Here is a 120,710-nt window from a genome sequence, read left to right as displayed (position 1 = left end):
CTGACAGCAGACAGCAGCCTGTGGCCCACAGCCCAGCCCCTGCTTGGCCTGGGGTCCTGGAAGCCCTCAGAAGCCAGGACTCGGCGCTCCCGCAGTGACTCCACTGTCCTGATGTGTTTCCTGGGGGCCCTGAATGGCTCCCCCGAGGTGGAGATCAGCGACAAAGGTGACAGTCACTTCAGAGGCTCTGTGGTCCATGCAGGGTCCAGTGGGGTCGCACAGCAAGGTCAGCACCCTGGCAGGGGGTGTGGGTCCGATTCTGACAGCTGCTGTGAGCAGTCACAGGTCCGGGCAGCCATCTCTTCCCCTCCCAGGCAGGGGCCTCCGCCCTCGCCCCAGGGCGACATCTTCCCCGCAGAGGACCACGAGGGCTAAGCCCTGCTCTCCCAGCTCCACGGGGAAGCCAGGGGTCCCGGCCGGCTCCCGCCTGTGCATGAGCTAAGGCGCCGGCCTCAGAGCGTCCTGCCCCACCCCAGGGAGCCACACAAGGCTTCTAAGCCAGGCTGGGGCCACACAGCGGCCGCTTGGCCAGGGCCCCCAGGTCCTTGCACGCTCCCCTGACGGTTGCGACACTTCCACTGCCCTCAGCGTCCTCCCTCCTGGTGCCACGGGGGTCCCTGATTTTCGCCCCCCGTAGATGACGTCTGACAAAGCAAAGTCTTAAATTCCGAAGCGGTTCTGGGTCGGTGAAGAGCAGGCTGTCATTTTCAGGAACAAGGGGCCGGCTTGCTGGGCTCTGCTCTGGTCACTCCCGGGAACGAAACCCATCTCAGGACACGGCTGGCTGGGCTCCGGGGGCCCACACCTGCCCACACCTGCGGGGACCCCTCTCACTGCACCCAGCCACCTCCCACCAGGTGTCCCAGGGACGGGGCTCGGGGCTCAGGTCTCAGCCGTTGCCATCCCTCCCCGCTCCCCCGGCTTCTGATCCTCTGAAAACCTGCGGCTCCCAGGCACCTGCCCCCTCCACACTCCCCGCGGCACAGGGTCTGATCCTGGAGCACCGCGCGTGCCCGCCCGAGTGCACGGCTGCCCAGAGGACCGCCCCCCTCACCCAGGCCTGGTAGGGGTGCCCCCCCCCCCCGCCTGCTACCAACACAGAAACCAACTCCACGTCCACAGTCCCTCTTCTCCCTGGAATTCAGGCGCTGGATTCCTTCCAGGGGCCCTGGGGCGTGCAGGCACGCGTGGGGACACGTGCAAGGCGGAGGTGGAGGCGGCCCTCGCTCGTCTTGCCTGGTTCCTGCCGGCGAAGCACAGGGCCCACCAGCAGGGACCTCACGCTGGCCCTGGCCCTGGCCCCGGCCCCGGCAGCAGTGGGCTCACCAACGCCAGGGGGCACGGGGAGCCCTGGCAGCTTGGGGCTCAGCCAGTTTCCTGGGCGCCCCGCCCCCACTGCAGCAGCCCTGGGCGGGGCCTTTGCTGAGGAGCGGCAGCGGCAGCAGGTGCACAGTGCCCCTCCCTGCCTGCCCGTCTCCACGGCGGTCCAGCCCTGGTGGGCAGCTGGTGAGGAAAAACAACGTGGTCTGTGCTGTGGGCACGCTCGCTTGTAGTCAAAGCCCGGGGGTCCAGAGGCAGACACAGGGTTCCCAGCGCCACAGCGCTGCCGCCCTCAGTCACCCCTGGCCCCAGAGTGCGCCTGGCCGGGCGCGGCAGGACCCAGCGGTGCCTCTGCACAGCCACATGCTGGTCACAGCCATGGTCGCAGCACCGCCAAGCTGAATGGAGGGGCTGGCTACCCGGGGCTGCCCGCGGCTCTGCTCTGCTCGGGCTGGGACCGACATGGCAGAGCCAGGGCTGGGTGAAGCCTAGCACGCAGCGAGCGCCTCAGGCCTCTGCCCTGCTGCCCCCTAAGCGGGGTCGGGCCTCCCGGAAGGCCCTGGTCATCACTCAACCTAGAAACTGAGCCGGGGGAGGGGTCCCCAGCGCCGCGCACTCGGGCCAACTCCGGGCACGGCCTGACCTCCATGCTTTGAGGGGACGCCTCCAGGCGTGGATGGACACCTGCCGGGCTGCCCCTTGGGTCCCGCACCTTTCTCGCCACCTCTGCTCCGAGGGAATCCGGCCTTGTTCATGCTCGCGGACACCGGAGCCCGGGAGAGGGGCGAGCGGAGGAAGGAACCAGAGGGCCGGGTTTGTGCAAGATTTAATAAAAAAAACAAACAAAATAGGAATGGTTGCCTCCGACATCGTCCGGTCTGGCAGGTGCCCGCCGATCGCGGGGGTGCGGTCCAAGGTGCGTGGGTGGAGCACGCAGAGGGCTGTCGCTCGAGGCGCCCTGCCCCACCCCCCCACGCATCCGCCCGCCGCGCCCGCAGGCCAACAGGCTGCTGGGCCTAATACTGAGTGCGTGCAGCGGCGCCGGCCGGGAGGGGCCCCCGCCCCGCCCCGCCGCCTCATTTCAGAAAAACCACGGGAGAAAAGCTGTGATAAAGACGACAGGAAGCTGGACTCGGCTCGGCAGGGAGTGGCGGGCGCACCCCGCCTCTCATGCATCCAACCCGGTCAGTGACAGCAGTGACAGCGACAGCGACAACAGGGAAGGCACACACAGCGCCGGAGGGGGCGGGGCGGGGCGGCGCCCGCCACTCAGTCTGTCTTCAAGTCCCTGGACTCAAACAGCTTCAACCGCTCCTGCACCGTCAGGCCTTCTTTCAGACTCTAGCGGGGAGAGAGACGCACGGGTTAGGGCGGCCGGGCTTAGTGGGCATGCTGGGCGGGGCGCGGTCCCGCGGGCAGTCCCGGCGGCCGAAGAGGAGCACCCGGCAGCTGACAGCTCGGACTCCGCAGGCAGGCAGCCGCGGCCACACCAGGGCCAGGCCTTCCTAAGAACTGGGAAGCGGGGGCGGCGCTGTGGCGTTGTGGGTTAAAGCCCGGGCCTGCAGCGCCAGCATCCCATATGAGTGCTGGTTCAAGTCCCGGCTGCTCCACTTCCGATCCAGCTCCCTGCTGTGGCCTGGGAAAGCAGAGGATGGCCCAAGAGCTTGGGGCCCAAGCACCCATGTGGGAGACCTGGAAGAAGCTCCTGGCTTCAGACAGGTGCAGCTCTGGCTGGCACAGTCATTTGGGGAGATGGAAGACCTTTCTTTCTGGCTATACCTCTCTTTCAAATAAATACAATAAATCTTTAAAAAAATGAAAAAAACTGGGAAGCTGCAGGCCATGCCCACAGACTGTTGCATCCTGCTCCCAGTCAGCGCTGTCATGGACTCCACCTCGCCCAGTTCCACGTGGCTCACAGGGGCACAGCTCACTACAGGAGCCGAAGGGATGGCCTCCCCAGCAGGGGACGCCTGACGCTGCCACAGATGACGCAAAGCCTCACGGTGGCCCCCACCCACTGGCGGAGTCCCACCTCGGCCTGCAGGCCTGTGCTACAGCCTCCCCCGGGCTCTCCTGGTCAGCCCACAGGAGCCCACGAGGCCCTGGCAGGGTCGCCTGCCCTAACCGGATGTGGCCCAGCACCCACAGCAGTCTCAGGGGTGCGCAGGGCAGAGAAGACTGTGCCCCGGGGAATAAGGACCCCGTGTGACTCTGGAGAGGCCAGCCCACCGCAGGCCTAAGGGCACAGAGTAAGCCTGGAAGGGCCCCACGGGAGCTGAGGGAGGAAGCAGGACAGCAGCGGGAAGGCCCAGGCCCCGACACGGCAGAGCCCGAGCAGCAAGGCCCGGGGAGAAGCCCAGCGTCCGGGCAGCTTGGCTCCGCACCTCCTCCTGCCCACACGCCACGCCACAGGCCTTCTTCCCCAAACAGCCGCTCAGACCCCTCCCTGAGTTTGAGTCCAGGCCCGCAGCCCCATCTCCCGCGTGCTTTTAGATATTCTGCGCACCTCACCACAGAGCTGACCGCCCAGTGCCTGCGTCTGCTGTCCCCCGCCTGTCACTCACTGAAAAGCCCCGACTGACAATAGTCAACTCCCAGCCCCTTCAGCAGACTTAAAAACAGCAGCTGGAGTCCAGCCTCGCAGAGGGAGCCACGAGCCAAACGCATCACGCTTTCTCTTGGCCAACAAAAATGCCTTTCCCATTCGGGGCCGCACTGCAGCGCAGCGGGTCGAGCCGCAGCCCACAACACCGGGGTCCCGTGTGGGGCGCTGCTTCCACCCCGCTCCCTGTTGCTGTGCCCGGGAAGGCGGCAGGTGACGCAGCGACATGGGCCCCCGCAGCCACGGGCGAGAGCCGGGTGGAGCGCCTGGCTCGTGCTGGCCCAGCCTGGCTCCTGCAGGCAGCTGGGTGGTGCGCCAGCATGTGGAGGCCCGCCCTGGCCCGCCTTTCACCTGCGTCAGTGCTGTAGAGAGAGGACCGCTCCCGTTCAGACAGGAAGGCCAAATCTGACGTAAGCGGCAAGACACAACCCAAGTGACGTGGTCTAACGCAGGCGGACGCGCTCGGTTCTTCCCGCGGCAAACGCACCGCAGCCAAGCCCCGGGCCCAGGCCGCAGTCTCGGGTCCCAGGGGAGGGGCCCCAGAAGCTGCACCTCGGCTGCCGCAGTGAGGGCGGGAGCACAGCCGGCGCACTGGCGCCCAGCTGCAGGATGCTGCCCGCAGCAGCGAGGCCTCGCCCTCCCCCAGGGCAGCACCAGCCGTGGCCCCGCCCAACAGCATCCAAGTTTCTGGCCCTGCTGCCCGGGGCCTGCCCAAGGTCAGCGGATCCTGGAGTGATCCACTCAGAAGCCCAGACCACTGGCGAGACCCCAGCTGGGCAAGGACGCTCCCTCTGCGGGGTAGGCTGGCCGTGGGTGCCTGTGGACCCTGCCTCGCGGTGGAGGAAGGGGGAGGGAGGGTCCCAGAGGAGGGGTGGTGAGCTGAGCGCCGTGCATAGATCGGCTGCATGCGCGCCGGCGGTGCCCTGCGTGGGGCCGCGGCTCTGTGACAGGTTAGAGTGCCCACGAGCTCCCCAGGCAGGTCCGGGCTCCTGGCCGGGGCCATGTGTGGGGCAGTGGCAGTGGCACAGGCGTGTGCTCTGGAGGTGTGAGCGTGCATGCGAGGGTGCAGGCGGGCGGTGAGCAAGGTGCTTTACCTACATGACAGGGGACCTGGAAGCGGGCGCGTGTCAGTTATCCCATGAGACCTGCTCAATTACGGACTGTCAGAGGAGAGAGCACAAGTGAGACACACGCACACGGTCAACCCCAAGTGCGACATGCTGCGCCCCACCCCCGCCCGCCCCTCCAGGGAGCACCCTGGGGGCCCGCTGCTGTCGGCATCGCGATGGGGACGGCCGTGCGAGGGACGCCAGGGCCTGCGGGCCGGAGCCGGGGCCTGCTGCTTGGTGCCCCGGTCCCATGGCGGACGCGACGCCGGCAGGCGGCCCGGAGGGGCTGCACCTGACTCACCTTGGACCTGATGTTCCGGAGCTGCCGGGTGACACAGGATCTGTCCTTCTTCAGGAAGTCAGGGTTGCTCTTGGACTTCATTATATCTGCAGGGACAGACAGGCGTGACGGTCACCCATGGGTCGCCCGGGCCTGAAGCTGCAGCGTGCTCATGGCTGGGACGCAAGCTGCGTGCCCAGGGCCCTGGTCACCTCATTCTGGCTGTCCCACGTCCCCCTGCTCCCTCCTGACAACACAGGGGCGGTTTCTGAAAACGAGGGGTGGGGAGACAACGGCCCTGAGGTGCCACGCCCACATGTGACAGCCCACGAGGGCACTTGAGGAAGTTCGCGCAGACAATGGCTTTAAGCTCATTTTGGTGTAAGGTCTGAAAATCCACGTGGCTTCCGCCATCCCACTTCCACGATGCACCTGTGGCTTGCGTGTTGTACCCAGGGTGTGTGGAGCACTTTCCATGCCAACACGAAGCCCCAGCCCGGCAGCCCCAGGCGCAGCACGGTGCGCCTCTGTGAGGACCACGGTGGAAACAGCCCGTCAGACGCTTACATGCGGTTAAGTCAGGCTCCTCTCAGAACGCACGTTCCCTCTCGCCCCCGAGGCCCCCACCACGCTGCCATGACCCCTCCGGGTCAGCCCGCAATGTGGGTCCATGGTTCTGCTACCCGCTGCCCCACTACCAGCTGACGTGAAAGGTAAATTCGAGGGGGGTTATCCGTGAACCCCAACACCACTTCACGTGTCTGGGTCTTCCTCCAAAGGCCAGCTTAAGGGCCAGGTGAGAGTCTGTGCTCGGAGCGCCTGACGGAACCTCAGGCCACCAGCACCCACTGCTCCGCCATGTGGCTCTGCACAGGCACCCTCATGGGAGAAGGAGGGTGCTGCTGCCCTCCCCACCCCACCCCACCCACACCTCCTGAGATGTTCTCCTGTCTTCACTTCGTTTATCTGAAAGACACAGAGATCGAGAGAGAGAGAAGTCTCCTACCTCCCTCCCTCCCCAAATGCCCACAACTTCCAGGGCGGGGCCAGGCTGGAGCGGGGAGCTGAGAGCTCCATCCGGCTCTCCCAGGTGGGTGGCAGGGGCCCACCTGCTGCCGCCCAGGGTGCTAGGAGCAGGACGCCGGGACTAGGAGCAGAGCCAGGCACTTGGATACGGGATACAATGTGATGCGTGTGCATGCAGTTCTGACCCACCGTCACCCGGGGTCGGGTGTGGCGCTCCCCACCACGCACCGGGCGGGCGCTCCAGGTCCCAGGCTGCACCGCACAGGCTGACAGCGCCCTCAGCCAGCCCCGGCTTCTGCCTGAGCCCCTGCACTGCCACCCGGCGAGGGAACACGCATGCCACAGGGCAGGGGCGGGCCGCATGCTTACCGTATCCCGACACCGCGGCGCTCTCAGGGGGCTTCTCCCCCAGCGCTTCCGTGGCTGCCTTCAGCTGCTCTTTCAACCTGCTGATGTCACAGTCTGCCTTCGCCTTGGCGATGCTGAGCTCCGTGTAGATGTCTTTGTACTTGTCACTCGCGTACTTCTTGTCCTGGGGGACGAAGGGACAGCAGCGGACGCGGTCACAGCCTGCACAGAGCTGTGGCAGGAGCCTCCTCTGTGCACAGGCGTGCGGACCTGGGCTGTGGGCTCCGCCCCTCGCTGATTTTCTAAGGGACCAGGAGCCGCCCTGTGGAGCCTGGGGGGTGTGGCCCGCTGCCCACGGAGCGCCCCCGCGGAGGGGAGGCGTGGTTACCCGCAGCGCTGTCTGCAGCTCGTCCTTGAGGGAGCTGATCTCCTGTTTCAGGTACTGTATCTCTGACTCCTTGACCCGCAGCAGGACCTGCGAGGAGGGAAACCGGCACTGGCTCTCGGGGCCTCGGGCAGGAACCTGGCCGGGCAGCTCAGCCGCGTCCCCGCCTCCTGCCTCCTCCAGGCCGGCTGAGAACAGACACTGACCCAGGCTCCAAGCTCCACGTGCACCGCCACGGACAGACACAGCAAAGGGGAGGAGGGAATGGCCACAACCCCCCCGCCCCAGGGCTGAGGACGCCCTAGCCTGGGGCCACGGTGCGACCACGAGGCTCGGGGGACAGAGCCGCTGCTGACGGCCTGTGGGCTCCCTCCGCCCCTCCTGCCCGCCTTTCGGGAAAGTCCTCCACTGACAGGAGACGCTTTAAGGAGGGGGCTGAGCAGGAGGACGCTGAGCGCCCTCGTGAAAGAGGACATCTGGTGCCTGGGAGAGCAGCGGGTGACGGCCCAAGTCCTTGGGCCCCTGCACCTGCGTGGGAGACCCGGAAGAAGCTCCTGGCTCTGGCCTGGCCCTGCCTCGGCTGTTGCAGCCATTTGGGCAGTGAACCAGTGCATGGAAGACCTCTCTCTGGGTCTGCAACTCTGTCTTTCAAGTGAGTAAGTCAATCTTTTTTTTTTTTTTTTTTTTGGACAGGCAAAGTGGACAGTGAGCGAAAGACAGAGAGAAAGGTCTTCCTTTGCCGTTGGTTCACCTTCCAACGGCCGCCGCGGCTAATCCAATGGCAGGAGCCAGGTGCTTCTCCTGGTCTCCCATGGGTGCAGGGCCCAAGTACTTGGGCCATCCTCCACTGCACTCCCTGGCCACAGGAAAGAGCTGGCCTGGAAGAGGGGCAACCGGGACAGAATCCAGCGCCCCGACCGGGACTAGAACCCGGTGTGCCGGCGCCGCAAGGCGGAGGATTAGCCTAGTGAGCCGTGACGCCGGCCGAGTAAGTCAATCTCGTCTTGCCAGCATCCGCCGCGGGGGCTTGCCGTGGCCCTGAGAGACAGGTGCAGCAGCCACACGGCTGAGCAGGCGCCACTCCAAGTGGCCAGTGTTCGTGGTATGGCAGAAACACAGCGGAGCGGGCAGGACGGAGCCCCCAGCCGCACCTGCCCAGCGGCTGACTGCCCGCGCCTGCTGTCTGGGGGATACTCGGGTCTTCCCGAGTCCCGTGGCTGTCACCGTCCTCAGGCCCTGTCCCTGCAGTGGTACTCTCGGCAAGGGCCCTGTGTCGTTCCCCGGGGCTCCCGCAGTGCATGGCAGGACGGCCAGCCCTGCCTCGCGCAGTACCTCTAACTCGTAGGCGTCCTTGCCCTGCGTCAGGGGGGACCCAGCAGCCTCCCCGCCGCCATCCCCAGTCAGCAGCGTCCGTAACCGAGTGAGCTCCGCGGCCAGGCGGTTGTTCAGCTCCTGGGGGACACAGGACAACAGAGTGACCTCCACTGGGCCCTGGGCGGCGGAATCACCCAGTGTGTCCAAGCGAGCACAGCCAGGTACCAAGAGACGTGAGCATTGTGTGTGTGAGCAGTGTCTATGTGTCATATGTGAGCAGTGTGTGTGCTGTGTGAGCGTGTGTGAGCCGTGTGTACATGCGTGCTGTGTGAGCGTGTGTGAGCCGTGTGTACATGTGTGCTGTGTGAGCCGTGTGTACATGTGTGCTGTGTGAGCGTGTGAGCCGTGTGTACATGCGTGCTGTGTGAGCGTGTGAGCCGTGTGTACATGTGTGCTGTGTGAGTGTGTGTGTGAGCCGTGTGTACATGCGTGCTGTGTGAGCATGTGTGAGCCGTGTACATGTGTGCTGTGTGAGCGTGTGTGAGCCGTGTGTACATGCGTGCTGTGTGAGCGTGTGTGAGCCGTGTGTACATGTGTGCTGTGTGAGCGTGTATGAGCCGTGTGTACATGTGTGCTGTGTGAGCGTGTGAGCCGTGTGTACATGTGTGCTGTGTGAGCGTGTGTGTGAGCCGTGTGTACATGTGTGCTGTGTGAGCGTGTGTGTGAGCCGTGTGTTGTGTCCCCTGCTGAGAGTGAACGTGCAAGGCCGCCGCGAGCGGCAGCCTGGATAAAAGCTGTCCCGTGGGGGTCTGAGCACAGCCCTCGTCTGCATCCAAGCAGGGAGCGGCCACAGGCGCCGCCCCAGAACACGCTCACCACAGAGGCTCCTGTGCCGTCTAGCACCGGAGCCGCCGCGCGGAGTCCACACACCCTCCTGGTGCTCTGGGTCGCCTCTAGATTGCTCCCCACCGCTTCCCAGCTAAGGCAGATGCAGCAGCTGAGCCGCCTGTGGAGCGTGCACGCGGGACTCGCCCACCCCGAGCCTTCCGTGAGAACCGTCCCAGCGCGGCTCCCGCAGAGCCTCCCTCCCTCCCTCCCGACCACCCTCAGCCGCCGTGACGGAGCAGGCGGACTGACAGGAATAAACACGAGCCTCATCCACTCCTGACCCTGAGCCTTCCCTGGAGGACAGGGGGCCCTGGCCAGCAGCCACAGGGCCGAGGTTCCCAGGGCCCGGGGAGCTGCCGAGTGTGCGACGCGCTGGCGGGGGGATGGCCGCGCTCACCTGGTTGTGGGCGTTGAGCTCCTGGTTCTCGCGCTGGCACTGCCGCAGGGCCTGCCGCTCGGCCTCCAGCGCCTGGGCCAGGTGGGCGTTCTCCAGGCACTTCTGGGAGTACTGCTCCGACAGCACCTCCAGCTCCCGCTGCACCGACTGCAGCTCCTCCCTGGGGAGAGGGCGGCGCTCAGCACTCAGGGCCTGAGCTCGGGGGTGGCGACTGGACGCCTGCGGCCACACAGACGGCCCCCAGCCCGCGCCCGTTCAGGTCAGGGAGTCTCAGAGACCTGGGGTGGTGCCTGCCAGAGTTCAGGCCCTCGGGGACGACAGTCGCTGGGTCTCTGGGGAGTCAGCCCTGGGATCAGCAAGCCAATGGCTGCAGCCCCCAGTGCCAGCCAGTCCAGAACCAGGCGCCCTCTGCCTCCCGCAGGAGCACCGAGGCCCGGCCCACCCCGCCGACTCACAGGTACTGCCGCCGCAGCGCCTCGATGTCCGAGTTGATGCTGCTGATCTGAGAGCGCTGGCTCTTCTCCAGCTCGCGCTCCATCTCCTCCCGGTGGGCATTCTTCATGGCTTCGATGGCTGCAGGAAGGACACGACCCTCAGCCACACGGCTGCCTGCGTCTCCCTCACGCCGTCCCCCTGCCACAGGTGGCTCACGACAGGCAGCACGGTGGTGCCCGCCAGGCTGCCTCTCACACACCTGCCTGGGAGGATTCCCAAGGGAACTCCCCCTCCAGGGTGCAGGTGCACCACTGTCAAACAGAACAGATGTGAGGGGTGCTGCGGGGCAGCAGGGCAAGCTGCCGATGCTGGGGCCTGCACACATCACCACATCGGGGTGCCTGCCGAGTCTCGCAGCTCCACTCTGCCCCGGCTCTCTGCTAGTGTATCCTGGGAAGCAGCAGGTGAGGGCCCACATCCTCGGATCCCTGCCACCCATGCGGGAGACTTGAATGGGATTTTGGGCTCCTGGCTTTGGCCCGGCCCAGCTCTGCCTGGTTGGTGCAAGCATTTAGGGAGTGAACCAGTGGATGAAAGATCTCTTTCTGTTGCTCTTTTAGATGAAAAGAAACACTTAAAAACAAACACAGAAGGGGAAGTTTGCTCAGGGCTCTGTGACAGCCCTCGGCCAGGGCAGCTTCAGCTTGTTGGCCTGTGATGCAGGGGACACCCTGGCTAGAAGTCCCTCGTGCAGACAGGCGGCCCCCAGAGGACTGATGAGCTGGTCGCAGCCCCTTGCCTGGCGCTGGCCTCCTGAAGCCAGCCCCTGTCCTCCAGGCAGGCGGCCCAGCCCTGGCCCACCTGAGATGGTGGCGGCGGTCTCCTCGGCCAGGAGCCGGTCCTTCTCCTCCCGAAGCTTCTCCAGCTCCCGCTGGTGCTGCCTCTGCAGGTCCTCGATCTTCTTCTGGTGCGTCTCTTCCATGGCGGCAAACCCACGCTCGCACGTGGCCTACGGGGTTCAAAAGCGCTGTCAGTCTCTCTGCCTGGCCACGCTCAGCATGACTCCACCGGACACCCAGGGAAGGCTGCACGGCCACACGCTCCACATCTCAGTTCTGGGATTCCTGAACCCGACTTCTCTGTGGGAGGGGCTCCTACTGTGGGTGGGAGGAGGGGGCAGTGGCAATTCAACCGGCCAATCTTGGACCTCACAGCACCACTGCCAGGTGGGCTGATGGGAGAAAGGGAGGAGAGAGCCCAGGTGCTGTCTCAGGAGAGATCAAACCACCCACAGGTCCTCAGGGCCAGGCCTGGCTCCTCATAGCTGCTCCCAACCCAGAGCAGGTGAACAGGTGGACCCCTTGTCGAAACCCCTTCCGAGGTCCACTTCTGGGCAGGGGTCAGGCCCCTTCCTGGTTTACACAAAGTGGGAGAACACTCCGTGTCCAGAGATCGCCTCACCACATGTGGCTCCTGGCCACACTCTACGTTGCCTGGCTGGCACGCGGACTCAAAACCAAACCTCAGGGGCCAGGGAGGCTCCAGGTATGGAGGGGCCTCCCCGAGAGCCTCCACTGCCGCCCACTGCGGTGCTGGCTGAGGCCTCGTCTCCCGCCCACGGCTGGTTCAGCGTTGCTCCCGCCAGGGGATCTGCCCACAGGCGCCGCCCGTCCTCCTGCTGCCCGCACAGCACACAGCTGCAGGCTCCCTGCGGCTGCTCTCACGGGGAGCTTCTCCCTCAAGGCCTGCTCTGGAAAAACGAGGAGGGGGCCGTCTCCTTGCTAACACAAGCACCGGGGCCCCCCCTCCGCAGACCCAGCTGCTTCCCGGGAGAGCGCGGATGAGGCTCTCACTCCGAAAGCTCAGTGGAAAAAACGTTACTGAGAGATGGGGACCACTGGGGAAGAAAACAAGAAATCTGTATCATGCTACACATTTTTCATCAACTGTGTAAAGACGTTTGAATGCGAAGTTCTCAACATTCGTTTTTGGGGCTGGCGCTGTGGTGCAGCAGGTTAAGCCACTGCCTGCAGTGCCGGCTGCTCCACCTCCCATGCAGCTCCCTGCTGATGGCCTGGGAAAGCAGAAGATGGCCCGGTGGGGGGCCCTTGCCAATCCCCGTGGGAGACCATGGCTCCTGACTTCTGCTTGGCCATTGCAGCCATCTGCGGTGTGGTCCAGCGAATGGAAGACCTCTCTCTCGCTCTAACTCTACCCTTCAAATAAATCTTTTTTTAAAAAAATAAAATCATTTGCATATCAACAGGTGTTCAGCCCAGTTAAAGACACCCGCACCCCGTCAGAGCGCCCGGCTCCTGTACCCTGTGGGAGGCAGTGGTGATGGCTCCCTGTCACTCATGTGGACGACCTGAGCGGAGTCCCAGGCTCTTGGCTCTTAGCCATGGTTCGGCTCTGGCCATTGTGGGCATCTGAGGAGTGAACCAGCAGATGGGAGCCCTTTCTCTCTGTAACTCTGCCTTTCAAATAAATCTTTAAAAAAAATTATTTGTGCCAAAATACTTTTTTAATTCCATCTTTCACAAACTTTAAGTGCTCTCAGTGTTTTAAAAAATAGTTTAAAAATTTCCCAGTCATCAGCAAGACGTGCTGACGCAGGCGTGGTGGGGCCCGTGCAGGTGCGAGGAGGGCCGTGGCCTCCCGACCCACGTAAGGGCCATCCACACGCAGTAGCAGCCACAGCGGGTCACTCTCACCATCAGTGGCCAGTGACAGCTTCCACACGTCTCAGAGGGATGGGTGTGGGCACTGAACAGAGGAAGCCACGACAGGTGGCTGGGACGCCCCACCTGACCTGTGTCCCCTGCGTCTCAGGGGCCTCCTGCTGGCTGACGCCGGGGCCAGCACCCCTTCCTCAACTGCCTGCTGACTGCTGGTATGGTCCCCAGAACCCGGCCACGGCCACACCTAGGTGACTCAGCGCCTCCCCCACGCTGGGCACCCCTGGGACAAAGGCCTGTGCAATTCACTCTCACAGGGCACTGGGACCTGTCCCCCACTGCCCTTGGGAACTGACCGCACGGCTCCCCACGGGCTCCTAACAGTTCTGGCTGACTTGGAGAAGAACTATGGAAAGTGCTCTGGGACTGCCCAAGCAGGGGCTGTCTGGTGGGGGCTGGCGTCACACACAGGCGCTGCGTGCTCTGACAGAGCAGCTCAGGAAACAGGGCTGGCCGTACCCGAGGGTGCCGGGCACCGCAGGAGCGTGTTCCGGGGGTGGGGGTGGGGGTAAGGAAATGAGGAGGCAGGTCCCAGGGCAGGGAGTGCCTGACCTCTGCCCCCAGCTCACCCCCGGGGGTCCCTGGCAGAGTGGAATGGAGCAGGCTGTGGGGACAGTTCCAGGAAAGCTCCTGGAGATGGCAGCAGTGGGGCTGGAGGCCATGCTCAAGGGCAGGGCCCTTCTCAGGGTGCCTGTCACAGGGCTGGGACAGGAACGGGACCCTCAACTCCCGGTCCAAGAGCACTGGGCTGTCCTTGGGGGGGTGGGAGAGCAGAGGCTGTGGTGAGGACATGAGTCACGCTCTCGTCTCCTGCCAGGGACCCGCCTTCCTTCCTGCTACTTCTCCCTGTTGGGGTGAGGCTGAGCGGGGGCCAGGGGAGGGGAGCCGAGCAGAGGGACCGCGGGTGGTTCTGCTGAGTCTGACTCGGCTTTACCAGGAACCGCCTCCCAGCACCACCCCCGGCCGCCCCGCCCCCGGCCCGCGGGTTCCGGGTCCGAGGACCTTGAGGCTCTCAAAGTCCCGCTGGTACTTCTCCCGCAGAGAGGCCGCGTCGCCCTCCAGCTCCTTGTGCCCCAGCTCCTCCCGCATGAGGCCCATCTGGGCCTCCAGCTCCTGGACGCGCTCCCGCAGGCCCGTCGTGGCGTCGGCTTCGCCGGGGGCCGGCAGGCCCTCGGGCTGGGGCGGGGGCCGCTGGTGCAGGCCGAGGGTCTGCTGCAGGCAGCGCAGGCTGTGCGCGCAGTGCTCCTGCAGGGTCCGCAGCTCCTCCTGGTGGATGGTCTGCAGCTCCCGGACCTTGAGCTGGAAGCGGTCCTCCAGCGTCTGCATCTGCCGCATGTGCTGCCGCTCCATGTCCTGCCTGTCTCTGGCCGAGGCGTCCAGCTGCCTCAGCACCTGGCTGCGCTCGGCCTGCAGCGTGCTCTCGATCCTGCTCAGCTGCTCCACCACACACCTGATCTCCTCCTCGTACTTGCCCTGCAGCACACACATGCTCTCGCTGTGCTTGCTTTCCGCTTCTTCCAGACAGCGCTGCTGGTGGCCCAGCTGGCTGACCTTGGCCTTGAGCTCTGCGTTCTCCCTTTCCACGAGGGCGATCACTTCCAGGTACTCGCTCTTCTGCTTGCGGAGAAGTTCCTCGTACTCCTCCCGCAGGGCCCCGACCGCCTGCGCCGCTGGCTCCTGGCAAGAGGCGCCCCTGGCCTGCCAGGACTCCCGGTAGAACCGGAGCTCCTTCTCATACTCCAGCCGGATTTTGCAGGCCGCGTAACACACCTGCGCCTGGACGATGGCATCTTGAACCAGCAGCGACGAGTACTGCCCCAGGCCTCCCAGGCAGGTGCTGTACGAGAGCTCGCGGGAGGCCTGGAGCAGCCTCCGGCAGCCCCCGAGCGACTCCCAGGGCGGCAGGGAGGGCAGAGCGGCGGAGATCTCCTCCAGGAGGCTGGCCTTCTCCTTCAGCTGCTGGGCCAGCTCTTCCTGGATGGCGACAAGGGCTCCCGGGCTCTGCTGGGGCCCGCGGGAGGGCTCTGGGGAGCCCTCCACGTCTGGACTCAGCACCTCTCCCAAGGGGCTCAGGTCCCAGGCCGTGGGCACGCCAGCCTCACCACCCGCTGGCCACCCCAGGGCCTCCGACACCCGCTGCATCACCCTCTCGAAGTCTGGGGTTTGGTAGGCGCTCAGGAGCTCCTCCAGCATGCACTTGTGCTGCCGCAGGGCCCTCTGCGTCCCCCGCAGGGTCTCCTGCACGCTCTGCAGCCGATGGTGGAACGACTCTCTCGCGGACTGTGTGGCAAAGCTGAGCTCTGCCCTGACCCACGTGGCTTCCGCCAGGCCCTGGGGGACATACTGCTGCCCACCGGCCGAGGCGCCGGCTGCCTCTCCTCCCAGTGTCCCCAGGTGCTTCCTCAGGGACTCCACCTGGCTCCAGAACTCGCCGTCCACCAGCACCTTCCTGGCCCAGGCCTCTGCGGGGGCCAGGGCGGAGACGGTGCCGCTCTGAGCCGCCGGCGGCGACGTTCCTGCCTGAGACACCTCACAGAGGACGCGGGACACGTCCAGGGTGGTGCTCTTCAGAGAGTCTGCGATCTGGCTGATCAGAGACGCCTCCAGGGCTATCTGGTCAGACAGCAACTTCACCTGCTCCTGCTCGCTCAGCTCCGGCCGAGGGGCTATCCCGCTCTCCACCAGGCGTCTCTCCTCCAGCCACGCCTGGGCCCTGCCGTCGGCAGGGGCCGGCCAGGGCCGCAGGGCCCGGATGGCACTCACGAGCGCGCTCTCCACGCTGGCCAGCGAGGCCGTGCTGGGGTCCTGCTCGTCCCCCTGGCTGGCCCTCGGCAGGGCCCTCAGCTGTTCTCGGCAGCTTTCTAGGCACGACAGGGCCTGGCTGTTCTTCACCTGGAAGTCCCCCAGCTCCCCGACGTGGCTCTCGACACTCGTGGCCCTCTCCTGTCTTTCCTGCTCCAGCTGGGCGGCCAGGGCGCCGACCTGCAGCAGGCTGGCGCGGAGCTGCTCGCGGAGCTGGGCCTCGGCGCTGGCCCACTGCTGGTGCAGCGCGAGCAGCGCATCCCGGCTCTGGCCCTGCTGGCTCTCCAGCCTCACGGTCACGTCCTTGAGCTTCTCCTCCGTGACGTAGAGCTTGGTCTCCAGGGAGTGGATGATGGACAGGTACGTGTCAGAGTCGCTGGCTGAGGGCGGGGCGCCGGGCGTGGCCTCTGAGCACATGCTCTCCTCCGAGGGCGAGCGGTCCTGACTGGTGTCGGACGAGGTGCTGCTGGCCCAGGTCTTCTCGGACCCCTCAGGGTGGGTGTATTTTTGGCACTGGATCGTGGAGAACCGGATTCTTTGCCTTTTAGCCCCAGGCGCTCCCAGGTCGGGCTTGGCTGTGCTTGGCAGCTGCCCCTCCCTGCTGGAGGCGTCCTCCGGCTTTGGCAGCACCGCGCCCTCTTCTCTGCTGGGGCTGCCAGCGCCGCCTTCCTCCCCCAGGGCAGCCACGGGGTCCTCGTCCTCCAGCCGCTGGCCCAGAAGGGAGATGCCACCCTCCTCCTCTCCATCTTCCGGGGCAGCCGGGGGGGGCTCCTCGGTGCCCGTCGGAGGCCCGTCTGCAAATTTCCTCAAAATCTCTTCCTTTTCCTGGAGCTTCATCTCTGTCTCTTCTAAGCTGCTCCCCAAGGCAACCATCTTAACCAAAGCCTCGCCGAGGTCCTGCTCTTTCTGTTCCAGAACTCGCTCATGCACTTCCTTGATGCGCCTCAGCTCCTCCTCCTTCTCTCGGAGCAGGGCGTGCGCGCTCTGCAGCTGGCCGGAGACCCGGCGGTAGGAGCGCTCCAGGCTCTGGCAGTCGGCCTCCCGGCCGCTCAGCTTCTCCTGGAGCGCGGCGGCGCGCTCCGTCAGCTCCTGCAGCCGCTGCCTGGCGAGGTCCCGCTCATCGCGGAGGCGCTGCACGTGCTCGGCGAGCTGGCGCAGGCTGGCCTCCCGGGCCTCCAGCTGCTGCTCCAGCCGGCGCGCCTGCTCGCTGCCCTCGCACTTGGCGCTCAGCGTCTCCTTCTGCAGGGCCTGCAGCCGGTCCTCGCAGGCGCCGGCCCGGTCCTCCGCCTCCTTCAGGCTCCGCAGCAGCGCCCGCTTCTCCTCCTCGCAGCTCTGCAGCAGCAGCGCGTAGTTCCGCTGCAGCTTCTCCTCCACCAGCCGCTGCGCCTGCTCGCTGGCGCCCAGCTGCTGGCTGAGCTCGGCCACGCGCGCCTGCAGCCGCTGCACCTCCTTCTGCCGGTCCCGCTGCAGCGCCTGCTGCGTCTCCAGGCCCCGCAGCTCCTGGGTCCGCTCCAGCAGCAGGGCCTCGGCGCTCTGCAGCTTCTGCTCGCTGGCCCTCAGCTGGCCGCTCAGCGCCGCCTCGCTGTGCTGCCGCTGCTCCAGCTGCTCACGGGCCCTGCCCTGCTCCAGCTTCAGGTCGCCCTTGAGCTTGGCCAGTGCCTGCTCCTTGATGGCCAGCTCGGCGGTGGCGCTGCTGAGCCTCGCCTGCAGGCTCCGGATCTCGGCCTCGTGGTGCCGGATCGCGTCCTTGGCCTCCCCATAGCTACGCTTCAGGGTCTGATTCTGCTGCGTGATCAGCTCCTGGCGCTGGCACTGGGCTTCCAGCTCGCTCTGCAGGTCCTGGTTGACTTTATGGAGCCTCTGCCAGGCCCCCGACGGGGAGGTGGCCACTTCAGTCTTAAAGAAACCGATGAAACACTGGTTAGTAACCCTCGGCCAGACCTCCCCATTCTGAGTGTCACACCTCTGGCCAGGGTCAGCCACAGAAAAGCTCCTTGGTCGTTTGGCTCTTATCCTTTGCACAACTTTTTTTCCCATTAAAGAAAAGAAATCCAACAAATCATCTTAATTTTTTTTTTTGGTAAGTAGCTACTTCCAGGTAAACAGAAAACACGGACAGTAACATCAAAAACCAGTTCTAACCAAACAGCTTCTAGGAGAAATAAATCAAACAAAATGGAACAATGGACACACCGAGAAGCCAAACGCAGACTGAAGGGGAGAGGACGGCGGGAAGCGGGGCAGCAGGGAGCGCAGCACTGCGTGTGTGTCTGCGTGTGCACGTGTGTGTGTATGTGCTGCAAAACAAAAGTGCGCGGCTCTAGGCAACAAATCCTAAAAAAGCACAGGCACCAGGCGCAGGTAGATGACATCACTTCCTTCCGAGAGGATGAGAAGGAAGGAAGGGCTGGAGACCTGTCCGCAGGGGGCATCGGAACACTTTCCTCTGCAAAGGGCAGCCAGGCCTCCAGGGACGGGAGAACTAACGTCTACCTGAAAGAAGACAGAACGAGGGCGGACGGGGACCAGGGCCCGGAATCACCAACAAAACAAAACAACCTTCACGGAGAGCAAAATGAGGGCGCAGAGCATGCGGGGCACAGAACAAGACACAGATGAACAGGATCCCCCAAAATGAAAGGCACGTGGGGGGACGGCACTGCGGGGATGCAGGGAGAGTGAGGACGGCCCTGCCCGAGGCTCCCTCTGGGTCTGCTGGTGGGAAAGCCACAGATGTGACACTCAGTTCAAGTTCAAGTGCACTCAACACCCACACTGTGCAACGCTCCTCCCAGCACGGCCGCGCGCGGCGCCCGCCCCAGCAGCCAGCCCTCCTGACCCCTCCTCCCAAAGAGCCCTGCTCCCTCCAGCCTTGGGTGGCGAGCATTTCTGAAGCTCAGAGGTGGTGACTGGCCCAGTGCTGGCCAGCAAGGGCTTCGGGATAGGCTCACGCGACCCCCCAAGAGAGATGGGTTAGCAAGGTGCGAAGGCTGCTGCTAGCGTCCTTACTGTCTGAGCTAAAGTCGGCGCACAGGCCCAGCCTCCACTCAGCAAGATGCCCACACCTGGAGGGCCTGCACAGTGGCTAGGGCCTCACAGCTCATGCAGGCTAGGGGGAGGTCTACGATCACCGGTTCCTGGGCCCCAAGAGCCACCTGGGTGCAGGGGCGGGGAGGAGGCTCTGAAACTGGTGGGGAAAAAGGAAGAGGAGGCGGGGGTGGGGGCGGGTGGCGTGCAGCAGGAGTGCCCAGGGCAAGGCAGGAAGGCAGGCTTTGGGGCAGAGGGAAGCCGCCAGGGAGGATCAGACATGGCCCTGTGGCAGCCGTCAACCCCTCGGACTCCGGGTCTCTGAGTAGCAGGGCCCTCAGGGGGCACGATGCTCAAGTCTACGTGGGCATCTAGCTCCCGCAGAGGGGCAGCCGGGCTCCGGGACCTTCCTCTAACACTGCGTCCTCGGCCTGCGCCAACAGCGAGGGTCCCGGTTCCAACACTTCACCCCTCTGCCCTCCAGCACTGCACTCAGCCACCTCCCAGCCAGCACTGCAGCGCCAGGGAGCACACGGGGCCTGGGGTGCTGTAGGATGGCTGGCACACACTGCCCACCTCCCGACAGCCGTGATGGGGCCGCAACCTAGGAAGCTGTGGCCCGGACCCATCTGGCGGGATGATGGCTTGGGCTGCCAGCTCAGGGCCTAGACTGGGCCCGCCTCCCCTCCCCTCCAGGCTGGGCTGGCTGGGTGACCGCACTGTCCCCCAGTACTTCTCAGCCAGGGCAGAAAGAAAGAAGTGGGGGCAGCAGGCTCATGCCAACAGCCCGGCGGGCTGGCGGCTGTGCTGCTGGCACAGGCAGGGGCTCTGGCTGTAATGGGCCTCAGACGAGCTGTCAGTCACACGCTATGCAACTCCACGGCTTCCACCTCTGCACAGCGGGCCCCATGGGGCCCTTGGGAAAACAACCAGAAGTGGTGTGTGAATCTGTGACACTTGTAAGGAAAGCGTAACGGCCACTCTGAGAACAACCTAAAGGCGTGTGGAGTGGGGGGCAAGAGTGACCGCAGAGCCGCCGGCGCGTGGAAAGCCCCGTCCTGGGGCGCAGGAGCCCAAGATGCTGCCGCTCAGCCTAGCTTCACCTGGACCTGAGCGAGGGCCTGCCACACTGACGCCCCTGAGTGCATGGCGGGCAGCAGCTGCTCCCCCTACCTGCAGCACGTAGCCCTCTCGGGCACTCTGCTCGCGGCCCAGGGCCACCCTCAGCTGGTCCTGCAGGAGCCGGTTCTGCTCCAAAAGGTCCGAGGCCTCCTTCTGGCTCTGCTCCAGCTGTTGGTAAAAAGATACCAGTTCTGAGCAAGGTGACAGTGACAGGTGGAAGCGGCTGCGCGGTGAGGGGGGTGGCAGCACTACCGGCCCAGGACTTCCAGGGTCTCCACGTGCCAGCAATGTGTATGGTCTTTATCTGCAGCACGGAGGGTGGAAGGTTCTAGCTCAAGCCCACGTGACTGGCTTGTCCCACCCCCACCCCCACCCCCCGGGCACACACCCTGGGCATCTGCATCAGCTCCCACCACACAGGACCCCTGTGGATGGCAAGGCCCGGACACCACACAGCCCTTCATTTCTGGGCAGTGAGAGCTCCGTGCTGTGTCAGAAGGGAGTCCTGCTCTTGGGGTGCTGTGAGAGTCCTTGGAGTGTGCTCACCCAGCTCAGGCTGGCTCAACCCAGGCCCTGCCAAGGGCTTCAGCCATCTGACCAGTTTTGCACGATGGAGTCCACAGAAAGCTCCGTTTACAAGAAAGGGTGTCTGTAGCCCCCTTAGGCAAGACGTGGGGATCCCAGCCTCGGATTCACTCGCACCCCCAGCCAGCTTCTCCCCCAACAGCTCCTGGGTCCTGTCTGAAGCTGGGCCACGTGGGGCACGCCGGATGGGGAAGGGAACAGCTGGACAGCAGACAGCCACAGCAGGCTCCTCCCTCTGCTATGCGAGGCAGGAAGACCCCTGGCTTTTACACACTGAAGACTGACACCCCCTGCCCACCACACACACACACACACACACACACACACAGTGACCCCCCGTGTGGGGCAAGGTGAGCCTCCGCTGTTACCCGGTCTCCTCCTGCCTGTCAGTCTGTCAGTGGGCGCAGAAGGTGCAGGGGCCAGGGCGCCAGCGCTCGTGGTGACATCAGCCCCACACACTCCACACAGCACGGCTAAGTGGGAAGTGTGCCGTGTGTGAAGACGGCAAGCTTCAAGCGCTCAGCAGTTGCTTCCGTCCACACCTCTGCAGTGTCCCCAAGAGGCAGGTGTGACAGGCAGCGTCGCACCAGCCGCAATGCTGCACAGGTGAGTGTTCCACCTCCGAAACGCCCCAGACCCGAGCGTTCTGGGTGCTGGACCCTGCAGCGTCTGCAAACTGACCTACTTAATGAGACAGCCACTGAGAACGGGGCCTCACATATCAGCTCCCCGTGACGGCCACTGCCGGTGGCTAAGTCTACGAAGATGCCTACACGCCTGCACTTGATGCTGTTTCCTGGTGTGCGTGCCCTGCCCGTGGCCTCACGACAGCGCTCACAAGGCACTGGGACGAGGGATGCTCACGGCGCCTGCTCGGCCGTGGGTATTACTATCCTGGTGAGATGGATAACCTGAGCGCGGGGTCTCACAGACTGAGATGTGTTTTCCTGCCAGATCTAGTCAGGGCTGCCTGGCCCCATCGACCCCGGGCACCTCCACCTACCGGCTGACTCACCTCGGCTCACCATGGCCCCGCCTCCCTCCCCGAGTCCAGCCTGGGCTCCCGCCGCCTGCCGCTCCCACTCCCCAGGCCACTGAACTCCCAGCCCTTCAGGCCTCCAGCCGCCGCCCGCTTCCCCAGCGCTATCCCATGCAGATGGAGGGCTAGCTCTGCGGGTGGGGTCTGCCCCACAGTTAAGATGTGAGGGCCTGCGTCTGACTCCTGCCTCCAGCTAGCTTCTCGCTGAAGCAGACCCTGGGAAGCAGAAGCGCCGGCTCGGGACAGTTAGGTCCCTGTGGGACACCTGGATTGACTTCCCGGCTCCTGGTTTCGGCCTCGGCCGTCACAGGCATCCAGGGAGTGAACCAGTGGATGGGACACTGCTCACGTCCCCCCTGCTTAGCGTTGCTCGTTGAGGGACTGTGGCAGGCAGATCCGCAGGGCAGTGCCCCCGGCTCGGTGACCTCCTCCCCTCCCTGCCGCCCCGCAGGAGCCGGCCCTGTCCCGTGTGTCTGCCTCCACTGCGGGGACCTGCCCATAGTCCAGGCGAGTCCCCAGGGGAGGGCTGAGTGCTGGAACCCACGGGCCACAGCGGGCACGGCTCCCGTTCACCAGAAGCTTCTGGGGGAGGAGCTGCCCCAGGCCCCCTCCAGTTACCTCCTTCTCCAGCAGGGAGGTCAGCTCGTGTGCAGAGAGCCGGTCGCTTCCGTCCTCAGGGGGCAGGTGCAGTGGGGCGATGGGCACCTGCTTTTCTTCCCGCAGAGGCGTGGTCTCCACCTGATGCCATCGCTGCTCTATCTCCACATGGACGTTCTGCGTCTTGAGGTCGACGGGGCCAGGCAGCCCGGGGCTCCGGTCCACCTCCATGCGCAGGGCTGCGTCCTCACCGCCCACCCCGTCCGGCGTGTCAAGCATCCCGAAGCGCTTGCGCCGCTCTTCCCGCCGCCGTGCGCGCTCCCGCTCCAGCTCGCCCGGCTCGGCCTCGGAGCGCCCGGGCTCATGCGTGTCGGGGGGCCTGGCGGCTCTCTCCTGAGCCAGGGCCTGCTGGATGGGGCGGAACTCAGCCCAGTCAAAGGTCTTGGAGCGGCCCTCGCGCCTCCGCTCCCGCGCGCGGCTCCTCCTCTGCTCAGGGTCCGGCTCCCCGGGCTCCACCTCCTGCTTCTCGCTGGGCCTTGGGCAGGTCTCGAGAGAGGAGCCACTCTTGTTCTTCTCCTCCGGCAGGGAGCTGGGGGCAGCAGAGGGGACACAGCGTGACGCCCCAGCCCGTGTCCCATCCTGCTCAGTGCAGGGCGGGAAAGGACCGACCTGCCTTTACCCACGCCCCTTCCCTGCGGAGAAAGGACCTGGTTCTGCGGGGAGGGGGAGGGAAAGAGCCTCAGCTGGCCTCACGTGTCCGGCATGGGGGACACTAAGGGTCTATTAACCAAAGAGACACTGGGCAGGGAGCACCGTGGGGGCTCCGCGGACCCTGCAGGCCCAGACCCTGCCCACACACCCAGTGAGGCCAACTCCATGCACCTGCACACTGGGCAGTGGTGAAAAAATGAATGGAAACAGCCACCCTCCCAGAAGGGTGCCAAGATTTCAATAGGCAGATGACCAGATTGGCTCTAACGATCTCCTGTGGCCACTGGCAGGACAGGCGGCTGAGAGGGAAAGGCCAAGACCACAGGGGCGCAACAGGGACGGGGGCCACGCTGGGCAGGGGGGAGGGGCCACACCAAGGCAGGTGGGTGACCAGCAGCACAGGCTGTGCAGGTCATGGCTGCTGGTGTCTGCTACCCGTGGCAGGCAGGGCTGAGCTGGATCCCTGAGGAGTCCCTCCTTTCCCCAACTTGCCTAAAGCAAAGATTCCAGCAAGGGAGGCCCCCGAGGAAGAAAGGAAGTGAAGAGCATCGCGCCCTCTGGGCACCTGGCGGCGCACTGGCAAGGGCCAGAGCGGCAGCGGAGTCAGCAAGGGTCCCACACGAGTGAAAAGGACCCAGAGCAGATCACCCAGCACTGCTGAACTGGGAGAGCCTGTGGCCACGCGGGGCCTCGGCGTGACACGTGAGAGCAGGCACACAGCAGCCCTGCAGCCCGGGTGCGCCAGGCCAGGCTGTGCCTCCTGCAGCCCACAACCTCCCCACCGACCAGACTGGGGCGGCGCTGAGAACCACAGCACCGCGCTCCACACCTGCGTGGATCGGGGCGTGGTGTACTCAACAATGCCTATCTTCTCAAGTCATGGAACCTCCCGAGGAGAACAGAAGCTAAAGAACGGCTAGGGAGCGAGCACTCCACCGCCTTCAAGACACACTGGGCCGGCAGGGAGGTGGACAGGCAGAACGCCTGCCTCCCCGTGGACTCCTGGGCATGGTCCCTGCGCAGGACGCAGCATGGCAAGCGTGGGAGGCCAGCCTGCTGGAGCCACACATTAGCAGCACACAAGTGCATCTGAGGGCACTTTGGAGGTCTGCCCCAGGACAGTCCGAAGCTGACCTATTCCTGCCAGGAGCCCAGGCCTGGCAGTGATGAGGTGCACGGAAGTGGGCCTCGGGCCGCCAGCCTTGCACGCCCACTGCCCGTGAGCAGCCCCAGCAGCAGCCCCGTCTGCTGCAGGCAGCATTTCTTACTGGCTGTGGGCACCCGACAGTCTGGGCAGAGTGCTGGGATCCGCAAGCCCCGGCAGAACGATGGTCTATCTTGCCGGGCCCCAGGGGCGGTGGTGGGGGCCGCGCAGGATGGCAGCTCCTGTGCCTCCTGCCTGGCCATGCCCTGCTCTCACAGAGCCCCGAGACACACAGAGCAGCTGGACCTGGCCTCACTCACGTAGGACAACTTAATTAAGATCCTCTGTTTAATGAATGAGTGGCAAAGCACAGACAGGAAAGGGGACTGAGACAGAACTCAGGTTTCCTGTTTTTCCTTCTTACTCAGAGCACAGTAAAATCAGCAGGACAGAGACAGAGGTTCTGACAAAGCCTGGGCGTGGCCTGGGTGGCCAGGGGTGGGCCCCTGCCGCTGCCTCGCTGCCTGCACCCAGGGAGCCTCCTGGGTGCAAAGTACCTGGCTGGAGAGGCATGCCCGGGGGCTCCAGAGCCCCGAGACGGGCACGGCAGAGTCCTGGCCCCCACACTGGAACCTTCTCCACTTGCTTTTCAAATGGACGCTGCGGGGCAGGAGGGAGAAGGCATGCAGCCCGTCGCAAGGCATACGAACCACAGAGCGCTAACACAGGAGAGAACACAGTTTTCCAACTTGGGCTTCAGCACCGAGAGTTTCAAAGAGAAGCTTTTCCTGGTTGCATAGAAAGCAAATAGACGTAGGAGTGAGGCAAACAGGAGACCAAGAGAGAGCAACGCGGCTGCAGGGGCCTGCGGACACGGCACCGCAGGGTCAACCTCGCCCACCACACACGGCGGCTGCCCCAGAGGCTGGCAGCCGAGCAGGCCCCGGGGGCGAGCAGACCACGCACTGGCAGACGCCGACTCTGCAGAGATCAGAGCTGACAATGGCCACAGATGACACAGGCGGACTGCTCCAGCCAAGGCAAGAAAACCAGAAAGCCAAGGGGAGGGGAGATGGGGCGCGGCCGGCCAACGGCGGGGACGAGGAAAGCAGAGCAGGGCTGCAGGCGACCCAGAACACACTTGCAAGGGCCAATCTCCCAGCAGGGCAGGAGGCCCCCTGGGGGGCAGCGGGGCTCCCTGGTGCGTACCTGGTCACGTCTGGGGCGGTGGCCGGGTGCACGTGCTTCATGATGGTCTGGATCCAGTTCCGCCGGATCCCTGACGTCATGGCCGACAGGGTGAACTCGCCCTCCTTTGTCTACACAGAAGACAGAAGGTGCTGTCAGTGACTGTCCGGGGAGCTGAGGGGCCTCCCACCTGCAAGGGAGATCCTGGCACGGGATGCAAGGCTGCTCATGGAGAAAGGACAGGCCACAGCTGCGCCACCCTCCTCAGAGCACCACGTGTGCCCTGCAGGGGACAGATGACAGCCATGCCCAGGACGCGCTTCCGCAGCAAGGGGAGACTGACTGCACTTGCTGCACACACAGCGGCATGGGAACAGCACAGCAGTGTTGTGACGTGGTTCCCTGGCACGTGCCTGGGCAGAGGGAAGCCGCAGCACTCTAGGGGCTGGCGCCAGGGTACTGGTGAGTGGACAGTGCCAGCCCTCGAGTCTGTACCTTGGTCTCTCCTGAGCGAGGGAAATCTGTGTCAGTCCCACAGGGCCGTGGTTGTCAACTCTGCACACTGTAACCCAGGCGAACTTCTGGGCCCAAAAGTCTGCATAAAGACCCTGCAGCAGGTGAGCCCACACAAGTCCCAGCCCCGGCCCCACAGGTGGTGGCGGCTCTCCATCTGCCACGTGCACACTCGTGGCCTGGCCTTTGTCCTGCCTGGTTCCTGGGAAGTGACTTCTTAGCCCTGAAATCCCATGAGTGACCACAGGGTCTGTGTGACTTTAGTGGACCCCAGGGCCTCACCTGAGAGGCCCAGATTCGGCCCGTACCTCTTTGCCTTGGGCAGTTCTGATTCTCATCCTTTGCTATAATAAAACCAGTCCTCAGTATAGGGTTTTCCTGAATTCTCTGAGTAAGGCGGTTTTTAGAATTCCCCAAACCCATGTTGTCAGATGCGAGGGCAGACGTGGTGATCAGGACTGGTGTCAGGTGTGGCTGACTCCGGGCCACCTGATGAAACGGCCACTAAGAACCGTCTTATTTGGACATGGTACTGTAGCACAGCAGGTTAAGCTGCCACCTGCAAGGCTAACATCCTGCCTGGGTGCCAGTTTGAATCCTGGCTGCTCCACTTCTGATCCAGCTCCTTGCTAACGGCCTGGGAGAGCAGTGGAAGATGGCCCAAGTGCCTGGGCCCCTGCCACACACGTGGGAGACCTGGATGGAGTGCCAGGCTCCTGGCTTTGGACATGGCCCAGCCTTGGCCACTGCAGCCTTTTGGTGAGTGAATCAGTGGATGGAAAATTGCTCTCTCTTCCTCTATCACTCTGCTTTTGCAAATAAGTAATTTTTTTTAAAAAAGAACCATTTTATGTGTGTAATCATATTATTTCTAAAAGATTTCTTTGTTTATTTGAAAGGCAGAGTGACAAGGAGAGTGGGACACAGCCGGCTCAGAAGCGGGGCAGCCGAGATGAGGCCCGGAGCTCTGACACGGTGTAGAGGTACAGAGTGCAGTGGCACTCGCTGTGCTTAACACCAGGCCTGACTCCTCCTCTCAGGGCAGGGCAACACCTGCTCCTGAGTGCCTCACAAGACTCCGGGAAAGCGGACCAATCAGTGAGTGAGCGATAAGCGAGTGAGTAAGAACCTCTCTAGGATTTTAACAACACTTTCATCCTTACTCTCTGTCCCACATCCTTGCAACTGCCCCAAACTGCAGGCTCGAAAAAGAAAAGAGGAAAAGCACACTCAGGGGCCAGTGCTGTGGCACCGTGGTTAAGCTGCTGCTCATGACTGTGTCCCGAATCGGGGGCAGGGCTGCCTTGCCTCCTATTCTGTGCCCTGCTAACATGCCTGGGAAGGCAGCAGACGGTGGCCCCCGCCGCACATGGGAGACCTGGATGGAGTTCCAGGCTCCTGACTTCAAAATGGCCCAGGCCTGGCCATTGCAGCCATCTGGGGAGTGGAGCAGTGAATGGAAGCTCGCTCTCTCTCTGTTTCTCCATCACCCTCCCTATCAAATAAACAATCGTTTAAAAAACAAGAGCCCCAGAGCAGAGGTGTTGGGTTCCGACGTGCCGGCCGTACAGGTGAGGTCAGACCCACCCGGTGCGCCCCCACCTCTGCCCTGGCTCACGTGGATCTGGAAGCCGTAGTTTCTCTGGACTGGATACTCTGTGACATCGTAACAAGAGGACAAGTCGATTTCCCCGTCCAGGTCGGCGGCCTGCAGAGAGAAGCAAGAAGGTCTTCCGAGATTCCTTACGGGAGTCTGGTGTCCCTGAGCCGGTCCCAGGGACAACTGTGCGTCTCACAGCAATGCACCCAACCTGGCCCACGGCCGTCAGCACAGGCCCCACCCAGAAGCCCCACACCACCACCTTCCATGTATCTGGCCACAGGCCTCCCACGCCAGCTGCTCTCCGGCAGGCTGATGGCTGACCTCCCTTACACTCTTACAGACCAAGGACCTCAAAGGTTCTGTGTGAGCATCCACACGTATTTCCATCTAACACATTAGAAGCCAAAACTGAAAATGTAAACATCTATGTACTCATTTAAGAATACAAATAAGCACTAGGGCTCATCCCTGTCTCCTACGTGGGAGCAGGGGTCCAAGCACTTGGGCCATCTTCCGCTGCTTTCCCAGGTGCATTAGCAGGGAGCTGGATCAGAAGTGGAATAGCCAGGACTCAAATCGGTGCCGATACGGGATGCTAGCATTCCAGGTGGTGGTTTAGTCCGCTACGCCACAGTGCTAGCCCCAAGACTGGGATTGAAAACCAGTAATTTCTGCTGTCCCCAAGGACCACTTTTTGTTACGTGGCGTGAACGTGCAAGAGCGCACGCCGTCTGTTGCTGCATCCTGGACCGTGCCGAGGTACTAGCAGTTTTTTGTTTTGTTTTTGACAGGCAGAGTGGAGAGTGAGAGAGAGAGAGACAGAGAGAAAGGTCTTCCTTTTGCCGTTGGTTCACCCTCCAATGGCTGCCGCGGCTGGCGCACTGTGGCCGGCACACCGCGCTGATCCAATGGCAGGAGCCAGGTACTTCTCCTGGTCTCCCATGGGGTGCAGGGCCCAAGGACTTGGGCCATCCTCCACTGCACTCCCTGGCCACAGCAGAGAGCTGGCCTGGAAGAGGGGCAACCAGGACAGAATCTGGCGCCCTGACCAGGACTAGAACCCAGTGTGCCGGCACCGCAAGGTGGAGGATTAGCCTAGTGAGCCGCGGCGCCAGCTGGTACTAGCAGTTTTATGTGCTGCTGCTTCTGTGCCATCGAGGTGGGCAGCAACATGGGAGCTGGGGGTGCCGGCACCTTCCTGCAGTCCCACCCAACACCCGTTCTGTGGACCACGGACCCCTTTCCTGCTCACTGCTCCAACCCTCTCCTTCTGTGTAGTGGAAATCTGTAACTTTCACAGCTTCACTGATTAACAAATGCCACTGGCTAACCAGTGTGGCCACAGGCTGTCCCCACGGTGACCGTGAGGTCAACACGCTGTAATGGAGTTACCACAGCTGACGCTCCCACTGCCACCTCTCACGCGATGCCAAGATGCTTCCGAGAGTTCCAGGGAAGAGGGTGAGGAGATGGTACCAAGCCCTGCTCTCCAAACCCCACCCGCTTCCAGCATCCACTAAGCCCCGCCCCAGATGCCACCCCCTATGCTGCAGGTGGCACTGAGGGACAGCCCTGAGCCTGCTGCCCGCAGCCCCTGCTGACCTTCAGCTCCCTCTTGTGACAGAGAGGAGAACCTGGCCGCAGCCACCCCACGACACCAGCAAGGCAGACGCCAGCACAAGGGGAAAAGCCAACGGTGTCTGCAGGCTACAAACACGGTCTTGTCCATCACTCCCCTGGAAGAATCCCAGGGTCCAAGGTCACACTCTGGCTGCTCCAGGCACACAACCAAACACGTGTGCTCTCTTCTCCTGGGATCACAGGCACCCACGCTGTGCTGCACCTGTCTTCCCCGGAGCATCTTCCCCTCCTGTCCATAAAGCCCGGTTCCAGGTCTTCACTCGTTTGCGTGCACAGTGTGTACACCATACGTAAGCTGCGTGTACTGTGTGCGTGTACATCCTGTGGGTATGCAGTGTGCATATCATGCATGCATGTACTGTGTGTACACACAATGTGTGCAGTGTGCATATTATGTGGATATACACCATGGGTGTATACGCTGTGTACGTGTACACCCTGTGTGTGAACAGCATGTTTACCATGGGTGTGTATACCCTGTGTACAGTGCAACTACTGTGTATATGTACACCATATGCACATACAGCATGTCTACTGTGTACACACTGTATACAGTGTCTGCTGTGTGTGTATACACTTTGTATAGTGTGTGTATATGCTGTATATATAAATATATCCTGTGTACATATATGCCCTTTGTGTATACAGCATGTAAACCGTGTATGTGTACACCCTGTATACACTGTGTTTATTGTGTGTGTGTACACCCTATGCATGTACAGCATGCCTACTGTGTGTGTGTACACCCTGTGTAGGTACAGCATGTCTACTGCATGTCTACCATGGATGTGCACACCCTGTGTACAGTGTGTAACTACTGTGTGTGTGTACACCCTGTGCATGTACAGCATGCCTACTGTCTGTGTGTACACCCTGTGTAGGTATAGCATGCCTACTGTGTGTGTGTACACCCTATACATGTACAGCATGCCTACTGTGTGTGTGTGTACGCCCTGTGACTGGTGAACTTCTGTGATGACAAACGTGGGGGCGACTGACTCGGGAAGGAGATGGTTGCCTAGAGGGGTATACTGAAAGGGTTCCTGAGAAGGAGTTCCAGGGGAAAGGTAACTGTAGAATTGCCAGGCTGTTTTTCAAAGATTATTGTGTGTAGAAGCAGAAAAGGGAGCCGCCCCTGGCTGGCCTTTGACCATGGACTCAGGACCCTCCAGTGGCCACAACTCCCCTGCCGCCTCCCTTCCACTCTTCCGACGGTGCGACTCACCACATCTCTGCAGAGAAACAAAGCTGCTCATCCCGAGCTCAAGTCTGATCTTTCCAAAGAACGAAGGAAACCCCACTGCTGGGAACCACCGCACTCAGAGGCCTAGGCATGGCCTCGGGGGAGCCCAACGCCACAGCAGGAAGCCAGTGCTCACCGTTCTCCCAGAACAGGAGAGGACATACACCCTGCAGAAAGCGGCTTACACGGGAAGCCTCTGGCTCCTGGACGCTGCTCGGACAACCAAAGCCGTCCCTGCCACTGCGGGAAGTCAGGCACTCACCTCCTCAGCCACGGAATCCCTGTAGTATCTCAGGCTCTGGTCAGCGAGGACAAACCAGTGTTTCTTCCACTAAAAGGAAAGCAGGACCCAGGTTCAACCCTACACAGCAACTGGTGCTGCAGGTGAGCCCAGCCGAGGCCTGGGCCCAGCCAAGCATGGGTCAAGCAGAGGGCGGACGGCACACGCAGGGCTCTGTTTGGGCCGCAGGCAGCCATGCGCTCACCGCCTGGGGGTGGGGGAGCTTGCTAAGCAGCGGCTCCTCCTGTGAGGAGGCAGCACAGAGGGCAGAGTGGGCCTTGGTGGGGGCGCTCTGTGCCACGGTGGAGTGACCAGTGCTCTGCGGGCCTCCAGCTCAGGGTCAGAGGCTGCAGACGGTGGGCTGGCCCCATCAGAACACACAGCTGGCTGTGAAAGTGGCAGCTCCCTCCACAGGTGGTGGCCCGCAATCCACGGCCACAGCCACGTGCCCCTGCAGCCAGCAGGAACAGACTAACCCGCCAGAGTCCCAAGTCTTCACTGGGTAGCAAGCAGGGGCACTTGAGTCTTCAGGCAAGGCCAAGGGCATTTGATACAGAGGAGAGAAAAAAATGATATTTTGGCACAGTGGCTCAGAAAGCGAAATGGGGAACTGAACAGGCCAGGCATGCGGGCTCCTGCTCACTCTCCCCATCCACAGCACTGGGCCAGGCGGGCCTGACAGGGGCAGCGGCCAGGGGCTCCTCCTGCCCGAGCCTGGCTCCTCCCAGGGCCTCCCAACACCACTGCAGCAGAGCCAGTCTCTTAGACAAGGCGTCCTGTGGCCTGGGGCCACCGCCCGCTTGGCTGCCTCGTAGCAGACGCCAGCCAGCCTCAGAGCAGAGCTGTTCCCTGTGCGGGTGGCGGCTGGAGGACCTTCAGGGAGGCCCTCCAGTGGGGATCATGTTGGAGGATGTCCCCATGCCAGTCGCCGACACCCCCGCAGGCCACTGGGGGCGTGGCTCTGGAGCACAACCCAGCTCCGGAAATGGGGGCTGTGAGCAGCTGGGGTCCCAGGGCCAGGGCCGACAGGCTCCCCGGGATGAGGCCCCAGCAACCCCGCGCTCACCTGGCCATCCTCGTACTGCTTGGTCAGCCAGCCTTTCTTGAAGTTCAGCAGGTCGGGCTGGGAAAGGGAGAGAACAAGAACGATCAGAGAAAGCCCCTGGGTGTCCCGGGCGAGAGCACGCTTGTGGTGGGCAGCAGGAAGAAGGGGCGTGGCTCAGGCACACACGTCCTGGAGAAAGGAATGGCAGGCTTGGCGGGCTGGCAGGAGAGAAGGCAGCCTGGGCAGCAGCAGCTGGGCTGCCCGGCCACCCTGCCAGAGCCCTGCTGTGGCCCGCGTGGGGGCAGAGAGCAGGCCCAGATGGAGCCTCTGGGCGATGTCCACAGGGCTGGCTGCACAGAGAACCCAGAGGGTGCTGCAGGAGCCACAGGAAGACTGAAGAGAAGCCTTGTCAGCAGAGGCCACGCAGGCCACAGGTCACCCGGCGATCCAGCGCCCGCCCCCAAGAACCTGGACTGCGGCAGGAAGGCAGGGGCCAGTGCTGCCCGTGTGCGGCGCTCCCCCACTGCTGTCCATGCAGGCGGGGCGCGGCCAGGAAGGCCCGCTGTCTTCCCTCCCCCGGCCCCAGGCTCTCTGTGCATCCCCAGCCATCGTGACTGGAACTGGCTTTCAGGTCCTTCTATATCCCCAGGACAGGTGAGAAGCAGTCATGGGGCCGGAGCTGTGGCGCAATAGGTAAAGCTGCCGCCTGCAGTGCCAGCATCCCATATGGGCGCCGGTTTGAGTCCTGGCTGCTCCTCTTCCCATCCAGCTCTCTGGGAAAGCAGTGGAAGATGGCCCAAGTCCTTGGGCCCCTGCACTCATGTGGGAGACCTGGAAGAAGCTCCTGGCTCCTGGCTTCGGATTGGCACAGCTCTGGCCATTGCGGCCAATTGGGGAGTGAACCAGCAGATGGAAGACCTCTCTCTCTCTGCCTCTCTGCAACTCTGCTTTTTAAATACACAAATCTTTAAAACAACAACAACACAGAAGCAGCCACAGCCAGGACGCAGCATCCAGGAGTCTCTGCTGGACGGGGAACCACTGTGGGTGCTGCGCAGCAGTGCCACGCAGGCCTTGCCCAGGCCGACAAGGACAGTGAGAAGCCCTTCCGCACAGCCCGGCCCCAGCCCTGGCCCCACCGTCACACTGCACTGTTCAACCACCCTTCCCACCAGAAGGAAAGGAACCCCAAGAAATGAGGACCCCCATTCCCAGAGCAGAAGTCCTCTGCTCGCCCTGCCTCACTCGAGGATCCGTGAATAGTAAAAGCTCCTGGGCCTCCTGGTGGTGAGGGTGCTGGGGACCCCACACAGGTGGACCCTGCAGGTTTCTGTTTGGGCTTTGCACAGCCGAGCTACTCAAGGAACTCGTAAGCGTCTGAGACAAGAGGTGGTGAGCTGGCCACACCCTGGGACGCTGCAGAGTGGCAAGGCGGCAGGCCGACGTGCCCAGGCCATTTGGGCAGGTGGTAGACCTGGCGCTGAGAGCAGGCCATGCTCCCAGGCACCAAGGCACCACAAAGACGAGCGCCCACAGCAGGAGAGGAGAGGGTGTGCACGTGGCCCCGACTCCGGGCCAGGCGGCCTCCTCCGCGGGACCTCCTTGAAGAGCACAGGACGCCACATGGCCCTTGGTTCTGCCAGGCCCAGAAGAGCAAGGAACCATCTGCTCCTGACGGCCGGTGGGTCAGCGGGCGGGGTCCCCACCGACACAGGGACAGAGACAGACAGCGGAGGCCTGCAGAGAAGGTGGCGCCCGGCTCACCGTCATGGGGGACTCCGTGGACCGCCTGTCCAGTGACTTGGCTCTTCGGTGTGGAGACATGGGGGAGGCTGAGGCGTCTGAGAGCGGAGCTGTGGGGGCTTCGCTGGTGAAATCCTGTGGCAGAGAGCAGCCGCCAGTCAGAAGAGCCTGGAATGGCTCAGGCAGGCGCAGGGTGAAGTGAGCCAGGGCCTTCCACCCTCCAAGAGAAGGGGCCTTGCTCCCAGCGAGGGAGTGGCGCGGCAAGACAGGACTCCAGTCCTCGGGCACCCTGGCCATCTATCTTCTGGATGCCCTGTCCCCGGCACCTTCTGGCCCCTACCCCCCAGCTGTGCAGGGTCACAGAAAGATGAGCCCAAGCTCCATGGCAGGCAGGTACCAGGCACCTCACAAGCAAGAGAGAAGCCAGGAAGGAAGATGGGCTCAGACCAGGCGGCCTAGAGACGAGAGGACGCAGGGGCAGATTGCCTTGTGGGTGAGTGGACAAGGGGTGCAGCTACCACTCCAAAGAAAGAAGGCGGCGGTGGGGGTGGGGGCAGGGTGGGGGTTCGCTCAGCCTCGCTGCTGGCTGCCACAGACAAAGGCTGCAGGCCTGGCTGGCGTCTAAGGCCACGAGAGTGTGTCTCGAGGAGACGGAAGAAGTTTCGGGTGAGAGATGCAGAAGACGGCTTTGCCCGAGAGAGGAGGCTCAGAGACCAGAAGCCCGGCGGATGTGTGTGGCCTGGCGCAACGGGTTGGAGACTGGGAGGTGGGCAGGGTCCTGTGCTGCCTGGAGGCGGGGCCAGCCCTCCAGCCCCCCCCCCCCCCCACCGCCCCGTGCTCACCCGCTTCCTGGGGAACGCCCTCTTCTCACTGCGTCCCTGGCGAGTGTCGCTGGATGGCGGGGGCACGGCTGAGGCATTGGTCTCCATGTGCTCTGCCTTCTCAGTGTCCAAGGCCTCGAATTTCTCAATTACCTGGGACCTCCTGCAAGACAGGACACGGGCTGCTGCGGTGGGAGAGGAAGCCCCTCCAAAGCCCCCGGCTGGGTCTCCTGAGGGGCCACCCCGAGGGTGTGCTGCGTGTCACACAGCACTACTCCCTCCACAGCGGGGCCAAGAGCAGCTCCCACCAGGCCTGCGCTGACCCCCGCCCTCTGCCCCACCTCAGGCCCTGTGGTGTGGACCCCCTTGACATTCACACAGTTCGGCACCCAGCAGCCTCTCCTGAGCCACAGACATGATTGAAAGGCAACCACCACCTCGGAGGGCCCCGCTCATGGCCCCCTCCCGGATCAGGTGCAGCCCCCACCCCGGGGTGCCCACAATGCAGCGAGAAAGAGGCCCATGAATTAACGGTGCTTCTGCCAACAGTGGAAAGGAATCAAAAATCCAAATCAAAACAAAAACAAGCAGGTTGATTTCGTGGGAAAGGCTGGCGGCCTCGTCAGGCGGTGAACTGCCGGAGCGGAGATGGGAGCGAAGCGGGCGGCACAGCAGAGGGCGGAGAGGGCAAGACCTGGAAGAAAACAAGGCTGGAGAATGAGTCGTAGAAAGGGGCTGCTGCTGAAAACCAAACGACGTAAACCAATCATCACAGACCCAAGAAGCACAGACCCGGGGTGGACGCCCCGCTGCACCAGAGTGGCCGCTGTGGGCAGGCGGGCGGGCTGCGCGCTTGGGGGTGGGACCTGCACTCAGAGGGGCAGCCCTCCTCGTGGGGGGGGCCCTGCACTGCGTTCTGGGTGGGTGGCCAGGGCTGGGGGCAGGGAGGGAAGGCCCCACTCCCAGAAGACTGCAACCTGACTCTTGGGGGAAGAAGAACCTGAGACAGCCACGCCTATCCTTGGGGCGGGTCAGCGGGAGAGCTGCTCCTACGCGCAGGCAACGCAAGGGCACCTGGGCTCTCTGCCCCCTCCCCCCCAGCTTCCGCACACAGCAACTCTGCAGGAAGGGAGCTTGTGCCAGGCCAGCCTCCAGTGCCAGGGGGTGTCGTGAGAGCGGGAAGCTGAGGAAGCTGCCACATCACCAGGCAGGAGGGGGCGCTTGGGCAGTCCAGGTGAGGAGGAAGGATCTGGGTAAGACCCTAGGCCTGCTGACAGGCCTGTGTATGGCCACTCTGGCAAGAGGACCCCTCTGCCGGACCCAGGGGCCTACAAAGCCCCTGCTGAGCAGGAAGTGGTGCACAGGGCCCAAACCACATGCCAACTGCATGCTGCAGGGCTGCGCGGCTCCAGACAGAAGTCAGAGAGGAGAGGGGAGGCCTTGCGGGGTCACAGTCACTGGGGAGAGCAGGAGGTCACCGCAGGTGCCCGTGAAGCACCACAGGTGTGACAGCAAGCGCTCCCTTGGCTGGCACAGCACACTGGTGCCTGCCCTTGCAACCCTCAGGTGCCCGGGGTGCTGCCTCAGGCACTGACGGTAGGCGGGAGGGAGGGTCAGGGCCACAGGGCCGGCCTGGCTGGCTGTCACTAGCAATCCAGCTGGGACCATGGCTTCCTCATGCTTGGTGGCCACAGGTGACTCACTATCCAAGACACCCTTGCAAAGGAGTGTCTGAACAGCACACAGTCTGGGAGTCTGAACAGCACACAGTGTCACAGTCCAGGGCTCAGCAGGTTGGAACAGGGACTGCTCAGAGGGATGTGGCCATGTGGACACCACCACGAGGATCCCCAGGGGCCTGGCTTCCAGCTGGCCCATCCGAGCCGCCATTCAGGCAGCTGTGGACCCTCTCCTGCCCTCACGAAGCTTCTGCTCTAGTCTACTGAGCACAGGGTGGGCCACTCAGGATCAGAGAGCAGCCAGATGTCAGCAGGCCAGAGAGAGAGTGACGTTCCAAGGTGAGCAGCAGAGCGGGTGCCACAGGACCAACTAAAACCCATCACCCCAGGGGGCAGGGAGCATGCAGAGGCAAAGCCCAGAAACAGAACCTGTCCCTGGCTGTGAGATGCGCACGAGTCTGAAACAGAGCTCTCTGAAAGGCAGCTGGGCCAAGCGGATGCACTGACGTTAATTCTGTGGCCTGGCAGTACCCCCGGGCGCGGCTCAGCCTGCTTCAGGGCCTTGACGCGGCCCACCACCTGCCAACGCAAAGCCCCGGCCGCCTGCCTGCCTCTGTGACCCTGAGCAAGACTTCCCTATACACCTACTCCTCGGCTGCTCAGGAAGACACCTGGCCCCAGCCCCGGTCATATCAAGGGAGCCTGCTAAGGGACGCAACAGCTGTTCACCGAGAAGGTCGCCTGACTGGCAGGCCAGCCCCTCATGGGGCCGTGCCAGGCCAGTGTCTCCAGCAGGAGCGGCTCAGCGACCCCTCGAGGAGTGGCCCCAGGGGTCCTTGGGCCCTTCCCAGCTGGGACACGTGGCAAAAGCAGGTGGGTGGCCAATGGTGAGTGTTAAGAAAGGAACAGGAGACAAATGCGTCCCTTCTGACCTGCGCTTTGCGGGACAGGAGCCCGCCTCAGCCCATCTCAACCTCTGAACCCAGCCCAGGCTGGGGCAGTGAGCACACTGTGGGAACTTCTGGAACTCAGCTGAGTCTCTTCTGCACGGCCAACTTTTCTGGAAACCTAACGAAAGCCACGTTTTCTTCCCAGAAAGCTGTGCAGATACGCTGTGCGTCGTGGTTGAGGCAAAGCTCCCACCGGCAGGTGCAGGTGGGAACCCCCGCCGCCCTGTCCAGGTGTGGGCACTGCCTGGTTCTAGGTGGGCAGGGCCGGCAGCAGGCCTGCTCTTCTCAGACAGCAGTCCAGTTCTGCCTGGCCATCTGAACTCGGCCTCCCCAGGACACAGGGGCTCGGGTCAGCCCCCTTATTTCAGGCAGGCCCGCAGGATACACTCGGCGTCACTGGCTGCCTCGGGTCTCCCTGAGGGTTCTGGGGAGGAACCGTGGACGCTCCTGCCCTCCTGCACAGCTGTCTGTTCCGGTACACCCTCAACACCTCTTCCCATCCGGGGACCACCCAAGCCAGAGGCCGTCACCATGGGTCCTGAGACAGGAAGGAAACCTAACCCCACACGGCCCAGGCAGCTGAGAGCCAGGCAGGGCCTAGAGATCCGGTCCTGGGAGGCACTGATAAAGCCACAGATCCCTGGCTCTGAAATCCTGCACTGGCTGCCAGGAGCCGAGTTCTCTGGCCAGAGTCTGGGACCCCCAGCCCAGGTTCCTCCATGCCCTGAGCACAAAGTGTGCTCCTCAAGAGAGCTTAGGGACACACAGAATGTGGTGCCTCCGTGTGTGTGTGTGTGTGTGTATGTGTGTGAGAGACAGAAAATGTGCTGGCACATGCGTGTGCATGTACACGTGTAATGCATACTGTAGCAGTGTACACATGTATGAATGACACGTGTGTGAGAGCACACATGTACATGTGTGGCCAGGGTATATACACACGTGTGTACATGCGCCATGGTGATGTGCAAGACCATGTGTGCACACATGTATGTGCATGTGTGTATGTGTGTGCATAAGAGGGAACACACGTAAGGAGCGTGTACGTGGATGTGGCGCTCTGCCTCCTGCCCCCTCCTTACCTCCGCTCATTGCCAAACAGACGGGCCACCTCTTCCCTGCCAGGGCTCCGGGCCCGAGTCCTACGCTCCAGCCGCCTTCTCTCCACCTGGAAAGCTTCTCGGTGGCTGATCCTGATGGCCTTGGGGACGTCGGCCAGGGTGGCATACTGCCTGCTGGCTTTAAAGGCAAAGGCGCTGCCCGGTCTCTCTGTCCCCTGCCCCCCAGGGCTGGCAGAGTCCATGTGGGCGCAGGGCCGACTGGCCGTGTGCAGGGAGCCGAGGGAGGTGCTGCAGACCATCCGGCTGGGTGCTCCAGGACCTGAGGGGTGAGGGGGATGACGGAGCTCCTGGGAGGGCGACTCAGGGCAACTATACCTGTTGGTGGGGGTGCTGGGGCTGGGCGGGGAGAGTGGCGGGGGCAGCTGCTGCTCCTCAGCCTTGAGGTCCTGCTTGGTCTTCTCCAGGGAGAAGTAGCCGCTCTCCACCCGAACTTTGCGGCCACAGTCCATGCGGTCGCTGCTCATGGCGCTCTCCTCTGGAAGAGAGAGGGCGAGGGGACCGGTCAGGGTGCTGCCAGCTCTCACTGCAGCAGTTTCCTGCAGAAGCCCACCCTGGGGGCTGGGGGGCTGGGGCACAGCAGGATAAGCTGCTGCTGCGATGCCTACACCCTGTATCTGAGGGCCTGGGATCGACTCCTGCCTCTGCTTCCAATCCAGCTTCATGAGAACACCCCTGGGAAGGCAGCGGGGGAGGGCTCAGTGCTTGCGCCCCTGCCATCCACCCGGGACACCCAGATGGGAGTTCTTGGTTCCTGGCTTTGGCTTGGCCCAGTCCTGCCTATTGCAGGCACTTGAGAAGTGAACCAGCAGATGGAAGATTCTGCCTGTCTCTGTCTCTCCCCCTCTGTGTCACTCCTGCAGATTCAACAAATAAATGGCCCACATGGGATCCAAGCAGGGGCCACTGTCTATCCTCTGAGTCTAGCACCCAATGTGCGTGCCAAGTTAGAACCATGGGACGGGAACAGAATACTCTGATCATCCACTTTTTTTGGCTCATCTCTTCCCCAGTCTGGCTGCCGCCCGGCCAGGAAGACAAAACTTCTGCCCAGGACAGAGGGCTTCCCACCAACAAGTGCTTCCAACAAACACCAAGCAGGCAACCGACAACCAAGCAGGCCTCACATCTCCAAGCACATTTTGGCATGTGAGTGGCAAAGGAAGTGAGACAGAGGAAAGGGGTCTGCGCTGAGGCCGTAGCCGCTTGAGAAGGATGGAGACGCCTCTGTCCACAGCTCAAACAGAGCTCGTGCAAAGCCAGAACCAACCATCCGTTCGTCTTCCACAGAAATGGGAAGAGTCGGCCTGTGCCTCCAGGGTATGGGGCGAGGGAGGCAGAGATGGAAACACCACCCCATAGTGCAGTCCCACAGCGTGGGGCAGACTGACACCAGCTGCTTCCTCCCAGCCCTTTCTTCCCACTCCAGCCGAGGCTGGGTGTGATGCGGGCAGAGAGGACAGCGATGAAACTGCCCTGACCACTGCTCCCGCAGGCCACGGGCCACTTGAGCAATGAGCGCCAGTGCCTAACATGCCTACAAACGCAAACACAGCGTGAGGAAGCACAGGCCTCCTCCGACACCGACCTTGATGCAGAGTGCCCTAGATCCTCCTGGCCACTGCCTTCTTCTCTTCCAGACGGGGACTAAGGCCAACACCAGAGGCCAGGCCCAACAGTCCCCAGCGTCAGCTCCCGTCCACCGGGGTGGAGGCCTGCTCCAGCGCTGGACACGGGCACTGGGAAGGGCAGGCACACAGGCCACGGCCTCTGCTCACCTTCTCTGCTTTCCAGCCCTGGCTCCCGCACGGAGCTGGCAGCAGGGGCCTGGCTCTGGCTGGGGCTCTGAGCTGGACTCAGGCTGCTCCCGTCCGGCTGGTCCTTGGCCCTCATTTCTTCCTGCCACAGTGTGGACTTGGTGGTGGGGACTTTCTCTGCACTGGGAATGCTGCTGCTGCTGCTGCTGGTGACAGCCACTTTGGCAGGCCCGGGCTCCTGGGAAGAGAGAGGTGTTCACGTGGGCTCAGGAGCTGGCACCCAGGTCAGAGGCCTGGAGTCCTCAGAGAGCTCAGAGCAGGAAGGAAGCCCCTTCCCGACGGCCCTGCGGCCTCTCCTGTGCAGCCCTGGTGTCTGGAAGATGCACAGGGAAAGGCCCAGGGTTCCTGCTGGAGTCCCGTCCCCCAAATGCATGCAAGCTCTCAGCACCCTCAGAGCCCGCCAGCGCCCGAGCAGCAGGCCAGGGCTGGCTCCGACTTTGCCACTCCCAGACTTCCAGGCACTGCGCACACCTGCAAGGGGCGACAGACAGGGCAAGTATGCAGTGTGCCCGAGTCGGGTCCACGCCTCTGCAGGTCCTCAGACTGAACACAGTACACCCGGGGGCACCCACGCCCTGCCAGCCCTGTGGCCTCAGCCACCCTCCATTTGGGGGTTGTTAGAAGTGAAGTGGAGCACACAGACCCCGTGGGATGCGAAGAATCACTGGATGCAAACCTGAGTGCCCCCATGGCCCACTCCCAGATGGTCGAGTTAAAATCTCAGTGCCCAGGCGGGAGGGGTGTTGGAGCTGGGTCCTTTGGGAGGCCATCAGTCATGAAGGCGGAGCCTCAAGGGTGGGATTAGCCCTTTCTACTTGCTGAGGACCAGGAAGGGCCCTCACCAGAAGCCCAGATGCTGAGCCCGCCTTGACCTTGGACTTCTCAAGCCCCAGAAATGATGGATTTATGCTGTCTATTGTTTATGAGATGTCTCAACTAGGTGTTTTGTTACAGCAGCCTGAACAGATGTGGACACCAAACACCCCACCCAACTCAGCACACACATGCGCATTCACTCATCCATCACACATGCACAAGCTCTGGCTCGCTCCCACACTCACTGCACGTGCTCTCTCACTCCCACATGTACCCATGCACTCAGTGTATGCACACACACTGCTCTCACTGCTCCCACACACATGTACAGACTGCACACCCTCTCGCTCACTCCCACACACACACAGGGGAGATGCAGACTGGGAGCTGTGGGAAGGGGTTAACTCCGCCTTTTGCTGGGTGGTTGGAATGCCACAAGTGGGGCTGCCTGGGGAAGAAGTGCTGCGGGGGTGGCAGGCACCCAACAGACACAGGGAGTCCAGTTCTGGACTGTGGAAATCCTGCACTAAACCCCACAACAGAAGAGCCCAGACGAGCAAGTGTGGGGCTGGGACCCTCGGGGCTGCAGCACAGCTCACGGCCTGGGTCTCACCACCCTGCCCGGGGGTGTGCAGAATAGCTTCGGCCCCTCCCAGAAGTGATGCCCCCCTCAGTGCTCTTGGAAGGACAGGGGGCCACTCACAAATGTCCAATGCCCTCTCCCACCCTGCTGCCAGGCCTCTTTCAGTTCCTGTTAATCTGGTATAGGAGCAGGTGTGCACCGTACCATGTAGCCTCACCTGGCCAGGAGGGGGCAACCTCTCTACCACCACACAGCCCCAAAAGGAGGAAGACTAGAAGGCAGAGAAGGCCTTGAGTAGGGCGCCTGGCCCAAAGCCATCATCAGCTTTGCAAGGTCTGCAGGCCTCACAGACAACAGAAAACCCAGAAGGCTCTCAGGCCCAGGTCGGCTGCCCAGGCAGGGCCTCTGTGGAAGCTGGCTTCTCACAAGCAGGTGGTGACGGTTTCCCGACGGCTCCAAGATCCAAGGACACCAGGCCCCTCCAGCCAGCACCAACAACCCACAGGCGGCACGCAGTCACGCTTCCCCGATGCAGTCACTCCAGGCTCCTCTGCTCTGCCCCCTCCCTGATTTGGGGTCCATCCAACTCAAAGTCCAGGTGACCAGAGGCCCTGCACCACACTGGCGGGCTGGGTGTGGGGCTCGGACTCCTCCTGCAGTGTGTGTGGGGGGACAGGACACTGTCCTCAGGAGACTGGTCCCCTCTGCAGAGGGGGAGGATGGCAGAAGTCACCAGGAGGTCCTCAGAGAAAGGGGCAGGGGACTATACTCATGAGGGCCATGTCCCTGCCCAGCGGCTCCTGAGACCCCACCCCACCCCACCCCCGCCCTCCACACGCACACATCCCTTCCTGAAGCCTGAGACCCCCAGGCTGTGCACACATTTCTTGGGGCCATGCTGCTGCACACCCTCTCCCCTCCAGCCCTCTGCTCCTGAAAGATACACCGCCGCCGGCCTCCCCAGGGCCTCCTCCGCTCGTCTGGTGGCCTGCTTTCTTCCGCTTCTGCGCTGAATTGCAGTGGGGACAAAGCCACTCCGCCTACCAGGGGAGCAGTGTGGGTGGGTGACAGGGAAAGACTTTTCTTCTTGTGAGCGAGTGGGAGAGACGTCGGCCAGGCCTACCCTGGGGCCCCTGCACTGACCACACTGCAGGGACCCGGCCCAGCCTGGGGGAGGAGGTGAAAGCCCCCCGGCCCTGTGCTGTTTCCTGGGTGGCCAGAACAGCTGCCCTGTGCGTGGCTGGCGAGGTCACAATGAAGGCGGTGCTGTCTCCCAGAGCCTCTCAGAAAGGGGTTTCAAAGCAGAGGGCAAAGAGTAAAAACGGGGTTCAGGAAAGCTGGCCCAGCTGAGGGCCCTCACCACTTCTTGGAGAGCCGAGGACCCCCGTCCGGGACAAGAGAGGGGCCGCTGACGCCCCTGGAGAAACCACATTCCTCAGCGAGCAGTGGGAACCCCTTGGACAGGGGCTGGGCTGGGCTGAGGGGAGGAGCGGGCCTCCCAGGCTAGCGCTGGCCAGCAGGCGGTCCTGCCACCTCCCTTCTGCCCTGCTCTCCACAGATCAGCCTTTCCTTCTGCCGGCGGCTCAGTCAGTGGCTCCGGAGTCCAGCGGTGCCTCTCAGGCCACAGGCTCCACGCCAGGGCTGGACCTGCCTCTTCTCTGTCGGGGGCTCTGCTGGGACCCCGCCCCCACAGCCCCAAACGTGGCCCCCTCCCAGAGGCCAAGCATCAGCGGTCCCGGAGGGCAGGGCTGAGCCCAAAGGTGTGCAGGTGGCTCCATGTGGGACCCTCAGGCTACACAGAGCCACGGAGCAAGAGGCCAGGTTCAGGGCCCTGGGCTCCGGCTGCTTCACACGGGCCGGAACCCAGGGACAGCCTGCTTGCAGACTCCAGGCCAACCTTGATGCGTCTCCCCTCTGCAGAAGCCCCGGTCACTAGGTGGCCGCCAAGAGGGAGCTCTAGGGACCTGCTGGGGCTCATGGGGGGAAGGGAGCCCGGCCCCCCGGGGATCAGCTGGCTCCTTCTGCACAGAGGAGCCTTCGGGCTGGCCGGGGGCCAGGGAGGCCACTCCTCCAGCTGGCCCACGCCTCCTGCACCACAGTTACCTTATTTGGAGGCAGAGCTCTGTGCTGTGCCATTCCCAAGGCATCACCATGGGAACACGGCTAACGCTCAACACCGTTTTTCTGCCCAAGGATTTTTTTCTCTCAAACCCAGTGGCTTTGGGGGATTTAAGTAACTGCTATTCCCCAGCTGGAAGCTCCATTTTCTGTCTCCAGAAACTACTGCGAAGGCCTATTTTGCACATCTCTCTCCAGGGGATGCTGCTCTGGGCACCCGGGGTACTCCTGGGGAAGGGATGAGAGGGGACACAGGGTAGACGTCCATCTGCTGAGGGCACGCCCAGCTGCACTGGGCTGGAGGGAGGGCCTGTGTGGGGAAGGGACACAGGCTGGGCACCCTGCCCCTGTGCAGCCCACACTAGCTGCCACAGCCCGGTAAGGCAGGGCCCCACGGGAGGCAGGATTCCATCAGGGGCTGACTATCTTCACATTTGTGGGCTGCTGGCCTTGTGATGCCCAAGGGACCTCGGCGTCCACCCTGTTCACTCCTGGGGGGCTGGGACACCCTGTAGGCAAGGCCCTGGTGAGGGTAACATTTGGCATGGAGCTCAGACAGGCTCAGTGACATCCGGGCCCAGTGTGTCCTGTAGCACTCAGGGTAACAGCAATGAGGGACCAACCAGCCCACTTTGCAAATTAGTTAACTGAGGCTCAGAAAGGCTACCCCACCCCCCGGGGCCCTCGGAGTGGGGGGCACTGGAGCAGGTACAGAACCCTTCAGTGCCCTGAGGCTCAGAAAGGCTACCCCACCCCCCGGGGCCCTCGGAGAGGGGGGCACTGGAGCAGGTACAGAACCCTTCAGTGAACTGAGGCTCAGACAGGCTACCCCACCCCCCGGGGCCCTAGGAGTGGGGGGCACTGGAGCAGGTACAGAACCCTTCAGTGAACTGAGGCTCAGACAGGCTACCCCACCCCCCGGGGCCCTAGGAGTGGGGGGCACTGGAGCAGGTACAGAACCCTTCAGTGAACTGAGGCTCAGACAGGCTACCCCACCCCCCGGGGCCCTCGGAGTGGGGGGCACTGGAGCAGGTACAGAACCCTTCAGTGAACTGAGGCTCAGACAGGCTACCCCACCCCCCGGGGCCCTCGGAGTGGGGGGCACTGGAGCAGGTACAGAACCCTTCAGTGAACTGAGGCTCAGACAGGCTACCCCACCCCCCGGGGCCCTCGGAGTGGGGGGCACTGGAGCAGGTACAGAACCCTTCAGTGAACTGAGGCTCAGACAGGCTACCCCACCCCCCGGGGCCCTCGGAGTGGGGGGCACTGGAGCAGGTACAGAACCCTTCAGTGCCCTGAGCCCCTGCAGACTGGAGGGGGGCAGGGCCAGGGAAGGAACACTCATCCTGGTCACATGGGAAAGGGAAGGGGGCCCTGAGAGCCCCTTTCTAGGCCAGGTCTCTCCAGATTCCCTCCCATCCACCTGCTGCCTGGGGCCACCTCCTCCCTTGCACAGTGGCCGCAGGAGCAATGTACCCAGCAGGCGGCCCCTCTCGCACGTTCCTCCCTCAGGCAGCCCAGGGGCACACCAGCAGCTGCCCTGTCCCTGTGGCCCAAAGCATGTGGGAAGCAAGAAGGGGCAGGCGCAGGGCTGGTGACCGCCTCAGCCGCGGCCCAGTCCTCTCCCCTACCCTCTGGTTCCTTCTTCCCAGGTCCCAGGCCCAAAGAGAGGACGCCACCCAGCAGCCCAGCGCCTACCTGTGGTGTGGGCGGCTCCACTTTCCGTTTCTTCTTCTGGTTCTGCTTGTTGGTCCTGGGGTAGACCATGAGCATCTCCAGCCACCTAGAAGAGAAGAGCCAGGACACCAGGTGAGACCCCGGCTCTCAGGGACTATGACACCTGGCCCTGCTGCTGGGGGCCAGGCTGCCGGGCCTCGGGCAGCACCAGGCATCACCCCAGATGGAAGTGCCTGCAGGGCAGACTTGGCAAGCGCAGGCCTAGGACGTGGACTCCAAGCTGGCAGGGTGCAGGCCTGACCACGGGTCTTGGGGCAGTATGGGAGGGCATGGCGATGCTGTCCCCAGGGCCTGGACTTGCCTCTAGAGCAGCCCTTCCAGAGTAGATGTGGGTGGGTACAGAGGGGCTGCAACTGGCAGCCACCTGGGGCTATCAAGGCAGATGCTGGCCCTGAGGCAGGAAACCAGGAGTCGCACAAGTGAAGTTCTCCGTGGTGGTCACCCGGGGGGAGAGCAGCTGATCTCCCAGGCTGCATCCTACACAGGGCGGGTACAGACACCCCTGCACTGGGAAAGTCGGAGAGGGCTGCTCAGGGAACCCCCAGGGCCCCTGTGTTGGAGGTGCGCTCGGGGCCAGTACGGGGCAGGGCGGGGCTACTGGCAGGAGGCTGTGGCTCCGGATCCACTCTGCTGACCAGCTTCTCAGGGCTTTATTCCCAGCATGTCTGAAATCAGGCCAAGGTCCACCGTGATCACTTTATGAGATTTTATGAAGGACAAAGGAACGGAACAGGGGTTTGCTCACTGGGGCTTCGTACCAGTCCTGGGGGGCTAGAGGAAGTGGTGGGAGGCGTGGAGCGAGGAAGGGCCCTGTCCTGGAAGCTGGCTCCAGCCCGGGGTCTGGGGTGGCCAGGTGGTCCCCACACTCTCTTCAGAAGAGAAGGTAGCACAGGCCATGCCACTCCAGGTCCTCCTCAGGGCACCCAGGAGCATGCTGAGCAGGCCTAAGGGGAAGGCCTCGTGTCGCCTGCGTCAGGAGGCAGAGAGAGGCTCCCTGGCTGACGCTGACGTCCAGGGAAGCCGGGCGTGGCACAGGGGCTGCCCTCAGGCAGCTCAACCCAAGGACAGTTAACGCTCCATTGGCTCAGAGAATGAACGGACAGGACAGCCAGGTCAGATTCGGGCCAAGGTCCTGCAGGATGCTTCTCCACGGCCCCAGAGCCAAAAGGCAGCAGCCTGGGCCCTGGGCAATCTCCTGCTCCCTCCTCTTCACCAGCGCTGGCCAGGAGCAGAGCACGGGAGAAGCTAGCACAGGAACCGGGCAGGCCCGTGATGTTGGGGTGCCTGGCAGCCTGCAGTAACAGCTGCCGTTCCTGCCAGGCATTCCTGAGACCCACGGACAGGCCTGACACCGTCGCTCGGCGTCACTAAGGAACTGGCAGCAGGGCCTGAGGAGAGGAGAGGGCTCGTCACAGCACTGCCCACTGAACAGAGCGGCTGGGCTCTCGGGAACGGGACAGAGTATGTCCTCGGCACTTGGGTTGTCATGGAAGTGTCTAGTGTCACCCAGATGTGTCACAAATATAATGTAGTGAAGAGAGGGGGTTGAATGTGGCACAGCTGTGGGCACCAGACCCCCAGCTCTGGGGCTGAGCCAGCTGAGTGAGCCAGGGTGACCAGCTGCTGCCGCAGGTCTGCTCCAGGAAGAACTCAGGAAGCAGGCTGGGTAGGACTCTACCGACTCCCACATCTCCTCACCCCCTGACCTAGGACTTGGGCTGGGTGATGGCTCCCTGGGCAGCAGCAGAGGTGAGCCAGGAAGTGCAGACCTGGAGGGCACCTGCAATGGGTAGACATGGTTTGAGGGGCCCCCGGGGCTTCACAGATTAGAATTTAGTACCCAATCCAGGCATCAGAGGGTGAAAACTGAATCTGACTCAGGAGGTGGTGGGCGCTGGCGAGGTCCCTGGGTATTCACACCTGAGTCTTGGTCACGTGGTGTAACTAGCTGGCTAAAATTTAGGCAAGACGGAACTCATACCCCTGCAAAATGATGCATCCCAGGACCATGTTGGTATCCAATTGGGGTACCACCCCCTTTCCTGTAAGAAGAGGTGGAATTGGGAGGGGGCGCTCTTTCCCCCTTGGACCTGCTCACAAGCACAACCCTAGTGTCTTCCTATACCGTCTCGGGTGCACCTTCCCTCGGCTGAGTCCCGTCACACGGGCCTCTCCCACTCAGGTGCCATTTGCCTGTCTCTCGTTTACACACTACTCTTTGCACACATGTTGGGGGTGGCCCACACTCGCTGCTACCAGCCTCTGCTTAGTATCTGCATCTGTGCGGCAGGTGAGGACCCGGATCAAACCTCTGTATAGTCATCGCCCACACCACTGGGGCTTCATACGCGGAAGCAGTGAGCAGAGAAAGACAAGCACCCTGTCCCTTGCCGTGGAAGCCCTGGGCTACTGGGGACCCTGCCAGCAAGAAGGCCCCCCACCCCAACTCAGCCTTGCAGCAGCTCCGGAAGCACGGGCATGGGGAGCCCCGGCTCCTCACGGTTTGCCTGTCGGTGGTACAGGCACCCAGAATGGACTGAAGCGCCCTCTGGTGTGGGCCGAGGCCACACGCGGCCGGTTCTGGACTAGGGGAGAGATGGAGATGCTCCCCTTGTTTGTCCCAGGCCTTGGGACGTGCGTGCGAAGGGCTGGCGGCAGAGGGCTCTGCTGCCCCTCACTCAGCTGCCAGGGTTGGGGCTGCTTCAGCGAGGCAGTGCTCTGCGTCTCCCGTGTGCCTGCGCCAAAGTGCTCTGCGCTGCGGTCATCAGCCTGTGGCCCAGACGTACTCTCTCCCCAGGGCTTCCGAATTGGCTTCACCTGCCTCCTTCCCAACCTGAAAGGGCACCAGTGGACTCCCTGGGACCTGGGTGTACCACACACAGCCCTCCATCCCGGACCAGGCTGCTAGGAGCTAACGCCCTGCTGCTGGGCCAACTGCCCCGGGAGGCAGATGCTGCTGTGAGCTCAAGGGGGCCGGGCTCGTGCCCCCCAGAAGTCAGCTGCCTTAAAACCTGGCCCCCTTCCACACTCAGGCTTCCCAGGCCTGCACACGGTGGGGGCGGGGTGGGGGGACAAGATTCATTCATTCCTCCTACCTGGCCAAGGAAGTCAGGCTGAGCAGCAGCAGAGGGGCGGCTTTCTGTGTGAGACCAGGACGTGCCCGAGGCCCACACACGAGCCAGGTGGGACCCCAGGTGTGCATGTGTATGCATGTTGATAGTGGAGAGACATGGCAGCCTGGACACGGGAGCAGCCTGGTGGCCGTGAAGCGTGAGGTGAGGCCCAGAGAGCAGACACACCTGGGAAGCCTGTGGCGCCGCGACCCGACACACCGCGGCTGCGCATGAGCACTCACCCACTGATGGTCTCCTTGGTCTCGGCCCTTATGAAGTGCTCCTTCTCAGGCGTCAGGATGCACAGGGAGGACTTCTGGCCGGTGCGGCCCTCGCCGTCCACCACGTCCGTGCACTGGTTCATGTTGATGGTGCCTTGCGGGAGGGTCGTGGGCTGTGGGAAGACAGCAGAGTCACAGAGAGGCCAGCAGGAGCCACGCCCATCCTCAGGTGGCCCTCCCTCTGTGGAGAGCAGCACCCCAGCTTTGCCTGCAGGACGGCACGGGGAGATGGGCGACCGAGAGTCCAGCCTCAGGGGAGGGGCTGCTGACCCAAGAGCGCACTGAGACAGCTCCAGAGCAGCGGTCTCCAAGCAGCAAGCCTACCTGAGGAGCGAGGAGAGGCTGGAGAGGAGCCGCACCCCCGAGCGCCAGCTGGGGGTGGGAGGGACGGAACCAGGCACCTGCCCCGCCAGCGCTGACACGACACACCCTAACCTCCCTGACAGCCAAAGCTATAGGCCACTGAAACCAGGAACAGAAACCCAGAGCCAGGCTTTCAGAGATTCCCACGGGGTTCAGGCCAGACCAGGGGAGCCTCCTAGAGATCTGCTAGCTGTCGATGCCTGTACTCCCCAGAGGTGGGGATGCTTTGGCGGGGGTGGGGGACGCACGGTGGCCCTCCCAGGACCCTGTCCCCTCCGCCCTCTGTGCTGAAGGGGCCACAGGGATGCCATGGCCTGCAGGGCCCAGATGCCCAGCAGCCAGAGGGAGGGCAGGCTCTGAGTCCACCTGCTCTGGGGCAGCTGGCAGCCCCGCTGCGGGGCTCACCAGGAGCCTGCCACTTCCTGGGTCTCATCCCTGGAGAAGCAGTGTGGAACTGGGAGAAGAGTGGGATGGTTGGGCTATCCCTCCCAGGGCTCTAGGGGTCCCTACCCCCTACCACCAGTGGAGGGAAGGGTCTGACTCACAGAGCAGGGGGCTGGGCCTGGCACCACACACCACACACCACACACCACACACACCCCGGTTCCTCTGTCAAGCTCAGGTTAGGCACAACCTCCCCAGACCCCGGCAGCTCAATCCACCTCATCTTCCTGCCATTTCCATCCAGCTGGCCTGTGGGCATCTCGACTCACCTGCACCTGCCTGAAGCCCACTGGAGGGCTCTGTGAGGCAGACCCTGCTTGCCACACACTGTGTGGCAGGGCCTGACTCCACCCCAATCCTTGGGCTCACGGTGTCAACAATGCCAACAGCATCTTATCTGTGCCATGGTGTCAGCAGGTTACCAACACCACACACACCACACACACACAGACGAGTAACATCTGTCAACAGCAGCGCTGACGGGGGCGGAATGGTGGTGGCACTGCGGCATGACAAGGTGCGCAGCCACCTCCAACACCAGTGTCCTATATGGGGGCAGGGTCGGGTCTCCACTGCTCTCTTCTCATCCAGCTTCCTGCTAATGTGCCCAAGAGCATGGGCCCCAGAACTCATGTGAGAGAGGCAGATGAAGTTCCAAGCTCCTGGCTTCGGTCTGGCCAAGCCCCTGGCCACTGTGACCATTTGGAGAGACCACCAGCAGATGAAAGATCCATCCCTCTCTCACAATCTGCCTTTCAAACAAGTAAGTCTTTAAAACAAAGAAACATCCTATTGTAAAATCAGATGAACTCATTCTCCACTAGCCTGGCACCAGCTGTCCTTAACATCAGCTCCGTGGAGGTGTAATACACACACACACACACACACACACACACACACAGAGCGATGATAACCTGGCTCACTCACAATGACCGTGGCACATTTCCACCGCCCTCCTGAGAGTCGGGACCACAAGTAATCACAGAGGCGGCAGCCACCAGTCCGTGCACGGATGGAGTGCGGGCATCTCACAGAAGCTGAGCTTCCACGTGTCACTTTTTTTGTGGCCCAAGCCTATTCCCTGGTGCGGACAGAGCACACTGTTCAGTCAGCACTGACAGAGCCCAGTGGTTGTGAGTGGCACTGCTGCTCATGTGGACACGTGCCCACATGCATCAGTCTCTGAAGTGCTGCCAAACCATTTCCCAAAACAGCTACACCGCTGTATGTTTGCCCCAGCAATGCAGACAGGATCTGCTGGTAACTTAAAAAAATGCTGCCAACTTCTCATTTGCTCATTCTTTTTTTAAAAAAAGATTTATTTATTTGAAAGACAGAGGGAGAGAGAGAAAAAGATCTTTTAGCTGCTGGTTCACTCCCCAGATGCCCAAAACAGCCAGAGCTGGGCCAGGCCTGGAATGCCACCCCAGTCTCCCACATGAGTAGCAAGAGCCTGAGCACTTGAGCCGTCTGTACTGCCTTCCCAGGCCAGGAGCGGGGAGCTGGACAGGGAAATGGAGCAGCCAGAGCGCGAACCGGTGCCCACTTGGGATGCTCCCATTACCCGTGAAGGCTTAACCTGCTACACCACACCAGCCTCCTGGTGGTGACTTTTTAATACGGCTTCCAAGCGGTTCTCTCTGCCCCTGTCACAGTCCTCCGATGAGGACTGACACCTTCCACAGCTCAGCAGGGCCACTCAAGAGCGGTGACACAAGCCCTAGCTCCTCACCCTCTCCCAGACACCCACAGCCCCGTGCGAAGGCACCACTGACACCCCAGGGACTTCTCCAAGCTCACAGTGCAGGAAGCAGCAGTGCAAGGCTTGCATCCTTGGACTCTGGCTCTGGGATTGGCCCTTTCACTACTCCACACCAGCTGTGTCTGTGGGGCTCACCCCCAGGGTTTCCCAATACCCCCTAGATGGGGCTGCTGCCCACAGTTCAGGCCAGCACCTGCCCATCTGCGTTCTCAGCACAGAAGAACAGGATATTCTCAGGACAGAACATGTTCCAGGGACCAGTGCTGTGATGTAGGGGTAAAGCCACTGCCCACAGTGCCAGCATCCCACACGGGCACCGGTTAGAGTCCCCGCTGCTCCACTTCCAATCCAGCTCCCTGCTAATGTGCCTGAGAAGGCAGTGGAGGATGGCCCAAGCACTCGGGTCCCTGCAGCCGCATGGGAGACAGGGAAGAAGCACCCAGCTCCTGACTTCGGATCAGCACAGCGCCGGCCATGGCGGCCATTAGGGGGGTGAACCAACGGAAGGAAGACCTTTCTCTCTGTCTCTCTCTCTCACTGTCTATAACTCTCTCTGGCTCACTCTCTCTCTCTCTCACTGTCTAACTCTGCCTGGCAAAAAATAAAAAAAATTTTTTTTTTTAAAGGAGAGGAGAGGGGAGAGGGGAAAGAGGAAAGAGGAGAGAGGAGAGAGAAGAGAGGAGAGAGAAAAGAAAAACTACTCCAGCAAGGCCCGGGCCCTGAGCTGCAAGGGCAAGTATCTAGGCTGTAACCCAAATCCAGCCAGAGAGTGCGTCTGCCTCTGGTGCTGGCAGCAGTGACGTCAGCTCCACAGAGCTCTCTGCCCTAATTCTACACCTCCAGGGGTTAGGAATCCAGGTCTTCAGAGGCTGAGCATCCAGTGGTTTTGATTCATTCATTTTCCAAAGGAGATGGCCATTCACAGGCTATGGACCCCACCACCATCGCACATTACGGCTTCCCTGGTTCCTGCAGCCACAGCTAGGATGGCAGAACTGCTACCAGGAGGGGACCACACGGGAAAGTACAAGACAAGGTCTCTCTGCAAAGAGGTAACACACCCAGCCAGGAGCCTGGCCCTTCCGCCTGTCCTACACCTGCTCACCCACAAGAGCAGGAAGCTCTGGTACCCTGCGGCCAGGTGACCTGTAGGCAGCGTCACCGTCACAGTCCACAACACAGTGGGACCGGCCCGGCCACACAGAGCAGCCCCGATGCTGTCCTCATCCAGGCCGTGTCCACACCACACTGCCTCCTGCAGAAGGCGGCCCTGGTTCTGCACCCCTCTCCAGCCATCAGCAGCCCCGTGGGAACCAGGAAGAAGCCTGGCCAGCTGGGTCTGCAGGCTGCAGCCACTGCACAGGTTGGGGAACCTACTCGCTGGGTCAGCACAGGCTGGGGTGGCCTCCCACAGCGCCCGAGGCCTAAAGCACCCAGCCCTGGAGTCACGGCCTGGCTCTGTGGTCTCGGCTGAATGGCAGCTCTTGGGTCTGAGTCACCACAGACGTAAAATGGGGTGAAACGGCATCCCATCCAACTGCTAACTGGCGTCGCTGTCTGGGACAGCCTGGCGCCTGATCCAGCGCCCAGTGTAGACAGCGCTGGCTGAGCAGCGCTACTCACAACGGCCACAAGGCGGGAATGACCCAGATGCCCAGCAGCGGGTAAGAGAAGACACGTGATGTGTTCTGTCCATAAATGGAACGCCAGCCAGACGAAAGAGCGAGCACTGACACAGCCTGCGACATAAGCGACCCTGAAAATGTGAAGCAAGCAGAGTTGGAAGCCAGGAGCAGAGGACGAACATCATCTGATTCATCCAACAGGAGCCCTTAGGAGCAGGCGGCTCCAGAGCCGGCACCGGGTGGGGCAGGGTGCGGCAGGGGCAGTAATGAACAGCCACACGTGTTTTTCCTCACCTGGTTAGAGCTATCCTGAGACCAGAAGGGATGCCGTTCCCGGGAGGCGAGGGCCCGACTGGCACCCACACAGCCCACCGAAGCAAGGGCAGTCAGGAGACATATTTGGGGCACCTTCAGGGGCGTGCACCACAGGGACACAACAGGGTGGAGGCATCATGGACCACCAGCTGTCCCGCTGCAAGGGGAGGGGAAGCGAGGCTGCTGTGGGGACAGGCGCCAGCTGCCTGCGCTCAGATGCCAAACGGGGATCTTGAGGACAACTGGCCCTGCTGAGTGGCTCCTCTAGGGCAGAAGAGTGACCTACACACCTGTATGCATCACACATGACCCTGAGGTTACCTAAAAGACAATGACTCCCTACACTTACAACAAAACAAAGTCCTGCACACATCAGAGCCCCAGGGTTTGAATCCCAGCTCTGCTCTCAACTCCAGCTTTCTGCTAATGCCCCTTGAAAGGCAGTGGTGATAGCTCCAGTGCCTGGGCTCCCACCACCCACATGGGAGACCTGGGAGTTCTGGGCTCCTGGCTTCAGCCTGGCCCAGTTCTTGCTGTTGTGTCCATTTGAAAAGCTAACCAGAAGGAGGAAGATATCTCTGTCTTTCAAACAGAATGAAAATAATTTTTTTTTTTAAAGTAAAACACTGCACAGAGCAGAAGACAGCCACAGGCCCCGCAGCCTGGAGCCTAGCCTGAAAGGACTGCGGGGCCTGCCCCACATCCCAGGACTGGCAATAAGACCCAGCTGCCACCACCGTTTGTGACAGGAGCAGCCAGGGTCCTGACAGTCCATCCACAGGGCTCTGACCACAGCCTTTTGGCTAAGATCAAGTGTAGTATCTATTCTTATCAGCTTAAAAAGATTCAGCCCTGTGCCAGTTCAATACCTGACTGCTCTACTTCTGATCCAGCTCCCTGATAAAGACCCAGAAAAAGCAGGGGAAGATGGCCCAAGTGCATGGGCTCCTGCAACCCATGTGGGAGACCCAGAAGAAACTCCTGGCTCCTGGCTTCAGCCCAGCCCCACTCATTTCAGCCAGGTGGGAGTGAACCAGTGGATGGAAGATCACTCTCTCTCTCTCCCCCCACCTCTCCAACTCTTTCAAATAAATAAATAAATAAAACCTTAAAAAAAAAAAAAAACCTGTTCAGCTCCTGTCCCACTCAGAGGCACCTCGGTCTTTGTGGATTAACAGGTTAAGCTGTCATCTGTGATGTTGGCATTCCAAATGGGTGCTGGTTCAAGTCTCAGCTGCTCCACTTCTGATGCAGCTTCCTGCTAATGACGTGGGAAAAGCAGCAGAAGATGGACCAAGTGCCTGGACCCCTGCACCCACAAGGCAGACCTGGATGAAGCTCCTGGCTCCTGCCTGGCCCAGCCCTGGCCACTGTGGCCATTTGGGGCGTGAACCAGCGGATGGAAGATCAATCAAGCACTCTCTCTCCCCCTCTCTGTAACGCTGCCTTTCAAGTAAGTACATCTTTAAAGGAAAGGAAAGGGACGCCCTGGGATCTCCGAAGCACCTGGGCTTCCAGGGGTCGATAGAGAGGGAGCGCTGGTACTCAGCCAGCCCCCTGGAATGGTGGTGGGTGGGCTGTGCCTGCGGCCGCACATACAACAGTGGTCTGGGAGGCGTTCTGGAGCGGTGCAGAAACGACCCATTCAGGGCTTTCGGGGGGTGTTATCAGAGCCAGCTAAACCCATTTTTTCAAGAAAGAACAGAACACAAGGACCCTTTTCACTTGCTGCCAAGACCAGGAAGTTCCTTTGTACACCTGCTGTGCCAGACCCGCCTGCTGGCCGTTGCTGGCTGGGCAACAAGATGCTCGGGCCCCTCCACGGGGCCAGGGGCCTCTGCCAGGGGAGCTGCCCCTGGGAAGCCCTCGCCTGCCTGCCACGGCCCACCCTCCTCCAACCAGGGAGCAGGGCCTCACAGCTGACTGGCAGGCTCTGTAAGAACCACGGGTTCGCTACACCCCAAGGCAACAATGACCTCAGAATGGGACAAAGACCTCAGTGTAAGAGCGGCTGAGGGAAACGCTTCATGACAGTGGGCTTGGCGATGATTTCTTGGATATGACACCAAAAGCACAAGCAACAAGAGAAAAAAATAGGTAAGCTGGACTTCATCAAAATTCAAATGTCTGTACATCTAAGGGTGCTATTAAGAGAATGAAAAGGGAAGCTGTCCAAGGGAAGATAACTGCGAATCATATCCCTAGCACCAGACCAATACCCAGAAGTTAGAAAGAACTCTCAAATCAACAAGCAACTACAAAATGGAGGGACACCCACGTCCCATACTGGAGGGCCTGGGTTGAGTCCTGGCAGCTCTGCTTCCAATCCAGCTCCCTGCTAATGCACCTGGGCAAGCAGCCAAGGAGGCTCAAGGAACTGGGCTCCTGCTACCCGTGTGGGAGACTGGGATGGAATTCCCAGCTCCTGGCTTCAGCCTGGCCCAGCCCTGACCATTGCAGCCATTTTGTGAGTGAACCAGGGCATAGAAAAAAAAAATCTGTCCTTCTGCTTTTCAAGTAACAAATAAATTTCTTAAAAAAGGGCGGTGGCGGGGAGACAAAGGATGAGTAGATAATTCTACCAATGAAAAGACATTCAAATCTCGGTCATTGGGGAAGTGCAAATCCAAACTACACAGAGACAGAGAGTGCTTCACGCCCACTACGGTGGGATTAAACACACAGTCAGAAAGCAGAAAGTGCTGGTGAGGAGCCCGTGCAGAGGTTCCTGGGAACGGAACCTGCCCCGTCCAACACGGATTTACTCTATTATCGAGCAACTCTATTCTGAGTACATACCCCGAAGAACCGAAAACCAGGACCTAAACAGGCGCTCATACATCCACATCCACACTGCAAAGCTCACAACTGCCAAAAAGGAGAAGCGACACACCTGTCCATTGCAGATGAACGGGGTGTGCACCACGGGCAGAGAGCACGTCACCTCACCAGAGGAGAGACTGTACACGCGTGTAGATGGCATGCTAGCCTACCATAGAGAAGTGAGACTGTGGTCACGTGCCAACAGACACTCATGAAAACATTATGCCGTGGGACAAGCCAGTCACCAGAGGGCACACACTACGTATGCCACGGCCACGTGGTGCCAGGAAGTCAAATACGCAGACACAGAGCAGAGTGGGAGCTGGCGTGTAACAGGGACAGGGTCCCACTCAGGAAGATGCAGAGCTGCCCAGCACGTGGACAGACTCAGTGTCCCTGAACTCCCAGAAGCGGTTCAGACGGTAACTTTTCTGTTGCGCATAGCTGAGTCCCCCGACACGGCCCACTGTCCAGGCCACTTTGGAACCCCAAGTCGGGACAACAGCAAAAGTGGTGGGCACAGAAAGGGAACAAGAAGCGCCTCCAGGCCAACACAAAGATGCCAGTATCCAGACTGCCTCTGGGCGCTCCCCACTGGAAACAGAACAGAGGTCCTGACCAGCATGGGCTCTCCCTCCCCAGGGGACCCAGGCCCCGCACCACAGCTCAAAGTGAGGAAGTGACCACATGCTGACGGAGCAACGGCTACACTGGGCACGTGGTGGTCCCACAAACCACACCCAAACCAGCACCACGAGGCCCTTCCACCTGAGCCCCACACCCTGCCTGATTCACCCAGAGCCTGGAAGGGGACGACCCCAGCGCAGGACTGAGAGACACCTGCCTCCCGGTGAGACGTGGCCCCAGTCCCGCCTCCAGCTCCACTCCACACCTCTAGTGGGGTGGGGAAGGAGTCTTCACAGTCCCTCACACGTCACTGAAACTATGGGGCTTTTGGGGTGCAGCTGGCTCCTTACCTGGGCTTGTGTCGCTGGACCAGAGCCTCCCACGGTCCCTGTGCTGACGGTGACCAACAGAAAAGGAGAGGCGGGGCTGGCGCTGTGGCACAGTGGGTTAACACTCTGGCCTTAAGCGCCGGCATCCCATATGGGCGCTGGTTCTCCAGGACTAGAACCGTGTGGAAGCTCCACTTCTGATCCAGCTCTCTGCTATGGCCTGGGAAGGCAGTAGAAGATGGCCCAAGTGCTTGGGCCCTACACCCGCATGGGAGAACCGGAGGAAGCTCCTGGCTCCTGCCTTCGGATCGGCGCAGCTCCGGCCGTTACGGCCAATTGGGGAGTGAACCATCGGATGGGAGACCTCTCTCTCTGCCTCTCTTCTCTCCGTGTAACTCTTTCAAATACATAAATAAATCTTAAAAAAAAAAAAAAAAAAGAAAAGAAAAAGAAAGAAAGAAAGGAAGGAAGAAAGAAAGAAAAGGAGAGGCACAAGCAGGCTAGGGTGGGGCTGGAAGCTCACAGGGGCCGCGTGGAGGGGAGGGAGGCCAAGGCTTCCGGACAGGCTGCCTGGTGGGCCTTGAACAGCCCTGGCAACACAAGGGCTCCGACTATTACAGACGGGCAAGGCAAGTCTGTGGTGGGTGCTACAGTGCTCGGGCAGCAGCAGTCGGAGCTGGGATGTGTCCTACCAGCCTAGGGGAGGGGGGACACACAAGGGATCCAGGTGAGTCTTAAGGGAGAGAACAGGGCAGCCAGGGACGACTCTTAGGGTTCTGGTCCCTGTGTGGGCTCAGGGGGACACGTGTGGCCGGCTTCACCCTCCTCTGTCCCGTGTGGGATCAGGGGGACATGAGTGGCCAGCCTTACCCTCCCCTGCCCTGAGTGCTGCTCTCAAATGGCCTTGCCCATTCTCTGGACGCCATCCCTGCCAGCACAGCAGGGCTTCCCAACAAGGAGCACAGTGAGGGTGGCCTGGGGATGGGGTGCACACGGGAGAGGACTTGACAAGACCGGAAATGATGGAAACTGGGTCACAGGAGGGAGGAATGGGGGGGGGGGGTCCCTGGGGAAGCCCCACAGGCAGACAGGAACTAGAGCTGGGGATACAGGACAGCCCCCCCACCCCCGCAAAATCACTAATTCCAAGGCATCCATCAGAGGCCAGGCCCAGGCCCAGGGGCCACGGGCAAGAGTGATGTGCGGCCCCTGCCTGGGATTGCTCACAGTCCAGAGGGAAAGAGGGTGGACACTACCACTAAACAGAGGTGCAGTCACAGCGGCCAGGAGCCGAGAATTCGACCATCTGAAGGCTGCTCGTGCACGAGGACAGGACCCGTCCTGCAAGGTTCTGGCGGGAAGAGCCAGGCCCAAAGAGCAGGGGTGCGGAGGACAGATGAGGGAGTGGGTCTCCAGGGCTGTCTCTGGTCCCCATGTTGTGAGGCAGCGCCATCTCCACTGCAGACATGCACCCCACTCTGAAAAGCAGAGCGGGAGCAGGCCCTGGGCACGAGGGTTTAGATAGCAGTTAAGATGTCTGCGTCCCATATCCCAGCACCTGGTCTGCCCCTGGCTCTGGCTCCTGACTCCAGCTTCCTGCTAATGCGCACCCCGGGAGCCAGCAGTGCTGGGGTCCCTGCCACCCAAGTGGGAGACCTGGACTGAGTTCCCAACTCTCAGCTGCGGCATGGCCCAGCTCCGGGGAGCGCATCAGCAAACGACAGTGCTCTCTGTCCCTCTGTCCATCTACCTCTCAAATAAACAAAAGAAAAACACCCCTAAGGCCAAACTGGCTGTCAGTAACAGTCACTCATGGGGAACATCCCTGCCAGGCACCTGCTATGCACCAGCACTGCCCCAGGCTGGGAACACGGCAATGAAGTGAGCTGACTAGACCCTGGCCACAGGAAGCTGACCGTCCAGTCTCAACATCAAGGCAGATGGTGCGTCCAGGGACGTGAGGCCGGGAGAGGCGGGAGGGAGGTCAGGCTGCTGACCTTGGGAAAGATCTCTGTGGACAGAAGGCAAGTCCAGCAAACGCATGACCCCACCAGAAGATCCTAGTGCAGGTCTAGGAACCAGGGGAATGGGGAGGGCAGGAGGGCCTCCACGTGGGCGCCAGAACCAGGGACACCCATCAGCCCTTAACTCAGAACACACAGCCCGAGTTCTGGCCGATGCTCCTAGCACGTTCTCCCATGCTGCCCTTCCCCGGCTCCTCTGCAGAGACAGAAGAGAGGGACCTGGACACAAAGTTCACAGGGACGCTGGGGAGGTGGAGGGCAAATCCTTGTAGTACCCACCTACTTCCTATCTTCCCTCCCGTGAGCTGCACCCCCTTTTTCTGCCTCTGGACACTGCCTGCACCCTGCTGGCCAGGGTGCCAGGTCCTTCCCATCTGTCTCGAAGGTATCTCCTGGCCCTGCAACGTTCTCACCCAAGCCTCTATGGCAAATTCTTCTTTTGTTTGTTTTTCCGGGATAGAACAGCGGGGAAGACTGTGGGACGACCCCGCACGTGTCTGACTGCCATCTACACCATGCCCGAGCTGTCACATCCATGGCCCCTCTGGGCTGTGACGCCATCTCAGACGTTCCTTGATTCTGAGGCTCAGACTACTTGGAGGGGCACAGGTCAGGTATTCTGCAGACACCTTTCATTGGGATTCAGCTGCCACTTTCCTCATGACGAGACTGGCAGGAAGACAGAAACTCGGGGGGTTGCCAGGCTGTCAGTGCCATCCAGGTTTCCCACTCGGGGAAGACAGTTGGGTCGGAAGAGGCCTCCAGCAGGGATCCTTGGGCAGCTGAGGCCTGCGCACCAAGACCACCTGCATGCTGACCAGCCCACACCTATGCACCAAGACCACCTGCATGCTGACCACCCACACCTGTGCACCAAGACCACCTGCATGCTGACCAGCCCACACCTGTACACCAAGACCACCTGCATGCTGACCAGCCCACACCTGTGCACCAAGACCACCTGCATGCTGACCAGCCCACACCTGTACACCAAGACCACCTGCATGCTGACCAGCCCCGGGGACACCAGGTTCAAAGGAGACACTGTATCGACAGCTCCCGGCCTTCAGATCCCGTGGGCTCAGAGAAGGAAAGGAGCCTGGGCCCAAGCGCTCGGGGGTCAGGCCCTGTGCCTAAACACCAGACACGCGAGACATCTGAACACTGCCTGGTCTTGGTCTGGCTCCTGTCCTCCCACCCCCATCCCCACCTGAAGGTGACAGCAGCTCTGACGCCCCCACTCTGCAGGCTCCTTCCTGAAGACTCAGGGGTTGGTCACTGGGAGAAGCTGGACCCTGACTGGAAGTACAGACCCTGGAAGAAGCACCTGGTGCTCTCGGATCCGATTCCCACAAACACCAAGCCTCTCATCCTGGGGACGGCGGCGGGAGGGCGGGGTGTGTAGAGCCTGTTAAATACCCACTCCCTCCGCACTGTTTCTCCAGAGGGCGGAGCAGGAGCAGACTCACCCACAGGAGCTGAAGACCCAACCTCCCCCAAGAAGGAGGCTAAGGTTCCTGAAGGCTGCCCCACCACCAAGAAAGGACTGGGAGGGCGCAGGCTCCCTGGTCTGACCTGAGTCCTTACCCAGCACGCTGCCCCAGCCCCCTCTCAGGGAGGCCTCGCCTTGAGAGTGATGTCTCAGCCCCAACCTGTGCTCCTGCGGCTGAGAGGACGTACAGGCTAACGGGTCGTCCAGGAAGGCTCAATGGCGACCATCACACGTGTGGGGGTCCCTTCCTTGCCACGCCTCTCAGCCTGGTCTTTGATCCTCACACCAACGAGCAGCCAGGACAGGCTGTGTCCCTATCGCCTTGTTCAGAGCAGCTGGCCCCCACCTAATGCCAGTGAAACCCTCTGCCCAAGGGCCCTCTTGCGTCACAGGCCCAGTGTTCCCCCGACCTCTGGCGAAGGTTCCTTCCACCTCAGCCGTGAAGCCAATCAAACGACTGTCATTCGTTTTCAGCCCAGGATGCCCACAGTGTGGACGAGCTGAGGGGCTCAATTCACAGGACACCCTCAATTGTCTCCCAAGCGCAGGCCCTCAACTCCAGATGGGTGTCCCTCAGGGGAAGACATGACGACGACTGTCCTCACACCCCAGAAGATGCCCCTTGGACTCTCCCAAGTTACAATCCGACGTGGCCCGAGGGGCCAGGGAGGCCATGTGCAGGGCCCTGGCCCAGGGCAGGATGTGAGAGCACACTGGAAACCCATCTCCTTCCCGCAGAGGCAGCATCCGTCTCCTCAACCCTCTCTTGCCCCCGTGCTGCCCTCAAACAGCAGGTGAGACACGGGTTCACCACGGGACTCTGGCAGGAAGGAAACGGCAACTTCCCGTGGAGGGAGGGGCCGGGGCCAAGACAGGGAGGGCCTTTGTCCCCTGCCTGAACAGATCTGCTGTGGTCAGAGCGTGAACTTCAACTCTCCCCGCATTGAAGGAGAAGCCAGACAGAAGGCAAAGCACAAGGTGAGCGGGGTGGCAGTTTGCTAAAAATAGAGCACCGCTCCCAAACAGCCTTGGCAACCGGGTACCCAGCTTTCAGCAAGGAGAGTCTGACCCGCCTTTCCACCTCCAAGACCCCAGGGCCAGGCAGAGGAAGTAACGGCGGAGCCCTGGCCTCTCTCTGACTCGGAGCTCAGCACCGGCTCCATAGCACCACCCTGTCTGGAGGCTGTGGCCGGGGTCTCCCAGCCCCCCACCACAGCTCAAGGTGTGTGAGGTCCACACGCCCTATCAGCTCTCAGGGCACATGTGAGCAAGAGGCGGCTCCAAAAGTGATAAATACAGGATGTTGACCTGTAGAGGTCCACTCACGCTGCCCAGCACAGCCAAACAACCCCAGGGAGAGTCCCCCTGGGAACAGAGCCCACTAAATAGGTGGGAAATGCAGAGGCCAGGGAGGGTGGGAGGGTCCCAGCTGGGCCTTTTTCAGGGCCAACTACACGACCCGAGGAGCAGGCAGGTGGTCATCAGGTGGTCTCGTGGACCCGCCTGCCCTCCTCACCATGGTTCTGGTGCTGTGAGGTTGTCACTGCCTCATCACAGCCATCAGCCTTTCTGAAGACCCTGGACACTTTGGACACTTCCCACAGTGCCAGGCGCAGTGTAGAACAGGAGGCAGGTGGCCAAGGAGGCCAGGCCAAGAGAAGGGGCCCTGGCGAGCTCATAGAGTGGACAGCAAGGCCTGACCTTGACTCCAGAATAGCCATGAGAGCCGGGAGGAAAGTGTCCTCCATCCCAGCCCCTGTCCTCCAGAGCCTCAGCCACAGGGACTAGGAAGAGGAACCAGGGGAGGACTCCACACAGCACAGCACAGGGACTAGGAAGAGGAACCAGGGGAGGACTCCACACAGCACAGGGACTAGGAAGAGGAACCATGGGGAGGACTCCACGCACAGCACAGGGACTTGGAAGAGGAACCAGGGGAGGACTCCACACAGCACAGCACAGGGACTAGGAAGAGGAACCAGGGGAGGACTCCACACAGCACAGCACAGGGTCTAGGAAGAGGAACCAGGGGAGGACTCCACACAGCACAGGGATTAGGCAGAGGAACCAGGGGAGGACTCCACACACAGGGGCTTGGAAGAGGAACCAGGGAGGACTCCACACACAGCACAGGGACTAGGAAGAGGAACCAGGGAGGACTCCACACAGCACAGCACAGGGACTAGGAAGAGGAACCAGGGGAGGACTCCACACAGCACAGCACAGGGTCTAGGAAGAGGAACCAGGGGAGGACTCCACACAGCACAGGGACTAGGAACCAGGGGAGGACTCCAACACAGCACAGCGGTCTGGGGGCTGAAGAGTGACGCAGAAGCCAAAGGCAGCCCCCACAGCCCCCTGACCTTTTAAATTCTATTTCTAGAACCCTACACTCAATAAATAATTCAAAAACACCGAAAATGTGTCACAGCTGGAGCCCTCACCATCGCCTACACTGCTGTCAAAACGTCTCTCAAGTTTCTTTCCTTTCAAGTAACATGGACAATCTGAAAATCTGGATGGAACATTACCACTTCCGAAACGCTAAACTCTGCTTCCTGGGGAGGGCGACTGGCCTAGTGCTCGGGGTGCCCGGAGGCCATCTCCTGGTCCCAGGACTTGGGTCCCTGCCACCCACACGGGAGACCCAGGACTGAGCTCCCTGCCCCTGGCAGGCCTTGAGGAGTGAGCTGGCGGAAGGAGGCTGCTCTGTCTCTGTGCTTCTCAATAATCTAAATTCTGCTTCTTAACTAGTCGGTGGTGTCCTGGGCCTGAGACGTGGGAAGGGGCATTCCGAGGGCACACATACACAGCAGGACAGACGGGCCCCCTGCGTCTCCTCTGTCCCTGGTACAGATTCTCTAAATGAAACAGGCTGGCAGGAAAGACGGGGACTGCTGAGAGCTGGTTTAAGGTCTACAATCATCCTGAAAGCTGTGCCCACCTCCCCTTTCAATGGACTACATCGAACTAGGCTTAAGGTCAGCCAACAGCGGGCAGAGCCGAATTCCAGAACACTCGCACCAATCCATGCGTTTCCTGACCAAGTGCTGAGGGCACGCCAGTTCCCTCTGACTCCCTCCACGAGGAGGGAAAAAAAATCCCCGGCTGTGTTGTGCCCCCCCCCCCACACTTACAGAGAGACCCTGTGTGCTCTGGACTCCAGCCCACGTAGGACTGGCCACGGGCAGTCAGGAGGAGGGGCGGCAGGGATCCGGGCAACCTGGATGGCTGAGGCCAGAGTCCCCGATGGGGAGGGTAGCAGGCTTCCAAGGGAACCCCACACCCCTATCCGCCAGCTCTGTGCACAGCTGGGCACAGCCCCACCCAGAGAGACCAACGTCCTTGCCCGGGGTTGTCCAGTAGGGATGACACCCGAAGGACTCCTCTCCAGGGACTTGTGCTGTGCACGTGAGGCAGAGAGGGCCTGTCACCAGTCAACCTGCGTTTTCACTGAAGGGTGGGAGCTGCTCAGAGCGCTCAGATGCCACCCTGCTCCCTGGGAGTCTCTGCGGGGCCTGGTGGGGGCAGAGTGGGCAGCCCCACCTGGAGGAGGGGACTGAGAAAGAGGCGAGAGTCCGGGGAGCAGCTGGGAGCAGCAGGGGCTTGCAGCCAGCCCTTCCCTCTCAGATGCTGCACTGGTGCCTTTGACATGGCTATTTTTGGGTTTCTGAGTGAGGGTAAAAAGAAAGAAAAGAAATGGTTTGCACAGCCACCTCGCTGGCCAGCTCTCCCTCGTGCCCCTCCCCCAGCCCCCCTGGGACAAGGACGCAGACCCTGGGGTATTCTTCCTCCCCCGCCCCCTCCGCCCCTGTTTTCCCGGGTGCTTGTGAAGTATCCGCAGGCCTTGCCCACTTGCTTGTCTCTTTATACAGAGCTGGGAAAATGCAGAGATAAATAAAGCCTCAATTAGGCAGGCGGCCAAGGCTGGGGGCGGGGCGGGGCGGGGCAGGGGCTCTGTGCTGGCCCAGGAATGCCTGAGAAAGCTCCAGGGGCCCGCGGCAGCCGCGAGGTTGGAGGCTTCCCACAGCCTTCCTTTCGCTCTGCCTTGACCGGGCGCGGCCAGGGGCTGGGAGCCGGCTCCATTCCCACACAGGACCCCTCCAGGCGGCCTGGCCTGTGCTGGGAGGGCCTGGCACCCCTGGCCGCCCACACGCCCACACGACAGGAAGGAAGGTGTCCTCGCTCTCATCCCACCCCCCTCCCCTTCCCACAGAGGGAAGCCCACGGGGATCGCGTAGGGGTTGGGGAAGCCGCGGGCCCAGCAGAGCGGTTTTCTGCCCCTCAACTTCGGGAATGGGAAGAGCATTTCTCGTGGGTTCCATTCTGCGCCTGGAAGCAGCAGTGGGAGGGAGATCCTGTTTCTTCCCAAGTCGGGGCAGTGGGGTCAGCGGGAAGGACTCTGGGAATTCGGCAAGCAGGGACCTTCCGGGGGTTGGAAAGCATTTGTTTTGATCCCAATTCCAAAGGCCAGATGGGTGGTGGAGAGTCAGGAGCGGGATCAGATTCTAGAGAAAAAGTGATGGAGACAGAGAGAGAAATCTCACAGGCCACGTCACCTCATCTATCCAAAGGCGGGTACAGAGGCCACCCCAGCAGCCCGCCCTCACCCCAGCTTCCTGTGCTGCTGGCTCTGGAGGTCAGTGAATGAGGACCCAATTATCTGCAGGCTTCCAAAGTGTGCAGCCACTTCTGTCCTTGAAGACTACAAACCTGGTCCCCAGCAACTGTCTCTCCACACCTCACCAGGCTGGGGCTGGGTGTGGAGAAGCAAGGGAGAGGCCCCAGTGGTCCCTGCGGCCAACCCTCAGCTGCCCGGACCATGCAGGCCCGAGAGCACCATCACAGAAAGGGAGCCATGGGTGCAGTGGGCGCTGGCCACACAGAACAGACAGTGGGAGTGGGCGGGCTAGGGCAGTGCGCAGCTAACACAGACTACGTTCCCAAGGACAGCCTGGAACTGGAGGGCAGGATGTTCTGATCAAAGACGAAACTCTTTAAGTTTTATGTATTTATTTGAAAGGCAGAGACAGATCTTCTATCTGCTGGTTCACTCCCCAAATGCCCACCAGTCAGGGCCAGCCAGACTGAAGCCAGGAGCCAGGAGCTCCATCTGGGTCTCCCACATGGCCGACAGGGGCCCAAGGACTTGAGCCCTCACCTGCTGCCTCCCAGGTGCACTAGCAAGGAGCTGGATTAGAAGCGTAGCGGGACTGGATCTGACGCTCTGATATGGGATGAGTGTCCTGAGCAGCAGCTTGCCCCACTGCACCACAAGGAAAACTCCTACTTTCGGGCCTCCCCTCAGCATCCAACTGCACGCCCTGTGAGGACGCACGAGCCACGAGAGAAGCTGCTGCCACCGCCTAACAGCAGCGTGGTTTCCGCGAGCTGTTCTGTCTCCGCAGACCCGGCCCCTTCACGCCTGGCGCTGGGCTGCAGCGGGCAATCACTGTCAGCCTCAACACTCCCAGCTTCGCTGACGCCTGCCTCCTGCAGGGGGCGCTGCGCCTCACCCCGTGTCAGCATCCGTGCCCCTGCCCCTCCCTGTGGTTCTCCCCAGAGGGCACACGCCCTGACCCATCTTGATTTTCCCAACTTCAAGCCCAGTGAAGCACAGCAAGCATGGTGAGGCTGGACAGGGGGAAAACAGACCAGGCTGTGAGGCTGGGGCAGGAGGGGCCGGCCAGCTCCCCCACGGCGTTTCTCAAGGCAGCGGGAGTGCCAGTGGCAGAACCTGCCCGGTCCACAGCAAGGGTCTCATTCTGGGCCCCAAGGGGGGACTGGGGCTGTCAGCAAAGGGCCTCCTCCCCAGGGGAGGCGAGGCGAGGCGAGATAAGCCAGCGTCTTGGACTGAGACATCTGGTTTATGAGAGTGTCCTTCTCACAAGAGGTGTCAGAGAGCAAAATGTGGACCTGTATCTGACTCAGGACACACACGCGACCCTCCTAGGACCAATCAGGGACAGGGAAGAGCAGCGCAGGGAGAGGCAGGCACCGCGCCCCACAGCGTCAGCCCCACTCCCAGCACCACAGGCCTCCAGTCACACGCAGCCGCCCCAGAGGCAGCACGCGCCATCTCCTGCTGATGTGAAAGGGACCAGAAAGAAGAAAGAAAGTGCAGCCTCTCAGGGACCGACAGCTGGAGGGGAGACGACAGCCGCAAGCTGTCCGCTCAAGGGGGCGGCCCACGGGGCTGGACACACGCAAGGTGGCCAGGTGCAGCAGCGGAAGCTCCCGGAGGGCAGCCAAGAAAAAGCAGGCTGACATGCCCCCATCACCAAGAGCCCTGGGCCTGGGGGCCGCAGGAGGAGCGGTGAACGCCTCTCCAGAGGCGGTCGGGTCCCTGGGCCTGGGCAGAGAAGCTCTGAGGGCGCAGCGGCTGCCACAGGGTCCCCTGGACGCAGGGGCAGCAGGGGCAGCAGGCGCAGCAGGCAGAGTCCACGGAGTCCGCTGGGGAGAGGACTCGCATCTGGAACACCAACAAGCCCAAGGGAAGACCTCACACCGGCGCCCTCCAGAGAGGGAGGGAAGAAAGTGTGCGTGTGGGGCATTCGAGGGCCCTTCCCCATCTGCCTGTCCCTCCAAGGTAGGGCCTACCGGTCAACACCCCCACGCACAGCCTGTTCTTGGAGGTCACCACTCATTGAAAAAGCCCAAGTTCAAAACAAACAGGGAGCTAGGAGAACGAGAGTCGCAGAGTCAGAACTAATCCTCAAAATAACTGAAACCACGGAACTTGGATACAGGGCTACAAACAGGCACGTGCAGAGAACAGAACGTGGGTTCTAAGAAACTCAGACTACAGCTGGAGCTACAGTCCAACAGGAGGGCTACCAGGCAGGGGTGACACAGTTCCCGGCCCAAGAAGCCACATGGAAGGGCAAGGAGGAGCTCCAGAAGCAAAGACCAGGGAAAACAAAGCACAGGAAATGCCACAGGAAGAAACCCGAGAAGGTTCTGGACCTGCAGCACACAACTTTCCACACTGAGAGGCGCACCGGCTCCAGCACTGAAAGACACAGACCCACGCCAAGACACATCTTCGCCGACTTCTAGAACTCACAGGAGAACAGAGGGGCTCCAAAACTTTTCGGAGAAAATGCGGTTCATCTACCAAGTGAATCAGACGTCTGTATGTGAACTTGTCAACAGCAACAGGGGAAGCTGAAGACAAAGAACAATGCCTCTGAAGTCCCGGAGGAACGCTATTTCCAACCTAGCATTCCACAGCCAGCACAGCTGCCAGCCAGGCCCGGCCAGGGGCGGGCCCTTTCCTTCCCTCACAGAGAAGAGCCGCGTCTCAGGAAGCTGGGAGAAGGCAGGTACTCCCAGCAGGACGGGGCAGGCCAGGGCACAGAAGGCCCGTGGGGGACACCATCCCAGGGACATCCCCCTGGAGCAGTTCCACACTTCGTGGCCATAAGGGGGCCATTAATACAGAAGACCAAACAAACATAGCAGGGAGGTGGGGGTGATGGCCGAGGGCAAGAAAAGCCAAATGCTGTGTGAGCGAGCAAACAAAATCAGTCTACACACTTGCGTGTACACCTTTCTCATATCCTCCCGAGAACACGAGCATTTCTGATCTAACTCAGTGTTTTGTTCTAAGTGTTTTTTTTTTTTTTCCTTTTGGACAGACAGGCAGAGTTAGAGAGAGACAGAAAGAAAGGTCTTCCTTTTCCATTGGTTCACCCCCCAAGTGGTTGCTACAGCCGGCGCACTGCGCTGATCCGAAGCCAGGAGCCAGGTGCTTCCTCCTGGTCTCCCATGTGGGTGCAGGGCCCAAGGACTTGGGCCATTCTCCACTGCCTTCCCGGGCCACAGCAGAGAGCTCGACTGGAAGAGGAGCAACTGGGACAGAACTGGCGCCCCAACTGGGACTAGAACCTGGGGTGCCAGCGCTGCAGGTGGAGGATTAGCCAAGTAGGTTGTGGCACCGGCCAATTTTTTCTTTTATTTGAAAGGAAGAATTAGACAGAGAGAGAGAGAGAGAGAGAGAGAGAGAGAGAGAATCTTCCACACTCCTCCAGATGGCCATAACAGCTGGAGCTGGAGCTGGGCCAGGCCAAAGCCAGGAGCCAGAAGCCTCTTCTACAAGCACTTGGGCCATCCTCCACTGCTTTCCCAGGTGCAATAGCAGGGAGCTGGATTGGAAGTGAAGCAGCCGGGCCTCGGACTGGTAACCAGATGGGATGCCAGAGTCACAGGTGGTGGCTTTTCCCACTAAGCCACAACGCTGCCCTGTCCTGGTGTTTGACTTAACTGTATCAGCTCATGCACACATACAATGTACACACGTATGGTGGGTGGGGTCCAGGTCTGGTAGATGGAAGATGCAAAACCAGTAGAAATGTCATTTAAGATGTGGAAGCAGCAGCGAAAGCATGTCGTTTGCAGACACAGAGGCAGGCACTCAGAATACCCCTGGGAGCAGAACAGGAAGCTCCAGGGCTGGGCAGTGTGCTCTTCTGGATCGCGTCTGCAGTCACCTCTCTCAATTTTCAATGGGCCTGTCCCACTCCCTACCCCACCCTGGGATGAGAGCAGACAAAGGTGTGACGTGACCACCTTCCTGACCTGGTCCTGAGGTCATGGATGCTCGGCATCCAGCACAGCAGGCACTGACCCCCCACGTGCGCCCCCCAAGCGCTCCCTGAGACCCTCTCTGCGGCCCACAGACGGGCATGTCCTACACAGGAAGCAGAGGATGCCGAGTGGTGGCTCCTGGCTGCGTCTGCCCATTCTATGAACACGTAGCCGCCCCTGGGAAGGAGCGAGGACGCTGAGAGATGTTGGCAGAAAGCAAGGCCAGGATGCGGGCAACTGACGCAGAGCCAGGCAGGGCCAGGGGATACACTGCATCACCTCCCGCCAACACTCCCAGCAGACGCTCGGTTCAGCAGCCCCGCCCAGTGTGGAACCCCACGGGGTCAACACTCAACCAAAGGTCAGAGGGCAGCCCAGGACGCACCGCTGACCCAACCTCTCCTCAGGGGGAGTTAACAGTGCTCTCTCCTCCACCTTGGAAGGGAGAAACAGAAAACCCAAGAAACACGACGCGTCCCCCACCACAGCCTCCTGTCCTCCCCTCGCCACCCTTCACACGCTCAGCTTTTCCAGAGGTGAGAGCATGGGCGGCCCCGCTTTTCCCCAGCCAGGGGGACGGGGAGGCTGCACGTTGCAGGGCACTGACATGGCCAGCACACAGCTCTGGATGTCACAGCCACCGCGCACCAAAGCTCCCCGGCTGGCTGACAACACCATCACACAGATCCACGCCACCACGGGGAGGGGGACCCTGTCTCAGACACCTGGCATGTGACTATGGATACACTCTCCCCTTTCCCCTCTGGGCTTTCATTCCCTCCGCTGTCACAGGCCCTCTCCGACAAGCTTCTGCCTAACTCCATATGCATCGTCCTGGTCCTCCAGACACATGCGGCTCAGCTGCCCGGGGCTCCTGCTGAGATCCCACACAAGGTCAGGGCCAGGCAGCAAGCCCCGCCCACCAGGCACGAGCCGTCCAGACCCGCCCCAGCGGAGTCTCCACATCTCAGCAGCCTGGACCTTGGCTCCCACGCCTCCTGGCCCTCTGCGTGCCAGCTGAGCACGCCCTGGGCACTTCCCACACTGGCAGCACGGCTGCCGATCACCCGGCAGAGGTGTGAGGACTCATGCTCTGGTTTACTCTGGCACGTCAGAGCTCTCCAAACATTAACCAGGTAAGGCTGCAGAATCCCCAGGTTACAGGGGTGTCTGGGCCTCCACGCACCTTCAAACCCTGGCTCCACCCGGACAAGTTACTGCTCTCCTCCCAGCACCGCTCTGAGGACTGAGAGCAAACGCAGCGAGAGCAGCCAGCCCTGCGGCTACGGCACGATCTCCGTCCACCTCTGCAGCGATCAGGCAGGCTAGCTGGCTCCGGAAACCTGCTGGCAGTCCCCAGAAGGGGACAGCTGTGCGGGACACAGCAGGGCAGAACCCAAGCCCCTGCCGCAGACGACAGCTGAGGGCGCTGGTGAGCACTAGCACCACTGCTTCTGCACTGGGGCTGTGCAGGACACAGGCCCTCGGCTGGTGGCCAGGGCCAGGTGCAGCCAGCATGAGCTCAGGGAGACCGTGTGCCTCACCACAGGTGGGGGGGACATCCTGCCCTCGGACCCTCCTCCCCTCCTGGAGACAAGCCTGCTGTGGTGGCGGGGTGGGGCAGGTGGGGTGAGCACTGCAGCGAGGGCTGAGCCTCGTGCTTCTGGGGGTGTCTGTGCTCTCCCCAGCTCTGTCCCTGGACCTGCCCAGCAACACTACAGACAGCTGCGAGCCAGGGAACGGAGGCAGCCAGGGCCTGCGGAGGCTGCACAAGGCAGGCCAGGGAGTCGCCCCCAAGCCTCAGGAGGAAACCCCCACCCCGAGGAGGCTTCTTGGCTTCTGGGCTGCTGACCTTCAGGACCAAGAGAGGGGAACTGCGCCATCTGAAGCCACAAAGTGTGGCAGCTGCCGTGGCCGCAGGGAACTGCAGCTCCCACGCTGTATGTCAGGCAGTGAAGGAGAGGCTCGCTGATGAGCGACGGTGCGTGGCTGCACTAGTCCTCCACACAGGACCCACACAGCCCGACTGTGGCTCCTGCGGCCGCTGCCAGGGTCACAGGGCTCTCCCACCCATCTTTCTCTTCCCATCCAAAGAACAACTTCTTCGGGACAAGGCTTTATGGGGCAGCGCACAGCAGGAAGAGAAGACAGGAACCCTGGAGGCGGTCTCCCCACCGTGAGTGCCTTGGCGGGGGTCAGCTGAACAGACTGGCATGTGACGGACAATGTAAGTTACTTCCCAGAACAGGGAGGCGCCGAGTGTGCAGGGCCCACAGGTGGAGGTGCAGAGGATGTGCCTCTGCAGGCTCCAGTGAGTGTGCAAGCATGTGGGCGTGCAGCACTGCACGCTCACACAGGCACCAGCCATTTGGCTTTGCTTTTTGAACTCAATGTCTGCTGCGGCAAACCTCCATCAGACGACTCTGGCCTTGCACCTACTTAATCAGCTTCCTCACCGAGTGCTCCGAGCTGTTCACTTTCCCAGCACCCAAGTCACCTCTCTCCCAGCAGAAGGAGACACCGAGCCCACTGCCACAGTCGCCCGGCTGTGTGGAGGCCCTGACCATGGCCTCCCGAGCAAAGGGCTCGGGCTGCACAGACTCCGGCAGCACCCCACACAACTGCCACTGCCCGCCGCCTCCCGCTGTCACTGCGAGGCGTGTGCACAGCAGTGAGCTAGGCAGGTGTCACATGGACACAACACGTGGGTGTCCACAAGCCCAAGCCACAGCAGCTCTCAGCACACGGGGGAAGGCGGAAGGCAGAACGCAGGGCTGTAACCATGGCAGACACAGGTGGGCAGCCTGGACTCCTCGTGCCGTTAGCAGGAAGAAAGCACACAGCACAGGCCCAGCGAGGCCAGGGCACCCATCCCCGCAGAGCAGTCTGAGTTCAGAGCTCAGCTCAGCCCATCACAGCAGAGGCTGCAGCGCCCACCCACACACAGCCAGGACGACTGCACGTTGTCGCCAGCGTGCCGCGCCCACATGCAGCCAAGGGCTGTCCCAGGGATGAGGGACACGGGGAGTGACTCGTGTCTGACTCCGACCGCCTGTGTCCTCTGTGGGCTCTCACGAGGGCTCCAGGGTCACCTGCAGAGCCTGTACCCACCTGAGTCACCTTGCCAATCCCTCCCACACAGTCTCCTCTGCCGTCCCAGGGGGGCTCCAACCCTGGAGGCACAGAGGCAAAGTGCCCCTGTGCAAGGCCCCCGCCCGGGAAGCAGTGCCACAGGGAGCTCGCGGGCTGCAATCAGGGAAACCACGCTTGCCCCACGCGTACCACACAGCCCCTGCTGGGTCTCCTCGCCACACTGGAAGGTGGGAATCCCGTCATCTCCGGGACCCTGCCGTGGCCTTGGTGCACGCCACCCCGACTCGTCCCCGTGGGAAACATCTCTGGGGCCGGCATGCAGAACAGTGATGAGCTGAAGGCACTGCCAGGGGCTGAGCCGACCCTCCCTCTTTCCCACAGCGCTGCACAGGCCTGTGGCCAGTCCTCCAAACATGTCAGTAGCTCTCTCCTCCCCACTTAGGTGGAAAGGAGAGCGGGGAGGAGCTTGGAGCTGGAGAACAGCACTTCCCAAGGCCCTGAGGCCACGCACTCCGGAGGGTGATGCCGCACTCCTCACAGGAAGTCAGCCTCAAGGGAAACCCACGTGGCACTCACCAGCAAAACTCGGGCCGTCCCCTCTGATCTTGCCCCGACAGCGGCTAGGAAGTCTCCACCGCCCCCACCCCTGTGCTCCCCACAGCGCTCCCTGCTTAGCCACAGTTCGCCCATGGTCCCCCCAGGGTGAATCTTGTTTCTGGTGCATGTCTTCACAGACAGAAGGGTCAACCTCACTGCATCCTGGAACCCCCAGGTTTGCTAAGTTGGGGGCTTCGGCTCCCTGTCGCGTGCACCTGCTTCGCCAGCATCACGACTCTGGTGCTTCATGGCCAATGCTGAGCAAAGAAAGGACTACTTACACAAGCACAGCAATGTCCACGGCCTGGTCCTGAGGCAGATGGGGGTGGAGGGAGACCACATTCACGTAACTTTTATCACAGTTCACGGTTCTAACTGCTCTACCTTATTACGAGTCTCTGCTAGTCTCGTTACACGCTGAACTCCATCATCATCAGCGCACGGGAACCACAGGGCTCAGCGCGACCACAGCTGCAGGCCTCCCTGGGGGCCTGGGGACGTGTCCCTGGCGTGAAGAGGCCTCGTCCCCCAGCTAAGGTATGGACCCACACCCTGCTCACGCGCATCTTGGGACGTGTCCCTGGGGGTGAGAAGGCCTCGTCCCTTGCTCACGCGCCTTTAACCTGCAATAACTTAGACTTGGCCCAAAGATGCTCCATGGCAGTGTGGCCTGCAGGAGCCCAAAGGCAGAGCCAGGGGGCCCTCCTTGTGTCCACCTCTGATCCCCACCCCCAAACGCCCAGCCGCTAAGGGAGTACCACAGACCCCGGGCTGTGCGAGCCCCGCACCTGCCAGCCAAGAACCTCAAGCTCACACACACATGACGAGTCAGCACGCTATATCTGTCTTCAAACACGCAGAAGGGAAGGGGCTCGCACTGTGGTGTCGTGGACCGCCTGCAACACCAGCATCCCACACGGGCACCGGTTTGTGGCCTGGCTGCTCTACTTCCGATCCAGCTCCCTGCTAACACCCTGGGAAAGCAGTGGAAGACGGCCAAAGCGCTTGGGCCTCTGCCATCCATGTGGGAGCCCTGGAAGAAGCTCCTGGCTCCTGGCTTCAGTCTGGCCCTGTCCTGGCCATTGCGCCCATCTAGGGAGTGAATCAGTGGATAGAAGACCTCTTTCTCTCCCTCTGTAACTGTGACTTTCAAATAAATAAATAAATATTAAAAGAAAAAAAAAAACTAAAACAAAAACCATGCAGGAGTCACGAGGGCACTGATTGTCACAGTCACCCGTTCCAGAGAGAGAGACAACTCTGGGTGCTGATAACTGAACAAACGCAGGATGGGAAAAGACAGGAAAACTGTGATCCCCCAAAAGGATCTTTTGCTAATATTTATTTAAGAGACAGAGAGACAGACACACATGTGCGCACGCACACACACAGAAACAGAGAGTAATCTTCCACCTACTGGTTCACTCCCCAAATGCCCAACCATAGCCAGGGCCGGGCCAGAACACAGCTAGGAGCCTGGCATTCCAACCAGGTCTCCTGTGGGGGTGGCAGGGACCGCAGCACCTCGGCATCAGCGGCAGCCTCCTGGGGTGTGCATTTGCAGGAAGCTGGAGCAGAAGCAGGAGCAGGACTCAAAGCCAAGCACTCCAACGCAGGATGTGCGCCGCCAGAACAAAGCTTGTCCAAGAGGAACTCCTTCACCCTTCCACAATTGGAAGAAAAAAAAAAAACTACAAAAAGCTTTAAAAGCAACCATGTGGGCTGGCGCCGCAGCTCACTAGGCTAATCCTCCGCCTAGCGGCGCCGGCACACCGGGTTCTAGTCCCAGTCGAGGCGCTGGATTCTGTCCCGGTTGCCCCTCTTCCAGGCCAGCTCTCTGCTGTGGCCCGGGAGTGCAGTGGAGGATGGCCCAAGTGCTTGGGCCCTGCACGCCATGGGAGACTAGGAGAAGTACCTGGCTCCTGCCTTTGGATCAGCGCAGCACGCCGGCTGCGGCAGCCATTGGAGGGTGAACCAACGGCAAAGGAAGACCTTTCTCTCTGTCCACTGTCAAAAAAAAAAAACAAAAAAACAAAAAAAAAAAAACATGAAACATGTATTCAGGTTCCCTGCAGAATTCCACTGGAAGACAGGGTCTCCCAAAGAAAGGCGGAAAGCACTGGAGGTCTCCTGCGAGGACCTCATGAGGAGCCCCCAGGGGATAACTGTGAGTTCAAAGCTGCCCCTGAACATCACGGTTGTTACAACCGAGCACAGGCCTGGAGCAGAGCAGCTGGGCAGAACGAGACGGCTGGTGGGCACTTGGCCCTCAGCCAGGCCCAGAGGACCAGGCTTAACCCGTGCCTACCCGTGCTCAGCCCAGGTGCCAGCACCCTGTGGAAAGCAGAAAGGCCAGAGCGAGGGCAAAACGACAGATTTAAAGAAAATCTAAAAACCTACGGCCAAGCCACAAACTGTCTCCCCAGGGTCCTGTCTCGCTCCTGCCCTGGCAGGGGGAGGGTCCCCAGGGCTGGGAAGCACCTCTGCCTTCTGGTCAGAGCTGTGACACCGGTGCCATGAACAAGCAGGCAGACCTGCCGGCAAGCCGCAGACTCAGGGAGGCCTCTCCCAGGCCGTGAGGAGCCGGAGGCCCCTGGGGACACACCTCCCAGGTCCCCACTCCTTAGGGCTGCTCCTCTGTGACATGAAGCTTCTGGGCAGCAGGGTCATGAGGACCATGAAGGCCACTCACAAAGAGCCAGCCCAGGGCACCAGAACGTGCACCTTCCTGGATCCCAGGACACATGAGAACGCAGCTCAGTGCTGCCTCTTCTTCCAGGAAGGCTCCTCGTACTCCCCTCACCACCTCCGCAGCCGCTGCACGGTGCTTCTGCTGTGCATTTAACGTCCCCATGGGTCCTGCCAGCCTCCTGTGGCCTGGTGCCTTTCCCTCTCTGGTCTTTGTTATGGGCCCCACAGTCAGTGCGGTGACCCAAGAACCAGCCAGGGTGTGGCCCCAGCACCTGCAGGAGAGCTGGCTGCTCCTCCTGCCTGCTCAGGCCGGGCTTGCCAACTCTGCACTGCAAGACACAAGGCCAGGGCTTGAAGCAGTGACTGTCAAATGCTACGAATCACGTGGAGCTGTTATTAAAACCTGGATCCCACCTCGTCCTTCAGAGGCTGATGCAAGCAGAGGTGTGTGGGGGCGGAGACCTCAGGGTGACAGTTGCTAAGGGCACAGGCCCAGCCCCAGGAACCTGGGCACTGTACCAGCAGCAGCCCCAGAGGCACGCCCGACCCTCAAGAGCTGAGGGCTGAGGCGGGAGAGCCACTCCCATGGCAAGGGCCAGCCCTCGGCGCCACAGCCTGCCCAGAGCCGGCCTCGGCGCAGGTGACGGCAGCTCTGTCTGCCCTGCGACAGACAGGGTTCAAGAGCATTAGGCCTGCCACAGGAAAAAAGAAGGCCCTGCCCTGTGCTCAGTGCTGATGTGCCCTGAGGGCGCCAGACACAGAGACACGTGCTAGAGAGTCCCCTCCCCAGACTGGGCACCCCGACCCCAAAGGCTGAAGCCCAAGTGCTCCCAGATCCCGAACTCTGCAAGGACCTGAGTGCTCTATGCCCACACTCCTGTGATAGGCAGGCCGCAGTGGGAACGCAAGCACACTAAAAACATGCACTCAAGTAACCTTGGGGCTCCGTGAGAAACGTACAGCAGTGTCACGTTTACACTCGCATCCCACACAACGCAGACGCAGACAATCTAAGATTCACAAAACCCCAAAACCCTTCTGTTCCCAAGCTTTCCCAGGCAAGAGATGATCAGCCTATAGCAGGTGCCCAACATCCCTGGGTTCAAGGAGTGGAGCAGTGATTGTGGGGGCTGGGGGAGGGGGAGGGTGGGGGGGGTAGGAGGGTTTACAGGCACCACACTCAGTCTGGGAAGGTGAGCCAGGCCCAGAGATGGACGGTGGTGATGGCCGCGCAGCCCTGGGAGTGTCCACACGTTCAAACGGCTTGAGTGTGGAGGTTCACGCAACATGTGTTTCACCACAATTAACAAAAACAGGACATCACATCATCTTTCCCTTGGTTTAGGAGGAAAGGGAAAGGGGCAGGCCCGCCTGGGCGCTCCTGAGCCAGCAGCAGGGCCCGGCCTGCCCCACTCCCTGCACGCGCTGCCTCTCCCGAAAGCCCCCACGAGCTCAGGGAGAAGCGGCCGAAGCTGGTCAAACCCCGGGGCGGCAGCAGAGCAGCCGCGTGGAGGGAGGCGGCGGCTCGGGTTTCTGATTCTGCAGTTCCTCTGCTCCTGAACAACCCAGGGCCCGGCCAAGGTCCTCAGGCTCCTACTTGTCTGCGAGGCAGCTGCGAGCCCACCTCACCTCGCTTGCGCTGGGGAGTCTTCTTTGCCTTTTTTGGGAAATCTGCCTCTCCTCCACACCCACCAGTTACAGGGATGTGGGTGTATCGAGAGAGAAAATTCCCAAAAAAGGAAACGAGATTCCCAAAAGCCAGTCCCATCTCAGAGCCACCAGGAAGGTGGTGGTGGGCCCGGAGCTGGACTAGGCCCGCAGGCCCCAGCCCTGCACACGTCCCGAGCAGCCCTTGATGGGACAGGGACCTCTCCCCCACCCGACCCCGTACACCGTGACCCCTGACACCCACCCTGCCTCTCCTGGTCCCAACCCACTCTGTTCCCCAGAGCTCTCCGGAAGGTCTTCTCCCTTCTGCTGTGTCACCGCTTAGGGTCCCCTCAACTCTCCTCCATCTCCCCTGAGCTGGGAGCAGGAACTCTGCGCAGTGCATCTATGACTGGCTCCACCCCACAAACATGTACTGAGCACTCACCAGGCCTGGCCCACCCACAGCCAGGCCAGACAACACAGGGAGAGACGCCCAGAGTTGTCAGGGCCCTCGGATGTGGAGACAGAAAGCGATAATCTGGCCTGGTAAGATAACACGCAGACAGGAACGCCGTACAAAAGCCAACCAGCAATTCAAAACAGGCTGTGGCTGAGTGAGGAAGGGCAAGCCGCCACTTATTACGGGCGGGTCAGCGGGGAGGGCCAGAGGCCAGAGCCTGCACTTGCTGCGCTGCGAGAAGCATCGTGGGAGACACACACACAGACGGGGCCATTTCACAGGTGGGCGGGGAGGGGGCGGGGCATGCACAGCAAGTGGTCCCTGTGTGGCCCCCAGTGAGACACATGCAGAAGCCACGCTCCCAGCCCTGTGTGGCCCCCAGAGGTGTCACCGGCACTACCGTGGGCCACAGGGCACTGGGAGAGGAAGCTTCCAGCCAGCGAGGTTCAGCCACTCGGGAGCCTGACAGCTTCTCCTGCTCCAGGGCGCAGGCTGTCTCCCGTGCAGGAGGGCTGAAGGCAGAGCTGGAGCTCCTGGGCTCTGGACTGCCCTGAGAACCACCCCACGCAGCCCCTGGGGCGGGGGAGCCGCCCACCGGGCTTCTCCTGCTGGCCCCTAGCCCGACCCAGCAGGGGGACCCTGAGGAGCCCGAGGGGTGGCTACACTGCTCGGCCACTGTGGGGGCAGTCAGAGAGCGGCCCGCGGCAAACCCTTCCCTCTCCGGGCGCCCTTCAGTGCCCCGCTCCTCAGTCCAGGCCCTTCCTGGGCTCCTCCTGGGAGAGCACTGCAGGCGGCCGGGTCCCACCGCCCAGCAGCAGCTCTGCAGATGCAGCATGCGCCACACATTCCAGCCAGCACCAAGCCAAGCCCAAGAGCCACCGTGCTGGTGCTCGTTCAACCGAGCCCAAGGGCGGCAGGGTCCTGCGGGACTCCGCTAGGCTTGAAGACGTCCTCGGCGGAGTAACAAGTCGCTGAGGACAGTCCAGTCGGCTCACGGCCCCAGTGCCCTCCTAGGTCCCCTCTAGCCTGTCCATCTGTTGTGGGACTCAGGAGTGGCTCAGCCGGCCACAGGAAGGGCAAGGTACAGCCAAAGGCTCAGCGGCCCTCCTACAGCCAGCTCCCGCCCGCCCACCCGCGTGGTGGCACGCAGGGCAGGATGGGGTTTGGCCCCATGCCCCAAGGAGAACAGCGTCCATGCCCATCACTTCCCTGCTCTGCCTCCAGCTGGGCCTCCTCAAACTACCCAGACCAGAGCGATCTGCATGCTTTCCACCCACAGGAGGAGCGAGAGGGAGACGAGTCTCGTCAAGCAGGAGCCTGTGAGGCGACGGGACGGAAGACCATGACCGTCACCTCACCTCACGGGGACGGGGCAGCGTGCGCAGACACACGCGCCCAGGCCTTCCCCGTGCCATCTCTAACCACCACCGCCGAACCCCAGGACCAGCAGCCCAAGGGCCCCCGGGAAGCACGGCCGCCTCTGCTCATGGTCCAGGAGCCTGTCTCACCCGCGGCCAAGGACGAGCTCCACACAGGGGCACAGGGCTCAGCCCATCTCACACAGGCTCACTTGACCATCGAGGACCAGGACCAGGACCGTCCCGGCGTTGAGGAGCTGACACAGGCCAGCACAGCCGCAAACGCATCGGGAAACAGCAGTCCGCTCTCGCACCTCCCCCTCTACAGTCAGGAGTGTGGTCACGTGCAGTCAAGAGCGCATCTCCTCTGGAGAAAAGGACACGAGGCAAACGGAGCGGGAAGAAAAGCCAGAACGTCCCAGCCGTGGGCTTGGGGGCTTGGCCTCTGACACACTGCAGCAAACACACAGGCGGTAAACCAGGCAGGCGATGAGCAGGAAGGCCACTGAGTGCCCAGCACGCTGCCCCGTGATGGGGCCTCCGACATCAGCTAAAATACTCCAGGGCGAGAACCAACAGAACGAGCGAAACCAGTTACAGCCAAGGATCTGGGAGGCAGCCTGAGATGACAGCCCACGAGCTCACGTGTGCCCACGTACCCGGGGGCCACGCCGGTGCCCGTCTCCGCCTCACTCCCTCCTAACAGGAACAGGAAGCGCTCTCCAAGTCCCACCCCACCCTCACTACTTCCTGCCGCCCAGGACCACTGAGGAACAGGCCTCACACCAAGCTCTGGGCTTTCAGGGCCACGCCCGCCAGCTGCCACAAGTTCACAACGTTCCAGACTCTCAGACAGAAGCCCAAAGCCACAGCCGCCAGGACGCAGGCCAGGAGGACACTCACCATCTCGTCCAGGGCGTAGCGCAGGAGGCCGTGCTCGTAAAGGATGAAGAAGCGCCGCTGCCATTTCTGCAAGAGAGCACAGAGGGGCGATCAGGCGGGGCCCGGGCTGGCAGCTCGACAGCCGATGGAACACCGGCTCCCCTGCATCCATTTCTGGGGCAGACGGCAGGAAAAAGGGGCCTGAGGATGGGCACTCGCATGGGAACTGGGCCGAGGGGCCCACGGGAGTCACGGAGGTTAAAGCACCGAGGAAGCTCCTCGGGGCGGAGACAGCACAGCGCGCGTGGGCAGCTTTGATCACCTGCGGCTCCCAGTGCAGGACTGATCCCCAGGACGAGGCCGTTCGCAGGCTGGACGCCCTGAGGGAGCCAAGGCACCAACTCACCATGCTCAGAGACCTGGGACCTGCTGCTCTCGCGGCCCAGTGGGAGATGGGCAAACACAGCTCCAGAATTCACGGAGGGGAGGAGGGAGTGAGCTGATAAAACCCTGCAAACAACTGCAACACCCAGGGAGTGGCCAGCCGACAAAGGGCCCTACACTCCACCCAAAGGCCAGGCCACAGGGCCAGCGCTGTGGAGCAACGGGTTAAGCCACTGCTTGCAACACTCCCACCCCCACCCCATGCAACAGTCTGATTCAGATCCCGACTACTCTGCTTCTGCTCCAGCTGCCTGCTAATGCACCTGGGGAGGCAGCAGATGTTCCCCAAGTACTTGGGCCCCTGCCACCCATGTGGGAGACCTGGCTACGGTTCATGGCTCCTAGCTTCAGCCTGACTCAGACCTGGCTGTTGTGGGCACTGGAGGAGTAAACCAGTGGACAGAAGCTCTCTCTTCTTCTTCTCACTTGTTTCGTCTCTCCCTCTCTGTCACTAGGCTATTCAAATAAATAAATCTTAAAAAATAGGCTGGTGTTGGGGCTGGAACTGTGACGAAGAGGGTTAAAGCCCTGGCCTGAAGCGTTGGCATCCCATATGGACGCTGGTTCTAGTCCCGGCTGCTCCTCTTCTGACCCAACTCTCCACTATGGCCTGGGATAGCAGTAAAAGATGGCCCAAGTCCTGTACCCACATGGGAGACCAGGAAGAAGCTCCTGGCTCCCGGCTTCGGATGGGCGCAGCTCCAGCCGTTGCGGCCATCTAGGGAGTGAACCATCGCATGGAAGACCTCTTTCTCTGTCTCTACCTCTCTCTGTAACGTTGTCTTTCAAATAAATCTTTAAAAAAAATAGGCCAGCGTGCAGGGTGGTCAGAGTGGTCAAGTGCTGCCAAGAGCAGGCTTGAAAAGGACCCCAAGAGTGAAGAAGACCTCAAGGCCTCGTCTGCCACACAAGGCCCCTGGCCTGCACTACTGTGACAGACAGGCAGAGCTCCAGAGCCCCAGGTACCACCGTGAGGGTCCAGGACCTACTCTCCACATTCCAAACACCCAGCAATGCTCTCCCTTCGGCTGGAGGCAAGACCACAAGAACTACAGTGTCATGTCTCTCTGTCTGGGCCAGAACCACAGCATGAGTGACAAGTGGCTCTCCCACCAGAAGATGCACACAGTAACTGAGCACAAGCTTAGTACAGACCAGGACCCTGGAAGCCACCGGGTGACTGCCTGTCCTCCCGAGCCCTCCCACCTAGGCAGTAGGAACAGTGTCTGCAGGAGCTCCCAGCTCGCCAGGCACCCAGGGTGAGCCAAGCCTCTTGGACACAGCTCCAGAAACACTTCCATGACTTCCCTGTGTTGCCTTGGAGATCTAAACCTCCTCCAAAAGGGAACCCAGAGACCAGAGACAACGTGGAGCCTGTGGGGCACAGCCCACAGCCCCGCAGTCCCAGAGCAGGAAACTAGGACAGGAAGGGAGTAAGTGACAAAAACCACAGGAGAGAGCGCACCCGGCTCAAATCTGAGGGGGCTTCCTGACAGAGGAAGAAACCCCTGGCAAGGACAACGCTGGGACGGGCGGCCGGGGGGGGGTGGGTGGGTGACACCCTGCCTGGGTAGTCCAGGGAGATGGGGCAACGCGAGGTTCAGTGAGAGGTAAGCCTGCGTCCTGCAGCCCCTCACTCCTTAGCAGGCGCTCGCGGCTAAGGCCCTGGCACTAAAGGAACTGCGGCATAACTGGCACAGTGCACTCACTGAGCGGCTCTTTCACCTTCTCCATTTAGCCGTCTGCGGGTCGAACCAGCCCACCAAGCAGGTGACACCCACAGGAGAGCACCTGCCTCACTGTGGAGGCATTACTCCATGTAAGGACGAGCACTAAGGTTTGCCCATGGGGCCTCTGAGCTCACTGAATGGTCCCTGCTGACCCTGCTGTCCACCTCCCGCCCTGGGGATCACTCCCGCACCCTTACCCGAGACCGGTGCACGGGGTTGTCAAAGTCGGTCCCATCTGGAGCCAGGAGCAGCCAGCCACCATAAATGGGCTTTGCCTAGAGGAGAAAAAGACCAGAGCAAAAGAGAACAGGTTAAGGTGATGACAGGCGCTGGCTGACACTCAACAGGCCCCACGCCCCCCTCTCCCCCAGCTACGCACAGGCTGGGTCCCCAGGCCAGGGCTTGCATAAAGGGGCTGTGGGGACTCTGCAGAGCACAGGAACTCCTAGACACAGGCTGCCTCGCGCGAGCTCCTCATCAACACGGCAGGCTCAGGGAAACAATGGGATTTCACTCAGCAAGCACGGGAGCGTGCGTGGTACACCAGGAACACAATGTGAACACACAAAACAGCCCAGGAGACACACTGCTTTGCTGATAACCGCCCTGGAAGCAGCCGAGGGATGAGGCAGGTCCCCCGCCCAGCTCCAGCCCGCCCACACGGAAGGTGGGGGCGATGACAACGCCATCCACACCTCCGGGTGCTCATGGGAGAAAGTGCCCATAAAACCCGGCATAGGAACAGAGTACAGCACAGCCACGGTGCAGCCCAGGGTGACAGACCCAGCAACTCCACTCCCAGTTATAGACCCCCCGAGGAAACGGAAAACAGTCATTAAGTAAAAGCCTGATGTTACAACTGCCAAAGGTGGCCGCAGCCTTACGCGTCCATCGAGTGACAAGTGGGTGAGCTCGGCCCACGCGTGCCGAGAAATGAGACAGCCCTGCATGCCGGGAGCCGGATCAGATGGAGCTCCACGTCCCGTGGTGTCCACTTAGGTGGATGTGCAGGACAGGGAAATCCACAGCAGAGGCAGCCTGATGGCGGCTGGAGCTAGGGAAGCAGGGGCTGGGGGCAGCTTGCTCAGGGGGTGGGGTTTCTCTTTGGGGTGATGACAATGTCCTGGAGTAAGACAGTACAGATTCGCGCAAAGCACTGCCACTATGCTAAAAACCACTGAACAGGAGCCAGCCTTGTGGTACAGCAGGTTCCCTGTTACTTGCGACACCATCATCTCGTATCAGAGGTCCAGCTTCCTGCTAATGTGCTTGGGAGGACAGCAGAAGATGGCCCAAGCACTTGAACTCCTGCCACCCACATGAGATGCCCGGATGGAGTTCCTGGCCCCTGGCTTCAGCCTGACCCAATCCTGGCTTGCTGTGGGCTTTTGCGGAGTGAACCAGCAGATGGAAGAGCTCTGTCTCTCTTTCTCTGTCACTCTGCCTTTCAAATACATAAAAAATTAGATGAATAAATAAAAATGCTGAATTGTGTATCTTTAAAGGGTGAATTCTGTGGTGTATGAATTATGTGAAATGCATCTTGATAAAAGAAAACAGATGAGATTAAAAAACAAAACAAGTAGAGTGTCTGGCTTGGGTATTCTCAAAACATCTTGGGCATGGTTCTATTCTTACCACCCAGAGTCCCCCACTCCAGAGCCCCAGAGGGGAGGCTCACAACACAACAGACCCTCTGGTTCCCCCCACCCTTCAACCTCACTCAGCTGGCAAGAGGGGGCCAGAAAAGGCGCCACCAGGCCATTTTGTTCACTACACTTTGGGGGGTGCCACCAAATTAAAACCCAAGCCCCCTGTTATATACACACAGATGTCTGGATAAGCCTTAGGGTCCTCTTGAGGTGCTTCTCACTCAACTCTCCAGGTGAGGAGGAGGGAGGTGAGGGGTGCCTGGTCACACCAGCTCCACAGGACGGCTGTGTAATGGTCACAGAGGGCTTGCTGCCTGCAGCAGGACACACAGCCTCCAGGCCAAGCCAAAAACCCTCTTTTCTCAGCTTCTCTCTGAGGTTCCTCAAGGGCCCCAGGGAGTGCTGGCTTTTCCCACGCCCAGAGTCAGCGTGGTTGGGAAAGACTTACCTGATGCAACAGGAGCAGGAGCCAGCAGAGGGGCCTGGCAAGGCAGGAGCCAAGGGGGGCAGAGGTCTGGTTTCTCCGCCAACACCAGAGGTGCTCAGCTGCCCCCATGCCACTCAGGTGCACGGGGCTGGGCCAAGACAGTGCCCTTGTGTACCCCATTTGGGGATCCTACTTAGGATCAGCCAGCCAGCCCCCACCCATGAGGCCCAGAGGGCAGGCCGGAAGGCCATCTCTCTCCCAAGTCTGGCCAGGAGCTGCCTTCAGGGCCGCAGGCTGAAGGGCTCTGGGGTGATGGTTAGACTATCTGCAGTGTCCACCTGCCCTTCGCCAGAGGGGACAGCAGGGAGCACCCAGGCCTCTGTGTCCACGCCGGCATCCTTATCCACTCAACAAACATGTGCGAAAGCCTACATAGGGCACAGCCTGTGCGCTCCACACCAGGGAGTCTGGGGCCCCAGCTTCCCACACAGCAGCGCAGGGGCACTGGTCCAGGTGGGCAGGCCAGAAGACACAGGGCCTGGGTCACCAAGAAAGGGCTCTGGGGGCCGGCGCTGCGGCTCACTAGGCTAATCCTCCACCTTGTGGTGCCGGCACACAGGGTTCTAGTCCCAGTCGGGGCGCCGGATTCTGTCCCGGTTGCCCCTCTTCCAGGCCAGCTCTCTGCTGTGGCCAGGGAGTACAGTGGAGGATGGCCCACGTGCTTGGGCCCTGCACCCCATGGGAGACCAGGAGAAGTACCTGGTTCCTGGCTCCTGCCATCGGATCAGCGCGGTCCGCCGGCCGCAACACACCGGCCGCGGCGGCCATTGGAGGATGAACCAACGGCAAAGGAAGACCTTTCTCTCTGTCTCTCTCACTGTCCACTCTGCCTGTCAAAAAAAAAGGGGGGGGGGGGGACTCTGGGAGGAGTCAGCGGGGAAGCAGGCACAGTCACCACGGCAAAGCCCAGGGTGGTCGTCGGGGGCTTCGAGGCTGGAGGGCTGGGTGACAAGTGGGGGGCACAGAGCTTCTCCTCGGGATGATGAAATGGCCTACAGGTCCCGCGGGGACAGCTGCCCATCTCTGGGAGGAAAAGACCCTCAAAGGGTCCACAGAAAAACGGAGCCAGAAATAAAACTTATTTTGGTACCAAAAAAAAAAAAATTCTGAAATCCATGCAGTTTTTCATAATATACATTTTCCCTGAACTTTCTGAAGATCCCTCATACACTTTACATAGGTCACCTGCATGGGGGTTGTGAATTTTATCTCAATAAAGCTGCTAAAAAAAAAAATGTTCACCAAGGCCTGTGCTGGCAGTAGGAAGCAGAGACAAAACACCACTCCCACCCAGCCGGCTCGGCTCCCAAGCCAAGGACGAAGAAGCCCTGGCCTGGAGAGGGCGGGGCCCCTGCGAGAGCTCCAGGTGACTGCCCCAGGCAGACTTGGGAAAGCCGACCAGAGAGGCCGGTACAGGTTACAGGTCAGGAAGGGCAGTGACCTGAGGCCTTGTGGAGGCCAGCGGGGAGCAGGAGGCCCCGGGGCTGAGCAGAGAGCAGGGCCAACTCGGGGCCTGCAGGCAGACAGGACAGGAACCCCAGGGCCACCCAGAGGCCTGAGGGTCGCCTCCACGGGCACCACACAGGGGAAGCACACAATCCACGCCCATACAGGAAGGTGGTGCCCCTCTCCCCAGCCTCCTCCTCCTCGGACAACCTATGGCCCTGACTTGGCCGGAGATGCCTCTCCCCTGTGTCTGGAACTAAGCAGAAGTGCGACGTCCTCCCAGTCCTCAAGACCAGAAGAGCCCGCCGACCGGAGGTCCACAAAGAGCAGGAAAAGCAGGCAGTGCCCACCGTCTTCCACCTCATCTGCTTCCAGGGCAGGGACTCTGACAGGTCCCAAAATACCCTAAACCTCAAACTCCAAGACACACAGCCCAAAAGGAAGCCGGCGGAGAAAAGTGCCTTGCAACAGAGCTGTGGGCTTGGTCTTACTGTTTGTGGTTGCATGGCTGGTTACAAAAGGGAGGTAGAGGCAGGTGGTCTGCTGTGGACAGGGGTTTCAGTTGGACTGTACGGACCTAAGCTCTGTCGCCACAGCCCTGGGAGCCCGGCCCCATTCTGACCTAGGCTATCCCAGAGGAAGCACATGGCTCCTGCCCTGTGTATAAGCCACTGAACAGAGCCTCCCAACCCACACAAACCTGAGGCTGCACATCTTGGTGGTCTCTGGAGGGGCTGCTGGGGATCTGGGCGACTCCTCCACCCAAAGCCCTTCCAAAAACTGGGGTGAGTTGCCATGTCCTGGGGAGACGGAATCCGCTGCTCCCTATCATTCTTGCCAAGTACGAGCAATGACACAGGTGACTCCCCTGGGCTTTTTTAATTATTATTATTTATTTGAGAGGTAGTTACAGAAAGTGAGCCGGGGTGGGGGTGGGGGGGTCTTCCACCCGCTGGTTCACTCCCCAAATGGCTGCAACAGCCGGAACTGAGCCAATCAGAAGCCAGGAGCCAAGAGCCTCTTCCAGGTCTCCTATGTGGGTGCAGGGGCCCAAGGACTTGGGCCATCTTCTACTGCTTTCCCAGGCCATAGCAGAGAGCTGGATCAGAAGAGGAGCAGCCGAGATCAGAACCTGTGCCCATATGGGATGCTGGCGCCGCAGGTGAAGGATTAACCTCCTGTGCCACTGTGCCGGCCTCTGAGCTTTCTTTTTATCTCATTAACCAGGCTGGGTACTGGGAAAGCTGGCACAGGAAACACCAGCAGGCACAGACCAAACAACAACAGAGCTGCTAGTTCTGGCCTAAGAGCCACAGAGGCCAGCCTGGAAAGTAAAAATCTCAGACGCTAAATTCCTACCCCGGCCCAATGCCACAGGAAGGCCACAGGAAGCCGGCAGCCCCCACATCCACCCAGAGTGGGATCAAGGGACTCCAAGCAGGGGGCGGGGTGAGGACCCTTTCATCTGCATTGCAGGAGGCTCCTGCCGGGGAGGCAGCAATGAGGAGCTCCCCCTGCAGGGGTCAGCAGCGGCCAGGTTGGGTAACTGGGTGGCAAGTGTGGCCCCTTGTCGGAGAGGCACAAAGTAACTGACTACGGGAACAGGTTCACCCAACTCTGCCTCCGCCTCACAGGCAATCCTTAAAACAAAAACATTAAACATGTACAGGGAAGTAACTAGGCTTCCCTTCCCTGGGTTTCCTAATGACTTGAAGAAGCTCGACGTAAAGCTATGCACAAGACTACCGTCGGGGAAGCAGCAAAGGGGCCAGTGACACCACCACCGACTGGGTGCGTTAACACAGGTAGAACAGAATGCCTCCATACCAGGCTGAGGACTAAAGAAAGAACCCACAGGATAGGATGAAATTCTAAAGAAAAGGCCGGCGCTGTGGCTCACTAGGCTAATCCTCTGCCTGCGGCGCTGGCACCCCGGGTTCTAGTCCCGGTTGGGGTGCCGGTTCTGTCCCGGTTGCTCCTCTTCCAGTCCAGCTCTCTGCTGTGGCCCGGGAGGGCAGTGGAGGATGGGCCAAGTGCTTGGGCCCTGCACCTGCATGGGAGACCAGGAGAAGTACCTGGCTTCTGGCTTCAGATTGGCGCAGTACGCCGGCCATAGCAGCCATTTGGGGGGTAAACCAACGGAAGGAAGACCTTCTCTCTATCTCTCTCTCTCACTGTCTAACTCTGCCTGTAAAAAAAAAAAAAGAAGAAGAAAAAAAAAGAAAGAAAGAAATTCTAAAAACAAGCAAGAAATCCACAGGAAGCAGGAAAAAGAAAACAAACTCCAAGAGAACAAAGAGAAAACAAAAATGTACAGACTAACATGTCGATAATTTCAGTAACTGTAAATAATCTAAATGCAACAATCAAGACTGACTGGCAGAGTGTAATAAAACATGGCCCAGGGTCAGCACTGTGGCATAGGGGGTAAGGCCACCACCTGCAGTGCCAGCATCCCATAAGGGTGCCAGTTCAAGTCCCAGCTGCTCCACTTCCGATCCAGCTCTCTGCTGTGGCCTGGGAAAGCAGTAGAAGATGGCCCAAGACCTTGGGCCCCTGCACCTGCGTGGGAGACCCAGAAGAAGCTCCTGGCTTCGGATTGGCACAGCTCCGGCTGTTGCAGCCAACTGGAGAGTGAACCAGCGGATGGAAGATCTCTCTCTCTGCCTAGACTCCTTCTCTGTGTAATTCTGACTTTCAAATAAATAAATAGATCTTTAAAAAAAAAAAAAAAACCTCTCATTTTCGTGGCTCCTCCTACCCACACAGGTTAACATGTACCTAGCTACCTTACCACACTCAGTATGGTGTCAGGTAATTTACTCCACAGAGGTGTTTCGTGGCCCAGGTGTTTGTTCCGTGGACACTGGGGACAGATGTGTGTTCTTCTGCTGCTTGGTGGGCTGCTGTCTACGTGTCAGGTGGTCATTTTGGTCCATTTGTGCTACCACAGCAGAATCCCTAAGTAACTGTAATGAACAAAAGTTGACTTTCTCACAGTACCGGCGGCTGGGAGGTGCAAGGTCAAGGTGCCGGCACCGTCAAGGTCCCCTTGCTGTGGTCACGTGGCAGGAAGGGCAAGAAGGACAGAAGCAGACCAGGGCGTTAACCTGCTACACCACAGTGCTGGCCCTGAAAATGAGTATTTTTAAAGAATTTTGTGCAGTAGACCAAGCACCAGGCCCGGAAGGCAGAGCAGCAATTACGCCCGCAGTCACTGCTCTGGTTCACTGGTCCTGTTAACTGGCTTCAGCCCACTCCCTGGGGGCAGCTCAGAGGCAGCCCCCTGCCCAGCTCCCAGCAGGCTGCTAGGTCTGACAACACTGGGAAGGATTTTCGGGAACTCTACATCCAGAAACCCCCTACCCTCAATTCCCCAGAACAGGGAGGATGGGAGAAAAAACCAGGACCCTCACTCAGGTCCATAGAAACTACGTGCTCTCCCCTCTCCTGAGACAGACCCCTGGCCTACCAGGAGCACTCTCCTTAAACCTCCCTACCTCGCTGACCCCTGCTGTGTCTCCTGTCTGGAGTCTCCGGTGCGTGCACGTATGCAGAGACAAGAACCCCTGAGCCGCCCTTCTCCAGGAACAAACGTGTTCCCTCAGCACAACCGGAGAAAGATAAAAAGAAAATCTCCAAACACTTGGAAACTAAGCAGCACACTTTTTTTTTTTTTTTTTTTTTTTTTTTTTTTTTTTTTTGACAGGCAGAGTAGACAGTGAGAGAGAGAGACAGAGACAGAGAGAAAGGTCTTCCTTTGCCGTTGGTTCACCCTCCAATGGCCTCCGCGGCCAGCGCGCTGCGGCCGGCGCACCGCGCTGATCCGATGGCAGGAGCCAGGTACTTCTCCTGGTCTCCCATGGGGTGCAGGGCCCAAGCACTTGGGCCATCCTCCACTGCACTCCCTGGCCACAGCAGAGAGCTGGCCTGGAAGAGGGGCAACCGGGACAGAATCCGGCGCCCCAACCAGGACTAGAACCTGGTGTGCCGGCGCCGCAAGGCGGAGGATTAGCCTAGTGAGCCGCGGCGCCGGCCAAGCAGCACACTTCTAAGGAAGCCATGGTCAAAGAGGAGACCTCAAGGGAAATTTTTAAAAATTTTTTGTTATTTTTTTTAAAGTGAAATAAAGGGGCTGGCACTGTCATGCAGTAGGCTAAGCCTCTACCTGCGGAACCAGCATCCCATATGGGCGGCGGTTCATGTCATGGCTGCTTGCACTCTTCCGACTCAGCTCTCTGTTTATGGCCTGGGAAGGCAATGGAGGATGCCTAAATGCTTGGGTCCTTGCACCCACGTGGGAGACCTGGAAAAAGCTCCTGCCTCCTGGCTTTGGATCAGCTCAGCTCTCTGTAAGTCTACTTTGCAAAAAAAAAAAAAAAAAAAAAAAATCAAGGGAATTAAATACAATGTATCAAAATTTTGGAGGTGGGCACAGTGATACAGCAGATTAAGCCTCACTTGTGACACCCACACCCCATAGAACACTGAGTCCCAGCTACTCTGCTGCTGATCCAACTCCCTGCAGATATGCCCAGGGGGCAGTGGATGTTGGTCCAGTAACTGGGCTCTTGTCACCCATGTGGGAAGCCTGGATGGAGCTCCTGGATTTGGCCTGGCCCAGCCTTAGCTGCTGCAGGCATGGAATTGAATGAAAGCTCTCTTTCTCCCTCTCTCTCCCCTCCCGCCCTGCCTTTCAAGTACATAAATCTTTTTTTTTAATTGTGGGGACATAATTAAACAATCCTGAGAAGAACTTTACAGCACTGAAATGCTCACATTTGAACAGAGAATCTAAAAAAGGAAATATGAAGTATGCCCAATGTAAGACAAAAAAGGAAAATAATAAAGAAGAGGACTCAGTGACACGTGCGGCAGGCACTGGATGCCGAGGTTAAGATGGTGCCTGGGACACCAGCATCCCTCATCGGAGGCCCTGGGTGCAAGTCTTGACTCCTCTGGGAGGCAGCAGGTCACGGCTCAAGTCCTTGGGTCCCTGCCACCCATATGAAGACCCAGACTGAGTTCCAGACTCCTGGCTTTGGCCTAGCCCAGCCCTGGCCACTGAAGGTATCTGGGGAGTGAACCAGCAGGTGGAAGACTGAGCTCTCTCTTTCAAATAAAAATGGAAATAAGTTTTAAAATTGTTTTTAAGTTTGAAGGATTTTTTAAAAAAAGAAAGAAAGAAGATTGGGGCTGGTGCCAAGGCTCACTTGGTTAATCCTCTGCTGCGGCACCGGCATCCCATATGGGCGCCAGTTTCTAGTCCCAGTTGCTCCTCTTCCAGTCCAGCTCTCTGCTGTGGCCTGGGAGGGCAGTGGAGGATGGCCCAAGTGCTTGGGCCCTGCACCCACATGGGAGACCAGGAGAAGCACCTGGCTCCTGGCTTCGGATTGGCGCAGTGCGCCGACCGCAGTGGCCATTTAGGGGGTGAACCAACGGAAGGAAGACCTTTCTCTCTCTCTCTCTCTCTCTCTCACACTAACTCTGCCTGTCAAATAAAAAAAAAAAAAGATATTGAAACAGAAAAACAATGAAACAAAGGACTGGTTTTTACAGAGGATCAATAAAATCGACAAAAAGAGAAAGTGGAAACTAGCCAGGAGGCATCGCCACAGATCCTGCAGCCATGAAGGGTAACAAGCATACCACAGGCAAATCTACAAACATCAATCTGACAACTTGAAGTGGGCCTTGAATATGAAACTTTGGAACTTCCAAAAGCAAAATCTCCAGCCCCAGATGGTCTTACTACAGAACTCTACCATATGTATGAAGAATTGACACCAACCCTTCAGAATCTTTTTTTTAATTATTTATTTGTTTGTTTTCTGAGAGGCAGAGAGAGAGCTCCCGCCCATTGGTTCATTCCCCAAATGCCCACAGTGTCCTTGGGCAGAGGCCCAGGCTGAAGCCAGGATCCAGGAACTCAATTCGGGTCTCGCCTGTGGAGGCAGGAACCCAAGTACTTGAGCCAGCGCCGCTACCTCTCAGGGTCTGCACCAGCAGGACACCGCAGTCGGGAGCCGTCACACACTCTGCTGTGCCAGGCAGGCCTCACAACCAGTATCTTAACTGCCAGGCCAAAACACACCTGCTCCTGCAGAATCTCCTAGAGAAAACTGAAATAACCCCTTCTAATTCACTTTATAAAGCTAGTATCAGGGCCGGCGCTGTGGTGTAGCAGGTAAAGCCACCGTCTGCAGTACCGTCATCCCATATGGGCACTGGTTCAAGTCCTGGCTGCTCCACTTCCAATCCACTTCTCTGCTGTGGCCTGGGAAAGCAGTGGAAGATGACCCAAGTGCTTGGGCCCCTGCCCCGACATGTGAGGCCCGTTAGAAGCTCCTGGCTTTGGATCCACGCAGCTCCGGCTGGTGTGGCCAACTGGGGATTGAACCAGCGACAGAAGACCTTTCTCTCTCTCTGCCTCTCCTCTCTCTGTGTAACTCTGACTCTCAAATAAATTAATAAATCTTAAAAAAAAAAAAAAAAAAAAAAAAAAAAAAAAAACTAGTATTACCCTGACAAAAAAGCCAGACACCAATACAGAAGAAAGTGGGGGGGGGGGGGGGGGTGTTAAAATCTTTCATAAACATAGATGCAAAAATCAACAAAATATCTGTAAACTGAATTCAGCATGTGTTAACAGGCTTACAGACCATGAACAAGCAGGACAGCTGGCCTAATATTCAAAACCAATCAGTGTAATCACCCGGGGCTCCAAAATGGGAGCCGGCAGGCCCAAGGGCCACCTTCATTACTGCACCAAAAGTCTGCCCCAAAGTAGTTTTTGTTTTGCTCTTGTTTTAGTTTAAAAGAATAAAGAGGGGCAGGTGCACAGCGCAGCAGTTAAGACACCCCTCAGGCGGCAGCTGGAGTCCAGGCTCCGCTTCAGACTCCAGCTTCCTGCCTACGCACACCCTGAGGGGCTCAGTACCTGGCGCTGCTGTGGGTTGTTGGGGAGAGAATAAAGGATAGTGTCTGTCTGTCTCTCTCCCTCTCCCCCTCTCCCTCACTCCCTCACTCCCTCCCTAATAAAATGGAAGAAAAGATAAAGAGGGACTAATCTATCTGCACAAGACTCATATTCACAGTAACCAAGACTGTGTGGCACTAACAGAGGAACAGATTACAAAACCCAGTGACTGGGGCCGGCATGCAATGCTGGCATCCCACACGGGTGCCGGTTCACATCCCAGCTGCTTCATTTCCGACCCAGCTCCCTGCTAAGGGCCTGGGAAAAGCAGCAGAAGATGGTCCAAGTGCGGGAGACCCAGATGAAACGCCTGACTTTGGCCTGGCCCAGCACCGGCCATTGCAGCCAGCTGGGGAGTAAAACGGCAAATGGAACATATCGCTAACTCTTTCAAAATAAATAAATCAATCTTTGAGAAAAGAAAACCCAGTGATAAACCCAAACATGCACGACTTATTTTTTGACAAAGGTACAAAAACAACTCAGTGGAGGAAGAGACATCCTTCAATAAACTGCTTATCCACAGACAAAAACAAGTAAGCCTAAAGCTGAGGCAAAAATTAGCACAAACTGATGGACTGGACTTCATTAGAATTCAAAGATTTGCTCTGCAAAAGGACGTCAGGGGTTAAGAACAGCCCTGGCAACAGAGGAGGACGAGATGTTTGCCAGCTGTGCACTGGACTGAGCATGAGTACCTAGAGTCACCGAGACCTCCCAAAACTCAACCGTGAACACCCAACGCTCCAACGAGAGCACACGCAAAAGGCACAGATGCTTCTCAGAGGACACACGGGCAAGAGCAACAAGCTCAGGAAAGGCGCTCAGCACCCCCAGCCTCTGAGCAAACGCCATTTCAACAGCAGGAGATGTCACTCTGGCTTCTTAGAACTGCTGAATGGCCACAATGTCAGATGCTGCCAAGTACGCAAACACAGGACAGCACTCACTCCGGCAGTGAGCTCAAAACTGAGCACGCTAGACTGGAGTAAGAAGCTGGGATGAGGGGGTTGGCACTGCGGCACAGCAGGTAAAGCTGCCGCCTACAAGGCTGGCATCCATATGGGCACTGGTTCGTGTCCCAGCTGCTCCACTTCCTATCCAGTTCCCTGCTAATGGCCTGGAAGAAAAAAAAAAAAGAGGAAGATGGCTCATGTATTTGGACTCCTACCACCCATGTGGAGGACCTAGATGAAGCTCCTGACTGTGGTCTGGCCCAGCCCCAGCTGTTGCAGTCATCTGGGGAGTGAACCAGCAGATGGAAGGTAGGTGTGTGTGTGTGTGTGTGTGTGTGTGAGTGTGTTTCTCTGTGTAACTCTTCCAAATAAATAAATAAATCTTAAAAATAAAATAAGATCCTGGGGTGAGCCTATGATTGAATCATGGTGGCTTAATACAAGTGGGCAAGGAAAAAAAACTGCATGTGGGGCCAGAGCAGGCAGCATCCCAAACGGGTACCAGTTCCAGGTCCCACTGCGCCATTTCTGATCCAGCTCCCTGCTGATGTGCTTGGGAAAGCCGCAGAATATGGTCCAATTGTTTGGGCCCCTGCACCCATGCGAGAGACCCAGACGGAGTTCCTGGCTCCTGGCCCAGCCCTGGTTGTTGTGGCCATCTAGGGAGTGAACCAGTGGATGGAAGACCTCTCTCTGCCTTTCAAATAAATCAGTCTTGGGGGGAAAAACAAACAAACAAACATGCAACTCCCATAGATCCAGGAACTCACTCCCAGGCACTGACTCCAGAGAAATGAAAACACATTCACACAAACGCTGACGGCAACCTTATCACTAACAGCCCACTGGAAACCTCCGGGGAGCCTCCAGTGGGAGAGTGGCTGAGCGGATCGCAGCAGGAAAGAGCAGCCCAGCGGGGTCGCCAGAGAACCACGGTGAGGACAGCCGGTCCCAGGTCACCTGCTGCACAGCACTCCCGACACAGGCAGGGCACAGGCTTGGAGCACAGACCCGGGGCTGGGGGCTGCTGGGGCCCGTGGTGGGGAGGTGCTGCGATCCCACAGCACCAGCGCAGGCCCTGTGCTGTGACGCCGCCCTGGTGCTGCAGGACGTCGCCAGCAGCAAATGGGATGAAGGCACGTGGGTTCTGTGTGATTTCTTCCAACTGCAGAGGGCTCTGTCTTCTCCAAATAAAAATATTGCACAGAACTCAGACCTACTCCTCCCACCTTATCCCCACAGGTGCAGCACCTGTACAGCACAAGGGAGACCCGCCGGCCAGGCTGGCCTCTGTGGACAGTCCTTGGGGGTCTGTGGCTGATGGCCGGGGCCTTCCCCAGGCAGTGCTGGCTTCTGTGGTCCTGGGCCGTAGGTATGTGCACACACACATGGTCTCCCTCCCTCCCTCTCTAATGTCTACTCTGCCACCCTCCTTGGGCAGATCTGGGTTGCATGGGGCTGAGCACACCCACCTCCACTGAGGCTAAGGGGGTGGACCAGGCACAGCGCCAGGCGCAAACCTCCACACCTGCTTCACACAGCACACTTGCACAGGCCTCTGCACACAGCCACCCCGTCACAACCAGCCTCGACACATCACTAACACGACATACTCCGCTCCCGGTGCCATGGTCCCTGTGTGCAGCTCAAAGCGGGAGGGAGCAATGGGTGTCGGGACCTCTCACAGACTGACTGCTGAGACTCACCCACCACAAGTGGGCCTGGAGAGAGGCAGCCAGGCACCGTGTGGTACGGCATGGGGGACGACAGCACCTGGGTACAGAGATGCAGGTCTCGCCACCTTGACGGCACTCGATGGCCCAGGGTCCCAGTCCTCACACACACAGGCGTCTCCTGCTCCGAGGAGCCGGTGATTCACAGCAGAGGCAGAGCCTCCAGGAGTGGTGACCCGAAGCCACCTGTTGTCAGAGCACCACCTGCAGCTGCCTGGCCACGGCTGCAGCACCTGCTACCTCCCTTCCTGCTCCTGGGCTCCGCGCTCTGCATGAGCAGCTCCTGTGTGGTGAGGGCTCCCAGTCCATTCTGCTGGGCCCCCCTCAGAACAACACGTGCCCAGCTGGGTACAGTGAAGAGCCCGTCCACAGACACGTGTGTGAGTCACCACCACACAGCTGAGAACACGGCTGAGCCCTAATCCCTGAGAACCGACAGCGAGGCCTTCCCTGGCCACCCTGGGCAGGCCCGGGCTGCACCTGACCTCCACCCACTAGTCCAGTTTCAACTACTGGTGACCCACAGAGCTCCCGGGTCACCAGGACAGCCCTGGGCAGAGCCAGCACCGAGGGGATGACCAGCGCACTGAAGAGCAAGCTGGCCCCTTGGCTGGCCAGGTCTAAGCCTGTGCTTCTTCTCCCTTCTCTGAGTGCCATGCCCCAGCTGGGCTGTGGGGAGTACTCCTGGAAACACAGGCAGAGCGTGGGGGAGGCTGCACCCTCAGATAGAGGTCGAGAGGCCCCACAGCGAGGACCATGGCATCCCCACACCCCTGACATGGTAAGCAGGCACGGCCAGAGACTGAGCCTAAACCAGCAGCACCGAGAGAGGCAGGAGGCCCATCTGCACGGTGGGAAGAGCTCACGGCCCAAAAGGTCACAGACAAGTGAGCCTGAAACACTACACAACCGTACCCACAAATCACCAGGAGGGCTCGAGAAACCTCAGGGCACGCCCAAGCTACCCCACCAAGACAGCATCCCCGGGGGTACTCAGCAGGACCTCCCCAGCAGCCACTCTGGAGCCAGAGGTCAAAACACGCAGCAGTGCTGGCATCCCATGTGGTTGCTGGTTCAAGTCCCACCTGCTCCACTTCTGATCCAGCTCCCTTGCTAATGGCACCTGGGAAAGCAGTGGGAGATGGCTCAAGTGCTTGGGCCCCTGCACCTGCACAGGAGACCCAGAGGAAGCCACTGGTTCCGGGCTTCAGTCTGGTCTAGCCCTGGCCATTTGGGAGGGTGAACCTGCTGGTAGAAGATATCTCTCTCCCCTCACCACCACCAACTCTACCTTTCTAATAAAACAGTTAAATCTTAAAAACAAAAACATGTAGGCCAGCGCCGTGGCTCAATAGGCTAATCCTCCGCCTTGCGGTGCCGGCACACCGGGTTCTAGTCCCGGTCGGGGCGCCGGTTTCTGTCCCGGTTGCCTCTCTTCCAGGCCAGCTCTCTGCTGTGGCCCGGGAGTGCAGTGGAGGATGGCCCAAGTGCTTGGGCCCTGCACCCCATGGGAGACCAGGAGAAGCACCTGGCTCCTGCCTTCGGATAGGCGCGGTGCGCTGGTTGCAGCGCGCCAGCCGTGGAGGCCATTGGAAGGTGAACCAACGGCAAAAAAAGAAGACCTTTCTCTCTGTCTCTCTCTCACTGTCCACTCTGCCTGTCAAAAAAAAAAAAAAAAAAACACCATGTGCAGCACACAGGGCCTGGCATTTTGCCTGCTGATGCCTGCATCTCCAGTGGGAGTCCCTGGGTTAAGTCTCGGCTTCTGATTCCAGTTTCCTGCTAATGTGCAGCCAGGGAGGCAGCAGGTGATGGCTCAAGTTCATGGGTCCCTGCCACCTATGTAGGAGACCAGGGCTGAGTTCCAGGCTCCTGGCTTCTGCCTAGTCCAGTCTCAACTATTGCCAGCATCTGGGGAGCTCTTGCGAACAAATAAACTTTTTAAAGCCATGTGAAATGCACACAAGCCTCCCTCGAGAGGGCTGGTCTAGTGAAGACAGCAGGCATGTGTCTATCACTACAAAACACGAAAGGATGGACAACACTCAGGAGTCTAGAAATCATGCACTGGGGCCAGCGCTGCAGCCTATGACGCCGGCATCCCACAGGGGCGCCGGTCATGTCCCAGCTGCTCTGCTTCCAACCCAGCTCCCTGTTGATGGCCTGGGAAAACAGGGGAAGATGGCCCAAGTGCTTGGGCCCCTGCCACCCACACGAGAGACCCAGATAAAGCTCCTGCCTCCTGGCTTAGGCCTGGCCCAGCGCTGGCCTTTGAGGCCATCTGGGGAGTGAAACGGTGGATGGACAATCTCTCTCTCCCTGTCTCTGTAGCTCTGCCTTTCAACATAAATAAAATAAATCTTAAAACAAACAAACAAACAAACAAACAAACAGTGATGGTGCTGACTGCTGTGATAAGGAGCAAGTTTTAAAGGTTTGTTTTGACCACTTCTGTTGCAAACAACGCTGCCACAGAGCACGTACCAGACGTTCCATGATCCCTGCCTTCTGCTATAATCCTGGCAGGATGGCTCCAGAAGGGGGCCCAGGTCACTCCCGGCAGGACACAAGGTGGAGTTAGGGAACCCCGCAGCCCACTGTCGGCCAACACAACCTCCTGGCTCTGTACACACAGTGTAAGGAGCCTGGCCCGGGAACGAGACAGCCCCAAACAGAATTCAAGTCCTGAATCCACAATTTATTCCTATGTGGCCCGGGGCAAGACACCATGAATCTGTCTCATCCTCACACCAGACATACACACACAACATAGAAAACCACACCCACACACACCCCTTTACACCATGGGGAGATCACAACAGACACAAACACACAATACAGAATACTACACACACACTGCTCTGCATCACGGGAGATCACAGCGTGCACGTGCCCGCGCGCGCACACACACACACACATGCAGTGAAGAATGTCCCAACATCAGGAGTCTGTCCCAGCACTGACCAGGGCGCGCACATACACACACACACACACACACACGCAGTGAAGAATGTCCCAACATCAGGAGTCTGTCCCAGCACTGACCAGGGCACGCACACACACACACACACACACACACAGTGAAGAATGTCCCAACATCAGGAGTCTCTGTCCCAGCACTGACCAGGGCGCACACACACACACACACACACAGTGAAGAATGTCCCAACATCAGGAGTCCCTGTCCCAGCACTGACCAGCACACACACACACACACACAGTGAAGAATGTCCCAACATCAGGAGTCTGAACAGGGCGCGCGCACACACACACACACAGTGAAGAATGTCCCAACATCAGGAGTCTCTGTCCCAGCACTGACAGTGCTCAGCACACACACACACACACACACACAGTGAAGAATGTCCCAACATCAGGAGTCCCTGTCCCAGCACTGACCAGCACACACACACACACACACAGTGAAGAATGTCCCAACATCAGGAGTCCCTGTCCCAGCACTGACCAGCACACACACACACACACACAGTGAAGAATGTCCCAACATCAGGAGTCTCTGTCCCAGCACTGACAGTGCCCAGCACACACACACACACACACACAGTGAAGAATGTCCCAACATCAGGAGTCCCTGTCCCAGCACTGACAGTGCCCAGCACACAGCTGGCGCTGAGATTCCACAGACGCTGCTCAGGGCTCTGGATTCCAAGGCTGGAACAGGACACACAAACCCTGCTCGGCTCCCACGCTTGGCCCTGCGTCAGAGACTCACGCGGTGCACCTACCCAGAGAAGCCACGGTGTCCTGGGGAGGGGCCCCTGTCAGCTCTGGGAGACTGCTGAGACACAGGCTCCAGGCAGAAGCGGGGGTCGGGGTGGGGGAACAGCATTGAGCCCGGGGGTGGGCACGGGTGGCCTTGCTGGAGTGGTCACACAGGGGCAGGGCAGCCAGTGCATCCTTCTATGGTTTTGGGGTTCTTCCTCCTTGTTCCCCAAAAGCGTTTCTGGGCAAACTGGGAGGCACACAGCAAACAGCCTATGTGATGTTTCTGCATTTCAATCCTTGGGCAGCAGCCACGTGGCCATCCTCACAAGAGGGGGGGGATGGCACTGTCCTCCCTGGGACATTCAGATGTAGGGCAGTGAGATAGAGGGCTGGAGCCTACTCTGCCACGAACTCACAGAGTCCCACCGCCACCAGACACACTGCAACAAGACCAGATGTCTCTCAACTAAGCACCCCACGGAAGAAGCATCTCAAGGGAGCTGTGGGTCCACTGACTGACTCTCCCCAGTGGGGTCAGCACACGCCCTGCCCGTGCCCAGAGGGGCTTCTCTTGCAGCACCTGCAGACCCCTTGAGAGACCCAGGTTTATGCCACAATGCTGTGGACAGAACTGCACTGGACTCCTCTCAGGAGCTGGCCACAGGGCTCTGAGCAGGGAACACTGCCCTGTCTGGCACAAGCTTCCCAGGCCCATCACCTCCTCCAGAGGCATCAGGGAGGAACCGGGCTGCGAAGACACTCAGATCCTGCTGCAGCCTCCGCACGGGGCCCAGGGCACGTGCAGGAAGGAAACCCTCCCAGCACAAAGGCCAGCGCTCATGCCCACCAGGGACGGGAAGGCAGGCGCGCAGGTGGGCGCTCCTCAGGGCGGGTGCCTAGGGCTGACAGTGCCAGCCACAATGCCTGGGTTTTTTTTGTTTGTTTTTTTTGTTTTTTTTTTGTTTGTTTGTTTTTAATAGTGAGAAAGAGCGAAACAGAGAGAGAAAGGTCCTCCTTCCGTTGGTTCACCCCCAAAATGGCCGCCATGGCCAGAGCTACGCCAATCTGAAACCAGGAGTCAGGTGCTTCCCCTCGTCTCCCATGCGGGCGCAGGGGCCCAAGCACCTGGGCCATCCTCCACTGCTCTCCCAGGCCACAGCAGAGAGCTGGACTGGAAAAGGAGCAACCGGGACTAGAACCGGCACCCATATGAGATGCTGGTGCCGCAGGTAGAGGATTAGCCAAGTGAGCCACGGCGCTGACCCCTGCGCCTGGTGCTTCACACTCATGTTTCATCTTCATAGCTGGGACCGGCATCACCTCTGCTTTATACATGAGGGCACCAAGGCACAGCGGCCCAAGTGGCCTGGCCGAGGCCACAGAGCTAGCAAGTGCCGGAAGCCAGACCAGAGCCAAGGCCACCTGTTCCACTGCTGGCCCTTACGTGCCCAGACACTGCCTCTCCACACCAGCAACCCACTCCTGCAGGAGAGGGCTGCCGCAATGGGGCACTCTCCAACGTGGGACCTCCTCCCCGGGACACGCCGGGTCTCTCCCTCACCATCACAGCACTCGCGTCTTCCCCCAGACACCTGCAGCTGGGGCCATGGCCCTGGGAGGCTTCAGACCAGGCCCAGGGCCTTCAAGGGACCACAAGGGACGTCCCCTGGGGGGTGCTCATGTAAACAGCCAACCACGGTGGAAGGGACCCTGCTAATTACACCAGGACCTCTGGTTCCAGAACTCAGAACCATGTGGCTGTCAGATGCTGTGTGGGCAGGTGCATCTGCCACCTGCTCTGCCCCGCTGTACAGGGCCAGGGGACAAGGCCATCGATGTGCAGACCGCAAAGCCCCTGAGAACATCAGAGACAAGACAAAGCACAAAGGGGGCACAAAGAGAAAGGCACCCCCACAGGGAGAGGAAGCAGCACTGGGAGACACCTGGGGAGAAGCAGAGGACACGGGAAGACACTGCACTTCAGGCAGCCCCCTCTGGGGCGCGGTCAAGGCACAGAGGGCACATCCCATGAGGCCCACCGCCCCAGAGCCACTGCTGACAGTCCCAGCTCCCGCTGGTCCAAGTGGCACAGGGTGGGGGCAGAAGCACCCGACCCATATCTGGAGAGACAAGGACTAGCGCGCTGGAGCATGCACCCGTGGCCACTGGTGTGTTCCGCACTGCACACGTGCACCTGAGCAGGGCTGCCAATCTGAGGAGAAGAGGCAGATCCGAGTCAATCCGAGCCTCCCCAACCCAGGGCAGGCATCTGGCACAGCAGGAAGCCATGCTTAGGACCTCACATGCCCGGCCCAAGCCCCAGTTCTACTTCTGATCCGGCTTCCTGCTAACACACACCCTGGGAGGCAGCAAGTGATGGCTCAAGTATTTGCTGCCCTGACACCCACATGGGAGACCCAAATGGCATTAAGGGCTCTTGGCTCCAGTGTGGCCAACGTGGCCATGTGGAGAGTAAATACACACATACATACACAGACCACCTGAGTGACCTGGGGGCTTCCAAGACTCCCCTTCCTGTCCCCATGCTAAGCATGTACAGGATCCAACAGTCACTCCAGAGGGAGGAAAACAAATCGCTCCCCCACTCCCACTTCCACTCAAGCCCCAACCCCGTGTCCCAGAGAGAAAGGGTGCAGCTGCTAGCCGCCCCCCTCCCCACGCCAAACTACCGGTCTGGAGGTGGAAATCACCAAGATCTCCCCAAGTGAACGGACAGACAGGAGTCTCTGTGCCTTCTGGCTGTGACAAGAGCCAGCCCCAGGCCAGGAGCCCTCCCCTCCCCAAGCCACCTCGCGGGGCCTCCACTCAGGCAGCTGCAGCACACGGTGCTAACCACCATGACTGCAAACAGACTCCTCCAAGCCTTAGGCTTCGTAGGCGATGAAACCGACCTCAATGTCTTCACATTCCTCTTCTTTCTCCTCCAGGGCCACAGACCCTACCTGCACCTCACTGATTCCTCAAAGAGCCCCAGGGGCAACAGTGCAGGAATCTGCCAGCTGCCGCAGCGGGCATGTGTCCCTAGTGCTGTTACCACCACCCTGCTGCTCGCCAAGGTGCCCCAGAACTACAGCCGCCCACCTTCTGCACCTCAGTGGACCCATCCTGCTGTGAGTTCCTGCCAGCCACACTATCCAGGCATGTGCAGTCTTGAACAGAGTGGCCCAACTGTGACAGACCAGCAGTTCTTAAAGGGCAGGGGTCCAGGAAGGCCCTCTTGGGCGTCAGTGAGCAAAAACAATTTAAAAACACTCAAACATGGACCCAGTCTTTGGGCTCCTGCACCCATGTGGGAGACTCGGAAGAAGCTCCTGGCTTCGGTTCGGCGCAGGTTCGGCGCAGCTTCGACCATTGTGGCCATCTAGAGAGTAAACCAGCAGATGGAAGACTTCTCTTTCTCTCTCTCTCTCTCTGCCTCTTTAATAAACAAATCTTTAAAAAATAATTAAAAACACGGGGCCAGCATTGCGGTACAATGGGTTAAGCTGCCACCAGTTCCACTGGCATCCCATGCGAGCATCAGTTTGAGTCCCGGCTGCTCCACTTCCCATCCAGCTCCTTGCCAATGTGCCTGGGAGAGCAGTGGAAGATGGTCCAAGTGCTTGGGTTCCTGCCACCCATGTAGGAGACCTGGATGGAGTTCCTGGCTCCTGGCTTTGGGCTGTCACAGCCATTTGGGGAGTGAAGTAATGGAGAGAAGACCTCTGTCTTTACCTCTCTCTGTAACTTTGTCTTTCAAATAAATAAAATACATCTTTAAGAGAAATACTCAGGGGGCCAGCGCTGTGGCACAGTAGGTTAATCCTTAGCCTGTGGCACCAGCATCCCATGGCTCCCAGTGGCTCCTTTTCCAATCCAGCTCTCTGCTATGGCCTGGGAAAGCAGTAGAAGATGTCCCAAGTGCTTGAGCCCCTGCACCCTCACGGGAGACTCGGAAGAAGCTCCTGGCTCCTGGCTTCCGATCAGTGCAGCTCCAGCTGTTGCGGCCATCTGGGGAGTGAACCAACGGAAAGAAGACCTTTCTCTCTTTCTCTAACTCTACCTCTCAAATAAATAAATAAATAAAATCTTTAAAAAAATACTCAGGGGGCCGGCTCCGTGGTGCAGTAAGTTAATCCTCCACCGGCATCCCATAAGGGTGCGGGTTCTAGTCCCAGCTGCCCCTCTTCCAATCCAGCTCTCTACTATGGCCTGGGAAAGCAGTGGTAAATGGCCCAAGTGCTTGGGTCCCTGCACTCACAGAGGAGACCGAGAAGAAGCACCTGGTTTGGCTTTGAATTGGCACAGCTCCGGCCATTGTAGCCATCTGGGGAGTGAACCAACAGAAGGAAGACCTTTCTCTCTGTCTCTCCCTCTCATTGTAACTCTACCTCTCAAATAAATAAATAAACAAAATATTTTAAAAGAAATGCTCAGACTTCCTATGTCTTTCTAAAAAAATTTTACTTGGGGCCAGCACTGTGGCGTAACAGGTTAAGCCTCTGCCTGTGGCACTGGCATCCCATATGGGCACCGGTTCAAATCCGGGCTACTTCTCTTCCAATTCAGCCCTGCTAATGGCCTGCAAAGGCAGTGGAAGATGGTCCAGCTGCTTGGGACCCTGCACCTATGTGGGAGACCCAGAAGAAGCTCCTGGCTTCAGATTGGCCCAGCCCTAGATGTTGCAGCCATCTGGGGAGTAAACCAGTGGATAAAGACCTCTCTCTCTGTCTCTCCCTCTCTGTAACTCTCTCAAATAAATAAATAAATCCTTTAAAAAAACATTTTTTATTTGAGAGACAAAGAGATAGAAAGACTAAGTTCCTATCTACTTGTTCACTCTTCAAATGCCCACAACAGCTGAGACTAGGCTGGGGTCAAAACCAAGAGCCAAGAACTCAATTCAGGTTTCCCATGTGGGCAGTAGGGACCCAATTACTTGAGCCATCGCCTGCTGTCTTCCAGGGTGTGCCTAACCAGGAAGCTGGAATCAGAAGCAGAGCCGGGTCTCCAACCCAGGCACTTCAACACGGGATGCGGGCACCCCAAGCGTTGTCTTAACCAAGCACTTGTCTGAGGGATCGGAGTTTAAAGAAAGGTAAAACATGGATGTTCTCTGCTAAGCTGTTGTTTGAACAGTTAATTTTCAGAATACATGTTACTGATGTGAATATGGAACAGTGTACCGCTACCCTTCAAGTGAATTCACTCATACCTTCAAGTTTCTCAGCTTTAATTTGCGATTCAATGAATACCAATGGGTAACTCGCATAAACAAAGGTCCTCCAAGGGCCTCCAAAATCAAGGGACCAAAAAGTCCGAGGACCACGACCCCCCGCCCGCTCCCCCTCCCTAGCACAGCTCCGCTCTCGCAGCAGCCACAGACCTGCCCTTTCCAGCTCCTCCAGCCGGGACCCAAGTGTGCCTTTACAGTGCTCTCCTGCCTTCTGGTCAGCGTCCCCTCCACCGCCGGCACTGCCTTAAAAGGCTCACCCTACCCCAGATTTGCTCCGGCTGGCGGCCTGGACAAGAAACAGGCTCTGGCACACCGGCACACAGGCACACAGCAAAGCTTCCTCCACCTGGGAAGAGAAGGCCTGCGGGAAGAGCTGCACCTGCTCGCCACGCCAGGTAGCCCCGCCCTGGACCCCCACAAACACAAGGCACCCTTGTACCAGAGGATCTATTTCCCCTAGCCCCGCCCCCAACCACAGCAGGGGGTGTCAAGGAAGACAGAGCAGGGGACTGTGACCATTCCACTGTGCAATGTTGGGCGCTCGCCTGGCTTCAGCTTTGGCCTCTGAGAGCCGTACAGGGTGGGTGACCTCTGGGAGAAGACACGCCAATCTGAGGAGACTCTGGGCCGCGCCAACAGGACCACCAAAGTCGGCTTTCTCAAGTTAGGTTGCAGATTCATGAACATTCTTTTTATGATTTAATTTATACTAGATGACGTGCGGATCCATGCTACTTGTATTCTTTTAAGATAAACTACGCATTTCAGCCCACTGAGAGCACAGATGCAAACAGCATAAACCGTAAATCGGTGTTTTTCACACTGCTGCAGGGCAGGGAGCAGGGTGGCCCGGGGGCAGAGCCGGGCCTCCTGCTGCCCTTTAGCAGGGGTACCTTCCCAGTTACAGAGGTGCAGCTCCAGGTTAAGTTTCCAGGGGCAAAGAGACAGTGTTGGGAAGCTGGTAAGACAGCAGCCAACAGGACAGGGAAGGCCTTGTCCCAAGACCCTCTGGACCCCCTGTCCGTCAGGCGCAGTGGGGCCCTCACCAGCGGCTCCCCACCACCTCGGCTCCGTAGGCAGTCGGCCTTCCACGCCCACGCAAGATCTAAGGCTTGGCCCGCCGCCTCCCTCATAGCTCTGCGACCCTTCGACTGACACGGGAGAGATCGGGCCACAGCTGCACACAGCATGGCCCCAGTGCTAACAACCCCCAAGGGGTGACCCAGACCCCAGATTTCCATCCTGGGCTCATCCAGGTGAGGACAGGGCTGTGGGCTGCTCGATATGGGGTCCCCAGCCCCTGCACTCTCCCACCCAACAGGGCAGTGCGGATCGCAAAGTTCTCGCAGCCAGCCCTGGCGCAGTGCACCAGCCACCCCGGGTCCCTACCCAAAGCAAAGGCAGCAGGTCTTCAGGCAAAGCCGGACATGGTGTTCACAGCAGCACTGCTCAAGACAGCCTAAGAACGGGAATGGCCCACTTGGCCACATAACCGAGAACCAGGCAGCTGCGGGACGGCCACGTGACGGGATGCTAACTCATAAACGGGAACACGATTCCCATTGGAGCTACCAGGTGAAGAAGGCGCTGTGTGGCTCCGCTGTGATGACATGCTCCGAACGGGGGCAGGGTCACAGGAGGGAGCGGTGGCTGAGCACCGGGAGACGCTCTCCTGGGATGAGGCGACCATCCTCACCCAGAAGCGCCGGCGGCTGTGCTAACTGCAGAACTGTAGGCTTGCTACAATGACCGGCTTTACGTCATGTGAATTGCACCTCAGGAAGAAAAAGAAAAAAGCCCACCCCGGCTGGCTGCACAGCTGCCATGGAACTCTCAAGTCCTCCTGCCCACGCCCCAGCCCCCAGCCAATAAGCCCAGCCCCTGCCCTGGGCTCCTCCCTGGACCCCCAGGGCTAGGGGAGGAGGTGGCTTTTCTAAAAGCTGCTTCCCTGTTTGGTCTGACAAGGCGCCCATGCCCCGGGATGTTTGGAACATGACGCCATCATGGGCAAGGGAGGAATGCTGGCAAGCGCGCGGGGCCGATCTGTGGGCAACGGCTTTGCAGGAAGTCACTCGCAGGCCGGGAGAGGCCGCCCTTCCCATTAGGGGGCAGGTAGCAGGGAGTGGGCCAGGCAGGAGGAAGGGGACAGGAAGGCTAAGCCAGGGCAGTCCTGCCCTGCTCGGGGACAGGCGCGGGCCACGTGACACAGGGCAAGCATCCAGAGGGCCCGCCCAGTCGGTGCAGGGAACAGGATAAGGAGGCCTTGACTCAGGTGTCTGGGTTTCCGCCTGGCTCTGGCACTGCAGCACTGCCCCCCCCCCCCCCCCCCGCCCAGCCTCCTGCCTTGTGTCTGCCCTCAAGGCTGCTGTGGACCTAGGAGTTCCGAGGGGCCTGGAACTGAGCAAGTCCCCCACAGGCACGGCAAGTGTCCCAGCCTTATTGGCACAGGAAACCCCCACCCCAGGCAGAGGACTCCGGAACTCATGGGGCAGGGGGACAGAGGATGGAGGCAGTGGCTCCATCTTCCCCAGGACACCTGTCAGTCACAGCTCTGAAAAGAGGTGCCCTCGGCAGGGGTGCCACTCCCTAGGAGGGCACTCCTTGAAAAGCCACTCCTCTGTAAAGGCTGCAGCGGGGTAGGTGGATGGAGAGGCCAGAGGGCCCACCTACTGCAAGGGGTCCGACTCAGCACCAGTGACCAGAGGACCTCGCTGTCCAGCCCAATCTCTTGCCCACCCAGCCCAGCTGTGGCTCTGGGCTGCTCCCTGCAGGCCCCAGGAAGAGGCTGTCTTTCCAGACACCTGCAAGGCAGCCGTGCAGCTGCCCCAAGGAGGCCAGCGGGTCCAGCACGGCTCCTCCCATCCCCCTCCCACCTCACCAGCAGCAAGGCACCCACTGCCTTGAAGAGTGACTTCCAAAACTCCCTCTACTTCTTCTCCCTAGAAATCCCGAACACCAGTTCAGTTTGCACACTCATGTGTTCTGGAGCTCAAACCCACGCAAACCAACCAACCGCGGGCCTCCCAGTCCTTTGCAGGCCCCCGGGAGGAAGCTGCCGGGTGGCTCGGAGGCAAAGCAGGCAGCCTGGCTTCTGTGTGGGGTCCTGCTCCGTGGGAGTGATGGGGGCAAAGGCCTGAGGGAAAGCAGGGCCCTCCTGGCCCGCTTCCTCATCCACAACTCCTCAAGTGTGGGGGCCGAGATCTCCCTCCGGCTGGAACACACCATGATCCGCTCGAGCCACTGTACAGCACCTGTCCAAGCCAGGAATCCAGGATGGAGCAGACCATCCATGTGCTGCGAGTGAGAGGGGCCTCGGGCAGGGCCTGTGCCCCACGTGCAGCTCCACTCTGCGGGGCCAGTGCTTGCAAAGCAGACCCCATTCACTGAAGGCCCACTGCGTACACCCGTCTACAGACACAGGCCTGGTTGCCCATCCCTCAGGGCTACTCAGCATCTCCCATCATCCTCCCCAGGTGCCAAGGATGCCGTGTTACCATAACCCCCAGCTTTCTGCTGAGGGCAGACCCGAAACTCTAAGTCATGGGCTCAGCCAGCCCGGGGAGGGCAGCCTGGCAGAGGCTGGGAGCCCGAGGAACGCCCACCGTCCAGCCCCTCACCTGCATGAGGAAATAAGTGAGGCAGTCAGATTTCTAGGTCACGGCCCAGCCCCACACGGAAGTCACGCGGCCGCCCTGGCCCCACTGGGCCCTGAACTCCCGTGCCCCAGGCGGCTCGCCCAGTCCTGCTGGGGAGGTTTCTGGGCGTGGCACCGGGAGACTCGGGAGACCTGGCCTCTTTCCCTGCACAGCCGCGGTGCGCCCGGCGGCTGCTCCCCCTTCCCCTGGCCCGTTTAGCTGTGCGAGGACCAGGTGGAGGTCAGAAACCGCACGCGGAAAAGCGCACCGTGGATTCTCACGGGTGTTAAGCCAGTGCTTCAGAACCCACAGAGGTCAAGGACACAGCTATTTCCTGAATCTGAATTCCTCGTTCAGGGGAAAAAATAGTGCTTCCTGTGCAGGGCTGTGCCAAAGGTGTGGTTTCTGCCACAGGCCAGAGGGCAGGCACCCCGGGGCTGAGGAGGGGTGGAGACCTGCGCAAGGACCTGTACGACGCCCTGCAGCACTCCCACACGCCCACATGCACCACACGCGCACCACACCCACCCCATCACACACCCTGGAAGTAAGAAATCCAATCAGGGCAAGGTCCTGCTCCTGATAGCCAAGGCTGGCACCTGTCAGCGCCAGGGCGGCCAAGCAGGACTCCGGAAAACCCCCGCTGGCCTTCCGGGAACCTCTCAGGGTCTCAGCCGCTCACCTGCTGTCAAGTGGGGGCAGGGCCCACAGCCAAGACTTACTCTGCAAGAAGCCAAACAAGAACAGCACCAAGTCTTCCCGAGGGCAGGGAAGAACAAGTTCAGCCCCATGGAACCAAGACTGGACCACGGCCCCTGCTGAAGCCGAGGCCTGTGTGAGACCACGGGTCTCACGGCTGACTCCGTGGGGAAGCTCAGAGGCGAGGGGCAGGCACATCCACTCGGACTCCCTCTGCAAACCACGGTCCCCAGCAGCGTGCAGCCGCCACGCCGGGCCCCCAGGGAAGAAGGAGTGGGAAGGGTTACAGGCTCCAGGCAGCCACTAGGCTGTGGTTTCATGTGAACTAGGATGACCTTGCCTGAGAAAGGCAGCGAGTGGTCTGGAAGATTCCAGTTCCAGCCTCCAGGGACGAAATGCCAGCAAACCACCCCCGGGCTCTGGCCCCCAAGGGGCCGTGACAATGTCACAGGGCAGCAAGGCTCCCCTTCCAGGGCAGCCGCCAGACCGCCTCAAATGCAGAATCTAGGGCAGATTCAAGCCTGCCCCAGTGGCCCCCAGAGATGACCCAGTGAGGGGGGGCCCTCGCAGGTGGGAGGCACCACAGCCATACAGGAGCCTTCCGCTTTTCTGAGTTGAGATTCCTCCGAGTAAAGGCTCCGGGATTTCACGAAAGAAAGCCAGCTTCCCAGGCCTCAAGAGCCTGTCTTCTCAAGTCAGATGCTCCCGGCGAGCCCCCGACAAGCCTCCCACGGCTCCCGGGCCGTCACCACCCCCATGGCAGCCCATGTCCAGCAGCCAGGAGTTCCTCTTCTCACTCAGGACGACCCGGCAGCTCGGGGATGACTCAGGTGTTCTACGCCTAAGATCTCAGGGCCCTCCCAGAGGCCCACTGCTCTTAACGCCTCCCCGGGTCGCCTGCCAGAAGTGGGCACAAGCTGTGGACTGGAGTCCTTCTGTGCAGCATGGAAACCACTGGAGGAAAAGGCCGACCAGCAGTTCAGCACCCAAGGGAAAACCAAGCCTCGGCACAGCACAGGAGCAAGAATGCACCTGAGGGGGCCCCACCAGCTGCCCCCCAGGCTCCCTCTCACTCCCCAGGGTCAGGCCTATGGATGGGGTGGAGATCAAAGAGAGCTACCAAACACCAAGAGTGAGCAGAGGCAGGGGGACCCGAGAGAGGACCCCTGCGAGTTGACCCAAAAACATCAAGGGAGGTGGGGGGTGGGGAGGGCTTCAACCAGGAGCACTACTGGAACCCTCCACACCACTGGCCGTCTCCACCCGCATCTCCAGAGAGAGGGAGGGTCTCCAGGGTCACGGGCCCAGGCCAGGTGCGACTACTGAGCTCGGGGACAGCAGCCGTGACTTCAAAGTAAGGAGACAGCCGAGGTTCCCACACAGGAATGATCCATGCCCGCTGAGGAGCCGAAACACCAGTCACCCTGATGGGACTGTCACACAGGGTACACACGTTATCAGAGTGCTGCACGGGGCCTTGTGAACACGTCCAAACACTGTGTGTGCACAAGGATGCCACAGCCAGGCAGCCAGCCTCCCCGTGTGAGATGACGGTAGTCGATACGGCAGGGTAGGCCAGGGATAATCACCAATTAATGTGGCCACCTCCAGAATTTAAAATCGTGTACGCCTTCCTATGTGGCTTCTGCCACAGTTCACTGGCTGGGGCTGGCCCATCTCAGCCCCCGGCAAGCTCTGCCCTGTTTGTCCAATCTAGCCACCACCTACTTTCTAAAGACTTGAATACCAAGAATGGCTCTGACATTTTTCAATGGTTGCGTCAGCAACTACCTAAACATCTCAAGTTTGCCTACTGGCTTGCAAAACCTAAAATACCTGTATTTACGATCTGGCCCTTCAAGAAACAATTTCCCGGGGCCAGTGCTGTGGCGCAGCAGGTTAAGCCTCTGCCTGCAGCGCTGGCGTCCCTTATAGCTGTTGTTCAAGTCCCGGCTGCTCCACTTCCGATCCAGCTCCCTGCTGATGCGCCTGGGAAAGCAGCGGAGGATGGTCCAAGTCCCTGGGCCTCTGCACCCGCATGGGAGACCTGGAAGAAGCTCCTTGCTCCTGGCTTCAGTCTGGCCCAGCTCCAGCTGTTGCAACCATCTGGGGAGTGAACCAGCGAATGGAAGATGTGTCTTTCACCTTCTCTTCCTTTCTCTGTGTAACTCTGATTTTCAAATAAATAAATACATCTTACAACAACAACAGGAAACAAGGAAAGAAACAATTTCCCAACCACTGGGCTAGGATCAGATATTTACTCCGTGTGGCACGAGGAGCAGAGGACGGGTCTGGATGGTGTACGTATGTCTGATTCTTGCACATTCTTTCGTTTGTTTTTATTAAGCTAGAATTCACAGAACATCAGAGGAACCTGTTTTGAAGTGAGCGATCCGGTGGCGTTTTGTAAACTGCACCATGTTGCGCAACCGGCGCTTCTATTCAGTTCCAGAACACTTCATCACCCCCAAAATAGAACCCCGGCCCATCAACAGTCACTCCTCCTCACTGCCCCCAGCCCCGCACCCACTGCTGTGTGAGGCGTGGCTCTGTCCGCCCGCAAGGCCGGTCGCTAGGTGGGCTGCACCAGCCCTCCCGCTCACGCTGTGTCCTCCAGGGGCGCCCATGTCGACGGGAGTGTGTCTCCCACACACGCCACCTCCGTTCCTCTGCTGGCCTCTGCTCATGGCGCCCTCAGAGCCGTGCGTACAGAACTGTTTGGGGCTTTCTTCTGCTCTCCCAGGCATCTTCCTCGGCGTGGAACTGCTGGCTCACGGGTGACTCTGCTTCACTATTGGGGAGCTGCCAAACTCTCCCGTATGGCCCACACCATCGCACTCTCCCCAGCAACACCAAGGGTCCCGACCCCTTCCTGCCTTCCTGAATCCTAGACACCTCAGTGGGCGTGAAGTAGCACCGCGCTGCGGCTTCCCCGTGCACTGCCCTGGTGACTGTGCGCTTGCGTGCGCTTCTTGGCCATCCTGGGATGTGAGCCTGTGTGTCTGGGGCCTCTGACACACCCAAGTTCCAAATCTTCTCAAAGAGCCAGGCGTGAACACTCCCTGCTGCGTCCGAGATCAGCGTTAAGTAACCAAGTGCAGTGCCCTGGCCCTCCCGAGGGTCACAGGAACAAAGGAAACCAGAAGGGCTTCACTGAGGCCCAGTGCCAGCACGGCCCCCTCTCCAGGACTCCTGCCCTGAGGCCCAGCAAGGGCAGAATCAGACCAGGACTGAGAGCCAGGGCAGAGATCACAGTGAGAAAGCGAGGCCAGAAGAAGGTCCCACAGCAAACGGGTGTAGACGCACAACTTGAATGGAGCTGGAGCACAGTGGTCCCTGCACAGAGACGCGCAGTCAGGTAAGCCGAGGCTGGGCACGGACCTGAAGCAGACACCCACAGCCCAAGACCTGCCTCTCCCACCGCTGTGTGCCGCCCCCACAGGCTCCCCACCCCCGCCAGCCCTTTGACCTCGGACTCCTTATAGCTCTCCCCCCCACCCCCCAGGACTGCATTCATCCCACGACCAGCAATGCTTCCACAGATGGACTCCTGCCCCAGTCCTACTCGGGTCCCCGCCCCCACAGGCACAAGCTGACCAGGTCATTGGCACCCCCTCCACGGGCCCAAGTCTACTCCAGGCTATCATTCTCAGCCTCTGCCACCCGGCTTCCTCAACACCCCCCTCTGACCCCCAACAACACACCCTGCATCCTCACCAGCACTGACGCAGAGAGGACCTGGGCCACGTCGACAGCTTCTAGATCTTCCAACTTAAGCCAAGAATTCTCCAAGTAACAATGGGGCCAGCACTGTGGCATAGCCGGTAAATTTGCCACATTCGATGCCAGCATCCCATACGGGCGCCAATTCAAGTCCTGGCTGCTCCGCTTCCGATCCAGCTCCCTGCTAATGCACCTGGGAAAGTAGTGGAAGACGGCCCAAGCCCTTCAGCCCCTGAACCACATGGGAAATCTGGAAGAAGCTCCTGGCTTCAGATCAGCCCAGTTCCAGCCATTGCAGCCATTTGGGAAATGAACCAGCAGATGGAAGACGTCTCTCTCTCTCTCTGCCTTTTCCTCTCTGTAACTCTGCCTTTCAAATAAAAAAAAAAAAAATTCTAAAAAAAAGAAACAAATTCTGACCAATTAAAAAGCTAAGTAAGCATAATCCTAGTAAATAATGGAGAAAGTATTAGACGCTATTTTAGAAATCCTGGAAAGAAGGCCTTCTTACATGAGATTTGAACTATAAAGGAAAACAGAGACTCACCTGCAAAAATATGACAGGTGTCAGACTTAGCGCCTATAGCGGGCTCCACAAACTAGGGCTCCCGGGCCCTGTCCTGCCAGCTGCCTGTGTTTGTACATAAAGTTTACCAGGTCACAGCCATCTCCATCCCCACTGTCTTCAGCAGCCTCTGACAGGTGCGCCGTTGCCACGGAGACCAGGTGGCCTGCAAGGACTAAAATACATCCCACCTGGCCCTGGGCACGGGAAGTTTGTGGACCCCTGACCTAGAACACGCACAAAAATCAACGGGGAGGGCGGCACACAATAGAAAAACCGGCAAGCAAGGCACACAGGCGATCCACGGGAGAAACGAAAACACTCAGTAAGAACTATAAAAAGAACCTTAACCTCCCCGGCCATTAGGGAAATTATTAAAGAATTAAATCATCTGATAGCATCCAGTCCTGGAAATGTCACGACGCAGCCTTTTTTGGAAGGCAATTTGGTGGTATCTGTTAAAAAAAAAATGTAATGTGCTTGCTGTCAACCCAGCCTTTCTATTTTTAGGTATCTGCCCCAGAGAAATACTTGCATTTGTGCACGCACGCACGCACACCCAAAAGCATTTATAAAGCTGTTCGTCGAGGCATTCCCTGTTTATTAGAGCAAAGCCCATCCGCGATCTTGGTGCTCGGGTTAACCCACAGGACCATCCTGAAAGATCCAACACGCACAACGTCCACACCACGGAAAGAGCTCTAAGGCCATGTCGCGCAGAAGAAAAAGCCCTGCAGAGCAAACCCAGACGCACACAGTTAGGCTGAAAACGGGCTGAACCGTGTTATTTCAGTCCAACGTAGAGAAATGCAGAGCGGGACTGAGGGACAACGCCACCCTGCGAAGAGACTGGAGCACAGGACAGGCCACAAAGAACTGTCACCAGGGGCCGGCGCCCGCAGCACTGGCATCCCATATGGGCGCTGGTTCGAGTCCTGGCTGCTCCACTTCTGATCCAGCTCCCTGCTGTGGCCTAGGAAAGCAGAAGATGGCCCAAGTGCTTGGAACCCTGCACCCAAGTGGGAGACCTGGAAGAAGCTCCTGGCTTCAGATTGGCCCAGCTCCGGCCATTGCTGCCATCTGGGGAGTGAACCAGCAGATGGAAGACCTCTCCCTCTCTCTCTCTGATTTGAAAGGCAGAGTTAGAGAGGCAATCAATAAAAAAACAAAAAACAAAAACAAAAAAAAAACCTGTCTCTAATCACTGATCCCAGGTCACTGCGAATTCCAGTGGCAGGGAACTCCTACAACACAGCCACCCTTGACACGACTGTCACGACATGCTCACGGCACAGCCACTGGAGACCCTGGACAGGAGTTAAGGGCAGAGAACGGTGGCTTCAGAATCCTGACTGCGTCCAGCGCTGAGCAAGTGGCTTCCCATCCCAAGGGGGCGGGGGTGGTGCCTTCCCACCGACAGAAGGAAGTGGTTACGGTAGCTGGCCTCCGAGTCCCTTCCACATCTCCCAACCACAGTGCAGTCCCTGGAAGAGGCGTCTGTCCTTCTGGGGGGGAGGGGGGCAGGGGGCAAAAGCCAGCAAGCAAGCCCCACTGCTGAAGCCGTCAAAGTCCGGTCGGAACGTTCGGAGAAGCGCCTGCCCCCGGGAACACGACATCCCAGCAGCAACAGCTCCCCCGCTGCCTGGGACTGGCGTCCTGGCCTATTAGAGAGGGGTGGCCTGGACCGGCCACGACTGATCTATCTTCCAGCTTGGACGCTCTGAAATAAGCACAGGGTGGGGAGGGGCGGCAGGAAGCAGGGGCTGGGGTGGGGGGGCTGATGGGAACCAATTGGCTGAGGTTCCCTAATGCAGGCAGAGCGATGAGAGAGAGAGAGAGAGAGAGAGAGAGAGAGAGAGAGAGAGAGAGGCTGGGGGAGGGCCGGATGCAGGGAGCAGCAGCGCGCAGGCTGCTGGCAGCGGCCCTGGGTCTCCTTCCTCTCTCTTTCCAAGAGCAGTTTCTTCCTGAAAGCTCCCAGGAGGTAGAAGGCCGGGGCTAATCTCTCCCAGCACAAATAACCCCACTCATTATTTCAAAAACTGCCATCCCAGCCGGGCCCTGGAAGTCTTCGGGCCTGTTTCAAAACCCACAGTTCAACTTTGACATACGGTATTTTAAAACTGCCTCCCCCCTGAATCCAATTAGTAAGCAACAGATTGTTCTTTTATTATTATCTTTAACAGATTCTACTCACACAGGCAGATTCCACTACAGCTGACCTAAAGCTTTAAGAACCAAACAGCCCCATGAGGTGTGAATACCTAATTCACCCGTTTTCTGGCAATGGTTGAGAATAACCAGGAAATAGACAACCCTCTTCCACGGAAGAGCCCTGGCCGGGCCCTCAAACTTTTGAAATCAAAGCTGCCTCTTCTGCGGGGGGCTGTGTCGCTTGGTTTCTTAAAATTCTAAGAGAGAAAAGTTTCAGGCGCGAGTGTTCCCTAGTCCCTTGCTTTTCACAGGGCCAGGAGGGAGGTAAGCCAGGGACCTCGGTGCCAACCCACGGATAAGGAAATCAGAACTACAGCGACTTGTTCAAGGTCGCACGGCTCAGGGCGACAGGCAGGCCTGAAGGCAGAGGCCCCAGAAACCGCTCCCCAGAACAAAACGGCGACACGGGCACCCAGTGTCTCCCCCGTCACGGTGCATACCACCCTCCAGAACGCCCGTTCCAGCCGGCCTGTCCCCAAGGCCCTTGGTGCCCTAAGCATCCTCTGTGACTCTGCAGCCCGGAGTCTTCAAGCTTTTCCGTTTAGTCTCTGGAACCCTGACCGCAGAGATCGGCCCCGCGTCCCAGGCCGTAACCCCTGCCCTACCAGCCCGCTCTGGGCCAGCCGTGTAAACACATACAGCCCGCGTGCACTTCAGCGGCATTAGAAACAGCCAGGCGGCTGCACTTCAAAGCCATGTTTCTGTCGAGAGGCTTCTTGTGGGAAAGCAGTGGCTACAACTAGGTCACACCGGCCTGGAATGTGACAAGCTCTCCTGGCGTCATGGGGGGGGGTGACAGAAAGCTGGGAAGAGGACAGAGACTAGAAGGAAGGCCAGCAGCCTCCAAGAGCAGCTCCCAACCCCAGGACACTAGGAGCTGGAAAAGCAGTCAGCCCAGGGGCTCCCGAGGGCCAAGCGGGGACTGCGGCCAAACCTAGGGGGCCTTTGACCAATGCACATTCCTCATCTCTTAAATCGCGCCAGGGCGGGGCCCCTGGACGCTGTGTTTTCAATGCCGGTGACTCTGAAGCAGGCTTGGAAACCCTCATTTGACAGATAAGGCCAGGGGAAGGGAACCGGCCTCCTTCCAGCCCCCGCACCCCCACCCAAACCCCTACTCCCCGGAATCCACAAGGCCTCACCCCTGGATCAGGGACACGAGGTGGGGGGGCGTCCTCCCTTCAAGGTTTAGGTCCCAGAGCAAGACCCTCTCCCGCCCGGCCTCCTTGTTCCCTGGCCGGGGACAAGGATTTAGCCAAAGGGCAGGCTGAGTGTGACCAGGGTGGGTGGGGGGCCCACACTCCCACCCACGGAGGCCACTCCGGGTGCCAGAGGCTGGGTCCCGTCCCAAGCCAGAGTCCGAGGTGGAGGATGGGGGTGGGTGGGGGTCCCAAGAGCGCCAGGCAATGCCTCCCCCACCCCTTCCCCGCACAACGCTTTGTCCCCACTCTAGAGAACCCAGGCATATTTGAGTCACCCCAAATGGCATGAATCACACCGCGGGGCTGTGGGAACGGGAAAGGATGTTAATTTTCGGCATACTTGAGGATCTCGCCTTTGTCCCGGCTCTGTCGGTCCACTCCCCCCCCCACCCCGCCACGCTCCATCGCTAGGTCCCCCGCCACCGCCGCGGCCTCCTCAGGCGCCCCCGCGTCGGGCCCGCCGCGCCCCCCACCCCAGTCCCCGAGCCTCCGGGGGCGGCGCCCCGGCCGGCCGCTCGCTCACCTGCGTCAGGTCCTCGTCGTTGAGCAGATGCGACTCGCGCGGCTTGAAGCAGTTCTGACACTTGCTCTTGTTGAAGATGTTGGCCTGAAATTTCCTGCACGGGTTCTCCTTGGCCGCCGACATGGTCGGCGCGGCGGCGGCGGCGGCGGCGGCGGCTGCAGCGGCAGCGGCGGCGGCGGCTGCGGCGGCGGCGGCGGCGGCGCTCAGGCCCGGCCCGGCCTGGCCCGGCCCCCGGCGCGCTCCCGGCGGTCGGGGTCAGCGCGGCCGCGGCCGCCGCATGTCCCGCCGGCCGCCGCAGGCCCGGCCCGGCCTCGTCCCCGCGCGGGCGGCCCGCTGCACGCGGGAGGCTCCCGCGCCGCCCGGGCCTCACAGCGCGCGCGCCGCCCCGACGCCGCCGCCGCCGCCGCCCGGCCGCCGCGGGCCCATGGACGCGGCCTTCGGGCCCCGCTGCCTCCCACGCGCCGGGTCGCCGCCGGCCCGCTCGTCCGCCCGTCCGCCCGCCCGCCCGCCCGCCGCTGCTGCTGCTCCTGCCCTGGGCGCCCGCGGCCGCGGCAACTGGGAGCCGAGCGCCTCACGCACTCCGGGCGGGGCGGACGCGGGCGGCACGGGGCGGGGGGCGGGGGGCGGGGGAGGGCGCACGGCCGCGCGGGGCGGGGCCGCGCCGGCGCGATCGGCAGCCCGGACGGCCAATGAGGGCGGCGCGCTCCCGCTAACAAAGGAAGGTCTGGGCCAATGGGCGTCGGGGGCGGGGCCGGGGGCGGCCGCGCGCGAGGTAACTTGCGCAGGCGGTCGAAGGTGGGGGGGCGCCGCGACGGGACGTTCAGGTTTGGTGGACTGGCGCCGAGGCCGGCCGGCCTGACAGCTGCAGGGGCCGGGCGCGGGCGGCCGGCGGGGCGGAGCCGACCTCGGGCTGGCCCCGGCGCACGCCCCTGGCCTTCACGGTCGCCTTCCCCTGCCGCGAGCCAGGCGGGCCTACTGTGTGCGGGCCGCGCCTTCGTGGTCGTGGGCCGCCTTGTGAAACAGGGCCCCGTGTGCTTGGGCTCCACCCGGAGAAGCCCGGAAGACGGCGTCAGTTCTCCAACAAGGGGCATCTAGTGATGGCTGCCCCCTGCCAGGTCCCCGAGCATCCAGCCTGGATGCATTGAGGAGATCCAGCAGGGTCAGCCGGCTGTCGCTGCAAGCCCCCCACTGTCAAGAGGCCAGCCCGAGGGGCAGGCAGCAGGGGCGCAGGAGCCCAGGGAGCACAGCAGGCGGCGGGAGGTGGAGGCGGCAGGCCGAGGGTGGAGGAATGCACGAAGCCACATCGTCCCCGGCCTCAGATTCCAAGCTTGTAAATGTCATCGCGACGTTCTCAGCTAAAGCCAGCCCGCGCACGGGAGGTGACATTGAAGCTTGTGGTAGCAGCAGCCACAGCAGCTGTCGCTCAGGGAACCGGGAGCTTGTAGGAGCAGTGCTGCCCTGAGCTGTGTACTTTTCCACTCAATAGTCCAGGGAGGTGGATTTCCGGAGAGGGGACGGGCCCGGGCCCCACGCCTGCCCTCTGCCTGCTGAGCTGAGCTGAGCTGAGAGCGCTGTGGCCTTGGGCAAGTCCCTTAACCTCTGCAAAACTTGATTTGTGTGTTTGTTGTGACTGCTGGGTGCTCTCATGCTTGAAGAGTGTTTAGCACAATGTGGTGAGTCAGTGCCGTGAATCCAGACCAGGGGTGTTTACTGTGCTATGCTTGCGACTTTCCTGCTTGTTGAAATTTTGGGCCAAAATCAAAGGATGGGGTGGGGCTGCAGCAGACCCAGAAACTGATACCAGTGGTGGCCTCTGGAGAGAGGAGTCTGGTAGTTGGGAGGTGACCTACTTTTAATTTTCATTGTAAGCTCTTTTGTTCCCTGTTGGATTTCTGCCTGTGCGCATGTACCACAACCACGACGTGTCTTAAAAATAAAAGGTTTAAAGGGGCCGGCGCCAGGGCTCACTAGGTTAATCCTCCGCCTTTGGCGCCGGCATCCCATATGGGCGCCGGCTCTAGACCCGGCTGCTCCTCTTCCAGGCCAGCTCTCTGCTGTGGCCCGGGAGTGCAGTGGAGGATGGCCCAAGTGCTTGGGCCCTGCACCCGCATGGGAGACCAGAAAGAGGCACCTGGCTCCTGGCTTTGGATCGGCACAGCACCCAGCCGCAGCGGCCATTTGGGGAGTGAACCAACAGAAGGAAGACCTTTCTCTCTGTCTCTCTCTCTCACTCTCTGTAACTCTACCTGTCAAGTAAAAATAAAATAAAAGGTTTAAAGTCCTATCCATGCCTCAAGGCGAAGACCACCGCACCCCACCCCACCCCTAAGAAAGTGCTTGGCCATGTTTTGCTCAGGTCAGACACAGCCTGCACCTGCCCTGGACCACAGGAGTCCACGGCTGGGCTGCACACAAGAGTTTGATTCAGCTGTCAGAAGCTGCGTGCACGCCCCTCCAACAAGCCAAGATGGAAATTGAAGGCAAACAGGAAAGTTCAAGCTGGGGTGTTTGGGGGGACCCCAGCCAGGGGATGGGGATACTCAGCCCCATAAGCAGCTTCAGGGGGCAGTGCCTGGGGCTGAGTCTAGAGCTAAGACCCCGCCTGGAGAAGTTGGGGGAGAGGTGAGAGAGGGGGAGAGAGCTAGGTGCTGGCATAGACTGCTGAGTACCCTGAGGGCAGGCCAGGGCTGGTCCCGCTCCACTTCCTGTGGCCAATCCAGTGCCTGTGTTAGCCAAAAGACCGCCCTAGGATTCGGTGACTAGATGAAAACCTACCGTTCCACTTTGTACCCGCAGTGTTAAATCCACAGAGACAGGGTCAGGGCTCCCTCTGAGCACTGCACACGCCATCCAAGACTCGGCGTCAGAGTGTGAAGCTTCATGAGGCTGTGCATTAAGACTTGTTTGCCGGCCGGCGCCGCGGCTCACTAGGCTAATCCTCCACCTAGCGGCGCCAGCACACCAGGTTCTAGTCCCGGTTGGGGCGCCGGATTCTGTCCCGGTTGCCCCTCTTCCAGGCCAGCTCTCTGCTGTGGCCCGGGAAGGCAGTGGAGGATGGCCCAAGTCCTTGGGCCCTGCACGCCATGGGAGACCAGGAGAAGCACCTGGCTCCTGCCATCGGATCAGCGCGGTGCGCCGGCCGCGGCGGCCATTGGAGGATGAACCAACGGCAAAGGAAGACCTTTCTCTCTGTCTCTGTCTCTCTCTCTCACTGTCCACTCTGCCTGTCAAAAAAAAAAAAAAAAAAAAAAAGACTTGTTTGCTGAATTGTTGGGTAATGTGCACCTCAATAAGCAACTAAACAAGCAAGAAGAACACTTCTTCTGGTAGGCCTGATTCCCAGATATGCCCTACTCTGTGGCCCTGGCTGCCCCAGGGGGAAGCCGTCCCCGTATCCTCACACACATGCACACACAGGTAACCACTACCTTGATCTTCATTACCACAGATTAATTTTGTCCTTTCTTTCTTTTAATGTGTGTTTGTTTATTTAGTTATTTGAAAGGCAGAGCAACAGAGAGAGAGAAAGAGATCTTCCATCTAACTGGTTCACACCCCAAAACAGCCAGGGCTGGGCCAGGCTGAAGCCAGGAACCAGGGACTGCATTCAGGTCTCCCACAAGGGTGGCAGGGGCCCAAGCACTTGAGCCCTCAGCCGCGGCCTTCCCAGGCATGTTTGCGGGGAGCTAGATGAACTACAGCAGCCTGGGCTCTAACTGGTGTGCTGATATGGGGGTGTCAGCATTGCAAGCAGTGGCTTAACACCCTGCACCACAATCATCGCCCCAGTCTTCTCTGTCCTTGAACTTGACACTGCCAGGACAGCCCTCCACACCTGAGAGCCAGCCTCTCCTGCTGCCACTTGATCCCAGAGTCCTTCTGGAAGAACGTGTTTGTGCTGCAGACCTCTCCAGGGCCGTCCGTGGAACCAGGCCATCTGTCAGTGGATAGCAGGAATCTGCTTTGGAAAATGAGCATGCCAGGAATCTCTGGTCTTTAGACAAAAGTTTTGGAGGCAGTGGGTGGAGCCATGGTTCTGAAATCCCGAGGGATTTAAAGCATTCCGCCTGCAGGCCCCGTGCCCAGCTATACTGAGTTAACTGGGTGTCTGCAGAAGCTCCCTGGGGATCCCCGTGTCCACACAGGGGGTGCAAGGGAGGGTTGGAAAGGAACAGGCCGTGGGTGGGCCCGGGAAGGGTGGTTGTCTCAGCTGGCTGTTGCCAGACTAAACCACCCCCCAACACACACCCAAAGGCTGAGTCCTATCCGCCAATGTCCGCATCTCTCGCCGGTCTGAGCGCGGACTGGCTCAGCAGAGCCGCTCTGGTCTGACTGAGGTCTCTCCCGCAGGTGAGTTGGGTGGGCGCTGGGCTGGAGCATCGAGAGGCTGGCCTGAGCGCGGTCCGGCTGGGCCCCTGCCCTCTCTGCACAGCCTCCGCGCTTCTTCCCTTCCTCTACACTCTTCCATAGTATCT

General features: G+C 60.2%; 2 protein-coding genes and 1 long non-coding RNA gene across 12 annotated transcripts; 1 reads left to right on the top strand and 2 right to left on the bottom strand.

Moving 5' to 3' along the window:
- Positions 1–2,129: 2,129 nt before the first annotated feature.
- On the bottom strand, positions 2,130–116,824 carry MPRIP (myosin phosphatase Rho interacting protein). 10 transcript variants are annotated; one of them, XM_070061694.1, is made up of 25 exons: positions 116,236–116,824; positions 81,657–81,734; positions 79,307–79,372; positions 48,123–48,274; positions 44,729–44,813; positions 39,475–39,691; positions 37,661–38,174; positions 33,971–34,112; positions 33,150–33,263; positions 31,407–31,463; positions 30,323–30,391; positions 27,192–27,281; positions 25,082–25,191; positions 22,039–22,606; positions 19,848–19,964; positions 13,848–17,543; positions 10,969–11,116; positions 10,128–10,245; positions 9,673–9,832; positions 8,406–8,525; positions 7,077–7,163; positions 6,710–6,872; positions 5,336–5,421; positions 5,020–5,085; positions 2,130–2,661 (listed from the first exon to the last, which is right to left on the bottom strand). In XM_070061694.1, the coding sequence occupies exons 1-24, from the start codon at positions 116,356–116,358 to the stop codon at positions 5,053–5,055; spliced, it is 7,113 nt and encodes a 2,370-aa protein (XP_069917795.1). In that variant the 5' UTR covers positions 116,359–116,824; the 3' UTR covers positions 2,130–2,661; positions 5,020–5,052. The 10 variants fall into 10 exon arrangements, with proteins under 10 accessions (XP_069917795.1, XP_069917794.1, XP_069917793.1 ...); XM_070061693.1 differs by having other exon boundaries at positions 5,024–5,085; XM_070061692.1 differs by lacking the exon at positions 5,020–5,085.
- On the top strand, positions 40,289–53,795 carry LOC127486811 (collagen alpha-1(I) chain-like). Its single transcript, XM_070060889.1, has 3 exons — positions 40,289–40,308; positions 43,683–44,839; positions 47,058–53,795. The coding sequence occupies exons 1-2, from the start codon at positions 40,289–40,291 to the stop codon at positions 44,626–44,628; spliced, it is 966 nt and encodes a 321-aa protein (XP_069916990.1). The 3' UTR covers positions 44,629–44,839; positions 47,058–53,795.
- On the bottom strand, positions 110,338–116,152 carry LOC138846332 (uncharacterized). The gene is made up of 2 exons (XR_011383800.1): positions 111,729–116,152; positions 110,338–111,347 (listed from the first exon to the last, which is right to left on the bottom strand). It is a non-coding gene; the product is annotated as an uncharacterized lncRNA (long non-coding RNA).
- Positions 116,825–120,710: the final 3,886 nt, after the last annotated feature.

Source organism: Oryctolagus cuniculus, chromosome 17 (genome assembly GCF_964237555.1).
Source record: "Oryctolagus cuniculus chromosome 17, mOryCun1.1, whole genome shotgun sequence".
NCBI classification, from domain to species: Eukaryota; Metazoa; Chordata; class Mammalia; order Lagomorpha; family Leporidae; genus Oryctolagus; species Oryctolagus cuniculus.
The sequence above is the reverse complement of the archived record's forward strand: the minus strand, read 5'-3'. Positions and strand labels throughout refer to the sequence as shown.

Bases quoted from the DNA above. Each gene is read 5' to 3' on its own strand.
- MPRIP (XM_070061692.1), bottom strand. From the start codon at position 116,358: ATGTCGGCGGCCAAGGAGAACCCGTGCAGGAAATTTCAGGCCAACATC. The intron at 81,735-116,235 runs GTGAGCGAGCGG...TTTCTCCTCTAG, and splicing joins ACGACGAGGACCTGACGCAG to GCAAAGCCCATTTATGGTGG. The intron at 34,113-37,660 runs GTAAGGAGGGGG...CCTGTCTTGCAG, and splicing joins CTGTTTGGCAATGAGCGGAG to GAGGTCCCAGGTAATTGAGA.
- LOC127486811 (XM_070060889.1), top strand. From the start codon at position 40,289: ATGAAGGCGGAGCCTCAAGG. The intron at 40,309-43,682 runs GTGGGATTAGCC...TAGTTAACTGAG, and splicing joins ATGAAGGCGGAGCCTCAAGG to GCTCAGAAAGGCTACCCCAC.